Source organism: Macaca mulatta, chromosome 3 (assembly GCF_049350105.2).
Source record: "Macaca mulatta isolate MMU2019108-1 chromosome 3, T2T-MMU8v2.0, whole genome shotgun sequence".
Taxonomy (NCBI): domain Eukaryota; kingdom Metazoa; phylum Chordata; class Mammalia; order Primates; family Cercopithecidae; genus Macaca; species Macaca mulatta.
Window position 1 is genome coordinate 60,544,906 of NC_133408.1, and position 144,179 is coordinate 60,689,084.

The following is a 144,179-nucleotide window of genomic DNA, read 5'->3' on the forward strand; positions in this document are numbered from 1 at the left end:
TCTGAAAGCTTTCTTCTAGTTTTTCTATGTGGATATTTCCTTTTTCACCATATGCCTCAATGCACTCCCAAATATCGTATTGCAGATTCCATGAAAACAGTGTTATCAAACTGCACAACGAAAAAAAAAGGTGTAACTCTGTGAGATGAATTCACATCACAAAGCGGTTTCTCAGAAAGTTTCTTTCTGGGTTTTGTCTGAGGATATTTACTTTTTCACTATAGACCTCAATGCGCTCCCATATATCCCTCTGCAGATTCCACAAAAACTGTTAGCAAACCTCACCATGAAAATAAAGGTGTAACTCAGTGGGAAAAATTCAAACACCATGAAGAACTATCTCAGGATGTTTCTTTCTAGTTTTTATCTGAGGATATATCCTTAGTCACCATAGTCTTCAATGCGATCCAAAGTATCTCTTCTCAGATTCCCCAAAAACATTGCTACAAATCCGATCCATGAAAACAATCATGTAACTATGTGAGAATAATTAACACATCACTAAGCAGTTTCTCAGAAAGCTTCTTTCTAGTTTTTATATGAGGATATTTCCTTTGTCACCAAAAGCTTCAATGCGCTCTGAAATATCCCATTGCAGATTCCAAGAAAATACAGCAAACGACTCAATGAAAAGAACTGTGTAACTCTCTGACATGAAATCACAAAGCAGTCTGAGAAAGTTTCTATCTAGTTTTTGTCTGAGGATATTTCCTTTTTCACAATAATCTTCAATGCACTCTGAAATATGTCACTGTAGATTCCAAGAAAACAGTGTTAGCAAACTGCTCAATGAAAAGAATAGTGTAACACTGAGACATGAATTCACACATCACAAAGCAGTTTCTCAGAAAGCTTCTTTCTAGTTTTTAGCTGATAATATTTCCTTAGTCACCATAGCCTTCAATGCGATCCAAAATATCCCTTCTAATATTCACCAAAAGCAGTGCTACCAAACGGATCCATGAAATGAATCATGTAATCCTGTGAGATGAATTAACACATCCAAGAACAGTTTCTCAGAAAGCGTATTTCCAGTTTTTATATGAGGATATTTCCTTTGTCACAATAAGTTTCAATGTGCTCCAAAATATGCCATTGCAGATTCCAAGAAAACAGTGTTAGCAAGCTGCTCAATGAAAAGAACCGTGTAACTCTGTGAGCTAAATTCACACATCACAAAGCAGTTTCTCACAAAGCTTCTTTTTGGTTTTTCTACGAGGATATTTCCTTTGTCACCTAAGGCTTCAATGCACTCGCAGATATCCTATTGCAGATTACATGAAAACAGTGTTATCAAACTTCACAATGAAAACAATAATGTAACTCTGTTGGATGAATTCACACATCACAAAGCAGTTTCTCAGAAAGCTTCTTTATAGTTTTTATCAGATTATATTACCTTTTTCACTATAAGCCTCAATGCACTCATAAATATCCCTTTGCAGATTCCACAGAAACTCTGTTAGCAAACTTCCCCACGAAAAGAAAGGTGTGAATATTTGAGATGAATGAAAATATCACAAAGAACTTTCTCAGAAAACTTTTTTCTTGTTTTTGTCTGAGGATATTTCCTTTGACACCATAAGTTTCAATGCGCTCTGAAATATAGCATTTCAGATTCCAAGAAAACAGAGTTAGCAAGCAGCTCAAGGAAAAGAACAGTGTAACTCTCTGAAATGAATTTACACATCACAAAGGAGATTCTCAGAAAGCTTCTTTCTAGTTTTTGTCTGAGGATATTTCCTTTTCCAGAATAAGCTTCATTGTGCTCTGAAATATGCCATTGTAGATTCCAAGAAAACAGTGTTACTCAACTGCTCATTGAAAAGAACAGTGTAACTCACTGAGGTGAATTTACACATCCTTAAGCAGTTTCTCAGAAAGTGTCTTTGTCATTTTTCTATGAAGATATGTCCTTTCTCACTATAGGCCTCAACGTGCTGGCAAATATCCCTTTGCAGATTCCCTGAAACAGTGTTAGCAAACTCCTCCATGAAAAGAAAGGTGTTTCTTGATGAGATTAATTCACGCATTACAAAGCATGTTCTCAAAAAGCCTCTCTCTGGTTTTTATCTGAGGATATGTAGTTTTTATATAGAGAGTTTTTAGGCCTCAATGCGCTCCCATATATGCCTTTGCAGATTCCACAAAAACAGTGTTATCAAACAGCTCAATGAAAAGAACTGTGTAACTCTTTGAGATGAATTCACACATCACAAAGCAGTTTCACGGAATGTTTCTTCCTAGTTTTTATCTGAAGACATTTTCTTTGTCACCATAGGTTTCAATGAGATCCAAAATATCCCTTCTCACATTCCCCCAAAAAAGCACTACAAAACTGATCCATGAAAAGAATCGTGTAACACTGTGAGATGAATTAACACATCACAAAGCAGTTTCTCAGAAAGATTCTTTCTAGTTTTTATCTGAAGATATTTCCTTTGTCACCCTAGGCTTCAATGCTATTCAAAATATCCCTTCCAGATACCCCAAATACAGTGCTATCAAACTGACCCATTAAGAGAATTGTGTAACTCTGTGAGAAGAATTGACAAATCACAAAGCAGTTTCTCAGAAAGCTTCTTTCCTCTTTTTGTCTGAGGATATTTCTTTTGTCACCATAAGCTCCAATGCGCTCTAAAATACCCCATTGCAGATTGCATGAAAACAGCTTTAGCAAACAGTTCAATGAAAAGAACAGTACAATTCTGTGAGATGAACTCACACATCACAAAGCAGTTTCTTAAAAAGCTTCTCTATAGTTTCTATCTGAGGATATATCCTTTTTCACCATAGGTCTCAATGTACTCCCATATGTCCCTTTGACATTCCACTAAAACAGTGTTATCAAACAGCTCAATGAAAAGAATTGTGTAACTCTGTGAGATGAATTCACACATCACAAAGAAGTTTCTCAGAAAGCTTCTTTCTCATTTCTATCGGAGGATATTTCCTTTGGCCCTATAGTCTTCCAAGGGATCCAAAATATCAGTTCTCAGATTCCACAGAATTAAGGCTAGCAAACAGCTCCACGAAATACAGCTGTAACTCAGTGAGTGGAAGTCACACATCACAAAGCAGTTTCTCAGAAAGCTTATTTTTGGTTTTTAGCTAAGGATATTTCCTTTGCCACTATAGGCTTCAATGTGCTTCCAAATATCCTATTGCAGATTCCTCAAAAACAGTGTTATCAAACTGCTCAATGAAAAGAACAGCATAGTACTGTAAGATGAATTCACACATCACAAAGCTGTTTCTCAGAAAGCTTCTGTCTAATTTTTATCTGAGGATATTTCCTTTTTCACTATAGGCCTCAAGATGCTCTGGAATATCCCTTTGCAGATTTCATGAAAACAGTGATAGCAAACTGCTCCATGAAAAGAAAGGTGTAAATCTGTGAGATGAATTTACACATCACAAAGAACTTTCTCTGAAGGCGTCTTTCTTGTTTTTATCTGAGGATATTTCCTTTGTCACTACAGGCTTCAATGCGATACAGAATATCACTTCTCAGATTCCCCAAAAACAGGACTACCAAACTAATCCATGAAAACAATTGTGTAACTCTATGAGATGAATTACAAATCACAAAGCAGTTTCTAAGAAAGATTGTTACCACCTTTTACCTGAGGATATTTCCTTTGTCACCATAAGCTTCAATGTGCTCCAAAATATACCATTGCAGATTCCAACACAGCAGTGTTAGCAAACTGCTCAATGAAAAGAACAGTGTAACTCTGTGAGATGAATTCACACATCAAGAAGGAGTTTCTCAGAGAGCTTCTTTTCGGTGTTTATTTGAGGATATTTTCTTTTACATTACCGTCCTGAATGCGCTCCCAAATATCCCTTTGCAGATTCCGTGGAAAGAGTGTTAGCAAACTACAGCATGAAAAGAATGATGTAACTCTGTTAGTTGAATTAAAACATCACAAAGAACTTTCTCAGAAAGCTTCTGTCTAATTTTTATCTGAGGTTATTGCCTTTGTCACCCTAGGTTTCAATGCTATCCAAAATATCCCTTCTCAAATTAAACAAAAACAGTGTTACCAAGGTGATCCATGAAAAGAGCCCTGTAACTCTGTGAGACAAATTAACACAGTATGAAGCAGTTTCTGAGAGAGCTTCCTTCTAGTTTTTATATGAGGTTATTTCCTTTGTTACTATAACATTCAATGTGCTCTGAAATTTCCCATTGCAGATTACAAGAAAACAGTGCTAGAAAACTGCTCAATGAAAAGAACAGTGTAACTCTGTGAGATGAATTCTCACATCACAAAGCACTTTCTCATAAAGCTTCTCTCTGGTTTTAATCAGAGGATATTTCTTTTCTCACAATAGGCCTCAATGCACTCCAAAATGTCCCTTTGCAGACTCTATGAAAACGGTGTTAGGAAACTGCTCCATGAATAGAAAGGTGTAACTCTGTGAGATGAATTCACAAACCACCAAGCAGTTTCTCAGGAATTTTTCTTCTAGTTTTTGTCAGATGATATTTCCTTTGTCACCATCAGCCTCAATGCACTCCAAAATATTCCATTCCAGATTCCAAGAAAACAGTGTTAGCAAACTAGTCAATGAAAACAACAGTGTAACTCTGTGAGATGAATTCACAGAGCAAAAGAACTTTCTCAGAAAGCTTCTTTCTAGTTTTTATCTGAGGATCTTTCCTTTGTCACCATAGGCATCAATGTGATCCAAAATATCCCTTCTCAGATACCCTAGAAACAGTTGCTATCAAACTGATTCACAAATAGAATCATGTAACTCTGTGAGACAAATTCAAAAATCACAAAGCAATTTCTCAGAATGTTTCTTTCTCGTATTTGTCTGAGGATATTTACTTTTTCACAATAAGTTTCAATGCATTCCAAAATATCCCATTGCAGATTCCAAGTAATCAGTGTTAGCAAACAACACAATGAAAAGAACAGTGTAACTCTGTGTGATGAATTGACACATCAGAAAGCAGTTTCTCAGAAAGCTTCCTTTTGGTTTTTATCTGAGGATATTTCCTTTGTCACCATAGGCTTCAAAGCGCTCCCAAACATCCTATTGCAGATTCCACGACAACAGTGTTATCAAATAGCTCAATTGAAAGAATGGTGTAACTCTCTGAGATGAAATCACATTACAAAGCAGTTTCTCAGAAAGTTCCTTTCTAACTTTTATCTTTGGGTATTTCCTTTTTCACACTAGGCCTCAATACATCCCAAGTATTCTTTTGAGACTCCACAAAAACAGTGTTAGCAAACTGCTCCATGAATAGAATGGTGTAACTCTGTGAGATGAATTCACACATCACAAAGAACTCTCTCAAAAAGCTTATTTATAGTTTTTATCTGAGGATATTTCCTTAGCCACCATAGTCTTCAATTCAATCCAAAATATCCCTTCTCATATTCCCAAAAACAATGCTACCAAACTTATCCATGAAAAGAATCATGTAACTCCGTGAGATGAATTAACACATCATAAAGCAGTATCTCAGAAAACTTCTTTTAGGTTTTTATCTGATGATATTTACTTTGCCACCCTAGGCTCAAAGTGCTCCCAAATATCCTATTGCAGAATCCACAAAACCAGAGCTATCAAACTGCTCCCTTAATAGAATGGTGTAACTGTGTGAGATGAATTCACACATCACAAATAACTTTCTCAAAAACTTTCATTCCAGATTTTATCTGAGGATATATCCTTTGTCACAATAGGTTTCAATGTGATCCAAAATATCCTTTCTCAGATTCCTCAGAAACAGTGGTACCAAACTGATCCATGAAAAGAATCGTGTAACTCTGTGAAATGAACTGACACCCTATGAAGTGGTCTCCCAGAAAGCTTCTTTCTAGATTTTATCTGAGGATATTTCCTTTATCACCATAGGCTTCAAGGCAATTCACAATATCCCTTCTCAGATTCCCCAAAAACAGTGCCACCTAACTGCTCCATGAAAAAAATCCTGTAAATCTGTGAGATGAATTCACAAATCACAAAGCAATTTCTCAGAAAGCTTCTTTCTAGTTTTTGTCTGAAGATATTTCTTTTTTCACTATTGGCCTCAATGAGATCCCAAATATCCCTGTGCAGACTCCTTGAAAATAGTGTTACCAGACTGATCCATGAAAAGAAAGGTGTAACTCTGTGAGATGAATTCAGTCATCAAAAGAACTTCTCAGAAAACTTCATTATAGTTTTTGTCTGAGGATATTTCATTTGTCACCAAAGGCTTCAATGTGATCCAAAATATCCCTTCTCAGATTCCCTAAAAACAGTGCTACCAATTTGCTCCATGAAAAAAATCGTGTAACTCTGTGAGATGAATTCACATATCACAAAGAATTTTCTTAGAAAGCTTCTTTCTAGTTTTTATCTGAGGACTTTTCTTTTGTCACCATAGGCTTCAAGATGATCTGAAATATCCCTTTTCAGATTCCCCAAAAACAGTGATACCAAACTGCTCCTTGAAAAGAAAAGTGTAACTCTGTGAGAGGAATTCATGAATCAGAAATCAGTATCTCAGAAAGCTTCTTTCTATTTTTTGTCTGAGGACATTTTCTTTGTCAATATAAGCTTCAATGAGCTCTGAAACATCCCCTTGTGGATTCCAAGAAAACAGGGCTAGCAAACTACTGAATGAAAAGGACATTGTAACTCTGTCAGATGAATTCACACATCAGAAAGCAGTTTCTCAGAAGGCTTCCTTTTGGTTTTTACCAGAGGATATATCCTTTGTCACCAAAGACTTCAATGCGCTCCCAAATATCCTATTGTGGATTCCATGAAGACAGTGTTATCAAACTGCTCCTTGAAAAGAATGGTGTAACTGTGTGTGATGAATTTACACATCTCAAAGCAGTTTCTCAGAAAGCTTCTTTCTAGTTTCTATCTGGGGATATTTCCTTTTTTGCTATACGCCTCAATGTGCTTCCAAATATCCTTTTGCAGATTTCACGAAAACAGTGTTGACAAACTGTTCAATGAAAAGAACAGTGTAACTCTGTGCGGTAAATTCATATATCACAAAGCAATTTCTCAGAAAGCTTCTTTCTAGTTTTTATCTGAGGATATTTCCTTTTTCACCATAGGCCTCAAGTCATTCTCAAAATGATCCAAAACATCCCTTCTCAGATTCTCAAATAACAGTGCTACCAAATGGCTCCATGAGAAGAATGGTGCAACTTTGTGAGATGAATTCACAAATCACAAAGTAGTTTCTCAGAAAGTTTCTTTCTAGTTTTTGTCTGAGGATATTTCCTTTCTCCCCATAGGCCTTAATGTGCTCACAAATATCCCTTTGAAGATTCCACGAAAATAATGTTAGCAATCTGCACCAGGAAAAGAAAGGTATAAATTTGTGAGATGAATTCACCCATCAGAAAGCAGTTTCTCAGAAAGCTTCTTTTTGGTTTTTGTCTGAGGATATTACCTTTGTCACCTTGGCTTCAATGAGCTCCCAAATATCCTATTGTACCATACTGTTCCATGAAAAGAGTGACGTAAATCTGAAATGAATTCACATGTCACAAAGCTGTTTCTCAGTAAGCTTCTTACTAGTTTTTATATGAGGATATTTCCTTTTTCACTATATTCCTCAACGTGCTCATAAATATACCATTGGAGATGCCATGAAAAAAGTGTTACCAAACTGCTCCATGAAAGGAAAGGTGTACCTCTGTGAGATGAATTCACACATCACAAAGCATTTTCTCAGAAAGCTTCTTTCTGGTTTTTATCTGAGGATATTTCCTTTGTCACCTTGGCTTCATTGCTATCCACAATATCTCTTCTCACATTTCCCAAAAACAGTGCTACCTAACTATTCCATTAAAAGTGGCTTATAACTCTGTGAGATAAATTCACAAATCACAAAGCAGTTTCTCTGAAAGCTTCTTTCTAGTTCTTATCGGGGGATATTTCCTTTTTCACCATAGGCCTCAATGCACTCACTAATATCCCTTCGTAGATGCCACAAAAATAGTGTTACCAAAGTGCTCCATGAAAAGAAAGGTGTAATTAGTGATTTGAATTCATACATCACAAAGCAGTTTCTCAGAAAGCTTCTTTTTGGTTTTTGTCTGAGGACATTTCCATTGTCACCATAGGCTTCAATGTGCTTCCAAATATCCTATTGCAGATTCACCAACAACAGTGCTACCATACTGCTACATGAAAAAAAATGGTGTAACTCTGTGAAATGAATTCAGACATCACAAAGCTGTTTCTCAGTAAGCTTCTTACTAGTTTTTATGTGAGGATATTTTCTTTTTCACCATATTCTTCTACGTGCTCCTGAATATCCCAATGCAGATTTCACAAAAAAAGTGTTAGCAAACTTCTCATTGAAAAGAATGGTGTAGGCCAAGTGCAGTGACTCATGTCTGTCATCCTAGCACTTTGGGAGGCCGAGGCGGGTAGATCATGATGTGAGGAGATCGAGACCATCCTGGCTATCATGGTGAAACCTAGTCTCTACTAAAAATAGAAAAAATTCATATGGTATGGTGGTGGGTGCCTGTAGTCCCTACTACTTGGGAGGCTGAGGCAGGAGAATGACGTGAACCCAGGAGACAGAGTTTGCAGTGAGCCGAGATCGTGCCACTGCACTCCAGCCTGGGAAACAGATCAGATTCCGTCTCCAAAAAAAAAAAAAAAAAAAAGGTTATTTTTGGTTTTTATCTGAGGATATTTACTTTGTCACCACAGGCTTAAATGCACTCCAAAAGATCCTATTGCAGATTTCACGAAAACAGTGTTATCAAACTGTTCAATGAAAAGAACGGTGTGACCCTGTAAGATGAATTCACACATCACAAAGCAGTTTCTCAGAAAGAGGCTTTCTAGTTTTTATCAGAGGATATTTCCTATTTCACCATAGACCTCAATGCACTCCCTAATATCCCCTTGCAGATTCCACAAAAACAGTGTTACCAAACTGATAAATGAAAAGAGAGGGGTAACTCTGTGAGACGAATTCACACATCACAAAGAACTTTCTCAGAAAGCTTCTTTTCTAGTTTTTATCTGAGAATATTTCCTTTGTCACCATAGGCTTCAATGTGCACCCAAATATCCTATTGCAGTTTCCACACAAACTGTGTTTAAAAACTGGTGCAAGAAAAGACTCGTGTAACCTTGTGAGATGAATTCACACAACACAAAGCGGTTTCTCAAAAATCTTCTTTCTGATTTTTATCTGAGGATATTCTCCCCAGTTTTTATCTGAAGTTATTTCCTTTTTCACCATAGGCCTTGAGGAGCTCCTGAATATCCCTTTGAAGATTTCATAAAAACAGTGCTAGCAAACTGCTCCAGGTAAAGAATCGTGTAGCTCTGTGAAATGAATTCACAAATCACAAAGCAGTTTTTCAGAACGCTTCTTTCTAGTTTTTGTCTGAGGATATTTTCCTTGTCACCCAAAAGTTGAATGTACTCCAAAATATCCTATTGTGGATTCCAAGAAAACTGTGCTAGAAAATGGCTAAATAAAAGGAAAGGTGTAAATCTGTGAGATGAATTCATCCATCAGAAAGTAGTTTCTCAGAAAGCTTCTTTCTAGTTCAAATCTGAGCATATTTCCTTTTTCACCATAGGCTTCAATGTGCTCCCAAATATCTCCTCTCAGATACCACTAAAACAGTGATAGCAAACTGTTCAATCAAAGAAAAAGTTAAACTCTTTGAGGTGAATATACACATCACAAAACTGTTTCTGGAAAAGTTTCTCTCCAGTTTTTATCTGAAGTTATTTCCTTTTTCACCATAGGCTGCCAGGAGCTCCCAAATATCCCCTTGCAGACTCCATAAAAACAGAGCTAGCAAACAGCTCCACGAAAAGAAACCTGTAACTCTGTGAGATGAGTTAACACATCACAAACCAGTTTCTCAGAAAGCTTCTTTCTAGTTTTTATCTGAGGATATTTCCTTTGTCATTTTAAGCTTCAAGGCACTCTGAAATATCAGACTGCAGATTCCAAGAAAACCGTACTAGCAAACTACTCAATGTAATGAACAGTTTAACTCTGTGAGATGAATTCACACATCACAAAGCAGTTTCTCAGAAAGCTTCTTTCTAGTTTTTACCTGAGGATTTTTCTCTTTTCACTATAGGCCTCAATGCACTACCAAATATACCTTTGCAGATTTCATGAAAACATTGTTAGCAAACTGCTCCATGAAAAGAAAGGCGTAACTCTGTGAAATGAAAAAACACATCACAAAGAACTTTCTCAGAAAGCTTCTTTCTAGTTTTTATCTTAGGATATTTCTTTTGTCACCATATGCCTAAATGTGATCTGAAATATCCCTTCTCAAATTCCCCAAAAACAGTGGTACAAAACTGATCCATGAAAATAATCATGTATCTCTGTGAGATGAATTTACAAATCACAAAGCGGTTTCTCAGAAACCTTCTTTCTCGTTTTTATGTGAAGATATTTCCATTGTCACCATAAGCTAAAATGGGCTCGGAAATATCCCGTTGAAGGTTCCAAGAAAACAGTGATAGCAAACTGAGCAATGAAAAGAACAGTGAAACTCTGTGAGATTAATTTACACATCATGAAGAAGTTTCTTAGAAAGCTTCTTTCTAGGTTTTTTCTGAGGATATTTCCTTTTTCACCATAGGCCTCAAAGCACGTCCAAAGATCCCTTTGCAGACTACAGGAAAACAGTGTTAGCAAACTGTTTCATGAAAAGAATCCTGCAACTCTGTAAGATGAATTCACACATCACAAAGCAGTTTCTCAGAAAGCTTCCTTCTAGTTTTTATCTGAGGATATTTCCTTTTTCATTGTAAGCCTCATTGCCCTCCCAAATGTCTCTTTACAGATTTCATGAAAACAGTGTTAGCAAACTGCTCAATGAGAAGAAAGGTGCAACTCTGTGAGATGAATTCACACATCACAAAGAACTTTCTCAGAAAGCTTCTTTCTAGTTTTTATCTAAGGATGTTTCCTTTGTCACCATTGACTTCAATGCAATCCAAAATATCCTTCTTCAGATTACCCAAAAACAGTGATACGAAAGTGATCCATGAAAGGAATCATGTAACTCTGTGAGATGAATTCACAAATCACAAAACAGTTTCTCAGAAAGCATCTTTTTGGTTTTTATCAGAGGATATTTCCTTTGTCACCATAGGCTTCAATGCACTGTGAAATATCCTATTGCAGATTCCATGGAAACAGTGTTATCAAACTGCTCAATGTAAAAAACGGTGTACTCTGTGAGATGAATTCACACATCACAAACAGTTTCTCAGAAAGCTTCTTTCTCGTTTTTATCTGATATTTCCTTTTCCACTATAGGCCTCAAAGTGCTCCCAAATATCCCGTTGCAGATTCCATGAAAACAATGTTAGGAAACAGATTCATGAAAATGAATGTGTAACTCTCTGAGATGAATTCACACATCACAAAGAACTTTCTCAGAAAACTTATTCCTAGTTTTTATCTGAGGACATTTCCTTTGTCACCATAGACTTCCATGTGATCCAAAATATCCTTTCTCAGATTCCCCAAAAACAGTGCTACCAAATGATCCATGAAAAGAATCATGTAGCTGTGTGAGATGAACTAACACATACAACGTGGTTTCCAAGAATGCTTCTTTCTCGTTTTATTCTGAACATATTTCATTTTTCACTATTGGCCTCAAGGTGCTCCCGAATATCCATTTGCAGATTCCACGAAAACAGTGTTAGCAAATGCTCCATGAAAAGAAAGGTGTAACTCTGTGAGATAAATTCAAACATCACAAGGAAGTTTCTCAGAAAGCTTCTTTCTAGTTTTTATCTGAGGATAATTTCTTTGTCACCTTAGGCTTCAATGTCATCCAAAATATCTCTTCTCAGATTCCCAAAAACTGTGCTACCAATCAGATCCATGAAAAGAATCATGTCACTCTGTGAGATGAATTAACACATCCCAAATCGGTTTCTCAGAAAGTTTCTATCTAATTTTTATATGAGGATATTTCCTTTGTCAACCCAGGCTCCAATGTTATCCAAAATATCCCTTCTCAGATTCCCCAAAAACAATGCTGCCAAACTGCTCCATGAAAAGTATCGTGTAACTATGTGAGATGAAGTCACAAATCACATAGCAGTTTCTCAGAAAGCATCTTTCTAGTTTTTGTGTGAGGATATTTCCTTGCCATCATAAGCTTCAATGTGCTCTGAAATATCCCATTGCAGATTGCAAGAAAACAATGTTAGCAAACTGCTCTATGAAAAGAACAGTGTAAGTCTGTGAGATGAATTCACATATCACAAAGCAGTTTTCAGAAAGCTTATTTTTTCTTTTTCTCTGAAGATATTACCTACATCACCATAGGCTTTAATGTGCTCCCAAATATCCTATTGCAGATTCCACAAAAACAACATTATCTAACTGCTCAGTGAAAAGAACCATGTAACTGTGTTAGATGCATTCACACATCACAAACTACTTTCTCAGAAAACTTCTGTCTAGTTTTTTTTTTTTTTGAGGATATTTCCTTTGTCAAAACAGGCTTCAATGTGACTCTAAATATGCCTTCTCAGATTCCTCAAAAACGATGTTACCAAATGATCCATGAAAAGAATTGTGCAACACTGTGAGATGAATTACCACATCACAAAGCAATTTCTCAGAAATCCTCTTTCTAGTTTTTATCTGAGGATATTTGCTTTTTCACTCTAGGCCTCAATGTGCTCACAAATATCCTTTTGTAGGTTCCATGTAAACAGGGTTAGAAAACTGCCCCATGCAAAGAAAGGTGTACCTCTGTGAGATGAATTCACACATCACAAATAACTTTCTCAGAAAGCTTCCTTTTAGTTTTTGTCTGAGGATATTTCCTTTGTCACCTTAGTCTTCAATGCAATTCAAAATATCCCTTCACAGATTCCCCAAAAACAGTGCTACCAAACTGCTCAATGAAAACAGTGGTGTAACTCTGTGAGATTAATTCACACATCACAAAGCTGTTTCTCACAAAGCTTGTTTCTAGTTTTTTCCTGAGGATATTTCCTTTCTCACTATATTCCTGAATTTGAGCCTGAGTATCCCATTGCAGATTAAACGACAAAAATGTTAGCAAACTTCTCAATGAAAAGAATGGTGTATCTCTGTGACATGAATTCACACATCACAAAGCAGTTTCTCAGAAAGCTTATTTTTGGTTTTTATCTGAGGATATTTCCTTTGTTACCATAATCTTCAAGTGCTCCAATGTATCCCACTGCAGATTCCAAGTAAACAGTGTTAGTAAACTGCTGAGTGAAAAGTACAGTGTAACTCCACGAGATGAATTCACACATCACAAAGCAGGTTCCTAGAATGCTTCTTTCTACTTTTTATCTGAGGATAATTCCATTTCCAACATAGGCCTCAATTCGCTCCGAACTATACCATTGCAGATTCCAAGAAAACATTGTTAGCAAACCGCTCAATGAAAAGAAAAGTGTAACACTGTGAGATGAATTCACACATCACAAAGCAGTTTCTCAGAACGCATCTTTTTTGTTTTTATCTGAGGACATTTAGTTTTTCACAATTGGCCTCAATGCGCTCCTAAATATCCCCTTGAAGATTACATGAAAACAGTTTAGCAAACTGCTCCATGGAAAGAAAGTTGTAACTCTGTGAGATAAAGTCACACATCACAAGGAACGTTCTCAGAAAGCTTTTTTCTAGATTTATCTGAGGATATTTCCTTTTCAACACAGGTTTCAATACGATCCAAAACATCCTTTCTCAGATTCCCCAAAAAGAGTACTACCAAACTGCGCCATGAAAAGAATCGTGTAACTCTGTGAGATGAATTAACACACCACAAAGCAGTTTCTCAGAAAACTTCTTTCCAGTTTTTGTCTGAGGATATTTCCTTTGTCTCAGTAAGCTTCAATGTGCACTGAAATATCCCATTGCAGATTCAAAGGAAACAGTGTTAGCATACAGCTCAATTAAAGGAACAGTGTAACTCTGTGAGATGAATTCACACATCACAAAGCAGTTTCTCAGAAAGCATCTTTTAGTTTTTATCAGAGGATAATTCATTTGTCTCCATAGGCTTCAAAACACTCCCAAATATCCTATTGCAGATTCCACGAAAACCGTGTTATCATACTGCTCAATGTAAAGAATGGTATAACTCTGTGAGATGAATTCACACATCACAAAGCAGTTTCTCAGAAAGCTCCTTTCTCCATTTTTTCTGATGAGATTTCCTTTTTCACTATAGGCCTCAAAGTGCTTCAAAATATCCCTTTGCAGATCAAATGAAAACAATGTTAGGAAACTGATTCATGAAAAGGAGTGTGTAACTTTCTGAGATGAATGCACACATCACAAAGAAGTTTCTCACAAATCTTATTTCTAGTTTTTATCTGAGGATATTTCCTTTGTCACTATGTTCCTGAATGTGTGCCCTTATATTAGACTGCAGATTAAACGAGAAAAGTGTTAGCAAACTACTCAATGAAAAGAATGGTATAACTCTGTGAGATGAATTCACACATCACAAAGTATTTTCTAAGAAAGCTTATTTTTGGTTTTTATCTGAGGATATTCCCTTTGTCACCATAATCTTCAATGTGCTCTGATATATCCCACTGCAGATTCCAAGAAAACAGTGTTGGCAAACTCCTGAGTGAAAAGTACAGTGTAACTCTGTGAGGTGATTTCACACATTACAAAGCAGTTTCCCAGAAATCTTCCTTCTAGTTTTTATCTGAGGATAATTCCTTTTTCAACATAGGCCTCAATTTGCTCCAAAATATCCATTTTCAGATTCCACAAAAAGAGTGTTAGGAGACTGCTCAATGAGAAGAACAGTGTAACTCTGTGAGATGAATTCACACATCACAAAGCAGTTTCTCAGAAAGCTTCTTTTGAGTTTTTATCTGAGGATTTTTCCTATGTCACCATAGGCTTTAATGCACTCCCAAATATCCTGTTGCAGATTCCACAAAAACAGTGTTTTCAAATTGATCAGTGAAAAGAACCATGTACCTCTATGAGATGAGTTCACAAATCACAAACTGCTTTCTCAGAAAACTTCTTTCTAGTTTAATTCTTAGGATATTTCCCTTCTCAACACAGGTTTCAATGCATTCCAAAATATGCCTTCTCTGATCCCCCCAAAACAGCTTTACCAAATGATCCATGAAAAGAATCATGCAACTCTGTGAGATGAACTAAAACAACCCAAAGCCGTTTCTCAGAATGCTTCTTTCTCATTTTTATCTGAGGATATTTCCTTTTTCACTATAGGTCTCAGTGCACTCACAAATATCCCTTTGCAGATTCCACGTAAACAGTGTTACAAAACTCCTCCATGAAAAGAAAGGTGTAACTCTGTGATATGAATTCACACATCACAAAGCAGTTTCTCAGAGAGCATATTTTTTTGGTTTTTTTATCTGAGGATATTTCCTTTTTCACCGTAGTCTTCAATGCACTCCAAAGTATCCCACTGCAGTTTCCAAGAAAACAGTGTTAGCAAACTGCTGCATGAAAAGTACAGTGTAACTCCGTGAGATGAATTCACACATCACAAAACAGTTTCTCAGAATGATTCTTACTAGTTTTTATCTGAGGATAATTCCTTTTTCAAGATAGGCCTTGAGTCTCTAAAAATATCCCCTTGCAGATTCCTGGAAAAGAGTGTTAGTAAACCGCTCAATGAAAAGAGCAGTGTAACTCTGTGAGATGAATTCACACAAACAAAGAAGTTACTCAGAAGGCTTCCTTCTAGTTTTTGTCTGAGAATATTTTATTTGTCACCCTTGGCTTCAATGCGATCCAAAATATCCCTTCTCGGATTCCAAAAAAACAGTGCTACCAAACTGCTACATGAAAAGAATCGTGTAACTCTGTGAGATTAATTCACAAATCACAAAGCAGTTTCTAAGAAAGTTTCTTCAGAGTTTTTGTCTGAGGATATTTCTTTTGTCACCATAAGCTTCAATGTTCTCCGATATGTCCCATTACAGATTCCAGAATACAGTGTGAGAAAACTGCTCAATGAAAAGAACAATGTAACTCTGTGACATGAATTCACACATCACAAGGCAGCTTATCAGAAAGCTTCTTTTTGGTTTTTATCCTAGGATATTTCCTTTGTCACCATCGGCTTCAAAGTGCTCCCATATATCCCTTTGCAGATTCCACGAAGACAGTGTTACCAAACTGCTGCAAGAAAAGAATCATGTAATTCTGTGAGATGAATTCACACAACACAAAGCATTTTCTCAGAAAGCTTCTTTCTATTACTCATCTGAGGATATTTCCTTTGTCACCATAGGCTTGAATGCAATTCAAATTATCCCTTCTCAAATTCCCCAGAAACAGTACGACCAAACTTCTCCATGAAAAGAAAGGTGTAACACTGTGAGATGAATTCACACATCACAAAGAAGTTCCTCAGAAAGTTTCTTTATAGATTTTATCTGAGGATATTTCCTTTGTCACCATAGGCTTCACTGCGCTCCCAAATATCCTATTTCAGATTCCATGAAAACAGTGTTATCAAACTGCTCAATGAAAAGCAAGGTGTAACTCTGTGAGATGAATTCACACATCACACAGCAGCTTCTCAGAAAGCTTCTTTCTAGTTTTTATCTCAGGATATTTCTCTTTCTACTATAGGCCTCAATGACTCCCAAATGTACCTTTGCAGATTCCATGAAAACAGTGTTAGAAAACTGCTCCATGAATAGAAAGGTGTAACTCTGTGACATGAAAAAACACATCACAAAGAACTTTCTCAGAAAGCTTCTTTCTAGTTTTCATATGAATACATTTCCTTTGTCACCATAGGCTTCCAGGCAATCTAAAACATCACTTCTCAAACTCCCCAAAAACAGTGGTACCAAACTGATCCATGAAAAGAATCGTGTATGTCTGTGAGATGAATTTACAAATCACAAAGCGGTTTCTCAAGAAAATTCTTTCTAGTTTTTATATGAGGATATTTCCATTTTCACCACGTTTCAATGTGCTCCGAAATATCCCATTGAAGATTCCAAAAAAAGAGAGATAGCACACTTATCTATTAAAAGAACAACGTAACTCTGTGAGACAAATTCACAAATCATAAAGCACTTTCTTAGAAAGCTTCTTTCTAATTTTTTTCTGAGGATATTATTTTTTCACCATATGCCTCAATGCGCACCCAAAGATCCCTTTGCAGATTCCAGGAAAACAGTGTTAGCAAACTTCTCCATGAAAAGAAAGGTTTAACTTTGTGAGATGAATTCACGCATCACAAAGAGGTTTCTCAGAAAGTTTCTTTCTAGTTTTTATCTGAGGATGTTTGCTTCTTTACTATAGACCTCACTGCACTCCCAAATGTCCCTTTGCAGATTCCATGAAAACAGTGTTAGCAAACTGCTCCATGAAAGGAAAGGTGCAGCTCTGTTAGGTGAATTCACACATCACAATGAACTTTCTCATAAAGCTTCTTTCTCATTTTTATCTAAGGATGTTTCCTCTGTCACCCTTGGATTCAATGCGATCCAAAATATCCTTCCTCAGATTCCCCAAAAACAGTGCTGCCAAACTGATCCACAAAAGAAATCATGTAACTCTGTGAGATGTATTCACAAATCACAAAACAGTTGCTCAGAAAGCTTCTTTCTAGTTTTTATATGAGGATATTTCCTTTGACTCCATAAGCTTCAATGCGCTCCAAAATATCAGATTGCAGATTCCAAGAAAACAGTGTAACGAAACTATGCAATTTAAAGAACTGTGTAACTCTGTGAGATGAATTCATACATCATAAAGAAGTTTCCCAGAAAGCTTCTTTCTAGCTTTTATCTGAGATTATTTCCTTTTGCACCATAGGTTTCAGTGCGATCCAAAATATCCCTTCTCAGATTCCCCAAAAACGGTGCTTCCAAACTGCTCCATGAAAAGAATTGTGTAACTCTGTGAGGTGAATTCACAAATCACAAAGCAGTTTCTCAGAAAGCTTCTTTCTAGTTTCCGTCTGAGGATATTTCATTTTTCACCTTTTGCCTCAATGCGCTCGCGAACATCCCTTTGCAGATTCCAGGAAAATAGTGTTAGCAAACTGCTCCATGAAAAGGAAGGTGTAAATCTGTAAGATGAATTCACACATCACAAAGCAGTTTCTCACAAAGCGTCTTTTTGTTTTTTGTGTGAGGATATTTCCTTTGTCACCAGAGGCTTCAATGCACTCCCAAATATCCTATTGCAGATGCCAGGAAAACAGTGTTATCAAACTTCTCAATGAAGAGAACGGTGTAATTCTGTAAGATTAATTGAAATATCACAAAACTGTTTCTCAGAAAGCTTCTTTCTAGTTTTTATCTAAGGATATTTCCTTTTTCACTATAGGCCTCAATGAGCTCTGGAATATCCCATTGCAGATTCCAAGAAAACAGTGTTTGCAAACTGCTCCATGAAAAGAATGGTGGAACTCTGTGAGATGAATTCACATATCACAAGACAGCTTCTTGGAAAGATTTTTCCTACCTTTGTACGAGAATATTTCCTTTTTCTCTATAGGCTTCAGTGCACTCCTAAATATCCCTCTGCAGATTCCACGAAAAGAGTGTTAGCAAACTGCTCCATGAAAAGAAAGGTGTAACTCTGTGAGATGCATTTACATACTACAATGCTGTTTCTCAGAAACCTTCTTTCTAGTTTTATCTGAGGATATTACCATTTTCACCATATTCCTCAAGGTGCTCTCAAATATCCCATTGCAGAATAATCAAAAAAATTGTTAGCAAACTTCTCAGTGAAAAGAACGGTGTAACTGTACGAGATGAATTCAAAAATCACAAAGCCATTTCACAGAAAGCTTCTTTTTGACTTTTATCTGAGGATAGTTCGTTTGTCACCATTGGCTTCAATGCACTCCCAAATATCTTACTGCATATTCCATGAAAACACTGTTATCGAACTCCTCATTGAAAAGAAAGGTGTACTTCTGTGAGATGATTTCACACATCACAAAGCACTTTCTCAGAAAGCTTCTTTCTAGTTGTTTTCTGAGTATGTTTCCTCTATCACCATAGACCTCAATGCGCTCATGAATATCCCTTTGCAGATTCCAGAAAAAAGGTGTTAGAAAACTCCTCCATGAAAAGAAAGGTATAAATCTGTGAGATAAATTCACACATCACAAAGCAGTTTATCAGAAAGCTTCTATTCGGTTTTTATCAGAGGATATGTACTTTGTCACCATAGGCTTCAATGTGCTCCCAAATATCCTATTTCAGATTCCATGCAAACAGTGTTATCAAACTGTTCAATGAAAACAACAGTGTATCTCTGTGAGATGAATTCACCCATCTGGAGTTAGTTTCTCAGATAGCTTCTTTCCAGTTTTTATCTGAGGATATTTCCTTTTACATCATAGGCCTCATTATGCTCCCATACATCACTTTGCAGATTCCGTGAAAACAGTGTTTGCAAACTCTTCCATGAAAAGAAAGGTGGAACTCTGTGAGATGAATTCACACATCACAAGGAAATTTCTCAGAGGCTTCTTTCTTGTTTTTTGTTTTTTGTTTTTGTTTTTTGGAAGATATTACCTTTGTCACCACGGGCTTCAACACGATCCAAAATATCTGTTCTCAAATGCCCCAAAAGCAGTGATACCAATCTGCTCCATGAAAAGAATGGTGTAACTCTCTGAGGTGAATTCACACAACAGAAAGCAGTTTCTCTGAAAGCTTCTTTCTAGTTTTTATCTGAGGATATTTCCTTTTTCACCATCGGCCTCAATGTGCTCCATAACATCCCATTGCAGATTCCATGAAAAAAGTGTTAGCAAACTTCTCAATGAAAAGAGCGGTGTAACTCTGTGAGATGAATTCACAAAGTACAAGAAAGTTTCTCAGAAAGTTTCTTTTTAGACTTTATGTGAGGATATTTCCTTTGTCACCATAGTCTTCTATGCGATCCAAATTATCCCTTCTCAGATTCTCCAAAAACAGTGCTAAAAAATTGCTCCATGAAAAGAATCGTGTAACTCTGTGCAATGCATTCACAAATCACAAAGCAGTTTGTCAGCAAGCTTCTTATCTAAGGGTATTTCCTAGGCCTCAGTGCACTCCCAAATATCCCTTTGCAGATTTCATGAAAACAGTATAAGCAAACTCTTCCATGAAAAGAAAGGTGTGACTCTGTGATATGAATTCACACATAACAAAACTGTTCCTCAGACTGCTTCTTTCTACACTTTATCTGTGGATATTTCCTTTATCTCCATATTCCTCAGTGCTCTCCACAATATCCCATTGCAGATTACACGAAAAAAGTGTTAGAAAACTTCTCAATGAAAAGAACGGTGTAACTCTGTGAGATGAATTCACACACAACAAAGAACTTTCTCAGAAACCTTCTTTCTAGTTTTTATCCAAGGATATCTCCTTTGTAACCACAGGCTTCGATGTGATTCAAAATATCCCTTCACAGATTCCCAAACAACAGTGCTCCCAAACTTCTCCACGAAAAGAGTGGTGTAACCTGTGAGATGAATTCACACATCACAAAACAGTTTCTCAGAAAGATTCTTTCTAGTTTTTTTCTGAGAATATTTCCTTTTTCACCATAGGCCTCAACTGGCTCCCAAATATCCCTTTGTAGGTTACATGAAAACAGTGTTAGCAAACTGTTCCATGGAAAGAATGGTGTTATTCTGTGAGATGAATACACACATCACAACGAAGTTTCTCAGAAAATTTCTGTCTAGTTTTAATCTAAGAATATTTCCTTTGTCACCTTAGGCTTCAATGCAATCCAAAATATCCCTTCTCAGTCTACCCAGAAACAGTGCTACAAAACTGCTCCATGAAAAGAATGGTGTAACTCTGTGAGATGAATTGACACATAACAAAGCACTTTCTCAGAAAGCTTCTTTTCAGCTTTTATCTGAGGAAATTTCCTTTTTCACCATATTCGTCAATGAGCTCTGGAATATCCCATTGCAGATTCCAGGAAAGAACTGTTAGCAAATTTGTCAATGAAAGGAATTGTGTGACTTTGTGAGGTGAATTGACACATCACAAAACAGTTTCACAGAAAGCTTCTTTTTGGTATTGATCTGAGGATATTTCCTTTGTCACAATAGACTTCAATGCGCTCCCAAATATTCTATTGTATATTCCAAGAAAACAGTGTTATCAAACTGTTCAATGAAAATAACAGTATATCTCTGTGAGATGAATTCACACATCTCAAAGCAGTTTCTCAGAAATCTTCTTTCTAGTTTTTAATTGAGGATGTTTCCTTTGTCACCATAGGCTTCAATGTGACCCAAAATATCCCTTCTCAGATTCCCCAAAAACAGTGCTACCAAACTGTTACATGAGAAAAATGGTGTAACTCTGTGAGATGAATTCACATATTGCAAAGATGTTTCTCAGAAAACTTCTTTCTAGTTTTTATCTGAGTATATTTCCTTTTTCACCATATTAATCAATGCACTCCCCAATATTCCATAGCAGATTAATTGAAAAAAGTGTTAGCAAACTTCTCAATGAAAAGAATGATGTAACTCTGTGAGGTGAGTTCACACATCACAAAGCAGTTTCACAGAAAGCTTCTTTTTGGACTTATCTGTGGATATTTCCTGACCCCATAGGCTTCAACGCACTCTCATATATCCTATTGCAGATTGCAGGAAAACTGTGTTATCACACTCCTCAATGAAAAGAATGGTGAAACTCTGTTAGATGAATTCACACATCACAAAACTGTTTTTCAGAAGGCTTCTTTCTAGTTTTTATCTGAGGAAAGTTCATTTTTCCCTGTAGGCATTAAAGGGCTCCAGAATATCCCATTGCAGATTCCATGAAAACAGTGTTAGCAAACTGCTCCAGGAAAAGAAAGATGTAACTCTGTGAGATGAATTCACACATCAAGAAGAGCATTCCCAGAAAGCGTCTTTCTAGTTTTTATCTGAGGATATTTAATTTGTCAACATAGGCTTCAATGAGATCCAAAATATCCCTTCACAGATTTCCCAAAAAGAATGCTACCAAACTGCTCCAAGAAAAGAATCGTGTAACTCAGTGAGATGAATTCACACATCAGAAAGCTGTTTCACAGAAAGCTTCTTTCTAGTTTTTATCAGAGAATATTTCCTTTTTCACCATAGGCCTCAAAGCGATCTCAAATATCCCATTGCAGATTCCAAGAAAAACGTGTTAACAAACTGCTCAATGAAAAGATTGGTGTAACTGTGTGAGATGAAGTCACACATCACAAAGCAGTTTCTCAGAAAACTTCCTTATAATTTTTATTCAGAGGATAGTTCTTTTTTCATTATATGCCTCAATGTGCTCTCAAATATCCCTTTGCAGATTCCATGAAAGCAGTGTTAGCAAACGACTCCATGGAGAGAATGGTGTAACTCTGTGAGATGAATTCAAGCATCACAAAGCAGTTTCTAGGAAAGCTTCTGTCTAGTTTTCATCTGAGGTGTTTCTTTTGTCACCATAGGCTTCAATGCCATCGTAATTATCCCTTCTTAGATTTCCCAAAATCAGTACTAAAAATCTGCTCCATGACAAGAAAGGTGTTACTCTGTGAGATGAATTCACAAATCAGAAAGTAGTTTCTCAGAAAGGTTCTTTCTAGTTTTTGTCTGAGGATATTTCCTTTTCTCCATAGGCTTCAATGTGCTCTTGAATACCCTATTTCACATTCCACAAAAACAGTGTTAGCAAACTGCTCAATAAAAAGAACGTGTAACTTTGTGAGATGAATTCACACATCACAAAACAGTTTCTCAGAAAGTTTCTTTCTACCTTTTTTCTGAAGATATTTCCTTTTTCTTCATAGTCCTCAATATGCTCCCAAATATCCCTTTGTAGATTCCATGAAAACTGTGGTAGTAAACTGCTCCATGAAAAGTAAGGCGTAACACTGTGAGATGAATTCATACTTCACAAAGAACTTTGTCAGAAAACTTTTTTCTAGTTTTTATCTTAGAATATTTACACTTTCACCAAAGGCTTCAATGTGCTCTCAAACATCCTATTGCACATTCCTCGAGAACAGTGTTAACAAACAGTTCAAGGAAAATAATGGTGCAACTCTGTGAGCTGAATTCAACCATCACAAAGCAGTTTCTCAGAGAGTTTCTTTCCAGTTTTACTCTGGGAATACTTCCTTTTTCACCACAGGCCTCTATGTGCTCCCAAATATCCCCTTGCAGATTATATGAAAACTGTGCTAGCAAACTGCTCCATGAAAAGAAAGCTGAAACTCTGTGAGAGGAATTCACACATCACCAAGTAGTTTCTCAGAGAGATTCTTTCTAGTTTTTATCTGAGGAGATTTCCTTCGTCACCATAGGCTTCAATGTGATCCAAAACACTTCTTATCAGATTCCCCAAAAACAGTGCTACCAAACTGATCCATGAATAGAATCTTGTAACTCTGTGAGATGAATTAAGACATCACAAAGTATTTTCTCAGAAAGCTTCTTTCTAGTTTTTGTCTGAGGATATTTCGTTTGTCACCATAAGCTTCAAAGTGCTCCTAAATATTCCATTGCAGCTACCATGAAAACATGCTTTAGAAACTGCTCAATGAAAAGAACAGTGTAACTCTGTGAGATGAATTCAAACATCACATGCGGTTTCTCAGAAGCCTTCTTTCTAATTTTTATATGAGTGTATTTCGTTTGTCACCATAAGCTTCATTGCACTCCAAATCATTCCACTGCAGATTCCAAGAAAACAGAGTTAGCAAACTGCTCCATGAAAAGAAAGGTGTAACTCTGTGAAATAAATTCACACATCACCAAGAAGTTTCTTGCAAAGCTTCTTTCCGTATTTTATCTGAGGATATTCCCGCTGTCACCATAGGCTTCAATGTGATACAAATTATCCCTTCTCAGATTCCCCAAAAACAGTGCTACCAAACTCATCCACGAAAAGAGTGGTGTAACTCTCTGAGAACAATTCACAAATCACAAAGTAGTTTCTCAGAAAGCTTCTTTCTGGTTTTTATCTTAGGATATTTAGTTTTTCACCATAGGCCTCAATGCGCTCCCACGTATCCCTTTGTAGATTCCAAGAAAACTGTTAGCAAACGGCTGCATGAAAAGAAAGGTGTAACTCTGTGCTATGAATTCACACATCATGAAACAGTTTTTCAGAAAGCTTCTTTCTAGTTTTTATCTGAGGATAATTCCTTTGTCACCATAGGCTTCAATGCCATGTAAAATATCCCTTCTCAGATTCCCCAAAAACAGTGATATCAAACTTCTCCATGAAAAGAATGGTGTAACTCTTTGAGATGAATTCACAAATCACAAAGAAGTTTCTCAGGAATCTTCTTTCTAGTTTTTGCCTGAGGAAATTTCCGTTGTCACTGTAAGCTTTCGTGCACTCCGAAATATCCCATTGCAGATTACAAGAAAACAGTGTTAGTAAACTTCTCAATGAAAAGAATCATGTAACTCTGTGAGATGAAGTCACACATCACAAAGCAGTCTCTCAGAAAGCTTCTTTTTGATTTTTATCTGAGGATATTTCCTTTTTCACCATAGGCTTCAATGCGCTCCCAAATATCCTGTTGCAGTTTCCATAAAGACAGTAATATCAAAGTACTCAATGAAAAGAACAGTGTAACACTGTGAGAAGAATTCACACATCGCTAAGCAGTTTCCCAAAAATCTTCTTTCTATGTTTATCTGATGATATTTAGTTTCTCACCATAGGGCTCAATGCACTCCCAAATATCCCCTTGCAGATTACACGAAAACAGTGTTAGCAAACTGCTCCATCAAAAGAAAGGTGGAACTCTATGAGATGAATTCAAACATCACAATGAAATTTCTCAGAAAGCTTCTTTCTAGTTTTTATCTGAGGATATCTCCTTTTCACCATAGGCCTCAATGCGCTCCAAAATATCCCTTTGCAGGTTCTATGAAACCAGTGTTAGCAAACTGCTCTGTGAAAAGAAGATGTAACTCTGTTAGATAAATTCACAAATCACAGAACAGTTTCTCAGAGACCTTCTTTCTAATTTTTGTCTCAGGATATTTCCTTTGTCACCATAAGATTCAATGCACTCCAGAATATCCCATTGCACATTCCAAAAAAACAGCATTAGCAAATTGAACAATGGAAAGAATGGTGTAATTCTGCGAGTTGAATTCACACATCACAAAGCAGTATTACAGAAAGCTTCTTTCTAGTTTTTATATGAGGATACCCCCTTTTTCACTATAGGCCACAATGTGGTAACAAATATTTCTTTGCAGATTCCACGAAAACAGTGTCAGAAAGCTGCTCCATGAAAGAAAGGTGTAACTCTCTGAGATGAATTCACATGTCACAAAAAACTTTCTCAGGAAGCTTCTTTCCAGTTTTTATCTGAGGATATTTCCTTTTTCACCATAGGCTTCAAAGCAATCCAAAAATGTCCCTTCTCAGATTATACAAAAACAATGTTACCAAACTGCTCCATGAAGAGAATCCTGTAACTCTGTGACAAGAATTAGCACATCAGAAAGCATTTCCTCAGAAAGCGTCTTTCTAGTTTTTATATGAAGATATTTCCTTTGTCACCTTAACCTTCAATGCGCTCCAAAATACCCATATGTAGATTCCACCAAAACAGTGTTATCAAATGGCACAATGAAAATAATGGTGTAACTCTGTGAGATGAGTTCACATAATGCAAATAACTTTCTCAGAAAGCTTCTTTCTAGTTTTTATCTGAGGATATTTTCTTTACACCATAGACTTCAATGCTATCCCATATATCCCTTATCAGATTCCCCAAAAACTGTTCTAACAAACTGATCCATTAGAAGAATTGTGTAACTCACTGAGATTAATTCAGAAATCACAAAGCAGTTTCTCAGAAAGCTGCTTTCTAGTTTTTGTCTGAGGATATTTCCTTGGTCACCATAAGCTTAAATGCACTCCGAAATATAACATTGCAGATTCCACAAAACAGTCCTAGCAAATTGCTCAATGAAAAGAACAGTGTAACGCTGTGAGATGAATTAACACATCACAAAGAGGTTCTCAAAAAGCTTCCTTCTAGTTCCTATGTGAGGATATTTCCTTTTTCACTATATGCCTCAATGTGTTCCCAAATATCACTTTACAGATTCCATGAAAACAGAGTTAGCAAACTACTCAGTTAAAAGAACAATGTAACACGGTGAGATGAATTCACACATCACAAAGCAATTTCTCAGAAACTTTCTTTCTAGTGTTTATCTGAGGATATTTAGTTTTTCACCATAGGCCTCAATTCACTCCCAAATTTCCCCTTGGAGATTACACAAAAACCATATTAGCAAACTGCTCCATCAAAAGAAAGGTGTAGCTCCACTAGATGAATTCACACATCACAAAGATTTATCAGAGGATATTTCCTTTTCACCCTAGGCTTCAATGCTATCCCAAATATCCCTTCTCAGGTTCCCCAAAAACTGTTTTACCAAATTGATCCATTAAAAGAATCGTGTAACTCTGAGATTAATTCACAAATCACAAAGCACTTTCTCAGAAAGCTGCTTTGTAATTTCTGTCTGAGAATAGTTCCTTTGTCACCATAAACTTAAATGTGCTAAGAAATATAACATTGCAAATTCCACGAAAACAGTATTAGCAAACTGCTCAATGTAAAGAACAGTGTCACACTGTGACATGAATTCACACATCACAAAGCAGTTTCTCAGAAAGCTTCTTTCTAGTTTTTATGTGAGGATATTTCCTTTTTCACTATATGCCTCAATAAGCTCCCAAATATCACTTTGCAGATTCCATGAAAACAGTGTTAGCAAACTGTTCAGAGAAAAGAACAGTATAACACAGTGAGAAGAATTCACACATCACTAAGCAGTTTCTTAAAAATATTCTTTCTATGTTTATCTGAGGATATTTAGTTTCTCACCATAGGCTTCAATGCACTCCCAAATATCCCCTTGCAGATTACACAAAAACAGTGTTAGCAAACTGTTCCATCAAAAGAAAGGTGGAACTCTATGAGATGAATTCAAACATCACAATGAAATTTCTCGGAAAGTTTCTTTCTAGTTTTTATCTGAGGATATCTCCTTTTCACCATAGACTTCAATGTGCGCCAAAATATCCCTTTGCAGATTCCACGAAAACAGTGTTAGCAAACTGCTCAATGGAAAGGAAGGTGTAACTCTGTGGATGAATTCACACATCACAATGAAGTTTCCCTGAAAGCTTCTTTCTAGTGTTTCTCTGAGGATATGTCCTTTCTCACCATTGGCTTCAATGTGATCCAAAATATCCCTTCTCAGATTCCCCAAAAACACTGCTACCAAACTGATCCATGAAAAGAATCGTGAAACTTTGTGAACAGAACTAACACATCACAAAGCAATTTCTCAGAAGGCTTCTCTCTAGTTTTTGTCTGAGGATATTTCCTTTGTCACCATGAACTTCAATGAGCTCCAAAATATCCCATTACAGATTCCAAGAAAACAGTGTTAACAAACTTCTCAATGAAAATACCAGTGTAACTCTGTGAGATAAATTGAAACATCACAAAGCAGTTTCACAGAAAGCTTCTTTTTGGTTTTAATCTGAGGATATTTAATTTGTCTCCATAGGCTTCAATGTGCTACCAAACACCCTAGTGCAGATTCCACGAAAACAGTGTTATAAAACTGCTCTATGAAAAGAACGGTGTAACTCTGTGAGATGAATTCTCACATCACAAATCAATTTCTCAGAAAGCTTCTTTCTAGCTTTTATATGAGGATATTTCCTTTGTCATCAGAGGCTTCAATGCAATTCAATATATCCCTTCTCAAATTCCCCCAAAACAGGGCTACCAAACGGCTTCATGAAAGTGTGGTTTAACTCTGTGAGATGAATTCTCACATCACAAAACTGTTTCTCAGAATGCTTCTTTCTAGTTTTTATCTGAGGATATTTCCTTTTTCACTATATTCCTCAATGCGCTCCCAAATATCCCTTTGCAGATTACACAAAAACAGTTTTAGCAACTTGCTCCAAGAAAAGAATTGTGCTACTCTGCAAGATGAATACACACATCACAAAGAAGTTTCTCAGAAAACTTCTATCTATTTTTTATCTGACAATATTCCCTTTCTCATCATAGGCTTCAATACAATCCAAAATAGCCCTTCTCGGATTCTCCAAAAACAGTGCTACCAAAATGCTCCATGGAAAGCATCGTGTAAATCTGTGAGATGAATTCACAAATCAGAAAGCTTTTTCAAAGAAACCTTCTTTCTAGTTTTTGTCTGAGGATATTTCCTTTTTTCACCACAGGCCTCATTGTGCTCATGAATATCCCTTCGCAGATTCCACGAAAATAGTGTTAGAAAACTGCTCCATGAAAAGAAATGTATAAATCTGTGAGATGAATTCACACATCACAAAGCAGTTTCTCAGAAAGCTTCTTTATGGTTTTTTTGTCTGAGGATATTTCCTTGGTCACCATAGGCTTCCTTGCACTCCCAAATAATCTATTGCAGATTCCACAAAAACGGTTTTACCAAACTGCTCCAAAAAAAGAATCATGCTACTCTGTGAGATGAATTCACACATCACAAAGCAGTTTCTCAGAAAGCTTCTTTCCAGCTTTTTTCTGAGGATATATCTTGTTTCACTATAGGCTTCCATGCGATGCAAACTATCACTTCTCAATTCCACAAAAACAGAGCTACTGAACTGCTCCATGAAAAGAATGGTGTAACTCTGTGAGATGAATTCACAAATAAGAAAGCAGTTTGTCATAAAGTTTATTTCTAGTTTTTGTCTGAGGATATTTCCTTTGTCACCAAAACTTCAATGCGCTCTGAAATATCCCATTGCAGATTCCAGGAAAATAGTTTTAGCAAACTGCTCAATGAAAAGAACAGTGTAACTCTGTGAGATGAATTCACCCATCACAATCAGATTCTCTGAAAACTTCTTTTCCATTTTTATCTGAGGATATTACCTTTGACACCATAGGCTTCAATACATTCCCAAATATCTTATTACAGATTCCACGAAAACAGTGTTAGCAGACTGCTCAAAGAAAAGAACAGTGTAACTCTGTGAGGTGAATTCACACATCCCAAAAACGTTTCTCAGAATGCTTCTTTCTAGTTTTTATCCGAGGATATTTCATTTGTCACCATGGGCTTCAATGCAATCCAAAATATCCCTTCTCATATTCCCAAAAACAGTACTAACAAACTGCACCATGGGAAAAAATGGATAATTTTGTGAGATGAATTAACATACCACAAAGTACTTTCTCAGAAAGCTTCCTTCTGTTTTTTATGTTAGGATATTTCCTTTTTCACCATAAGCCTCAATGCACTCCAAAATATCCCATTGTAGATTCCAAGAAAACAGTGCTAACAAACTGCTCCATGAAAAGAATTGTGTAACACTGTGAGATTAATTCACAAATCATAAAGGAGTTTCTCAGAAAGCTTCTTTCTAGTTCTTGTCTGAGGATATTTCCTCTTTCAAAAAAGGCCTCAATGTGCTCATGAATATCCCTTTGCAGATTCCACGAAAATAGTGTTTGCAAACTGCTCCATGAAAAGAAAGGTGTAAATCTCTGAGATGAATTCACACATCACAAAGCAGTTGTTCAGAAAATTTCTTTTTGGTTTTTGTCTTAGGATATTTCCTTTGTCACCATGGGCTCCAATGTGCTCCCAGATATCCCATTGCAGATTCCCCAAGAGCAGTGCTACCAAACTTATCCATGAAAAGAATCATGTAACTCTGTGAGATGAATTAACACATCACAAAGCGATTTCTCAGAAAACTTCTTTCTAGTTTTAATCTGAGGATATTTCCTTTGTCACCATAGGCTTCATTGAAATTCAAAATATCCCTTCTCAATTTCCCCAAAAACAGTGCTACCAAACTGCTTCATGAAAAGTGTGGTGTAACTCTGTGAGATGAATTCTCACATCACAAAACTGTTTCTCAGAAAGCTTCTTTCTAGTTTCTACCTGAGTCTATTTCCTTTTTCTCCATATTCCTCAATGTGCTCCTGAGTATTCCTTTGCAGATTTCACGAAAACAGTTTCAGCAACCTGCTCCAAGAAAATAATTGTACTACTCTATGAGATGAATACATATGTCACAAAGTAGTTTCTCAGAAAGTTTCTGTCTGGTCTTAATCTGAGAAAATCCCTTTGTCACCATAGGCTTCAATGTGATCCAAAATAGCCCTTCTCAGAGTCTCCAAAAACAGTGCTACCAAAATGCTCCATGGAAAGAATCTTGTAAATCTGTGAGATGTATTCACACATCAGAAAGTATTTTCAAAGAAACCTTCTTTCTAGTTTTTATCTGAGGATATTTCCTTTTTTCACCACAGGCCTCATTGTGCTCATGAATATTCCTTTGCAGATTCCACGAAAATAGTGTTATCAAACTGCTACACAAAAAGAAATGTGTAAATCTGTGAGATGAATTCACACATCACAAAGCAGCTTCTCAGAAAGCTGCTTTTTGGTTTTTTGTCTGAAAATATTTCCTTGGTCACCTTAGGCTTCAATGCACTCCCAAATATCCTATTACAGATTCCACAAAAACAGTTTAACCAAACGGCTCCAAGAAAAGAATTGTGCTACTCTGTGAAATGAATACACCCATCACAAAGTAGTTTCTCAGAAAGCTTTTTTCTGTTTTTTTATCTGAGGATATTTTCTTTAGCCCCACAGGCTTCAATGTGATCCAAAATAGCCCTTCTCAGATTCCCCAAAAACAGTGCTAACAAACTGCTCCATGAAAGGAAATTGTAACTCTGTGAGATGAATTCACAAATTGGAAAGCAGTTTGTCAGAAACTTCTTTCTAGTTTTTGTCTGAGGATATTTCCTATGTCAACAAAAGCTTCAATGCACTCCGAAATATCCCATTGCAGATTCCAGGAAAACAGTGTTAGCAAGTTACTCAATGAAAATAACATTGTAACTCTGTGGGACAAATTGACACATCACAAAGCAGTTTCTCAGAAAGCTTCTTTTCCGTTTTTATCTGAGGACATTTCCTTTGTCACCATAGGCTTCAATGCGCTCCCAAATATCCTATTGTATATTCCATGAAAACAGTGTTACCAGACAGCTCAATGAAAAGAACAGTGTAACTCTGTGAGATGAATTCACACATCACATAGAAGTTTCTCATTATGCTTCTTTCCAGTTTTTATATTATATACTTCCTTTGTCACCATGGGCTTCAATATGTTTCAAAATATCCCTGCTCATATTACCCAAAAAAAGTACTAACAAATTGCTCCATGGAAAAAAATGGGTAACTCCATGAGATGATTTAATACATCAGAAAGAAATTTCTCAGAAAGTTTCTTTCTAGTTTTTATATTAGGATATATATATATATATATATATATATATATATATATATATATATGCCTTGTTCAGTACTATATCCCCTGCACCTAGTCCATTGCTAGAAGTAGTATTTTGTTTATTATTATTTTTTTCATTATACTTTAAGTTCTATGATACATGTGCACAACGTGCAGGTTTGTTACATATGTATACATGTGCCATGTTAGAGTCCTGCGCCCATCAACTCGTCAGCACACTTCAACTCGTCATTTACATCAGGTATAGCTCCCAATGTCATCGCTCCCCACTCCCCACAATAGGCCCAGGTATGTGATGTTCCCCTTCCCGTGTCCAAGTGATCTCAATGTTCAATTCCCACCTATGAGTGAGAATTTCTCAGAAAGCTTTTATCTAGTTTTTATATGAAAATGTTTCCTTTGTAACCATAAGCTTCAATGCGCTCTGAAATATCCAAATGCAGAGTCCAAGAAAACGGTGTTAGCAAACTGGTCAATGAAAACAACATTGTAACTCTCTGAGATGAATCAAACATCACAAAGCAGTTTCTCAGACAGATTCTTTCTAGTTATTATCTGAGGATATTTCCTTTTTCACCATATTCCTCACTGCGCTCCTGAATATCCCATTGCAGATTCCATGAAAAAAGTGTTAGCAAACTTCTCAATGAAAAGAAAGGAGTAGTTCTCCTTGAAGAGGTCCTTTACATCCCTTGTAAGTTGGATTCCTAGGTATTTTATTCTCTTTGAAGCCATTGTGAATGGAAGTTCATTCATGATTTGGTTCTCTGTTTGTCTGTTACTGGTGTATAAGAATGCTTGTGATTTTTGCACATTAATTTTGTATCCTGATACTTTGCTGAAGTTGCTTATCAGCTTAAGGAGATTTTGGGCTGAGACAATGCTCAGTGAAATAAAAGAGGACACAAACAAATGGAAGAACATACCATGCTCATGGATAGGAAGAATCAATATCGTGAAAATGGCCATACTGCCCAAGGTTATTTATAGATTCAATGCCATCCCCATCAAGCTACCAACGAGTTTCTTCACAGAATTGGAGAAAACTGCTTTAAAGTTCATATGGAACCAAAAAAAGAGTCCGCATCTCCAAGACAATCCTAAGTCAAAAGAACAAAGCTGGAGGCATCACGCTACCTGACTTCAAACTATACTACAAGGCTACAGTAACCAAAACAGCATGGTACTGGTACCAAAACAGAGATATAGACCAATGGAACAGAACAGAGTCCTCAGAAATAATCCTACAAATCTACAACCATCTGATCTTTGACAAACCTGAGAGAAACAAGAAATGGGGAAAGGATTCCCTATTTAATAAATGGTGCTGGGAAAATTGGCTTGCCATAAGTAGAAAGCTGAAACTGGATCCTTTCCTTACTCCTTATATGAAAATTAATTCAAGATGGATTAGAGACTTAAATGTTAGACCTAATACCATAAAAACCCTAGAGGAATACCTAGGTAGTACCATTCAGGACATAGGCATGGGCAAAGACTTCATATCTAAAACACCAAAAGCAATGGCAGCAAAAGCCAAAATTGACAAATGGGATCTAATTAAACTAAAGAGCTTCTGCACTGCAAAAGAAACTACCATCAGAGTGAACAGGCAACCTACAGAATGGGAGAAAATTTTTGCAATCTACTCATCTGACAAAGGGCTAATATCCAGAACCTACAAAGAACTCAAACAAATTTACAAGAAAAAAACAAACAACCCCATCAAAAAGTGGGCAAAGGATATGAACAGACATTTCTCAAAAGAAGACTTTCAGTCTGCCAACAGACACATGAAAAAATGCTCATCATCACTGGCCATCAGAGAAATGCAAATCAAAACCACAATGAGATACCATCTCACACCAGTTAGAATGGCGATCATTAAAAAGTCAGGAAACAACAGGTGCTGGAGAGGATGTGGAGAAATAGGAACACTTTTACACTGTTGGTGGGATTGTAAACTAGTTCAACCATTATGGAAAACAGTATGGCGATTCCTCAAGGATCTAGAACTAAATGTACCATATGACCCAGCCATCCCATTACTGGGTATATACCCAAAGGATGATAAATCATGCTGCTATAAAGACACATGCACACGTATGTTTATTGCAGCACTATTCACAATAGCAAAGACTTGGAATCAACCCAAATGTCCATCAGTGACAAACTGGATTAAGAAAATGTGGCACATATACACCATGGAATACTATGCAGCCATAAAAAAGGATGAGTTTGTGTCCTTTGTAGGGACATGGATGCAGCTGGAAACCATCATTCTTAGCAAACTATCACAAGAACAGAAAACCAAACACCGCATGTTCTCACTCATAGGTGGGAACTGAACAATGAGATAACTTGGACTCTGGAAGGGGAACATCACACACCGGGGCCTATCATGGGGAGGGGGGAGGGGGTAGGGATTGCATTGGGAGTTATACCTGATGTAAATGACGAGTTGATGGGTGCAGCACACCAACATGGCACAAGTATACATATGTAACAAACCTGCACGTTATGCACATGTACCCTACAACTTAAAGTATAATAATAATAAATAAATTAAAAAAAAAAAAGAAAATGTGGCACATATACACCATGGAATACTATGCAGCCATAAAAAAGGATGAGTTTGTGTCCTTTGTAGGGACATGGATGCAGCTGGAAACCATCATTCTTTGCAAACTATCACAAGAACAGAAAACCAAACACCGCATGTTCTCACTCATAGGTGGGAACTGAACAATGAGATCACTTGGGCTCGGGAAGGGGAACATCACACACCAGGGCCTATCATGGGGAGGTGGGAGGGGGGAGGGATTGCATTGGGAGTTATACCTGATGTAAATGACGAGTTGATGGGTGCTGACGAGTTGATGGGTGCAGCACAGCAACATGGCACAAGTATACATATGTAACAAACCTGCACGTTATGCACATGTACCCTAGAACTTAAAGTATAATAATAAAAAATAATTAAAAAAAAAAGAAAAGAAAGGAGTAAATCTGTGAGATGAATTCATGCATCAAAATGCAGTTTCACAGAAGGCTTCTTTTTGGTTATTATCTAGGGATATTTCCTTTGTCTCCATAAGCTTCAAAGTACTACCAAATATCCTATTGCAGATTCCAAGAAAATAGTGTATCAATCTGCTCAATGCAAACAATGGTGTAACTTTGTGAGATGAACTTAAACATCACAAAGCAGTTTTTCAGAAAGCTATTTTCTAGTTTTTATCTCAGGATATTTCCTTTTTAACTATAGTCCTCCATGTGCTCCCAAATATCCCTTTGCAGATTCCACAAAAACAGTGTTAGCAAACGGCTCCATGAAATACAATGGGTAACTCTGTGAGATGAGTTCATAAACCACAAAGCAGTTTTTCAGAAAGCTGCTTTTTTATTTTTTTCTGAGGACATTACCTTTGTCACCATAGGCTACAAAGTGCTCCCAAATATCCTATTGCAGATTACACAAAAACAGTGTTATCAAACTCTTCAATAAAAATAACGGTGTAACTCTGTGAGATGAGTTCACACATCACATAAATCTATGTCAGAAAGCTTCCTTCTATCTTTCATCTGAGGATATTTCCTTTTTCACCATAGGCTTCAATTCGATCCCAAATATCCCTTCTCAGAATCTCCAAAAATAGTGCTACCAAACTGATCCATGGAAAGAATCATGTAACTCTGTGAGATGAATTAATACATCACAAAGTGGTTTTTCAGAAAGCTTCTTTCTACTTAATCCATGAAGATTTTTTCTGTGTCACCAAAAGATTCAATGCACTCTGAAATATCCCATCGCAGAATCCAAGAAAAGACTGTTAGTAAACTGCTCAATATAAAGAACAGTTTAACACTCTGAGATGAATTCACACATCACAAAACAGCTTCTCAGAAAGCTTCTTTCTAGTTTTTAACTGAGGATATGTCCTTTTTCTCTATAGGCCTCAATGCTCTCCCATATGTCCCTTTGCAGATTCCACGAAAACAGTGTTAGCAAACTGCTCAATGAAAAGAACGGTGTGACACTGTGAGATGAATTCACATATCACAAAGCAGTTTCTCAGGAAGGTACTTTCCAGTTTTTATGTGAGAATATTTTGTTTTTCACCATAGAACTCAATGTGCTCCCAAATATCCAATTGCAGATTCCACGAAAACAGTGTTAGCAAACTGCTCCTTGGAAAGAAAGCTGTAACTCTGTGTGATGAATTCAAACATCACCAAGAAGTTTCTCAGAAAGCTTCTTTCTAGTTTTATCTGAGGATATTTTCTTTGTCACCATAGGGTTCAATGCAATCCAAATTATCCCTTCTCTGATTCCCCAAAAAGAGTGCTACCAAACTGCTGCATGAAAAGAAAGGTGTAATTCTGTGAGATGAATTAAGACAAAAAGCAATTTCACAGAAAGCTTCTTTCGAGTTTTTGTCAGAGGAAATTTCGTTTGTCACCGTTAGCTTCAATGCGCTCCAAAATATTCCATTAAAGATTCCAAGAAAACAGTGTTACCAAACTGCTCAATGAAAAGAACAGTGTAATTCTGTGAGATGAATTCACACGTCACAAAGCAGTTTCTCAGAAAGCTGCTTTTTGGTTTTTATCTGAGGATATATACTCTTTCACAGTATTCCTCAAGGCACACGTGAATATCCCTTTGCAGATTCCGCAAAAATAGTGTTAGTAAACTCCATCATGAAAAGAAGGTTGTAAATCTGTGAGATGAATTCACACATCACAGAGCAGTTTCTCAGAAAGCTTCTTTTTTGTTTTTGTCTCAGGATACTTCCATTGTCAACATAGGCTTCAATGTGCTCCCAAATATCCTATTGTTTTCCATGAAAACAGTGTTAGCTTCTGCTACATGAAAAAAAAAATTGTAACACTGTGAGATGAATTCACATGCCACAAAGAACTTTCTCAGAAAGCTTCTTTCTAGTTTTTATATGAGGATATTTCCTTTGTAAAAATAAGTTTCAGTGCACTCCAAAATATCCCTTTGCAGACTCCAATAAAAGAGTGTTAGCAAACTGCTCAATGAAAAAAAACAGTGTAAATTTGTGCGATGAATTCACACAACATAAAGCAGATTCTCACAAAGATTCTATCTACCTTTAATATGAGGATATTTCCTTTTCCACCATAGGCCTCAACTCCTCCCAAATATCCCTCTCTAGATTCCATGAAAACAGTGTTTGCAAACAGCTCCATGAAATGAAAGGTGTTACTCTGGGAGTTGAATAGACACATCACAAAGAAGTTTGCCAGAAAACTTCCTTCTAGTTTTTTTCTGAGGATATTTCCTTTGTCACCATATGTTTCAATGAAATCCAAAATATCCTTTTTCAGATTTCCCAAAAACAGTGCTACCAAACTGCTCCATGAAAAGAAAGATGTAACTCTGTGAGATGAATTCACACATCAAAAAGTAGTTTCATAGAAAGCTTCTTTTTTGTTTTTCTCTGAGGATAAGTCGTTAGTCACCATAGGCTTTAATGCGCTCCCAAATATCCTATTGCAGATTCCAGGAAAACAGTGTTAGCAAGCAGCTATATGAAAAGAAAGGTGTAACTCTGTGAGATAATTTCAACCATCACACACCAGTTTCACAGAAAGTTTCTTATTGGTTTTATTGAAGGATATTTCCTTTTTCACCATAGACCTCAAGGCACTCCCAAATATCCCTTTGCAGCTTCCCTGAAAACACGGTTAGCAACTTTTCCATGAAAAGAAAGGTGTAACTCTGGGAGGCAAATTCACAATCACAAACAAATTTCTCAGAAAATTTATTTATAGTTTTTATCTGAGGATATTTCCTTTGTTACCATAGGCTTCAATGTGATCCATAATATCCCTTCTCAGTTTGCCCAAAACCAGTTTTACTAATCTGATCCAAGAAAAGAATTTTGTAACTCTCTCAGATGAATTCACACATCACAAAGAAATTTTCAGAAAGCTTATTTCTAGTTTTTATCTGAGGATATTCCCTTTGTCACCATAGGCTTCAATGCGATTCAAAGTATCCCTTCTCATATTTGCCAAAATCAGTGCTACAAAACTGCTCCATTAAAAGAGTGGTGTAAATGAGTGATATGAATTCCCACATCACAAAGCAGTTTCTCAGACAGCTTCTTTCAAGTGTTATTCAGAGGATATTTCCTTTTTCATCACAGGCCTCAACACACTCCAAATATCCCTTTGTAGATTCCAAGAAAATACTGTTAGCAAACTGATCCATGAAAAGAAAGGTGTTATTCTGTGAGATGAATACATACATCACAAAGCAGTTTCTGAGAAAGCCACTTTCCAGTTTTTGTCTGAGGATATTTCGTTTGTAACTATAAGCTTCAATGCGTTCCAAAATATCCCATTGCAGATTCCAAGAAAACTGTGTTAGAAAACTGCTCAATGAAAACAGCAATGTAAATCTGTGAGATGAATTCAAACATCACAAAGTAGTTTCTCAGAGAGCTTCTTTCCAGTTTTTATGTGAGGATATTTACTTTTTCACTGTAGGCCTCAATGCTCTCCAAAATATCCCTTGTAGATTCCATGAAAACAGTGTTATCAAGTAGCTCAATGAAAATTACAGTGTAACTCTGTGAGATGAATTCAAACATCACAAAGCAGTTTCTCAGAGAGCTTCTTTCTAGTTTTTATGTGAGGATATTTACTTTTTCACTGTAGGCCTCAATGCTCTCCAAAATATCCCTTGTAGATTCCATGAAAACAGTGTTATCAAGTAGCTCAATGAAAATTACAGTGTAACTCTGTGAGATGAATTCAAACATCACAAAGCACTTCCTCAGAATGCTTATTTCTAGTTTTCATCTGAGGATATTTCCTTTGTCACCGTAGGCTTTGATGTGATCCCAAATATACCTTCTCAGATTCCCCAAAGCAGTGCTACAAAACTGCTTCATGAAAAGAATGGTGTAACTCTGTGAGATGAAGTTACAAATTACAAAGAAGTTTCTCAGGAAGCTATTTTGTAGATTTTGTCTGAGGATATTTCATTTGTCACCATAATTTTCGATGCATTACAAAACATCCCATTGCAGATTCCAATAAAACAGGGTTAGCAAACTGCTAAATAAAAAGAACACTGAAACTCTGTGAGATGAATTCACACATCAAAAAGTAGTTTCTCAGAAAGCTCCTTTCTAGTTTCTATCTGAGGATATTTCCTTTTTCACCATAGGTCTCAATGTGCTCCCAAATATTCCCTTGCAGATTCCACTAAAATAGTGTTTTCAAACAGCTCAAAGAAGAGAACGGTGTAACTCTGTGAGATAAATTCACAAATCACAAAGCCGTTTCTCAGAAAACTTCTTTCTAGTTTTTATCTGAGGCTATTTTCTTTGCCACCATAAGTTTCAATTCACTCCAAAATATACCATTGGAGATTCCATGAAAACAGTGTTAGCAAACTGCTCAATGAAAAGAACAGTGTAATTCTGTGAGATGAATTCACACATCACAAAACAGTTTCTCAGAAAGCTTCTTTCTACTTTTTATGTGAGGATATTCCCTTGGTCAGTATATTCCTCAGTGCACTCCCAAATATCCCTTTGCAGATTATATGAAAACAGTGTTAGCACACGGCTCCATGAAAAAAACGGTGTAACTCTGTGAGGTGAATTCACACATCATGAAGAATTTTCTAGGAACACTTCTTTCTAGCTTTTATCTGAGGGTATTTCCTCTGTCACCGTAGGCTTGTATGTGATCCAAAATATCCCTTCTCAGATTCCCCAAAAACAGTGCTACCAAACTGATCCATGAAAGGAACAGTGTTACTCTGTGAGATGAATTCACACATCAAAAAGCAGTTTCTCAGAAAGCTGACGATATTTAGTTTTTCACAACAGTCCTTAATGTGCTCCCAAATATACCTTTGCAGATTCTATGAAAACAGTGTTAGCAAATGGCTCCATGAAAAGAAAGATGTAATTCTGTGAGATGAATTCACACATCACAAAGAACTTTCTCAGAACACTTCTTTCTAGTTTTTATCTGAGGGTATTTCCCTTGTCCTCATAGACTTAAGTGCGATCTGAAATATCCCTTCTCAGATCCCCAAAAACAGTGCTACAAAATTGCTCCATGAAATGAATCGTGTAACTCTGTGAGGTGAATTCACAAATCACAAAGAAATTTCTCAGAAAACTTCTTTCTAGTTTTTTGTCTGAGGATATTTCCTTTGTCACCGTAATCTTCAATGAACTGCAAAATATCCCATTGCAGATTCCAAGAAAACAGTGTTAGCAAACTACTCAATGAAAAGAACCGTGTAACTCTGTGAGGCTAATTCACACATCGCAAATAACTTTCTCAGAAAGCTTATTTCTAGTTTCCACCTGAGGATATTTCCTTTGTCACCATAGGCTTCAAGGCGATACAAAATGTCCCCTCTAAGATTCCCCAAAAACAGTGCTACCAAACTGATCCATGAAAAGAATCATTTAGCATGGTGAGATGAATTAACACATCACAAATCAGTTTCTCAGAAAGCTTATTTCTCCTTTTCCTATGAGGATATTTACTATGTCACCATAAGCTTCAATATGCTCCAAAATATCCCTTTCCAGATTCGAATAAAACAATGTTAGAAAACTGCTCAATGAAATGAACAGTGTAACACAGTGAGATGAATTCAGAAATCTAAAAGCAATTGCTCAGAAAGTTTCTTTCTTGTTTTTATCTGAGGATATTTCCTTTTTCACCATATGCCACAATGTGCTCCTATATATCCCTCAGTGGAATCCACAAAAACAGAGGTAGTAAACTGCCCCATGAAAAGAAAGCTGTACCTCTGTGAGATGAATTCACACATCATGAGGAACTTTCTCAGAAAACTTCTTTCTAGTTTTTATCTGAGGATATTTCGCTTGTCATCATAGGCTTCAATACGATGAAAGTATCCCTTCTCTGATTCCACAAATACAGAGCTACCAAAGTGATCCATGAAAACAATTATGCACCTCTGTGACATGTTTTCACAATCACAAAACAGTTTCTCAGAAAGCTTCTTTCTATGTATTATCTGAGCTTATTTTCTTTTTCATTTTAGGCCTCAATGCGCATTCAAATATCTCTTTGCAGATTCCATGAAAACAGTGTTAGCAAACTTGTCAGTTTAAAAAACAATGTAACACTGTGAGAGGAATTCAAAAATCACAAAGCAGATTCTCTGAAAGCTTTCTAGTTTCTATCTGAAGATCTTTAGGTTTTCACCATAAACCTCAATACGCTCCGAAATATCCCTTTTCAGATTCAACAAAAATAGTGTTAGAAAATGGCTCCATGAAAAGAAAGGCGTAACTCTGTGAGATGAATTCACACATCACAAAGAACTTTCTCAGAGAGCTTCTTTCCAGTTTTTATCTGAGGATATTTCGTTTGTCACCATAGGCTTCAATATGATCCAAAATTTCCCTACTCAGATTCGCCAAAAACAGGGTTAATAAACTGTTCCACGAAGAGTCATGTAGCTCTGTGGAATGAATTCACAAATCACAAAGCCGTTGCTCAGACAGCTTCTTTCTAGTTTTTGCCTGAGGATATTTCATTTTTCACCATAAGCTTCAATGTGCTCCGAAATATCCTATTGCTGATTCGAAGAAAACAATGTTAGCAAACTGCTCAATGAAAGGTACAGTGTAACTCTGTGAGATGAAGTCACACGTCAAAAAGCAGTGTTTCAGAAAGGTGTATCTTTGTGAGATGAATTCACACATCACAAGGAAGTTCCTCAGAAGTCTCCTTTCTATTTTTTTCCTGAGGATAATTCCTTTGTCATCATAAGTTTCATTGTGCTCTGAAATATCTGACTGCAGATTCCAAGAAAACAATATTAGTAAACTGCACAATGTAAAGAACAGTGTAACTCTGTGAGTTCAATTCAAATATCACAAGGCATTCTCTCAGAAAGCTTCTTGTTGATTTTCATCTGAGGATATTTCCTTTGTCATCATAGGCTTCAGTGCACTCCCAAATATTCTGTTGCAGATTCCATGAAAACAGTGCTATCAAACTGCTCAATGAAAAGAATGGTGTAACTCTGTGAGATGAATTCACACATCACAAAGAAGTTTCTCAGAAAGATTCTTTGTAGTTTTTATCTGAGGATATTTCCTTTGTCGACATAGGCTTCAATATGATCCAAAATTTCCCTACTCAGATTTGCCAAAAACAGGGCTATTAAACTGCTCCATGACAAGAGTCATGTAGCTCTGTGGAATGAATTCACAAATCACAAAGCCGTTGCTCAGACAGCTTCTTTCTAGTTTTTGCCTGAGGATATTTCATTTTTCACCATAAGCTTCAATGTGCTCCGAAATATCCTATTGCTGATTACAAGAAAACAGTGTTAGCAAACTGCTCAATGAAAGGTACAGTGTAACTCTGTGAGATGAATTCACACATCAAAAAGGAGTTTTTCAGAGAGCTTCTTTCTAGTTTTTACCTGGGGATATTTCATTTTTCAGCATAGGCCTCAATGCACTCCCAAATATCCCTTTGCAGATTACACGAAAAGAGTGTTTTCAAACAGCTCAATGAAAAAAATGGTGTAACTCTGTGAGATGAATTCACACATCACAAAGTAGTTTCTCAGAAAGCTTCTTTCTAGTTTTTGTCTGAGGATATTCCCTTTTTCAATATAGGCCTTAATGTGCTCCCCAATATTCCTTTGCAGATTTCATGAAAACAGTGTTAGAAAACTGTTACATATTAAAAAAGGTGTAACTTTGTGAGATGAATTCACATATCACAAAGAAGTTCCTCAGAAAGCTCCTTTCTTTTTTTTTTTTCTGAGGATAATTCCTTTGTCACCATAAGTTTCAATGTGCTCTGAAATATCTGACTGCAGATTCCAAGAAAACAGTATTAGTAAACTGCACAATGTAAAGAACAGTGTAACTCTGTGAGTTCAATTCAAATATCACAAAGCATTCTCTCAGAAAGCTTCTTGTTGATTTTCATCTGAGGATATTTCCTTTGTCATCATAGGCTTCAATGCACTCCCAAATATTCTGTTGCAGATTCCACGAAAACAGTGCTATCAAACTGCTCAATGAAAAGAATGGTGTAACTCTGTGAGATGAATTCACACATCACAAAGAAGTTTCTCAAAAAGATTCTTTGTAGTTTTTATCTGAGGATATTTCCTTTGTCACCATAGGCTTCAGTATGATCCCAAATATCCCTTCTCAGATTCCTCAAAAACAGTGATACAAAAATGATCAATGAAAACAATTGTGTAGCTCTGTGAGATGTACTCACAAATCACAATGCAGTTTCTCAGAAAGATTCCTTCTAGTTTTTGTCTGAGGATATTTCCTTTGTCTCCATGAACTTCAAACTGCTAACAAACTGCTCCATGAAAAGAAAGGTGTGACTCTGAGAGATGAATTCAGAAATCAGAAAACATTTTCTCAGAAAGCTTCTTTCTACTTTTGGACTGAAGAGGTTTCCTTTGTCACCATAAGCTTCAATGCGCTCCGAAATATCCCATTACAGATTCCAAGAAAACAGGGTTAGCAAATTGCTCAAAGAAAAAAACAGTGTAACTCTCTGAGACTAATTCACATATCACAAAGCAGTTTCTCAGAAAGCTTCTTTCTAGTTTTAGTCTGAGGATAATTCCTTTGTCACCACAGTCTTCAATGCAATTCAAAATATCACTTCTTAAATTCTCCAAAAAGAGTGCTACCAAAGAGCTGCAGGAAAAGAGTGCTACAACACTGTGAGATGGATTCACACATCACAAAGCAGTTTCTCAGAAAGATTCTTTCTAGTTTTTATAAGAGGATATTTCATTTTTCACCATAGGCCTCAACTCGTTTCCAAATATCCCTTTGTAGTTTCCATGAAAAGAGTGATAGCAAATATCTCAATGAAAAGAATGGTGTATCTCTGTGAGACGAATTCACAAATCACAAAGCAGTTTCTCAGAAGCTTCTTTTTGGTTTATATCTGAGGATATATCCTTTGTCACCATAGGCTTCAAGATGCTAACAAATATCCTATTGCAGATTCCACAAAAACGGTGTTATTAATCTGTTCAATGAAAAAAACGGTGTAAATCTGCAAGATGAATTCACACATCACAAAGCAGTTTCTCAGAAAGCTTCTTTCTAGTTTTTATCTGAGGATATTACCTTTTTCACCATAGGCCTCAATGTGCTACAAAATATCCATTCGCAGATTCCACGAAAACAGTGTTATCAAACTGCTCTATGAAAAGAAAGGTGTAACTCTGTGAGATGAATCATATATAACGAAGAAGTTTCCCAGAAACCTTCTTTCTAGTTTTTATGTAAGGATATTTCCTTTGTCAATATAGGCTTTAATGTAATCCAAAATATCCCTTCTCAGATTCCCCAAAAACAGTGCTACCAAACTACTACAAGAAAAGGAATGTGTAACTCTGTGAGATGAGTTCACAAAACACAAAGGAGTTTCTCAGGAAGCTTCTTTCTAGTTTTTGTCTGAGGATATTTTCTTTGTCTCCATAAACTTCAATGTGCTCTGAAATATCCCATTGCAGATTCCAAGGAAACAGTGTTATCATACTGCTCAATTAAAGGAAGAGTTTGACTCTGTGAAATGAATTCACACATCACAAAGCGGTTTCTCAGAAAGCGTCTTTTTGGTTTTCATCAGAGGATATTTCCTTTGTCACCATAGGCTTCAATGCACTCCCAAATATCCCTTTGCAGATTCCACGAAAAGAATGTTAGGAAACTGATTCATGAAAATTAATATGTAGCTTTGTGAGATGTATTCACACAACACAAAACAGTTTCTCGGAAAGCTTCTTTCTAGTTATTATCTGAGAATGTTTCCTTTGTCACCAGAGGTGTCAATGCGATCCAAAATATCCTTTCCCAGATTCCCCAAAAACAGTGTTACCAAATGATCCATGAAAAGAATCATGGTTTCTCAGAATGCTATTTTCTCATTTTAATCTGAGGATGTTTCATTTTTCACTATTGACCTCAAGGCACTCCCAAATATCTCTTTGCAGATTCCATGAAAACAGTGTTAGCAAACGCTGCTCCATGAAAAGAAAGGTGTGACTCTGTGAGATGAATTCACAAATCACAAAGCAGTTTCTCAGAAAGGTTCTTTCTAGCTTTTGTCTGAGGATATTTCCCTTTTCACTATTTGCCTCAAGGTGCTAGTGAACATCCCTTTACATATTCCATGAAGAGTGTTAGCAAACGGCTCCATGATAAGAAAGGTGTATATCTGTGAGATGAATTCACAGATCACAAAGCGGTTTCTCAGAAAGGTTCTTTTCAGTTCCTGTGTGAGGATATTTCTTTGTCACTATAAGCTTCAATGCGCTCTGAAATATCAAATTACAGGTTCCACAAAAACAGTGTAAGCAAACAGCTCCATGAAAAGTAAGGTGTAACTCTGTGACATGAATTCAGACATCACAAAGGACTTTCTCATAAAGCTTGTTTCGAGATTTTATCTGAGGATATTCCCTTTGTCAGTGTAGCCTTCAATCTGATCCAAAATATCCCATCTCAGATTCCTCAAAAACGGTGCTAACAAACTGCTCCATGAGAAGATTCATGTAACTCTGTGAGATGAATTCACAAATCACAAAGCAGTTTCTCAGAAAGTTTCTTTCTAGTTTTGGTCTGAAGATATTTCCGTTGTCACCATAAGATTCAATGTGCTCTGAAGTATCCTGTTGCAGATTCCAAGAAAACAGTGTTAGCAAACTGCTCAATGAAAAGAACAGTGTAATTCTGTGAAATGAATTCACACATCACAAGGCAGTTTCTCAGAAGCTTCTTTTTGGTTTTTGTCTGAGGTTTTTTCCTTTGTCACCTTAGGCTTCAATGTGCTCCAAAATATACTATTGAATATTTCACAAAAACAATGTTAGCAAACTGCTGAATGTAAATAACAGTGCAACTCTGTGAGATGAATTCACACATCACAAAGCAGTTTCTCAGAAAGCTTCTTTCTACTTTTAATCTGAGGATAGTTTCTTTTTCACCATAGGTCTGAAAGTGATCCAAAATATCCCTTTGCAGATTCCACTAATACAGTATTAGCAAACTGCTCCATGAAAGGAAAGGTGAAACTCTGTGAGATAAATTCACACATCACAAGGCAGTTTCTCAGAATGTTTCTTTCTGGTTTCTTTCTGAGGATATTTCCTTTGTCAGAATAGGCTTCAATGCAGTCCAAAATATCCCTTCTCAGATTCCCCAAAAACAGTGCTACCAAACTACTCCATGAAAAGAATCGTATAACTCTGTGAGATGAATTCACAAATCACAAAGCCGTTTCTCAGAAATATTCTTTCTAGTTTTTGTTTGAGAATATTTCCTTTTTCACCATAGGCCTTAATGGACAGGGGAATATCCCTTTGCATATTCCATGAAAACAGGGTTAGCAAAGTGCCCCATGAAAAGAAAGGTGTAAATTTGTGAGATGAATTCACACATCATAAAGCAGTTTCTCAGAAAGCTTCCTTTTGTTTTTTGTCTGAGGATATTTCCTTTGTAACCATTGGCTTCAATGTGTTCCCAAATATCCTATTGCAGATTCCACGAAAACAGTGCTATCAAACTGCTCAGTGAAACACCTGTGTATCTCTTTGAGATGAATTCACCCATCCAAAAGTAGTTTCTCAGAAAGCATTTTTCTAATTTTTATCTGAGGATATTTCCTTTTCCACCATAGGCTTCAATGCACTCCCAAATATCCCTTTTCGGACACCACAAAAACAGTGATGTCAAAGTGCTCCCTCAACAGAAACGTTTAGCCCTATGAGATGAATGAAAACATCACAAAGGAGTTTCTCCAAAAGCTTCTCTCCAGTTTTTACCTGAAGAATTTTCTTTTTTCATATTAGGCCTCTATGCTCTCCCAAATATAGCTTTTCAGTTTCCCCAAAAACAGTGCTACCAAACTGTGCAATGAAGAGAAAGGTGTAACTCTGTGAGATGAATTCACCCATCACAAAGAAGTTTCTCAGAAAGCTTCTTTCTAGTTTCAATCTGAGGATATTTCCTTTTTCACCATTGGCTTCAATGTGCCCCCAAATAATTCTTCTTAGATACCACAAAAACAGTGTTGCCGAACTGATCAATCAACAAGAAAGTTAAACTCTATGAGATGAATACACACATCACAAAACCATTTCTCGATAAGCTTCTCTCCAGTTTTTATCTGATGTTATTTCTTTTTTCACCATAGGCCTCTAGGAGCTCCCGAATATGCCTTTGCAGATTCCGTAAGAACAGTGTTGCCAAACTGCTCAAAGAAAACATAGGTGAAACTCTGTCTGATGAACTCACCCATCACAAAGAAATTTCTCAGAATGCTTCTTTCTAGTTTGTATCTCAGGATATTTCCTTTTCTACCATAGGCTTCCATGGGCTCCAAAATATCCCTTCTCAGACACAACAGAAAGAGTGATGACAAGCTGCTCTCCCAACAGAAAGCTTTACCTCTATGAGATTAATGCATGCATCACAAAGGAGTTATCAGAAACTTTCTCTCCAGTTTCAACCTGAAGATATTTCCTTTTTCAACATTGGCATCTATCCACTCTCGAAAATCTCTTTCCATATTCCAAAAAAACAGTGTTATCAACCTGCTCAATGAAAAGAAAGATTTAACTCTGTGAGATGAATTCACCGATCACAAAACAGTCTCTCAGAAAGCTTCTTTCTATTTTTTATCAGAGGGTATTTCTTTTTTCACCATAGGCTTCTCTGTGCTATGAATATCACTTTGTAGATTCCACAAACCAGGGTTACCAAACTGCTCAATGAAAAGAAAGGCTTACCTCTGGGAGATGAATTCAACCATTACAATGAAATTTCTCAGAAAGCTCCTTTCCAGTTTCTACCAAACGGCTCAAAGAAAAGAAAGGTGTAACTGTGTTTGATGAATTCACCCATCACAAAGAAATATCTCTGAAAGCTCCTTTCTAGTTTTTATCTGTGCGTATTTTCTTTTCCACCATCAGCCTCAATGCACTCCCAAATATCCCTTCTCAGACACCACGAATACAATGATGTCAAACTGCTCAATCAACAAAATGGTTTATCTATATGAGGTAAATACACACATCACAAAACAGTTATTCAAAAACCTTGTCTCCAGTTTTGATCTGAAGATTATTCCTTTTTCATCATAGACCTTTATGAGCTCCTGAAAATCCCTTTGCATATTACCCAAAAACAGTGCTACCAAACTGCTCAATGAATAGAATGATGTAACTGTGTGAGATGAATTTACACATCACGATGTAGTTTCTCAGAAAGCTTCTTTCTAGTTTTTATATGAGGATATTTCCTTTGTCACCATAAGCTTCAATGCACTCTGAAATATCACATTGCAGATTCCAAGAAAACAATGTAGGCAAAATGCTAACTGAAAAGAAAGGTGCAACTCTGTAAGATAAATTCACACATCACAAAAATCTTTCTCAGAAAGTTTCTTTCTAGTTTTTATCTGAGGATATTTCCTTTGTCACCATAAGGTTCTATGCGCTCAGAAATATCCCACTGCAGAATCCAAGAAAAGAGTGTTAGCATACTGTTAAATGAAAAGAACAGTGTAACTCCATGAGATGAATAGACACATCACAAATCAGTTACTCTGAAAGCTTCTTTTTGGTTTTTATCTGAGGATATTTCCTTTTTCAATATAGGATTCAATGCACTGCCAAATATCCTTTAGCAGATTCCAAGAAAACAGTACTAGAAAACTGTTCAATGAAAAGAAAGGTGTGACTCTGTGAGATGAATTCACACATCATGAAGAATACACAATATTCCTCAATGTTTCCCAAATATGCCATTGCAGATTAAATGAAAAACTGTTAGCAAACTGATCAATGAAAAGAACAGTGTAACTCTGTGAGATGAATTCACACATCACAAGGAACTTTCTCAGAAAGCTTCTTTTTCGTTTTTATCTGAAGATATTTCCTTTGTCATCATAGACTTCAAAGCGCTTCCAAATATAACATGTAAAATTCCACAAAAACAGTGTTATCAAACTGCTCAATGAAAAGAACAGTGTAACTTTGTAATATGAATTCACACATCACAAAGCAGTTTCTCAGAAAACTTCCTTCTCATTTTTATATGAGGATGTTTCCCTTTTCACTATACACCTCAATGGGCTCCCAAATATCCCTTTGCAGATTCCATGAAAACAGTGTTAGAAAACTGCTCCATGAAAAGAAAGGTGTAATTCTGTGAGATGAATTCACACATCACAAAGAACATTCTCAGACAGCTTATTTCTAGTTTTTATCTAAGGATATTTCCTTTGTCACCATAGGCTTCAAGGCGATCCAAAATATCTGTTGTCAGATTCCCGAAAGGCAGTGCTACCAAGTGATCCATGAAAAGAATCATGTAATTCTGTGAGATGTGTTAACACATCACAAAGCAGTTTCTCAGGAAACCTCTCTCTAGTTTTTAAATGAAGATACTTCCCTCGTCACCATAAGATTCAACGCGTTCTGAAATATCCCATTCCAGATTCCATGAGAACAGTGCTAGCAAACTGCTCCAAAAATATAACAGTGTAACTCTGTGAGATGAATTCACACATCACAAAGCAGTTTCTCAGAAAGATTCTATCTAGTTTTTATCTGAGGATATGTCCTTTTTCACCATAGGACTCAATGCACACCCAAATATCCCTTTGCAGATTCCACGAAAAGAGTGTTAGGAAACTGCTCCATGAAAGGAAACGTGTAACTCTGTGAGACGAATTCACAAATCACAAAGCAGTTTCTCAGAAAGTTTCTTTCTAGTTTTTGTTTCAGGAAATTTCCTTTCTCTCCATAAGCTTCAATGCGCAGTGAAATGACCCATTACATATTCCAAAAAAACAGTGTTAGAAAACTGCTAATGAAATGAACAGTGTAACTCTGTGAGATAAATCTGCACATCACAAAGCAGTTTCTCAGAAAGCATCTTTTTGGTTTTATCTGAGAATATTTCCTTTGTCACCATAGGCTTTAATATGATCCCAAATATCCTATTGCATATTCCATCAAAACAGTGTTATCAAACTGCTCTATGAAAACAGTAGTGTACATATGCGAGATGAATTCACACATCACAGATAAGATTCTTAGAAAGCTTCTTTCTGGTTTTTATCTGAAGATATTTCTTTTGTCACCATAGGCTTCAAAGCAATCCAAAATATCCCTTCTCAGATTCCCCAAAAACAGTGCCGTCAAACTGATCCATGAAAGCAATGGAGTAATTCTGTTAGGTGAATTGACACATCACAAAGTGGTTTCTCTGAAAGCTTCTTTCTAGTGTTTATAGGAGGATATTTCCTATGTCACCATAAGCTTCAATAAACTCTGAGATATCCCATTGTAGATCTCAAGAAAACAGTTTTATCAAACAGCTCAATGAAAAGAAAAGTGTAACTCCATGAGATGAATTAACACATTATAAACCAGTTTCTCAGAAAGCTTCTTTCTCGTTTTTTTATCTGAGGGTATTTCCTATCTCACCATAGACCTCAATACACTCCCAAATATCCCTTTGCAGATTCTACGAAAACAGGGTTACCACACTGCTCGATGAATAGAAAGGCGTAACCTTGTGAGGTAAATTCACAAATCACAAAGACGTTTCTCATAAAGCTTCTTTCTAGTTTTTATCTGAGGATAATTCCTGTGTTACCATAGGTTTCAATGTAATCCAAAATATCCCTTCTACCAAACTGCTCCACAAAAAGAGTGGTGTAGCTTTGTGAGATGAATTCACACAACACAAAGTAGTGTCTTTGAAAGCTTCTTTCTAGTATTTATCTTAGGATATTTCCTTTTCCACCATATTCCTCAATGTGCTACTGAGTATCCCATTGCAGATTCCCCCAAAAAAGTGTAGCAAACTTCCCAATGAAAAGAACAGTGTAACTCTGTAAGATGAATTCACACATGACAAAGCAGTTTCTCAGAAAGCTTCTGTCTATTTTTTATCTGGGGATATTTCCTTTTGCACCATAGGCATCAAGGCACTCCCAAATATCCCTTTGCAGATTCCACAAAAAGAGTGATACCAAACTACTCCATGAAAAGTAACATGTAACTCTGTGAGACGAACTCACACACACATCACAAAGAAGTCTCTCAGAGACCTTTCTAGTCTTTGTTTGAGAATATTTCCTTTGTCACGATAGGCTTCAATGCAATTCAAAACAACCTTTCTCAGATTCCCCAAAAACAGTGCTACCAAACTTCTCCATGAAAAGAATTGTGTAACTCTGTCAAATGAAATAAAAAATCACAATGTACTTTATCAGGCGACTCCTTTCTGGTTTTTGTCTGTGGAGTTTTCTTTTATACTATAGGCTTCAATGCACTCCCAAATGTCCCTTCACAGATTCCATAAAAACAAAGCATTCCATGAAAAGAAAGGTGTAACACTTTGAGATGAATTCACACATCACAAATAATTTCTCAGAAAAAAATCTTTGTAGTTTTTATCTGAGGATATTTCCTTTGTCACCATAAGCTTCAATGCACACTCAAATATCCCTTCTCTGATTTCCCAAATACAGTGCTACCATACTGCTCCATGAAAAGAATGGGGTACCTCTGTGAAATGAATTCACACATCACAAAGCTGTTTCTCAGTAAGATTCTTACTAGTTATTATCTGAGGATATTTCCTTTTTCACCATATTCCTCTATACGCTCCCGAATATCTGATTGCAGATTCCATGAAAAAGGTGTTGGCAAACTTGTCAGTGAAAAAAAGGTGTAAATTTGAGAGATGAATTCACACAACACAAAGCAGTTTCACAGAAAGCTTCTTTTCAGTTTGTCACCAGAGAATTCAATGCGCTCCAACATATCCTATTGCAGGTTTCACAAAATCAGTTTTATCAAACTGCTCGATGACAAGAACAGTGTAACACTGTAAGATGAATTCACTTATCACAATGCAGTTTCTCAGAAAACTGCTTTCTAGTTTTTATCTGAGGATGTTTCCTATTTCACCATAGGCCTCAAGGCGCTCCCAAATATCCCTTTGCAGATTCCATGAAAACAGTGTTATCAATCTGCTCCATGAAAAGAAAGGTGTACCTCTGTGAGAACAATTCACACATCACAAAGCAGTTTCTCAGAAAGCTTCTATCTAGTTTTTATATGAGAATATTTCCTTTGTCACTATAAGCTTCAATGTGCTCTGAAATATCCCATTGCAGATTCCAAGAAATCAGTGTTAGCAAACTGCTCAATGAAAAGAACACTGTCACTCTGTGAGGTGAATTCATCAATCAAAAAGCAGTTTCTCAGAAAGCTTCTTTTCCGTTTTTGCCTGAGGATATTTCCTTTGTCCCCATAGGCTTCAAAGCCTTACCAAATATCCTGTTGCAGATTCCATGAAAACAATGTTAGCAAACTGCTCCCTGAAAAGAAAAGGGTTACTTGGTGAGATTAATGTACACATCACAAAGAAGTTTCTCACAATTCTTTCTAGTTTTTATCTGAGAATATTTCCTTTGTCACCAAGGGCTTCAATGTGATACAAAATATCCCTTTTCAGATTCCCCAAAAACAGTGCTACCAAACTGTTCCATGAAAAAGAAAAATGTAACTCTGTGAGATTAATTCACACATCACAAAGTAGTTTCACAGAAAGCTTCTTTTTGTTTTCTTTCTGAGGATATATCCTTTGTCACCGTAGGCTTCACTGTGCTTCAAAATATCCTCCTGCAGATTCCACGAAAACAGTGTTAGCAAAATGGTCCTTGAAAAGTGTGGTGTAAGTGTGTGAGATGAAATCACGCATCACAAAGCAGTTTCTCAGAAAGCTCTTTCTACTTTTTATTTGAGAATATTTACTTTTTCACTGTAGGTCTCAACTCACTCCCCAATATTACATTGTAGATTCCAAGAAACCAGAGTTTACAAACTACTCCATGAAAAGAAAGGTGTTACTCTGTGAAGTGAATACACACTTCACGTATAAGTTTCTCAGAAAGCTTCTTTCTAGTTTTTATCTGTTCTATTTCCTTTGTCACCATAGGCTTCAATGCGATCCAAAATATCCCTTCTCAGATTCCCCCAAAACATGCTACCAAACTGCTCCCTGAAAAGTATCAGGAAATGCTGTGAGATGAGTTCACAAGTCACAAAGCAGTTTCTCAGAAAGATTCTTTCCATTTTTTTGTATTAGGATATTTCCTTTTTCACTGTAGGCCTCAATGCATTAGCAAATATCCCTTTGCAGATTACATAAAACCAGTGTTAGCAAACTGCTCCACGAAAAGAAACGTGTAAATCTGTGAGATGAGTTCACACATCACCAAGCAGTTTCTCAGAAAGCTGTCTTTTGTTTTTTATCTGAGGATGTTTCCTTTGTCACTATAGGCTTCAATGCGACCCAAAGTATCCCTTCTCAGATTCCCCAAAAACAGAGCCACCAAACTGATGCATGAAATGAATTATGTAACTCTTTGAGATGAATTAAAACATCACAAAGTGGTTTCTCAGACTGTTTCTTTCTAGTTTTTATCTGAGGATATTTACATTTTCACCATAGGCCTCAATGTGTTCTCGAATATCCCATTGCAGATTCCACAAGAAAAGTGTTAGTAAACTTCTCAATTAAAAGAACTGTGTAACTCTGTGAGATGAAATCATCACTAATAAATTTCTCAGAAACTCTCTTTCTAGTTTTTATCTGAGGATATTTCCTTTGTAACTATAGGCTTCAATGTGATGAAAATCATCCCTTCTTAGATTCCCCAAAAACAGTGCTACCAAACTGCTTCATGAAAATAATGGTGTAACTCAGTGAGATGAATTCACATACCACAAAGCTGTTTCTCAGAAATCTTCTTTCTAGTTTTTCTTTAAGGATATTTCCTTTTTCAAAACAGGCCTCAATGCACTCCTGAATACACCACTGCAGATTTCAGGGAAAAAGTGTTAGAAAAATTCTCAATGAAAGGAATGGTGTAACACTGTGAGATGAATTCAAGCATCACAAAGAAGTTTCACAGAAATCTTATTTTTGGTTTTCATCTGAGGACATGTCCTTTGTCACCATAGGCCGCAATGTGCTCCTAAATATCTTATTGCAGATCTCATGAAAACAGTGTTATCTGACCACTCAATAAAAAGAACAGTATAATTCTGTAAGATGAATTCACACATCACAAAGCAGTTTCTCAGAATATTTCTTTCTAGTTTTTATATAAGGATATTTCCTCTTTCAGTACAGACCTCAGTGCACTCCCAAATATCCCTTTGCAGATTCCACAAAAACCGTGTTAGCAAACTGCTCCATGAAAAGAAAGGTGTACCTCTGTGAGATTAATTAACACATCACAAAGAATATCTCAGAAAGCTTCTTTCTAGTTTTTCTCTAAGGATATTTCCTTTTTCAAAATAGGCCTCAATGCACTTCCGAATACACCATTGCAGATTTCAGGAAAAAAGTGTCAGCAGACTTCTCAATGAAAGGAATGGTGTAACACTGTGAGATGAATTCACACATCACAAGGAAGTTTCACAGAAATCTTCTTTTGGGTTTTATCTGAGGATATTTCCTTTGTCACCGTAGGCTTCACTGCAATCGAAAATAACCCTTCCCTGATTCCCCAAAAACAGTGCTACAGAACTGATCCATGAAAAGAATCACGTAATTCTCTGAGATGAATTAATAAATCACAGGGCAGTTTCTCAGAAAGCTCCTTTCTAGTTTTTATCTGAGGATATTTCCTTCGTCACTAGAAGCATCAATGCAATCCAAAATATCCCTTCTCAGATTCCTCAAAAGAGTGCTAACAAACTGCGTCATGAAAATAAAGGTGTAACTCTGTGAGATGAATTCATACATCACTAAGCAGTTTCATAGAAAGCTTATTTTTTGTTTTGTCTGAGAATATTTCCCTTGCCACCAAAGGCTTCAATGCACTCCAAAATATCCTTTTGCAGATAGCACGAAAACAGAGTTAGCAAACTGCTCCATGAAAAGAGTGCTGTAACTCTGTGAGATGAATTCACACATCACAAAGCAGTTTCTCAGAAAGCTTCCCTCTAGTTTTTACCTGGGACCATTTTTTTTTTCATCATAGGTCTCATCTCGCTCCCAAATATCACTTTGTAGATGCCACAAAACAGTGTTAGCAAGCAGCTCAATGAAAAGAAAGATGTTCCTCTGTGAGATGAATATACACATTACAAATAAGTTTCTCAGAGCGTTTCTTTCTAGTTTTTATCTGATTATATTTCCATTGTCACTCTAGGCTTCAATGCAATCCAAACTATCCCATCTCAGATTCCCCAAAAATAGTGCTACCAAACTGTTCCATGAAAAGGATGCTGTAACGGTGAGATGAATTCACACATCACAAAGCTGTTTCTCAGACCACTTCTTTCTAGATTTTATCTGCAGATATTTCCTTTTTTTCCATATTCCACAATGCTCTCCAGAATATCCCATTGCAGATTCCATGAAAAAAGGGTTAGAAAACTTCTCAATTAAAAGAACAGGGCAACTCTCTGAGATGAATTCACACATCATGAAGCAGTTTCACAGAAAGCTTCTGTTTGATTTTAATCTGAAGATATTTCCTCTTTCACCATAGGTCTAAATTCACTCCCAAATATCCATTGGCAGATTCCGTGAAAACAGTGTGAGCAAACGGCTCCATGAATAGAAAGGTGTAACTCTGTGAGGTGAAATCACACATCACAAAGAACTTTCTCAGAAACCTTCTTTCTAGTTTTTATCTGAGGATATTTCATTTGTAAACCATGGGCTTCGATGCGATTCCAAATATCCCTTCTGAGATTCCCCAAAAACAGTACTACCAAACTGCTCCATGAAAAGAGTGGTGTAACTCTGTGAGATGAATTCACACATCACAAAGCATTTTCCTAGAAAGCTTCTTTCTAGTTTTTTTCTGAGGATATTTCCTTTCTCACCATAGGCCCCAACTCGCTCCCAAATATCCCTTTGTAGGTTACACGAAAACAGTGTTAGCAAACTGCTCCATGAAAAGAATGGTGTTTCTCTGTGAGATGAATACACACATCACAAAGAAGTTTCTCCAAAAGCTTCTTTCTACTTTTAAACTGAGGATATTTCCTTAGTCACCTTAGGTTTCAATGCAATTCAAAATATCCCTTCTCAGACTCCCCAAAAACAGTGCTACAAAACTGCTCCATGAAAAGAATGGTGTAACTCTGTGAGATGAATTGACACATAACAAAGTAGTTTCTCAGAAAGCTTCTTTACAGTTTTTATCTGAGGATATTTCCTTTTCCACCATATTCCTCAATGAACTCCGGAATATACCATTGTAGATTAAAGGAAAATGTTTTAGCAAACTTCTCAATAAAAGGAACGTTTTGATGGTGTGAGGTGAATTGACACATCACAAAGCAGTTTCACAGAAAGCTTCTTTTTGGTTTTGATCGGAGTATATTTCCTTTGTCACAATAGACTTCAATGCACTCCCAAATATCCTATTGCAGATTCCAAGAAAACAGTGTTATCAAACTGCTCAATGAAAATAACAGTTTAACCCTGTGAGATGAATTCACACATCACAAAGTAGTTTCTCAAAAAGTTTCTTTCTAGTTTTTATCTGAGGATATTTCCTTTTCCACTATAGCCCTGAAAGTGCTCACAAATATCCCTTTGCAGATTCCACGAAAACAGTGTTAGCAAACTGTTGCATGAAAAGAAACGCGTTACTCTGTCAGATTAATACATATATCACAAAGAGGCTCCTCAGAAAGCTTCTTTCTAGTTTTTATCTGAGGATATTTCCTTTGTCACCATAGGCTTCAATGCAATCAAAACCATCCCTTCTCAGATTCCCCTAAACAGTGCTTCCAAACTGCTCCATGAAAACAATCAGGTAACTCTGTGAGATGAATTCACAAATCACAAAACAGTTTCTCAGAAAGTTTCTTGCTAGTTTTTGTCTCAGGATATTTCCTTTGTCACTCTAAGCTTCAATGTGCTCAAAAATATCCCATTGCAGATTCCAAGAACACAGTGTTAGCAAACTCCTTAATGAAAAGAACAGTGTAACTGTGTGAGATGAATTCACCCATCACAAAGCAGTTTCTCGGAAAACTTCGTTTTGGGTTTTATCTGAGTATATTTCCTTTTTCACCATAGGCTTCAAGGTGATCCAAATTATCCCTTCTCAGATTCCCCAATATCAGTGCTACCAAACTTCTCCATGAAAAGAATCATGTAACCTTGTGAGATGAATTAACACATCACCAAGCAATTTCTCAGGAAGCTTCTTTCTAATTTTTATCTGAGGATATTTCCTTTTCCAACATAGGCTTCAATGCGCTCTCAAATGCCCCTTCTCAGACAGCACTAAAACAATGATACTAAAGTGCTCCCTCAACAGAAACGTTTAGCTCAATGAGATGAATGCACACATCACAAAGGAGATTCTCAGAAAGCTTCTCCCTAGTTTTTAACCTGAAAATATTTCCTTTCTCACCACTGGACTCTGTGTACTCCCGAATATCTCTTTGCAGAGTCCACAAAAACAGTGTTACCAAACGGCTCAATGAAAGGAAAGGTGTAATTCTGTGAAATGAATTCACCCATCACAAAGCAGTTTCTCATAAAGCTTCTTTCTAGTTTAAATCTGAGGATATTTCCTTTTGAAGCACATAGGCTTCAATGTGCTCCCAAATATCTGCTCTCAAATACCACAAAACAGTGATGCCGAACTGATCAATCAACAAAAAGGTTAAACTCTATGTGATGAATACACCCATCATAAAACCCTTACTCGAAAATCTTCTCTCCAGTTTTTATGTGAAGTTATTTCCTTTTTCATTGTAGGCCTCTACGAGCTCCTGAATATCCCTTTAAAACAGTGCTAGCAAACTGCACAAAGAAAACAACAGTGTAACTTGGTATGATGAATTCACCCATCACAAAGAAATTTCTCAGAAAGCTTCTTTTTAATTTTCATCTCAGGATATTTCCTTTTCCACCGTCGACTTCTATGCACTCCCAAATACCCCTACTCAGACACCACAAAAACAGTGCTACCAAACTGATCAATGAAAAGAATCATGTAACACTGGAAGATGAATTAACACATCACAAAGCAGTTTCTCAGAGAGTTTCTTTCTAGTTTTTATATGAGTATATTTCCTTTGTCAACATCAGCATCAATGCACTTCAAAATATCCCATTGCAGATTTCAAGAAAACAATGTTAGCAAACTGCTCAAAGAAGAGAATGGTGTAACTCTGTGAGATGAGTTCACATATCACAAAGCAGTTTCTCAGAAGGCTTCTTTTTGGTTTTCATCTGAGGATATTTCTTTGCCACCAGAGGCTTCAAAGTGATCCCAAATATCCCTTCTTGGACACCACAAAAAGAGTGATGCCAAAGTGCTCCCTCAACAGAAACGTATAGCTCTATGAGACAAATGCACACATCACAAAGACACTTCTCCGAAAGCTTCTCTCCAGTTGTTACCAGAAGAATTTTCTTTTTTCACCTCAGGCCTCTATGTGCTCCTAAATATCCCTCTGTAGATTCCACAAAAAGAGTGCTAAAGAACTGCTCCATGAAAATAATGATGTAACTGTGAGATAAACTGACCCATTACAAAGTAGTTTCTCAGGAAGCTTCTGTCTAGCTTTTACCTGAGGATATTTCTGTTTCCACTACAGGCTTCAATACCCTCCCAGATATCCCTTCTCTGACACCACAAAATCAGTGATGCCAAAGTGCTCCTTCAACAGAAACGTTTAGCTCTATGAGACGAATGCACACATCACAAAGGAGTTTCTTTGAAAGCTTCTTTCCAGTTTTTACCTGAAGAATTTTCTTTTTTCACCTTAGGCCTCTATGCGCTCCCAAAATATACCACTGCAGATTGCACAAAAACAGCTACCAAACTACGCAATGAAAAGAATAGTTTAACTCTGTGAGATGAATTCACCCTCCACAAAGCAGTTTCTCAGAAAGCTTCTTTCTAGTTTAAATCTGAGGATATTTCCTTTTTCACCATAGGCTTCAATGTGCTCCCAAATGTCTCTTCTCAGATACTACAAAAACAGTGATGAAGAATTGGTCAATAAAAAAAAGGACAAACTCTATGAGATAAACAGACCCATCAAAAAACCATTTCTCACAAAGATTCTCTCCAGTTTTTATCTGAACTTATTTCATTTTTCACCATAGGCCTCTAGGAGCTCCCGAATATCCCTTTGCTGATTCCATAAAAACAAAAAAACACTGCAAAATATCCCTTTGCGATTCCATAAAAACAAAACTGCTCAAAGAAAACAAAGGTGTAACTCTGTGTGATGAATTCACCCATCACAAAGAAATTTCTCTGAAAGCTTCTTTCTAGCTTTTATCTGAGATTTCCTATTCCACCATCCACTTCTTTCTAGTTTAATTCTGAGGATATTTCCTTTTTCCACATTGCAGATTTCAGAAAAACAGTGATCAAACTGCTCCATGAAAAGAATCGTGTAACTCTGGAACTCAAAAATCGTAAAGCAATTCCTCAGAAAGCTTCTTTTCAGCTCTTGTCTTAGGATATTTCCTTTGTCATCCAAAGCTTCAATGCACTCAAAAATATCCCATTGCAGATTCCAGGAAAACAGTTTAAACAAACTTTTCAATGAAAGGAACAGTGCAACTCTGTGAGATGAATTCATCCAACACAAAGCAGTTTCTCAGAAAGTATCTTTTTTGTTTTTATGTGAGGATATTTCCTTTTTCGCCATAGGCTTCAATGCGTTCCCAAATATCCTATTGCATATTCCAAGAAAACATTCTTAGCAAACAGCTCAATGAAAAGAATGGTGTAACTCTGTGAGATGAATTCAAACATCACAAAGGAGTTTCTCAGAGCCTCTTTCTAGTTTTTATCTGAGGACATGTCCTTTTTCACTATAGGCCTCAATGTGCTCCCAAATATCCTTTTGCAGATCCCACAAGAATCGTATTAGCAAACTGCTCCATGAAAAGAAAGGTGTAACATTGTGAGATGAATTTACACATCACAAAGAACTTTCTTAGAAATCTTCTTTCTGGTTTTTAATCTGAGGATATTTCCTTTGTCACCATAGGCTTCCATGTGATCTGAAATATTCCTTCTCAGATTCACCATAAACAGTGTTACCAAACTTCTCCATGAAAAGAATCATGTACTCTGTGAGACAAATTAACACATCACAGCAGTTTCTCAGAAAACTTCTCTCTGGTTTTTGTATGAGGTTATTTCCTTTTCCATAATAGGCTTCAATGCGCTCCCAAATATTCCTTCTCAGACACCACAAAAAGAGTGATGCCAAAGTGCTCCCTCAACAGGAATGCTTATCTCTATGAGATGAATGCACACATCACAAAGGTGTTTCTCAGAAAGCTTCTCTCCACGTTTTACCTGAAGAATTTTCTTTTTTCACCTTATATTTCTATGCGCTCCCTAATATCCCCCTGCAGATTCCACAAAAACAGTGCTACCACACTGCACAATGAATAGAAAGGTTTAACTCTGTGAGATAAATTCTCACATCACAAGACAGTTTCTCAGGAAGCTTCTTTCTAGCTTTTATCTGAAGATATTTCCTTTTCCACCATAGGCTTCAATGCACTCCAAAATATCCCTTCTCAGACACCAAAAAAACAGAGATGCCAAAGTGCTCCCTCAAAAGAAACGTTTATCTCTATGAGATGAATGCACACATCAGAAAGGGATTTCTCAGAAAGCTTCTCTCCAGTTTTTACCTGAAGATATTTCCTTTTTCGCCATTGGACCCTATGGGCTCCAGAATATCTCCTTGCAGATTCCACAAAAACAGTTTTAACAAACTGTTCAATGAAAAGAGAGGGGTAACTCTGAGAGATAAATTCATTCCATCGCAAAGCAGTTTCTCAGAAAGCTTCTTTCTAATTTAAATCTGAGAATAATTCCTTTTTCACCATAGGCTTCAATGTGCTTCCAAATGTCTCCTCTCAGATTCCACAAAAACAGTGATGCCAAACTGCTCAATCAATAAAAATTTCAAACTCTATGAGATGAATACACACATTACAAAACCACTTATCAAAAGGCATCCCCCCAGTTTTTATCTGAAGTTGTTTCCTTTTTCACTGTAGGCCTCTAGGAGTTCCCAAATATCCCTTTGCAGATTCCACAAAAACAGTGCTACCAAACTCAGTGTGATGAATTCAAAGAAAACAAAGGTGTAACTTGGTGTGATGAATTCAACCATCACAAAGGAATTTCTCAGAAGGCTTCTTTCTAGTTCTTTTCTCAGGATATTTATTTTTCCACCATCGGCGTCCATGCACTCCCAAATATCCCTTCTCAGACACCACAAAGACAGCGCTACCAAACTTCTCCATAAAAAGAATCTTGTACCTCTCTGAGATGAATTAACATATCACAAAGTGGTTTCTCAGAGCGCTTCTTTCTAGTTTTTATATGAGGATATTTCCTTTTTCAAAATAGGCCTCAATGCATTCTGGAATATAACAATGCAGATCCCATGAAAACAGTGTCAGCAAACTGATCCATGAAAAGAGAGGTGTAACTCTGGGAGATGAATTCACACATCACGAAGCAGTTTCTCAGAAAGTTTCTTTCTAGTTCTAATCTGAGGATATTTCCTATGTCACCATAAGCGTTAATTCGATCTGAAATATCCCATTGAAGATTTCAAGAAAACAGTGTTAGCAATCTGCTCAATGAAAACAACAGTGTAATTCTGTGAGGTGAATTCACACATCACAAAATAGTTTCTCAAAAAGCTTCTTTTTGGTTTTTATCTGAGGATATTTTCTTTGTCACCATAGGCTTCAATGTGCTCCCAAATATCCTATTGCAGATTCCACAAAAACAGTGCTACCTAACAGTTCAATGAATAGAACGGTGTAACTCTGTGAAATGAAATCACATATCAGAAAGCAGTTTCTCAGAAAGCTTCTTTCTAGTTTTCATTTGAGGATATTTCCTTATTCACTATAGACCTCAAAGCAATCCCAAATATCACGTTGCAAATTCCACGAAAACAGTGTTAGCAAACTACTAAATCAAAAGAACAGTGTAACTCTGTGAGATGAAATCACACATCACAAAGCATTTTCTCAGAAAGCTTCTTTCTAGTTTTTATCTGAGTACATTCCCTTTTTCTCTATAAGCATCAATGTGCTACCAAATATTCCTTTACAGATTCCAAGAAAACAGTGCAAGAAAACTGCTCCATGAGAAGAAAGGTGTAACTCTGTGAGATGAATTCACACATTCCAAAGAACTTTCTCAGAAAGCTTTTTTCTTGTTTTTATCTGAGGATATTTCCTTTGTCACCATGGGCTGCAATGCATTCCAAAATATCCCTTCTAAGATTCCCCAAAAACTGCTTACAAACGGCTACATTAAAAGGGTCAGGTAACTCTGTGAAATGAATTCACACATCAGAAAGTGTTTTCACAGAAAGCTTCTTTCTAGTTTTTATAAGAGGGTATTTCTTTTGCCACCTTCAACTTCAAAGTGCTCTGAAATAATCCTTTGCAGATTCCACAAAAACAGTGTTAGCAAACTATTCAATAAAAGGAACATTGTCACTTTGTGAGATGAATTCACACACCACAAAGCAGTTTCTCAGAAATGTTCTTTTTGGTTTTTATCTGAGGATAATTCCTTTGTCACGGTAGGCTTCAATGAATTCCCAAATATCCTATTGCAGATATCAAGAAAACAGTGCTATCTAACAACTAATTAAAAGAATGGTGTAACTCTGTGAGATGAATTCACACATCACAAAGCAGTTTCTCAGAAAGCTTCTTTCTAGTATTTACCTAAGGATATTTCCTTTTTCACTATAGGTCTCAATGCACTCCCAAATATCCCTTTTCAGATTCCATGATAACAGTGTTAGCAAACGGCTCCATGAAAATAAAGGTGTAACTCTGTGAGATGAATTCATACATCACAAAGAACTTTCAAAGAAAGCTTCTTTCTAGTTTTCATCTAGGGATATTTCATTTGTCACCATAGGCTTCAATACGATCCAAAATATCTCTTCTTAGATTCCCCAAAAACAGTGCTACCAAACTGTTTCATGAAAAGAACCGTGTAACTCTGTGAGATGAATTTATACATCAAGAAGCGGTTTCTCCGAAATCTTCTTTCTACTTTTTCTATGAGGATATTTACAATGGCACCATAAGCTTCAATTCGCTCTGAAATATCAAACTGCAGATACAAAGAAAACAGTGATAGCAAACTGCTCAATGAAAATTACAGTGTAACACTCTGAGATGAAGTCACACATCACAAAACAGTTTTTGAAAGCTTCTTTCTAGTTTTTGTCTGAGGATATTTCCTTTTTCACCAAAGGTCTCAATGCACTCCAAATTATTTCTTTGTGGATTCCACACACAGTGTTAGCAAACTACTCAATGAAAAGTATGGTGTAACTCTGTGAGATAAATTGACATACCACAAAGCAGTTTCTCAGTGAGCTTCTTTCTAGTTTTTATCAGAGGATACTTCCTTTTTCACCATAGGCCTAAATGCATTCCCAAATATCCCTTTGCGGATTCCACAAATACCGTGTTAGCTAACTGCTGCATGAAAATAAAGCTGTATCTCTGTGAGATGAATTTACACATCACAAAAAACTTTCTCTGAAGGGTTCTTTCTTGTTTTTATCTGAGGATATTTCCTTTCTCACTACAGGCTTCAATGCGATACAGAATATCACTTCTCAGATTCCCCAAAAACAGGACTACCAAATAATCCATGAAAACAATTGTGTAACTATATGAGATGAATTCACAAATCACAAAGCAGTTTCTAAGAAAGATTGTTACCAGCTTTTACCTGAGGATATTTCAGTTGTCAAAATAGGCTTCAATGTGCTCCCAAATTTCCTATTGCATATTCCATGAAAACAGTGTTATCAAACTGCTGAATAAAAAGTATTGTGTAACTCGGTGAGATGAATTCACACATCAAAAAGCAGTTTCTCAGAAGGCATCTTTCTACTTTTTATCTGAGATTATTTCCTTTTTCACCACAGTCCTCAAAGCACTCCCAATTATCCCTTTGCAGATTCCATGACAACGGTGTTAGCAAACTGCTCCAGGAAAAGAACAGTGTTACTCTGTGAGATGAATTCACACATCACAAAGGACTTTCTCAGAAACTTCTTTCTAGTTTTTATCAGAGGATATTCCCTTTCTCACCATAAGCTTCAATGCACTCCGAAATACCTGATTACAGATTCCAACGAAACAGTGTTAGCAAACTGCTCAATGAAAACAACACTGTAACTCGGTGAGATGAATTCACACATCACGAGCAGTTTCTCAGAAAGCTTCTTTCTAGTTTTCATGTGAAGATATTTCCTGTTTCACCATAGGACCCAATGTGCTGCAAAACATCGCTTTACAGATTCCATGAAAGCAGTGTTAGCAAACTGCTCCATGATAAGAAACGTGTAACTCTGTGAGATGTATTCACACACCATGAAGAAGTTTCTCAGAATGCTTATTTCTAGTTTTCATCTGAAGATATTTCCTTTGTCATCATAGGCTTCAAAGCAATTGAAAATATCCCTTCAAAGTTCCCCTAAAACACTGCTACCAAACTGATCCAAGAAAAGAATCCTTTACCCCTGTGAGATGAATTAACTCATCACGAAGCGGTTTCTCAGAAAGAATTCTTCTAGTTTTTATGTGAGGATATTTCCTTCGTCACCATAATCTCCAATATACTCCAAAATATCCCATTGCAGATTCCACTAAAACAGTGTTAGCAACTTTCTCAACAAAAATAACAGTGTAACTCTGTGAGATGAATTCACACATCACAAAGCAGTTTCTCAGAAAGCTTCTTTCTAATTTTAATCTCAGGATATTTTTATTTTATAAATTTATTTATTTACTATTATTATTATTATTATTATACTTTAAGTTCTAGGGTACATGTGCATAACGTGCAGGTTTGTTACATATGTATACTTGTGCCATGTTGCTGGGCTGCACCCATCAACTCGTCAGCACCCATCAACTCATCGTTTACATCAGGTATAACTCCCAATGCAATCCCTCCCCCGGCCCCTCTCCATGATAGGGCCCGGTGTGTGATGTTCCCCTTCCCGACTCCAAGTGATCTCATTGTTCAGTTCCCACCTATGAGTGAGAACATGCGGTGTTTGGTTTTCTGTTCTTGTGATAGTTTGCTAAGAATGATGGTCTCCAGCTGCATCCATGTCCCTACAAAGGACACAAACTCATCCTTTTTGATGGCTGCATAGTATTCCATGGTGTATATGTGCCACATTTTCTTAATCCAGTTTGTCACTGATGGACATTTGGGTTGATTCCAAGTCTTTGCTACTGTGAATAGTGCCACAATAAACATACGTGTGCATGTGTCTTTATAGCAGCATGATTTATCATCCTTTGGGTATATACCTAGTAATGGGATGGCTGGGTCATATGGTACTTCTAGTTCTAGATCCTTGAGGAATCGCCATACTGTTTTCCATAATGGTTGAACTAGTTTACAATCTCACCAACAGTGTAAAAGTGTTCCTATTTCTCCACATCCTCTCCAGCACCTGTTGTTTCCTGACTTTTTAATGATCGCCATTCTAACTGGTGTGAGATGGTATCTCATTGTGGTTTTGATTTGCATTTCTCTGATGGCCAGTGATGATGAGCATTTTTTCATGTGTCTGTTGGCAGACTGAAAGTCTTCTTTTGAGAAATGTCTGTTCATATCCTTTGCCCACTTTTTGATGGGGTTGTTTGTTTTTTTTCTTGTAAATTTGTTTGAGTTCTTTGTAGGTTCTGGATATTAGCCCTTTGTCAGATGAGTAGATTGCAAAACTTTTCTCCCATTCTGTAGGTTGCCTGTTCACTCTGATGGTAGTTTCTTTTGCTGTGCAGAAGCTCTCTAGTTTAATTAGATCCCATTTGTCAATTTTGGCTTTTGCTGCCGTTGCTTTTGGTGTTTTAGACATGAAGTCTTTGCCCATGCCTATGTCCTGAATGGTACTACCTAGGTTTTCCTCTGGGGTTTTTATGGTAATAGGTCTAACATTTAAGTCTCAATCCATCTTGAATTAATTTTCGTATAAGGCGTAAGGAAAGGATCCAGTTTCAGCTTTCTACTTATGGCAAGCCAATTTTCCCAGCACCATTTATTAAATAGGGAATCCTTTCCCCATTTCTTTTTTCCCTCAGGTTTGTCAAAAATCAGATGGCTGTAGATGTGTGGTATTATTTCTGAGGACTCTGTTCTGTTCCATTGGTCTATATCTCTGTTTTGGTACCAGTACCATGCTGTTTTGGTTACTGTAGCCTTGTAGTATATTTGAAGTCAGGTAGTGTGATGCCTCCAGCTTTGTTCTTTTCACTTGACTTAGGATTGTCTTGGCAATGCGGGCTCTTTTTGGTTCCATATGAACGTTAAAGCAGTTGTTTCCAATTCTGTGAAGAAACTCATTGGTAGCTTGATGGGGATGGCATTGAATCTAAAAATAACCTTGGGCAGTATGGCTATTTTCACGATATTGATTATTCCTATCCATGAGCATGGTAAGTTCTTCCATTTGTTTGTGTCCTCTTTTATTTCACTGAGCAGTGGTTTGTAGTTCTCCTTGAAGAGGTCCTTTACATCCCTTGTAAGTTGGATTCCTAGGTATTTTATTCTCCTTGAAGCAATTGTGAATGGAAGTTAATTCATGATTTGGCTCTCTGTTTGTCTGTTACTGGTGCATAAGGATGCTTGTAATTTTTGCACATTAATTGTGTATCCTGAGACTTTGCTGAAGTTGCTTATCAGATTAAGGAGATTTTGGGCTGAGACAATGGGGTTTTCTAAATATACAATCATGTCATCTGCAAACAGGGACAATTTGACTTCTTCTTTTCCTAACTGAATACCCTTGATTTCTTTCACTTGCCTAATTGCCCAAGCCAGAACTTCCAAAACTATGTTGAATAGGAGTGGTGAGAGAGGACATCCCTGTCTTGTGCCAGTTTTCAAAGGGAATTTTTCCAGTTTTTGCCCATTCAGTATGATATTGGCTGTGGGTTTGTCATAGATAGCTCTTATTGTTTTGATGTACATTCCATCAATACCGAATTTATTGAGCGTTTTTAGCATGAAGGGTTGTTGAATTTTGTCAAAAGCCTTTTCTCCATCTATTGAGATAATCATGTGGTTTTTGTGTTTTGTTCTGTTTATATACTGGATTACGTTGATTGATTGGCGTCTGTTGAACCAGCCTTGCATCCCAGGGATGAAGCCCACTTGATCGTGGTGGATAAGCTTTTTGATGTGCTGCTGAATCCGGTTTGCCAGTATTTTATTGAGGATTTTTGCATCGATGTTCATCAGGGATATGGGTCAAAAATTCTCTTTTTTTGTTGTGTCTCTGCCAGGCTTTGGTGTCAGGAGGATGTTGGCCTCATAAAATGAGTTAGGGAGGATTCCCTCTTTTTCTATTGATTGGAATAGTTTCAGAAGGAATGGTACCAGCTCCTCCTTGTACCTCTGGTAGAATTCAGCTGTGATTCCATCTGATCCTGGACTTTTTTTGTTTGGTAGTCTATAATTATTGCCTCAATTTCAGAGCCTGCTCTTGGTCTATTCAGGGATTCAACTTCTTCCTGGTTTAGTGTTGGCAGAGTGTAAGTGTCCAGGAAATTATCCATTTCTTCTAGATTTTCTATTTTATTTGCGTAGAGGTGTTTATAGTATTCTCTGATGGTAGTTTGTATTTCTGTGGGATCGGTGGTGATATCCCCTTTATCATTTTTTATTGTATCTATTTGATTCTTCTCTCTTTTCTTCTTTGTTAGTGTTGCTAGCAGTCTATCAATTTTGTTGATCTTTTCAAAAAACCAACTCCTAGATTCATTGATTTTTTGGAGGGTTTTTTGTATCTCTATCTCCTTCAGTTCTGCTCTGATCTTAGTTATTTCTTGCCTTCTGCTAGCTTTTGAATGTGTTTGCTCTTGCTTCTCTAGTTCTTTTAATTGTGATGTTAGAGTGTCAATTTTAGATCTTTCCAGCTTTCTCTTGTGTGCATTTAGTGCTATAAATTTCCCTCTACACACTGCTTTAAATGTGTCCCAGAGATTCTGGTATGTTCTATCTTTGTTCTCATTGGTTTCAAAGAACATCTTTATTTCTGCCTTCATTTTGTTATGTACCCAGTAGTCGTTCAGGAGCAGGTTTTTCAGTTTCCATGTAGTTGAGCGGTTTTGATTGAGTTTCTTAGTCCTGAGTTCTAGTTTGATTGCACTGTAGTCTGAGAGACAGTTTGTTATAATTTCTGTTCTTGTACATTTGCTGAGGAGTGCTTTACTTTCAATTATGTGGTCAATTTTGGAATAAATGAGATGTGGTGCTGAGAAGAATGTATATTCTGTTGATTTGGGGTGGAGATTTCTGTAGATGTCTATTAGGTATGCTTGCTGCAGAGATGAGTTCAATTCCTGGATGTCCTTGCTAACTTTCTGTCTTGTTGATGCATCTAATGTTGACAGCAGAGTGTTGAAGTCTCCCATTATTATTGTATGGGAGTCTAAGTCTCTTTGTAAGTCTCTAAGGACTTGCTTTATGAATCTGGGTGCTCCTGTATTGGGTGCATATATATTTAGGATAGTTAGCTCTTCCTGTTGAATTGATCCCTTTACCATTATGTAATGGCCTTCTTTGTCTCTTTTGATATTTGATGGTTTAAAGTCTGTTTTATCAGAGACTAGTATTGCAACCCCTGCTTTTTTTTGTTCTTCATTTGCTTGGTAGATCTTCCTCCATCCCTTTATTCTGAGCCTATGTATGTCTCTGCATGTGAGATGGGTCTCCTGAATACAGCAGACTGATGGGTCTTGACTCTTTATCCAGTTTGCCAGTCTGTGTCTTTAATTGGACCATTTAGTCCATTTACATTTAAGGTTTATATTGTTATGTGTGAACTTGATCCTGCCATTACGATATTAACTGGTTATTTTGCTCATTAGTTCATGCAGTTTCTTCCTAGCCTCGATGGTCTTTACGTTTTGGCATGTTTTTGCAATGGCTGGAACCAGTTGTTCCTTTCCATGTTTAGTGCTTCCTTTAGGGTCTCTTGTAAGGCAGGCCTGGTGGTGACAAAATCTCTATGCATTTGCTTGTCTGTAAAGGATTTTATTTCTCCTTCACTTATGAAACTTAGTTTGGCTGGATATGAAATTCTGGGTTTAAAATTCTTTTCTTTAAGAATGTTGAATATTGGCCCCCACTCTCTTCTGGCTTGTAGAGTTTCTGCCGAGAGATCTGCTGTTAGTCTGATGGGCTTCCCTTTGTGGGTAATCCGACCTTTCTCTCTGGCTGCCCTTAAGATTTTTTCCTTCATTTCAACTTTGGTGAATCTGGCAGTTATGTGTTTTGAAGTTGCTCTTCTCGAGGAGTATCTTTGTGGTGTTCTCTGTATTTCTTGGATTTGAATGTTGGCCTGCCCTACTAGGTTGGGGAAGTTCTCCTGGATGATATCCTGAAGAGTGTTTTCCAACTTGGTTCCATTTTCCCCCTCACTTTCAGGCACCCCAATCAGACGTAGATTTGGTCTTTTTACATAATCCCATACTTCTTGCAGGCTTTGTCCATTTCTTTTTCTTCTTTTTTCTTTTGGTTTCTCTTCTCGCTTCATTTCATTCATTTGATACTCAATCGCTGATACTCTTTCTTCCAGTTGATCGAGTCAGTTACTGAAGCTTGTGCATTTGTCACGTATTTCTCGTGTAATGGTTTTCATCTCTGTCATTTCATTTATGACCTTCTCTGCATTAATTACTCTAGCTATCAATTCTTCCACTCTTTTTTCAAGATTTTTAGTTTCTTTGTGCTGGGTACATAATTCCTCCTTTAGCTCTGAGAAGTTTGATGGACTGAAGCCTTCTTCTCTCATCTCGTCAAAGTGATTCTCCGTTCAGCTTTCATCCGTTGCTGGCGATGAGCTGTGCTCCTTTGCAGGGGGAGAGGCGCTCTTATTTTTTGAATTTCCAGCTTTTCTGCCCTGCTTTTTCCCCATCTTTGTGGTTTTATCTGCTTCTGGTCTTTGATGATGGTGACGTACTGATGGGGTTTTGGTGTAGGTGTCCTTCCTCTTTGATAGTTTTCCTTCTAACAGTCAGAACCCTCAGCTGTAGGTCTGTTGGAGATTGCTTGAGGTCCACTCCAGACCCTGTTTGCCTGGGTATCAGCAGTAGAGGCTGCAGAAGATAGAATATTGCTGAACAGCGAGTGTACCTGTCTGATTCTTACTTTGGAAGCTTCCTCTCAGGGGTGTACTCCACCCTGTGAGGTGTGGGGTGTCAGACTGCCCCTAGTGGGGGATGTCTCCCAGTTAGGCTACTCAGGGGTCAGGGACCCACTTGAGCAGGCCATCTGTCCATTCTCAGATCTCAACCTCCGTGTTGGGAGATCCACTGCTCTCTTCAAAGCTGTCAGACAGAGTTGCTTGTGTCTGCAGAGGTTTCTGCTGCTTTTTATTTTTGTTGTTGTTGTTGTTGTTTAGCTGTGCCCTGTCCCCAGAGGTAGAGTCTACAGAGAGAGGCAGGTTTCCTTGAGCTGCTGTGAGCTCCACCCTGTTCGAGCTTCCCAGCGGCTTTGTTTACCTACTTAAGCCTCAGCAATGGTGGGCGCCCCTCCCCCAGCCTCGCTGCTGCCTTGCGGTTAGATCGCATACTGCTGTGCTAGCAATGAGGGAGGCTCTGTGGGTGTGGGACCCTCCCGGCCAGGTGTGGGATATAATCTCCTGGTGTGCCCGTTTGCTTAAAGCGCAATACTGGGGTGGGAGTTACCTGATTTTCAAAGTGTTGTGTGTCTCAGTTCCCATGGCTAGGAAAAGGGATTCCCTTCCCCCTTGCGCTTCCCAGGTGAGGTGATGCCTCGCCCTGCTTCAGCTCTCGCTGGTCGGGCTGCAGCAGCTGACCAGCACTGATTGTCCGGCACTCCCTAGTGAGATGAACCCAGTACCTCAGTTCAAATGCAGAAATCACAGGTCTTCTGTGTTGCTCGTGCTGGGAGTTGGAGACTGGAGTTGTTCCTATTCGGACATCTTCGATATTTCCTTTTCACCACAAACATCACTGCACTCACGAATATCCCTTTGAAGAATCCACGAAAATAGTTTTAGGAAACTTCTCCATGAAAAGACAGGTGTAAATCTGTCAGATGATATCACACATCACAAAGAAGTTCCCCAGAAATTTCTTTTTGGTTTTTGTCTGAGGTTATTTCCTTTGTCACCCCATTCTTCAATGAGCTCCAAAATATACTACTGCAGATTCCATGAAAACAGTTTCAGCAAACTGGTCCAGGAAAAGTATCGTGCTACTCTTTGAGATGAATACAGACATCACAAAGCAGTTTCTCATAAAGCTTTTTTCTACTTTTTATCTGAGGATATTTCCCTTTCTCCAAAGTTTTCTATGCAATCCAAAATATCCCTTCTCAGATTCACCAAAAACAGTGTTACTAAACTACTCCATGAAAAGAACAGTGTAACTCTGTGAGAAGAATTCACAAATCCCAAAGCACTTTCTCAGAAAACTTCTTTCTTGTTTTTATCTGATTATATTTTCTTTGTCACCATAGCCTTCGGTGCAATCCAAAGTATCACTTCTCAGATTCCCCAAAAAGAGTGCTACCAAACTGATCCATGAAAGGAATCATGTGACTCTGTGAGTTGAATTCATACATCACAAAGCAGTTTCTCAAAAAGCTTCTTTCCAGTTTTTATCTGAGGATATTTCCTTTTCCACCATAGGCCTCAAATATCCCTTTGCAGATTAGATGAAAACAGTGTCAGCAAACGTCTCAATGAAAAGAAATTTGTAACTCTCTGAGATGAAATCACGCATCTCAAACCAGTTTCACAGAAGGCTTCTTCTTGGTTTTTATCTGTGAGATTAATTCACAAATCACAAAACAGTTTCTGAGAAAAACTCTTTCCAGTTTTTGTCTAATGATATTTCCCTGGTCTCCATAAATTTCAATGCTCTCTGAAATATCCCATTGCAGATTACAAGAAAACAATGTTAGCACACTGCTCAATGAAACGAACAGTGTAACACTCTGAGATGAATTCTCACATCACAAACATTTTCTCAGAAATATTCTTTTTGGTTTTTATCTGAGGATATTACCTTTGTCACCAGAGGCTTCAATGCTCTCCCAAATATTCTATTGCAGATTCCACAAAAACAGTGTTAACCAAGTGCTCAATGAAAAGAATGGTGAAAATCTGTGAGATTAATTCACACATCACAAAACAGTTTCTCAGAATGCTTCTTTATCGTTTTTATCTGAAGATATTCCCTTTTTCACAATAGGCCTCATTTTGCTCCCAAATATTCCTTTGCAGATTCCACAAAAACAGTTTTAACAAATTTCTCCATTCAAAGGAGGCTGTAATGCTGTGAGATAAATTCACACTTCATAAATAAATTTCTCAGAAAGTTTATTTCTAGTTTTTATCTTATGATATTTCCTTTGTCACCGTAGACTTCAATGCGATCCAAAATATCCCTTGTAAGATTCGCCAAAACCAGTGCTACCAAACTGTTCCATGAAAAGAGTCGTGTTACTCTGTGAGATGAATTCACCGATCACAAATCAATCTCAGAAATCTTCTTTCTAGTTTTTTCCTGATGATACTTCCTTTGTCACCCTATGCTTCAGTGCACTCTGGAATATCTCATTGCAGATTCCAAGAAAACACTGTTAGTAAACTGCTCAATGAAAAGGACAGTGTAACTCTGTGAGTTCAATTGACACATCACAAAGCAGTCTCTCAGAAAGCTTCTTTTTGGTTTTTATCTGAGGATATTTCCTTTGTCACCATAGGCTTCAATATGCTCCCAAATATCCGTTTTCAGATTCTAGGAAAACAGTGTTAGCAATCTGCTCCAAGAAAAGAAAGCTGTAACTCTGTGAGATGAATTCACATATCACAAAGCAATTTCTCAGAAAGCTTCTTTATACTTTTTATCTAAGGATGTATCGTTTGTCACCAAAGGCTTTAATATGATCCAAAATATCCCTTCGCAGATTCCAAAAAAAAACAGTGATACCAAAAAGAACCATGCAAAGAATCATGTAACACTGTGAGATGAATTCACACATCACAAAGCATTTTCTCAGAAACCTTCTTTCTAGTTTTTACATGAGGGTATTTCCTTTGTCACCTTAAGCTTCAATGGGCTCCCCAATATTCCTTTGCAGATTCCATGAAAACAGTGTTAGCAATCTGCTCATTGAAAAGAACTATGTAAATCTGTGAGATGAATTCACACATCAGGAAGCAGTTTCTCAGAAAGCTTCTTCCTAGTTTTTATCTGAGGATATTTCCTGTTTCACCATAGGCCTCAATACACTCCCATATATCCCTTTGCAGATTCCGTGAAAACAGTGTTAGCAAACTACTCAATGAAAAGAACGGTGTATCTCTCTGAGATGAATTCACACATCACAAAGCATTTTCTCAGAAACCTTCTTCCTAGTTTTTATCTGTGGATACTTCATTTTTAAATGTAGACTCAATACACTCCAAAATCTCCCTTTGCAGGTTCCGTGAAAGCAGTGTTAGCAAACTGCTCCATGAAAAGTTAGCTGCAACTCTGTGAGATGAATTCACACATCACAAGGAACTTTCTCAGAAAACTTCTTTATAGTTTTTATGTGAGGATATTTCCTTTGTCACCATATTCTTCAATACGATCCAAAATATCCCTTCTCCGATTCCCCAAAAACAGTGCTACCAAACCGTTCCATAAAAAGAATCATGTAATTGTGTAAGAAGAATTCACAAACCACAAAGCAATTCTCAGAAGACTTCTTTCTAGTTTTCGTCTAAGTATATTTCCTTTGTCACCATAAACTTCAATATGCTCCAAAATATACCATTGCAGATACCATAAAAACCGTGTCAGCAAACTGCTCAATAAAATGAACAGTGTAATGCTGTGAGATGAATTCAAACATCACAAAGCAGTTTCTCAGAAAGCGTGTTTCTAGTTTTTATCTCAGGATATTTCCTTTTGCACCATAGGCCACAATGCACTCCCAAATAACCCTTTGCAGATTCCATGAAAATAGTGTTAACAAACTGCTCCATGAAAAGAAAAGTGTAACTCTGTGACATGAATTCACACATAATGAAAAAGTTACCCAGAAAGTTTCTTTCTAGTTTTATCTGAGGCTATTTCCTTTGTCAATATAGGCTTCAATGTTATGCAAAGTATCCCTTTTCCGATTCCCTAAAAACAGTGCTACCAAGCTAATCCAAGAAAAGGAACGTGTAACTCTGTGAGATGAATTCACAAATCACAAAGCAGTTTCTCACGAAGCTTCTTTCTAGTTTTCGTCTGAGGATATTTCCTTTGTCACCATAAACTTCAATATGCTCCGAAACACCTCATTACAGATTCCAAGAAAACAGTTTTAACAATCTTCTCAATGAAAAGAACACTGTAATTCTGTGAGTTCAATTCACACATCACAAAGCAGTCTCTCAGAAAGTTTCTTTTTGTTTTTTATCTGAGGATATTTCCTTTGTCACCAAAGGCTTCAATACACTCCCAAATATCCTGTTGCAGATTCCACTAAAGCAGTGTTAGCAAACTAATCAATGAAGTGAATGGTTGAACTCTGTGAGATGAATTCACACATCACAAATCAGTTTCTCAGAAAGCTTCTTTCTACTTTTTATCTGTGGATACTTCCTTTTTCAACATAGTCCTCAATGTACTCCCAAGTATCCCTTTGCAGATTCCACAAATACAGTGTAAGCAAATTGCTCCATGAAAAGAAAGCTGTTATTCTGTGAGATGAATTCACACATCACAATGAACTTTGTCAGAAAGCTTCATTTTAGGTTTTATCTGAGGATATTTCCTTTGTCACACTAGGTTTCAATGCGATCCAAAATATCCCTTCTCAGACTTCCCAAAAGCAGTGCAACCAAACTGCTCCATGAAAATAATTGTGTAACTCTGTGACATGAATTCAAAAATCACAGAGCAGATCATCAGAAACCTTCTATCTAGTTTTCACCTGAGGATATTTCCTTTGTCACCCTAAGCCTTAATGCGCTATGAAATATCTCATTGCACAATCCAGAAAACAGTGTTGGTAAACTGCACAATGAAAAGGACAGTGTAATTCTATGAGGTCAATTCACACATCACAAAGCAGTCTCTCAGAAAGCTTGTTTTTGGCTTTTATCTGAGGATATTTCCTTTGTCACCATAGGCTTCAATGTACTCCCAAATATCCCTTTGCAGATTCCACAAAAACAGTGTTAGGAAACTACTAAATGAAAAGAAAGAGTTAACTCAGTGAGATGAATTCATACAACACAAAGAACTTTCTCAGCAAGCTTCTTTCTAGTTTTATCTGAAGATATTTCCTTTGTCACCATAAGCTTTAATGTGATCCAAAATATCCCTTCTCAGATTCCCCCAAAACAGTGCTACCAATCTCTTCCATAAAAAGAATTGTGTAACTCTGTGATATGAATTCAAACATCAGAAAGCAGTTTCTTAGAGAGCTTCTATCTAGTTTATGTCTGAGGATATTTCCTTTGTCACCATAAACTTCAATGAGCTCCGAACTATTCCACTGCAGATTTCATGAAAACAGGGTTAGCAAACTGCTCAATGAAATGAACAGTGTAACATTGTGAGGTGAATTCACACATCACAAAGCAGTTTCTCAGAAAGCATCTTTCTATTTCTTATCTCAGGGTATTTCCTTTTTCACCATAGGCCTCAATGCACTCCCAAATATCCCTTTGCAGATTCCACAAAAACAGTGTTAGCAAACGGCTCCATGTAAAGAAAGGTGTAACACTGTGAGATGAATTCACCCATCATGAAGAAGTTTCTCAGAAAGCTTCCTTCTAGTTTTTATCTGAATATACTTCCTTTGTGCATATACGCTTCAATGTCATCCCAAATATCCCTTCTCAGATTCCCCAAAACAGTGCTACCATGAAAAGAAAGGTGTAACTCCATGAGATGAATTCACAAATCACAACGCAGTTCCTCAGGAAGCTTCTTTCTAGTTTTTGTCTGAGGATATTTCCTTTGTCAGCATAATCTTCAATACGCTTCAAAATACCTCATTGCCGATTCTGAGAAAACAGTGTAAGCAAACTGCTGAATGAAAAGGACAGTGCAACTCTGTGAGTTCAAATCACACATCACAAAGCAATCTCTCAGAAAATTCTTTTTGTTTTTTATCTGAGGATATTTCCTTTGTCACCGCAGGCTTCAATGTGCTCCCAAATATTCTGTTGCAGATTCCACGTAATGAGTGTTAGCAAACTGCTCAATGAAAAGAATAGTTGAACTCTGTGAGATTTCACACATCACAAAGAACTTTCTCAAAAAGATCCTTTCTAGTTTTTATCTGAGGATATTTCCTTTGTCACCATAGGCTTCAATGCAATCTCTCAGATTCCCCAAAAACAGTGCTACCAAAATGAACAATGAAAAGAATCGTGTAACTCTGCGAGGTGAATTTACAAGTCACAAAGCACTTTGTCAGAAAGATTCTTTCTAGCTTTTGTCTGAAGATATTTCCTTTGCAAATAATCTTCAAAGTGCTCCCAAATATCCTAATGCAGATTCCACAAAAACTGTGTTATCAAATTGCTCAATGAAAAGAACAGTTTAACTCTGTGAGATCGATTCTTACATCACAAAGCAGTTTCTCTGTAAGCTTCTTTCTGGTTTTTATCTGCAGGTATTTCCTTTTTCACTTTAGGCCTCAATGTGCTAACAAATATCCATTTGCAGATTCCACAAAAACAGTGTTAGTAAATGGCTACATGCAAAGAAGAGTGTAACTCTGTGAGATAAATTCACACATCACAAAGAACTTTCTCAGAACACTTCTCTCTAGTTTTTATCTGAGGGTATTTCCTTTGTCAACATAGGCTTCAATGCAATCCAAAGTATCCCTTCTCAGATTCCCCCAAAACAGTGCTACCAAACTGCTACATGAAATGAAACATGTTACACTGTTAGATGAATTCACAAATCACAAAGCAGTTTCTCAGAAAGCTTCTTTCTATTTTTTGTCTGAGGATATTTCCTTTGTAACCATAAGCTTGAATGCGTTCCAAAACATACCATTGCAGATTCCAAGAAAACAGTGTAGCAAACTGTTCAATGAAAAGAACAGTTTAACTCTGTGAGATGAATTCACACATCATGAAGCAGTTTCTCCAAAAGCTGCTTTTTGTTTTTTATCAGAGGATATTTCCTTTGTCACCATAGGCTTCATTGCGCTCCCAAATATCCTATTGCAGATTAAACAAAAACAGTATTATCAAACTGCTCATTGAAGGGAACGTTGTAACTCTGTGAGATGATTTCACATATCACAAAGAACTTCCTCACAAAAGTTCTTTCTCATTTTTATCTGAGGATATTTCCTTTTCACCAAAGGCTTCAATGCAATCCCAAATATCCCTTCTCACATTCAACAAAAACAGGGCTAGAAAATTGATCCATGAAAAGATTTGTGTAACTCTGTGAGATGAATTGACATATCAAAAAGCAGTTTCCCAGAAACCCTCTTTCTATTTTTTATGTGAGCATACTTCCTTTCTCACCATAAGCTTCAATGCACACCAAAATATCCCATTGGAGATTCCAAGAAAACAGTGCTAGCAAACTGTTCATAAAAAGAGCAGAGTAACTCTGTGACATGAATTCACATATCATAAGGCAGTTCCTCATAAAGCTTGTTTCTATTTTTATCTGAGGGTATTTCCTTTGTCACCATAGGCTTCAATGCCTTCCCAAATATTCCTTTGCAGATTCCCCAAAAACATTGCTACCAAACTGATCAAGGAAAAGAATCGTGTAACTCTGTGAGATGAATTATCACATCACAAAGTGAGTTCTCAGAACACTTCTTTCTACTTTTAGTCTGAGGATATTTGCTTTTTCACCATAGGCCTCAAAGAGTTCGTGAACATCCCTTTGCAGATTCCCCGAAAACAGTATTAGCAAACTGCTCCATGAAAAGAAAGGTGTAAATCTGTGAGATGAATTCACACATCACAAAGCAGTTTCTCAGAAAGCTTCCTTTTTGTCTTTGTCTGAGGATATTTCCTTTTTTACCATCAGCCTCAACTCGCTCCCAAATATCCCTTTGTAGATTCCACAAAAACAGGGTTAGCAAACTCCTCCATGAAAAGTAAGGTGTTATTCTGTGAGATGAATACACACATCACAAAAAAGTTTCTCAGAAAGCTTCTTTCTAGTTTTTATTTGAGGATGTTTCGTATGACACCATAGGCTTCAATGCCCTCCAATGTATCCCATTTCGGATTCCAAGAAATCAGTGTTAGCAAACTGCTCAATGAAAAGCACAGTGTAACTCTGTAACATGAATTCACACGTTGCAAAGCAGTTTCTCAGAATGCTTCTTTCTAGTTTTTATCTCACGATATTTCCGTTGCCACCATAGGCTTCATTGAAATAAAAAATACCCATTCTCAGATTTCCCAATAACAGGCTACTATTCAGATCCATAAAAAGAATCGTGTAACTCTGTGAGATGAATTAACACATCACAAAGTGGTTTCTCATTAAGGTTCTTTCCATCTTTTATCTGAAGTTATTTCCTTTGTAATCATATGCTTCAATACAAACCAAAATATCCTTTCTCAGATTCTCCAAAAACAGTGCTACCAAACTGCTCCATGAAAGGAATCCTGTAACTCTGTGAGCTGAAATCACAGGTAACTAAGTAGTTACTCAGAAAGCTTCTTTCTTGTTTTTGTCTGAGCATGTTTCCTTTTTCACCATATGTCTCAAAGTGCTCGTGAATTCCCCAAAAATAGTGTTACCAAACTGCTCCAAGAAAAAATGGTGTAACTCTGTGAGATAAAATCATACATCACAAATCTGTTTCTCAAAAAGCTTCTTTCTAGTTTTTATCTGAGGATATTTATTTTTTCACCATAGGCCTCAATGCACTCCCCAATATCCCTTCACAGATTCCACGAAAAGAGTGTTAGCAAAGTGGTCCATTAAAATAAAGTTGTTACTCTGTTAAATGTATACAAGCATTACAAAGAACTTTCTCAGAAAACTTCTTGTAGTTTTTATCTAAGAATATTTCCTTTGTCACCATAAGCTTCAAAGTGCTCCGAAATATCCCTTCTCTGATTCCACAAAAACGGTGCTACCATACTACTCCATGAAAAGAAAGGTGTAACTCTGTGAAGCGAATTCACACATCACAAAGCTGTTCCTCAGTAAGATCCTTACTAGCTTTTATCTGAGAATATTTCCTTTTTCAACATATTCCTCTATGTGCTCCAGAATATCATACTGCAGATTCCATGAAAAAAGTGTTAATAAACTTCTCAATGAAAAGAATGGTGTGGCTTTGTGAGATGAAATCACACATCACAAAGCAGTTCCACAGAAAGCTTCTTTTTGGTTTTTATCTGAAGATATTTACTTTGTCTCTATAGGCTTCAATGTGATCCAAAATATCCCTTCTCAGGTACCCCCAAAAAGAGTGCTACCAAACTGCTCCATGAGAGGAATGATGTAACTCTGTGAGATGAATTCACACAACACATAGCAGTTTCTTTGAAAGCTTCTCTCCAGTATTTATCTGAGGATATTTCCTTTTTCACCATATTCCTCATTGTGCTACCAATTATCCCATTGCAGGTTCCACGAAAAAAGTGTTAGCAAACTTCTCAATGAAAAGAACAGTGTAACTCTGTAAGATGAATTCACAGATGACAAAGCAGTTTCTCAGAAAGGTTATTTTTATTTTTTATCTGATGGTATTTACTTTTTCACCATATGGCTCAATGTGTTCCTAAATATCCCTTTGCAGAACCCACAAAAACATTGATTCCAAACTGCTCCATGAAAAGAAATGCGTAACTCTTTGAGATGAATTCACACATCACAAGGAACTTTCTCAGAAAATTTATTTGTAGTTTTTATCTGAGGATACTTCCTTTGTCACCATAATCTTCAATGCATTCACAAATATCCCTTCTCTGATTCCCCGAAAACAGTGCTACCATACTGTTCCATGAAAAAAATGGTATAACTATGAAATGAACTGACATATCACAAAACTGTTTCTCAGTAAACTTCTTCCTAGTTTTTATCTGAGGATATGTCCTTTTCCACCATAGACCTCCATGCACTCCTGAATATCCCATTGCAGATTCCATGAAAAAAGTGTTAGCAAACTTCTTAATGAAAATAATGGTGTAACCTTGAGAGATGAATTCAAACATCCCAAAGCAGTTTCAGAGAAAGCATCTTTTTGGTTTTTATGTGAGGATATTTCCTTTGTCACCAGAGGCTTCAATGTGCTCCAAAATATCACTTGTCAGATTCCTCAAAAATAGTGCTACCAAAATGCTTCATGAAAAGAAAGGTGTAACTCTGTGAGATGAATTCACACATCACAAAACAGTTTCTCAGAAAGCTTCTTTCTAATTTTTGTCTGAGAATAATCCGTTTGTCACCATAAGCTTCAATGCGCTCCAAAATATCCCATTGCAGACTCCAGGAAAACAGTGTTAGCAAACTGCTCAATGAAAATAACAGTGTAACTCTGTGAGATGAATTCACTCATCACTAAGCAGATTCTCAGAAATCTTGTTTCTAATTAGTATCTAAGGATATTCCCTTTTTTACCATAAGGCTCAATTGGCTTCCAAATATTCCTTTGCAGATTCCATGAAAACAGATTTTGAAAACTGCATCATGAAAAGAAATGTGTAGCTCTGTGAGATGAATTCACACATCACAAAGAACTTTCTCAGAAAGCCTCTTTCTAATTTTTATGTGAGGATATTTGATTTTTCACCAAAGGCCTCATTGCCATCCAAAATATCCCTTCTCAGATTACCCAAAAACAGTGCTACCGAACTGCTCCATGAAAAGTAATGTGTAACTCCATAAAATTAATTCAGAAATCACAAAGCAGCTTCTCAGGAATCTTCTTTCTAGTTTTTGTTTGGTTAAATTTCCTTTGTCAACATAAGCTTCAATGCTCTCCGAAATATTCCATTGCAGATTCCAAGAAAACAGCGTTACCACACTACTCAATGAAAAGAACAGTGTAACTCTGTGAGATGAATTCACACATTTCAAAGAAGTTTCTCAGAAGGCTTGTTTGTAGTTTTCATCTGAATATATTTCCTTTGTCAGTATAGGCTTCAATGTAATCCAAAATAACCTTTCTCACATTCCACAAATACAGTGCTAACAAAATGCTCTATGAAAAGAAATTGTAACTCTGTGAGATGAATTCAAAAATTAGAAAGCAGCTTCTCAGAAAGCTTCTTTCTAGTTTTTGTCTGAAGATATTTCCTTTGACACCATATGCTTCAATGTGCTCTGAAGTATCCCATTGCCAATTACAAGAAAACAGTGTTAGCAAATTGTTCAATGAAAACAACAGTATAACTCTGTGAGATAAACAGACATATCACAAAGCAATTTCTCAGAAAGCATCTCGTCGATTGTTATCTGAGGATATTTCCTTGTCACCATAGGCTTCAAAGCGCTCCCAAATATCCTATTGCAGATTCCATGAAATCGTGATAGCAGACTGCTCAATGAAGTAACAATAGTGTTACTCTGTGACATGAATTCACATCACAAGCCAGTTTCTCAGAAAGCTTCTTTCCAGTTTTTATCTGAGGATATTTCCTTTTTCACCATAGGCCTCAATGAACTCCCAAATATCCCTTTGCAGATTCCACGGAAACAGTGTTAACAAACTGTTCCATGAAAAGAAAGGTGAAACTCTGTGAGATGAGTTCACACTTCACAAAGAAGTTTTTCAGAAAGTTTCTTTCTAGTTTTTTCCGAGGATATTTCCTTTGTCACCATAGGCTTCAAGGCGATCCAAAATATCCTTTCTCAGATTCCCCAAAAACAGTACTAAAAAACTGTTCCATGAAAGGAAGAGTGTTAACTCTGTCAGAAGAATTCAGAAATCAGAAATCAGTTTCTCTGAAAATTTCTTTCTAGGTTTTCTCTGAGGATATTTCCTTTGTCACCATCAGCTTCAATGTGTTCCAAAATATCAAATTGTGGATTCCAAGAAAACAGTTTTATCAAACTCATCTATGAAAAGAATGGTGTAACTGTCTGAGATGAATTCACACATCACAAACAGTTTCTCAGAAAGTTTCTTGCTAATTGTTATCTGAGGAAATTTCCTTTTTCAGTGTAGGCCTCAATATGCTCCCAAACATCCCTTTGCAGATTCCTTGAAAACAGTGTTAGGACACTGCTCAATGAAAAGAATGGTGAAACTCTGTGAGATGAATTCACACACCACAAGGAAGTTTCTCAGAAATCTTCTTTCTAGTTTTTATCTGAGGATATTTCCTTTTTCACCATAGGCCTCAATGTGCTCCCAAATATCCCCTTGCAGATTCCACGAGAACAGTGTTAGCATACTGCTCCATGAAGAGAAAGGTGTTACTCTGTGAGATGAACTCACACATCACAAAGAAGTTTCTCAGAAAGCTTCTTTCTACTTTTTGTCTAAGGATATATTCTTTGTCAGCATGGGCTTCAATGTGATCCGAAATATCCTTTCTCACATTCCACAAAAATAGTGCTAGTGAAATGCTTCATGAAAGGAAATTGTTACTCTGTGAGATGAATTCATAAATCAGAAAGCAATTTCTCAGAAAGCTTCTTTCTAGTTTTTGTCTGAGGGTATTTCCTTTGACACCGTAAGCCTCAATGTGCTCTGAAGTATCCGACTTCAGATTGCAAGAAAACAGTGTTAGAAAACTGCTCAATGAACAGAACAGTGTAACCCTGTGAGGTAAATGGACGCATCACAAAGTAATTTCTCAGAACACTTCTCTTCGGTTTTTATCTGAGGAAATTTCGTTGTCACCTTAGACTTCAATGCAATCCCTGATATCTTATTGAAGATTCCACGAAAACAGTGTTAGCAGACTGCTCTATGAAACAAACAGTATTATTCTGTGATGTAGATTCACATCACAAAGTAGTTTATCAGAAAGCTTCTTTCTAGTTTTTGTCTGATAATATTTCCTTTGTCACCAAAGGCTTCAATGTACTCCGAAATTTCCCATTGCAGATTCCCCCAAAAGAGGGCTACGAAACTGCCCAATGAAAAGAACAGTATAACTCTGTGAGATGAATTCACACGTCAGAAAACGTTTCATCAAAAATCTTCCTTCTAGTTTTTATATGATGGTATTTCCTTTGTCACCTTAGCCATGTGCTCCGAAGTATAACTTTGCAGATTACACAAAAACAGTGTTAGCAAACTGCCTAATGAAAAGAATGGTGTAACTCTGTGAGATGAATTCACACATCACAAGGGAGTTTCTCAGAAAGCTTCCTTCTAGTTTTTATCTGAGGATATTTCCTTTTTCACCACAGGCCTCAATGTGCTCCCAAATATCCCTTTGCAGATTTCACTAAAACAGTGTTAGCAACCTGTTGCATGAAGGGAAAGGTGTAACTCTGTGAGATGAATTCACACATCACAAAGAAGTTTCTCAGAAGGCTTCTTTGTAGTCTTTATCTGAGGATATTTCCTTTGTCAGCCTAGGCTTCAATGTGATCCAAAATATCCTTTCTAACATTCCACAAAAACAGTGCTAACAAAATGCTCCATGAAAGGAAATTGTAACTCTTTGAGATTAATTCATACATTAGGAAGCAGTTTCTCGGAAAGCTTCTTTCTAGTTTTTGTCTGAGGATATTTCCTTTGACACCAAAATCTTCAATGCGTTTCGAAGTATCCCATTGCAGATTACAAGAAAGTAGTGTTAGCAAACTGCTCAATGAAAAGAACACTGAAACTCTGTGAGATAAATAGACATATCACACAGAAATTTCTCAGAAAGCAACTTTTCGTTTTTATCTGAGGATATTTCCTTCTCACCATATGCTTCAATGCACTCCTAAATATCCTATTGCAGATTCCACGAAATCAGTGTTAGCAGACTGCTCAATGAGAAGAACGGTGTTACTCTGTGAGATGAATTCACATCACAAAGCAGTTTCTCAGAAAGCTTCTTTTTCATTTTTATCTGAGGATATATCCTCCATCACCTTAGGCTTCCATGTGCTCCCAAACATCCTATTGCAGATTCACCGAAAACAATGTTATCAAACTGCTCTATGAAAAGAAGGGTGTAACTCTGTGAGATGAATTCACACATCAGAGAGCAGTTTCTCAGAAACCTTTTTTCTAGTTTTTTTTCTGAGGATATTTCCTTTATCACTATAGGCCTCAATGTGCTCCCAAATATCCCTTTGCAGATTCCATGAAAACAGGGTTAGCAAACTGCTCCATGAAAAGAAAAGTGTAACTCTGTGAGACGAATTCACAAATCAGAAAAAACTTTCTCAGAATGCTTCCTTCTAGCTATTATCTGAGGATATTTTCTTTTTCACTCTTTGCCTGAATGCACTCCAAAATATCCCTTTGCAGATTCCACAAAAACAGTGTTAGCAAACTGTTCCATGAATAGAAATATGTAACTCCATGAAATGAATTCACACATCACAAAGAACTTTCTCAGGAAGCTTCTTTCTAGTTTTTACATGAGGATATTTCCTTTCTCAGCATAGGCTTCAAAGCAATCCAAAATATCCTTTCACACATTCCACAAAAACAGTGCAAACAACTGCTACATATAAGGAAATTGTAACTCTGTGAGATGAATTCACAAATTAGAAAGCAGTTTCTTAGAATGCTTCTTTCTAGTTTTTGTCTTAGGATATTTCTTTGACACCATAAGCTTCAATGTGCTCCGAAGTATCCCATTGCAGATTACAAGAAAACAGTGTTAGCAAACTGCTCAGTGAAAAGAACAGTGTAACTCTGTGAGGTAAATTGACACATCACAAAGCAGTTTCTCAGAAACCTTCTTTTCGAATTTTATCTGAGGATATTTCCTTTGTCACGATAGGCTTCAATGCACTCCCAAATATCCTATTGCAGATACCCCCAAAACAGCTTTAGGAGACTGCTCAATTAAAAGAAAGGTGTAACTCTGTGACATGAATTCACATCACAAAGCAGTTTCTCAGAAAGCTTCTTTCCAGTGTTTGTCTGAGGATATATCCTTTTTCACTATAGGCCCCAATGCATGCCCAAAATATCCCTTCACAGGGCACGGTGGCTCACGTCTGTAATCCCAGCACTTTGGGAGGCCGAGATGGGCGAATCACGAGGTTAGGAGATTGAGACCATCTTGGCTAACACGGTGAAACTCAGTCTCTACTAAAAATACAAAAAATTAGCCAGGCGTGGTGGCAGGTGCCTGTAGTCCCAGCTTCATGGGAGTCTGAGGCAAGAGAATGGCATGAATCTGGGGGCAGAGCTTGCAGTGAGTGGAGATCGCGCCACTGCACTCCAGCTGGGGTACAGAGCGAGACTCTGTCTCAAAAAAAAAAAAGAAAAAAAAGAAAGAAAAACCAAATATCCCTTTGCAGATTCCATGAAAACAGTGTTTGCAAACTTTTCCATGAAAAAAAGGTGTAACTCTGTGAGATGAATTCACACATCACAAAGAAGTTTCTCAGAAAGCTTCTTTCTAGATTTTATCTCAGTATATTGCCTTTGTCACCATAGGCTTCACTGCAAACCAATATATCCCTTCTCAGATTCCCCAAAAGCAGTACTAATAAACTGCTCCATGAAGAGAAAGGTGTAACTCTGTGAGATGAATTCACAAAATAGAACAGTTTCTCAGAAACATTCTTTCTATGTTTTCTCTGAGGATATTTCCATTGTCACCATTAGCTTCGTTGCGCTTCAAAACATCATCACATTGCGGATTCCAAGAAGACAGTGTTAGCAAACTGATCAATGCAAAGAAGAGTGTAACTCTGTGAGATGAATTCACACATCACAAAGCAGTTTCTCAGAAGGTTTCTTTTTGGTTTGTATCTGAGGATATATCCTTTGTCACCATAGGCTTCAAAGTGCTCACAGTCATACTATTGCAGATTCCACGAAAGCAGTGTTATCATAATGCTCTATGAGAAGGTCCATGTAACTCTGTGAAATGAATTCACACATCAGAAAACATTTCCTCAGAAAGCTTCTTGCTAGTTTTTATATGAGGGAATTTCCTTTGTCACCTTAAGCTTCCATACGCTCTGAATTATCACTTTGCAGATTATACAAAAAGAGTATTAGCAAATACCTTAGTGAAAAGAATGGTGTAACTCTGTGAGATGAATTCACACATCACAAAACAGTTTCTCAGAAAGCTTCTTTCTAGTTTTTATCTGAGGATATTTCTTTTTTCACCATAGGCATCAAAGCACTCCCAAGTATCCATTTCCAGATTCCACGAAAACAGTGTTAGCAAACAGTTCCATGAAAAAAAGGTGTAACTCTATGAGATGAATTCACACATCACAAAGCAGTTTCTCAGAAAGCTTCTATCTATTTTGTATCTCAGGACATTTCCTTTTCCACTATAGGCCTCAGTGGGCTCCCAAATATCCCTTGGCAGATTCCACGTAAACAGTGTTATCAAACAACTCAATGAAAAGAAAGGCGTAAAGCTGTGAGATGAATTCACACATAACAAAGGAGATTCTATGAAAGCTTCTTTCTAGTTTTTATCTGAGGATATTTCCTTTTTCACTATAGGCCTTAATGAGCTCGTGAATATCCCATTACAGATTCCATGGGAAGAGATTTCGCGAACTGCTCCATGGAAAAGAAAAGTGTAACACTGTGAGATGAATTCACACATCACAAAGAACTTTCTGAGACAGCTTCTTTCTAGTTTTTATCTGAAGATATTTCCTTTGTCACCATAGGCTTCAGTTTGTTCCAATATATCCCAACGCAGATTCCAAGAAAACAGTCTTAGCAAACTGCTCAAGGAAAAGAACAGTGTTACACTCTGAGATGAATTCACACATGAGTAAGCAGTTTCTCAGAAAGCTTCTTTTTGTTTTTTTTCTTTTCTCAGCATATTTCCTTTGTCACCAAAGGCTTCAATTTGCTCCCATAAATTCCTTTGCAGAATAAACGAAAGCATTTTTAGCAAACTGAACCAAGAAAAGAATCATGTATCTCTCTGAGATGAATTCACACATTGCAAACCATTTTCTCAGAAATCTTCTTTCTAGCTTTTATCTGAGGATATTTCATTTGTTACCATAAGCTTCAATGCAATTCAAACTATCCCTTCTCGTCTTCCCTAAAAAGCGTGCTACCAATCTGCTCCATGAAAACAGTGGTGTAACACTTTAAGATGAATTCAAACACAACAGAGGAATTTCACAGAAAGGTTCTTTTTGTTTTTTATCTAAGGATATTTCCTTTGTCACACCAGGCTTCAATGTGCTCCCAAATATCCTATTGCAGATTCCATGAAAACAGTATTATCAAACTGCTCAATGAAAAGAACAGTGTAAGTCTGTAAGATGAATTCACATATCTCAAAGCAGTTTCTCAGAGAGCTTCTTTCCAGTTTTTGAGGATATTTCCTTTTACACTACAGTCCTCAATGCTCTCCACAATATCCCATTGTAGATTCCATGAAAACAGTATTCGTGACTGCTCAATGAAAAGAAAGATGCAACTCTGTGAGATGAATTGACACATCACATAGAAATTTCTCAGAAAGCTTCTTTCTAGTTTTTATCTAAGGATATTTCCTTTGTCACCATAGGCTTCAATGTGATCCAAAATATCCCTTCTCAGATTCCCCCAAAACACTGCTACCAAACTGATCCATGAAAAGAATCATGGGACTCTGTGAGATGAATTAAAATATCAGAAAGTGGTTTCTCAGAAAGCTTCTTACTAGTTTTTATATGAGTATATTTCCTTTGTCAGCATAAGCTTCAAGGTACTATGAAATATCCCACTGCAGATTCCAGGAAAACAGTGTTAGCACACTGCTCAATGAAAAGAACAGTGTACATCTCTGGTGTGATTTCACACATCACAGAGCAGATTCTCAGAAAGCTTCTTTTTGGTTTTTATCTGAGGATATTTCCTTTGTCACCATAGGCTTCAATGAGCTCCCAAATATATTATTGCAGATTCCACATAAACAGTGTTATCACACTACTCCAATAAAATAACGTTGTAACTCTTGTGAGATGAATTCACACATCACAAACCAGTTTCTCAGGAAGCTTCTTTCTAGTTTTTGTCTGAGGATAGTTCCTTTGTTAGCATAGCCTTCAATGTGATCCAAAATACCCCTTTCAAATACCCCAAACATAGTGTTACCAAACTGATCCATGAAAAGAATCGTGTAACTCTGTTAGAAGATTTCACATATCACAAAGTAGTTTCACAGAGACCTTTCTAATTTTTGTCTGAGGATATTCACTTTTTCACCATAAGCTTCAATGTGCTCCAAAATATCCATTGCAGATACCAAGAAAACAGTTTTAGCAAACTGTTCAATGAATAGAACAGTGTAACTCTGTGAGATGAATTCACACATCAAAAAGCAGTTTCTCAGAATGATTCTTTCTAGTTTTTATCTGAGGATATTTCCTTTTTCAGTTTAGCCCTCAATGTGCTCCTAAATATCTCTTAGCAGATTACACGAAAACAGTGGTAGCAAACGTCTCCTAGGAAAGAAAGGTGTAATTCTGTGAGATGAATTCACACATCAAAAAGCAGTTTCTCAGAAAGATTCTTTCTAGTTTTTATCTGAGGTTATTTCCTTTTTCAGTTTAGCCCTATGTGCTCCCAAATATCTCTTAGCAGAATACACGAAAACAGTGGTAGCAAACGTCTCCTAGGAAAGAAAGGTGTAATTCTGTGAGATGAATTCACACATCAAAAAGCAGTTTCTCAGAAAGATTCTTTCTAGTTTTTATCTGAGGTTATTTCCTTTTTCAGTTTAGCCCTATGTGCTCCCAAATATCTCTTAGCAGAATACACGAAAACAGTGGTAGCAAACGTCTCCTTGGAAAGAAAGGTGTAATTCTGTGAGATGAATTCACATATCACAAAAAACTTTCTCAGAAAGATTCTTTTATATTTATCTGAGGATATTTCCTTTGTCAACATAGGCTTCAATGTGATCTGAAATATTCCATCTCAGATTCCCCTAAAACAGTGCTATCAAATTGCTCCATGGAAATAATCGTGTAACCCTGTGAGATGAATTCACAAATCACAGAGCAGTTCCTCAGAAACCATCCTTTTAGTTTTGGTGTGAGGATATTTCCTTTTTCAACCTAGGCCTCAATGCCCTCCCAAATATCCCTTTGCAGATTCCATGAAATCAGTGTTTTTAAACAACTCAATGAAAAGAATGGTGTAACACTGTCAAATGAATTCACACATCACAAAGCAGTTTCTCAGGTCGCTTCTTTCTAGTTTTTGTCTAAGGATATTTCCTTTGTTACCATAAGCCTCAATGCATTCCAAAATATTCCATTACAGATTCCAAGAAAGCAATGTAGCAAACTGTTCAATGAAAAGAACAGTGTAACTCTGTGACGTGAATTCACACATCACAAAGCAGTTTCTCATAAAGCTGCCTTTTGGTTTTAATCTGAGGATATTTCCATGGTCACCATAGACTTCAATGGGTTCCCAAATATCCTACTGCAGGTTCCAAAAAAAACGTGTTATAAAACTGCTCAATGAAAAGAATGGAGTAAATCTGTCAGATGAGTTTACATATCACATAAAACTTTCTCAGAAAGCTTCTTTTTAAATTTTATCTGAGGATAGTTCCTTTGTCACCACAAGGCTCAATGCACTCCAAAATATCCCACTGCAGATTCCAAGAAAACAGTATTAGCAAACCGCTGAATGAAAAGCAAAGTGTAACTCTGTGCAATGAATTGAGATATCACAAAGAAGTTTCCCAGAAATCTTCTTTCTAGTTTTTCTCTGAGGATAACTCCTTTTTCAACATAGGCCTCAATTCCCTTCCAAACATCCCTTTGCAGATTCAATAAAAAGAGTGTTAGGAAACTTCTCCATGAAAAGAAAGGTGTAAGTCTGTGGGGTGAATTCACACATCACAAAGAAGTTTCTCAGAAAGCTTCCTTCTAGTTTTTCTTTGAGGATATTTCCTTTGTCACCGTTAGCTTCAATGAACTCCAAAGTATCCCATTGCAGATTCCAAGAGAACAATGTTAGTAAACTGCTCAATGAAAAGAACAGTGTAACTCTGTGAGACGAATTCACAAATCACAAAGCAGTTTCTCAGAAAGTATTTTTTGGTTTCTACCTGAGGATATTTCCTTTGTCATCATAGGCTTCAATGCGCTCCCAAATATTCTATTGCAGATTCCAAGGAAACAGTGTTATCAAACTGCTGAACAAAAAGAACGGTGTAACTCTGTGATCTGAATTCACACATCACAAAGCAGTTTCTCAGAAAGCTTCTTTCTAGTTTTTATCTGAGGATATTTCGTTTTTCACTATAGGCCTCAAAGCGCTAAATAATATCCCTTTGCAGATTACATGAAAACAGTGTTAGTGAACTGCTCCATGAAAAGAAAGTTGTAACCCTGTGAGATAAATTCACACATCACGAAGAACTTTCTCAGAAAGCTTCTTTCTAGATTTATCTGAGGATATTTCCTTTACCAACATAGGCCTCAATGTGATCCAAAATAACCCTTCTCAGATTCCCTAAAAACAGTGCTACCAAACTTCTCCACGAAAAGAATCGTGTAACTCTGTGAGATGAATTAATACTCTACAAAGTGGTTTCTCACAAAGCTTTTTTCTAGTTTTTGTCTGAGCATATTTCCTTTGTCACAATAAGTTTCAATGCGCTCTGAAATATCCCATTGCAGATTCCAAGGAAACAGTGTTAGCATACTGATCATTGTAAAGAGCAGTGTAACTCTGTGAGATGAATTCACACATCACAAAGCAGTTTCTCAGAAAGCTTCTCTCTAGTTTTTATCTGAGGATATTTCCTTTTTCACATTAGGCCTCAATGCACTACCAAATATCTCTTAGCACATTACAAGAAAACAGCGGTAGCAAATATCTCCTTGAAAAGAAAGGTGTAATTCTGTGAGATGACTTCACACATCATAAAGAACTTTCTCAGAAAACTTCTTTCTAGTTTATATCTGAGGATATTTCCTTTGTCAACATAGGCTTCAATGTGATCCGAAATATTCCATCTCAGATTCCTCAAAAACAGTGCTATCAAACTGCTCCATGAAAATAATCGTGTAACTCTGTGAGATGAATTCACAAATCACAGAGCACTTCTTCAGAAACCATCTTTTTACTTTTGGTGTGAGGATATTTCCTTTTTCAACATAGGCCTCAATGTGCTCCCAAATATCCCTTTGCAGATTCCATAAAAACAGTGTTTTCAAACAGCTCAATGAAAACAACAGTGTAACTCTGTCACATGAATTCACACGTCACAAAGCAGTGTCTCAGAATGCTTCTTTCTAGATTCTGTCTAAGGATATTTCCTTTGTCACCATCAGCCTCAGTGCATTTCAAAATATTCCATTACAGATTCCAAGAAAACAGTGTAGCAAACTGTTCAATGAAAAGAACAGTGTAACTCTGTGACACGAATTCACACATCACAAAGCAGTTTCTCACAAAGCTGCCTTTTGGTTTTAATCTGAGGATATTTCCATTGTCACCATAGGCTTCAATGGACTCCCAAATATCCTATTGCAGATTCCACAAAAAGAGTGTTATCAAACTGTTCAATGAAAAGAATGATGTAACTCTGTGAGATGAATACACACATCGCAAAAAAGTTTCTCAGAAAGATTCTGTCTAGTTTTTATCTGAGGATATTTGCTTTGTCACCATAGGCTTCAATGCAATCCAAAATAACCCTTCTCAGCTTCCATAAAAACAGAGCTAGCAAACTGCCCCATGAAAAGAAAGGTGTAACTCAGAGAGATGAATTCAAAATCACGAAACAGTTTCTCAGGAAACTTCTTTCTAGTTTTTATATGAGGGTATTTCCCTTCTCCCCATCAGCTTCAATGCACTTCGAAATATCAAATTGCAGATCCAGGAAGACAGTTTTAGCTCACTGTTCAAAAGAACAATGTAGCTCTGAGAGATGAATTCATACATCACAAAACAGTTTCTCAGAAAGCTTCTTTCTTGTTTTTATCTGAGGATATATCCTTTGTTAACCATAATCTTCAATGAATTCCTAAATATCCCATTTCAGATTCCAAGAAAACAGTGTTATCAAGCAGCTCAATGAAAAGAATGGTGTAAAGCTGTGAGATGAATTCATAAATCAAAAAGCAGTTTCTCAGAAAGCTTCTTTCTAGTTTTTATATGAGGGTATTTCCTTTGTCACCTTAAGCTTCAATGTGCTCTGAAATATTGCTTTGCAGATTCCACGAAAACAGTGTTAGCAAACTGCTCAATGAAAAGAACAGTGTAACTCGGTGAGATGAATTCACACATCACAAAGACCTTTTTCAGAAAGCTTATTTCTAGTTTATATCTGAGGGCATTTCCTTTGTCAACCTAGGCTTCATGCGATCTCAAATATCCCTTCTCAGTTTCCCCAGAAACAGTGCTAGCAAACTGCTCCATGAAAAGTATCGTGTAACTGTGTGAGATGAATTCATAAATCAAAAAGCAGTTTCCAGAAAGCTTCTTTCTAGTTTTTGTGTGAGGATATTTCCTTTGTCACCCTAAGTTTCAATATGCTCCAAAATATCCCATTGCAGATTCCAAGAAAGCAGTGTCAGCAAATTGATAAATGAAAAGAACAGTGTAACTCTGTGTGAAGAATTCACACATGAAAAATCAGCTTCACAGAAAGCTTCTTTTTAGTTTTTATCTGAGGATATTTCCTTTTTCACCATAGGACTCAATGTGTTTCCAAATATCCCTTTGCAGATTCCACACAGGGTTAGCAAACCTCTCAATGAAGAAAACAGTGTAACTCTGTCAGATCAATTCACTTATCACAAAGCAGTTTCTCAGAAAGCTTCATTCTCGTTTTTATCTGAAGATATTTTGTTTTTCACCATCGGCCACAAGGTGTCCTGAAAAATACCATTGCAGATTCCAAGAAAACAGTGTTATCAAACAGCCCAATGAAAACAACAGTGTAACTCCACGAGATGAATTCACACATCACAAATCAGTTTCTCAGAAAGCTTCTTTTTGGTTACTATCTGAGGTTATTTAGTTTTTCACCAAAGGCCCTGATGTGCTCTGAAATATTCCCTTGCAGATTACACAGAAACAGTGTTAGCAAACTACTCCATGGAAACAAAGGTGTGACTCTGTGAGTTGAATTCACACATCACAAAGAAGGTTCTCAGAAAGCTTCTTTCTACTTTTTTTCTGAGGATATTTCCTTTATCACCATAGGCTTCAGTGTGATCCTAGATATCCCATCTCAGATTCCCCAAAAGGAGTGCTACCAGGCTGATCCATGAAAACAGTGGTGTACCTCTGTGAGAAGAATTCACACATCACAAAACTGCTTTTTGGTTTTTATGTGAGGATAAACTGCTTTTTTTTCTCAGAAAACTGCTTTTTGGTTTTTATGTGAGGATATTTACTTTGTCCCCATAGGCTTCAATGCACTCCCAAATATAAAACTGCAGATTCCATGAAAACAGTGTTATCAAACTGCTCAGTGAAAGGAAGAGTGTGACTCTGTGAGATGAGTTCACACATCACAGAGAACTTTCTCAGAAAGTATCTTTGTAGTTTTTCTCTGAGGATATTTGCTTGGTACCGTAGGATTCAATGCGATCTCAAATATCCTATTGCAGAGTCCACGAAAAGAGTGTTATCAAACAACTCAATGAAAAGAATGGTGTAACACTGTGAGATGAATTCACACATCACAAAGCAGTTTATCAGAGAGCTACTTTCTAGTTTTTATCAGAGGACATTTGCTTTTTCACTAGAGGTCTCAATCTGCTCCAAAATATCCCTTTGCAGAATCCATGAAAACAGTGTTAGAAAACTGCCCTATGAAAAGAAAGGTGTAACTCTGTGAGATGAACACACACACCACAAATAACTTTCTCAGAAAGCTTCTTTCAGATCAGATTTTTATCTGAGGATATTTCCTTTGTCACCATAGGCTTCAATGTGATCCAAAATATCCCTTCTCAGATTCCCCAAAATCAGTGCTACCAAACTGCTCTATGAAAAGGATCGTGTAACCTTGTGAGATGAATTCACAAATCACAAAGCAGTTTCTCAGAAATCGTATTCCTAGTTTTTTTCTGAGGAAATTTCCATTGTTACTATAAGCTTCAATGCGTTCTGAAATATCCCAATGCAGATTCCAAGAAAAGGGTGTTAGCAAACTCTTCAATGAGAAGAACAGTGTCACTCTGTGAGATTAATTCACACATCCCAAAGCAGTTTCTCAGAAAGCATCTTTTTGATTTTTATCTGATCATATTTCCTTTGTCACCATAGGCTTCAATACGCTCCCAAATATGCTATTGCAGATTTCAAGAAAACAGTGTTATCAAACTGCTCAATGAACAGAATGGTGTAACTAACTCTGTGAGATCAATTCATACATTCCAAAGCAGTTTCTTAGAAACCTTCTTTCTAGTTTTTATTGGAGTATATTTCCTTTGTCACCATAGGCTTCAATGTGCTCCCAAATAACCTATTGCAGATTCCATGAAAACATTGTTTTCAAACTGCTCATTGAAAAGAACAGTGTAACACTGTGAGATGGATTCACACATCACAAAGCAGTTTCTCAGAAAGCTTCTTTCTAGTTTTTATCTGAGGATATTTCTTTCTCACCATTGGCTTTAATGCGCTCCAAAATATCCCATTGTAGATTCTACAAAATCAGTGTTAGAAAACCGCTCAGTGAAACGAAAGGTGTAACTCTGATATGAATTCACACATCAAAAAGCAGTTTCTTAGAGAGCTTCTGTCTATTTTTTATGGGAGGATATTTCCTTTGTCACCATCAGATTCATGGCGCTAAGAAATATCCCATTGAAGATTTCAAGAAAACAGTGTTGGCAAACTGATCAATGAAAACAATAGTGTAAGTCTGTTAGTTGCACTCACACATCACAATGCAGTTTCTCAGAACGCTTCTTTGCAGTTTTAATCTGAGGATATTTCCTTTGTCACCACAGGCCTCAATGCGCTCCCAAATATCACGTTGCAGTTTCCACGAAAACAGTGTTAGCAAACTGCTCCATGAAAACTAAGGTGTAACTCTCTGAGATGAATTCACACATCACAAAGAACTTTCTCAGAAAGCTTCTTTCCAGTTTCCATCTGAGGATATTTTCTTCATCTGAGGAGTCTTCATAGCGATTCAAAATATCACTTCTCAGATGCCACAAAAAGAGTGTTAGCAAACAGCTCCATGAAATACATGTGTAACTCTGGGAGATGAATTCACTCATCACACAGTGGTTTGTCAGAAAGCTTCTTTCTCGTTTTTATTGGAGGATATTTCCTTTGTCACTGTCAGCTTCATGGCGCTAAGAAATACCCCATTGCAGATTTCAAGAAAACAGTGTTGGCAAACTGATCAATGAAAAGAATAGTGTAAATCTGTGAGTTGCATTCACACATCACAATGCAGTTTCTCAGAACACTTCTTTCCAGTTTTCATCTGAGGATATTTCCTTTGTCACCACAGGCCTCAATGTGCTCCCAAATATCACTTTGCAGATTCCACGAAAACAGTATTAGGAAACTGCTTCATGGAGAGGAACGTGTAAATATGTGAGATGAATTCACACATCATAAAGCAGTTTCTCAGAAAGCTTCTTTCTCGTTTTAATAGGAGGATATTTCCTTTGTCATGGTAAGCTTCATGACGCTAAGAAATATCCCATTGCAGATTTCAAGAAAAGAGTGTTAGCAAATTGATCAATGAAAAGAACACTGCAACTCTGTCAGTTGCATTCACACATCACAATGCGGTTTCTCAGAATGCTTCTTTAAAGTTTTCATCTGAGGATATATCCTTTTTCACCATAGCCCTCAATGTGCTCCCAAATATCACTTTTCAGATTCCACGAAAACAGTGTTAGCAAACTGCTCCATGAAGAGAAAGGTGTAACTCTGTGAGATGAAACCACACATCACAAAGAAGTTTCTCAGAAAGCTTCTTTCTAGTTTTTATGTGTGGACATTTCCTTCGTCCGAGGAGTCTTCAAAGCGATCCAAATTATCACTTCTCAGATGCCACAAAAAGACTGCTAGGAAACGGCTCCAGAAAATACATGTGTAACTCTGTGAGATGAATTCACACATCACAGAGCAGTTTCTCAGATCGCTGCTTTCCAGTTTTCATTTGAGGATATTTCCTTCTTCACCACAGACCTCAATGCGCTCCCAAATATCACTTTACAGATTCCATGAAAACTGCGTTAGGAAACTGCTTTATGGAGAGAAAGGGATAACTCTGTGAGATGAACTCACTCATCACAAAACAGTTTCTCAGAAAGCTTCTGTCTAGTTTTTATCAGAGGACATTTCTTTTGTCACCGTAAGCTTCATGGCACTAAGAAATATCCCATTGCAGATTTCAAGAAATCAGTTTTAGCAAATTGATCAATGAAAAGAACACTGTAACTCTGTGAGTTGCATTCACATATCACAATTCAGTTTCTCAGAACTCTTCTTTAAACTTTTCATCTGAGGATATATCCTTTTTCACCATAGCCCTCAATGCGCTCCCAAATATTACTTTTCAGATTCCACGAAAACAGTGTTAGCAAACTGCTTCATGAAGAGAAAGGGATAACTCCGTGAGGTGAATTCACACATCACAAAGAAGTTTCTCAGAAAGCTTCTTTCCAGTTTTCATCTGAGGACATTTCCTTCATCTGAGGAGTCTTCATAAGGATTCAAAATATCACTTCTCAGATGCCACAAAAAGAGTGTTAGCAAACAGCTCCATGAAATACATGTGTAACTCTGCGAGATGAATTCACACATCACACAGCGGTTTCTCAGAAAGCTTCTTTCTCGTTTTTATTGGAGGATATTTCCTTTGTCACCGTCAGCTTCATGGTGCTAAGAAATATCCCATTGCAGATTTCAAGAAAACAGTGTTGGCAAACTGATCAATGAAAAGAACAGTGTAAGTCTGTGAGTTGCATTCACACATCGCAATGCAGTTTCTCAGAACGCTTCTTTCCAATTTTCATCTGAGGATATTTCCTTTGTCACCACAGGCCTCAAGGTGCTCCCAAATATCACGCTGCAGTGTCCACGAAAACAGTGTTAGCAAACTGCTCCATGAAGACTAAGGTGGAACTCTCTGAGATGAATTAACACATCACAAAGAAGTTTCTCAGATAGCTACTTTCACGTTTTTAATTGAAGATATTTCCTTTCTCAGTGTAGGCCTCCATGTGATCCAATATAGCCCTTCTCACATTCCCCAAAGACAGTGATAATATACTTTTCCATGATGCGAAAGTATAACTCTCTAAAATGAAGTCACACATCATTAAGTGGTTTCTCAGAAAGCTTCCTTCTAGGTTTCATCTAAGGATATTGCCTGTTTCACCATAGGCCTCAATGCGCTCCCAAATATCACTCTGCAGATCCCACAAAAAAAAACTGTTAGCAAACTGCTTCATGAAGAGAAAGGTGTAACTCTGTGAGATGAATTCAAGCATCACAAAGCAGTTTCTCAGAAAGCTTTTTTCTGGTTTTTATCTGAGAATATTTCCTCTGTCTGAGGAGTCTTCAGAGCGATCCAAAATATCACTTCTGAGATTCCACTAAAACAGGGCTAGCAAACGGCTCCATGAAATATATGTGTAACTCTGTGAGATGAATTCACACATTACAAGGCAGTTTCTCGGAAAGCTTCATTCTGGTTTTTATCCGAGGATATTTCCTTTGGCCGTAGAGTCTTCAAAGCAATTCAAAATATCCGTTCTCAGATTCCACAAAATCAGGGCTAGCAAACGGTTCCATGAAATACAGGTGTAATTCAGTGAGTTGAATTCACACATCACAAACAGTTTCTCAGAAGGCTTCTTTCTTTTTTCAGCTGAGGCTATTTGTGGTCTCCAAGTGTCCCCGTGCGTCTCATTGCACATTCTGCAAAAACACTGTTAGCAAGCTTCTCACTGAAAACAATGATGTCACTCTGTGGGCTGAATTCACCCACAACAAAGCAGTTCCTGAGAAGGCCTCTCTGCAGTTTTTATCTGAGGATATTTCATTTTTCGCCATGGGATTCAACGATGTTCAAGATATCACTTCTGAGATTCCACAAAAGCATCGCTAGCAAACTCCTCCATCAAAGAGTGGTTTAACTCTGTGAAATGAATTCACACATCACAGAACAGTTTTGCAGAAAGCTTCTTTCACGTTTTCAATTGAGGATATTTGTTTTGTCCATATAGTCTTCCTAGCGAACTGAAATATTCCTTCCCAGACTCATCAAAAAGAGTGGTAACAGAATGCTCCATGAAAGGACAGTGTATCTCTGTGAGATGAATTCACACATCACAAAGCAGTTTCTCAGAAAGTTTCTGTCTAGTTTTTTTCTGAAGATATTTCCTTTTTCACCTTAGGCCTCAATGCGATCCTGAATACCCCATTTGCGGATTCCATGAAAACTGTTAGCAAACTGCTCCATGCAAAGAAAGGTGTAACTCTGTCAGATGAATATACACATAACAAAGCAGTTTCTCAGAAAGCTTCTTTCTACTTTTTGTCTGAGGATATTTCCTTTTACACCTCAATCCTCAAGGCCCTCGCAAATATCAGACTGCAGATTCCAGGAAAACAGTGTTGTCAAACTGCTCAAAGAAAAGAAATGTGTAACTCTGTGAGATGGTTTCACACAACACAAAGCAGTTTCTCTGAAAATTTCTTTCTAGTTTTTATCTGAAGATAATCCCTTTGTCACCATAGGCTTCAATGCAATCCAAAATATCCTTTCTCAGATTCCCCAAAATCAGTGCTACTAAACTTCTCCATGAAAAGGATCATGTAGCTCTGTGAGATGAATTCACGCATCACAAAGAAATTTCTCAGAAATATTCTTTATAGCATTTATCTGAGGATATTTCTTCTTTCAACACAGGCCTGAAAGTGCTTCCGAATATCCCATTGCACATTACACAAAAAAAGTGTTAGCAAAATTCTCAATGAAAATAACGGTGTAAATCTGTGAGATTAATTCATACATCACAAAGAAGTTTCTCAGAAAGCTTCCTTTTGGATTTTTTTTCTGAGGATATTTCCTTTTCACCATAGACCTCAATGTGCTCCCGAATATCCCGTTTGCTTTCCATGAAAACAGAGTTAGCAAACTGCTCCATGTAAAGAAAGCTGTAACTCTGTCAGATGAATTCACACATATCAAAGCAGTTTCTCAGAAAGCTTCTTTCTAGTTTTTGTCTGAGGATATTTCCTTTTTCACCATAGGCCTCAATGCACTCGTGAATATCCCATTGCAGATTCCACGAAAACAGTGTTAACAAATTGCTCAATGAGAACAGTGGTGTAACTTTGTGAGACAAATTCACACATCACAAAGCAGTTTTTCAGAAACCTTCTTCTTATTTTTTATCTGAGGATATGTCCTTTGTCACCATAGGCTTCAAAGGGCTCCCAAATACCCTACTGCAGATTCCACGAAAATATTGTTGCCAAACTTCTCAATGAAAACAATGGTGTAGCACTGCAAGATGAATTCATGCATTACAAAGCAGTTTCTCAGAAATTACCCTTCTGGTTTTTTTCTGAGGATATTTCCTTTTCCACCACAGGCCTCATTGTGCTCCCAAATATCCCTTGCAGATTCCACAAAAACAGTGTTAGCAAACTTCTTCATGAATAGAAATGTGTAACTCTGTGAGATGAATTCACACATCACAAAGCAGTTTCTCTGAAAGCTTCTTTCTAATTTTTTTCTGAGGTTATTTCCTTTGTCAGTGTAGCCTTCTATGTGATTCAAAATATCCCTTCGGAAATTCCCCAAAAACAGTGCTACCAAACTGTTCCATGAGAAGGGTCTTGTAACTCTGTGAGGTGAATTCACACATCACAAAGCAGTTTCTCAGAAAGCTTCTTTCTAGTTTTTATCTGAGGATATTTCCTTTTTCACCATAGGCCTCAATGTGCTCCCAAATATCCCTTTTCAGATTCCAGCAAACAGTGTCAGGAAACTGCTCAATGATTAGAATCGTGTATCTCCGTGAGATGAATTCACACATCACAAAGCAGTTTCTCAGAAACCTTTTTATGTGGTATTTATCAGAGTATATTTCCTTTTTCACCATAGACCTCAATGCACTCCCAAATATCCATCTGCAGATTCCATGAAAACAATGTTACCAAACTGCTTCATGAAAACAACGGTGTAGCTCTGTGAGATGAAATAGTACATCACAAAGAAGTTTCCCTAAAAAGCCTCTTTCTGGTTTTTACTGAGGGTATTTCCTTTTTCACCATAGGCCTCAAAACTCTCCCAAATATGTCATTGCAGATTCCACGAAAACAGTGTTAGCAAACTGCTCCATGAAAATAAAAGTGTAACTCTGTGAAATGAATTCACACAGCACTAAGGAATTTCTCAGGAATCTTCTTTCCAGTTTTTATCTGAGGATATTTCCTTTGTCACCACAGGCTTCAAAGCAATCCAAAATATCCCTTCTCGATTTCCACAAAAACAGTGTTACCAAACTGCTCCATGAAAAGAATCATGTTGCTCTGTGAGTTGAATGCAAACATCACAAAGCAGTTTCTCACAAAGGTTCTGTCTAGTTTTTATCTGAGAATAACTTCTTTTTCACCAAAGGCCTCAATGCATTCTCGCATGTCCCATTGCAGATTCCATGAAAAAAGTGTAACTTTAGGTGTAACTCTATGAGATGAATTCACACAAAACAAAGCAGTTTCTCAGAAAGCTTCTTATAGCTTTTGTCTGAGGATAGTTCCTTTTTCAAAGTAGGCATCAAGGCCCTCGTGAATATCCCATTTCAGATTTTTCAAAAACAGTGTTAGCAATCTGCTCAATGAAAAGAAAGTTATAATTCTGTTTGATGAAGTCACACATCACAAGACAGTTTCTCAGAGACCTTCTTTCCAGTATTTGTCTGAGGGTATTTTCTTTGTCACAACTGACTTCAAAGGGCTCCCAAATATCCCATTGCAGATTCCAAGAAAACAGTGTTAGCAAACTGCTCCATGAAAAGAAATGTGTGATTCGGTCAAGTGAATTCAAGGATAACAAGGATGTCTCTCAGAAAGCTTTTTTCTAGTTTTTCTCTCTAGATATATTCTTTGTCAGCAAAGGCTTTGAAACGATCCAAAATATCCCTTCTCAGTTTTCCCAAAAATAGTGCTACCAAACAGCTCCATGAAAAAATCGTGTAACACTGTGACATGAATTCACAAATAACAGAGCAGTTTCTCAGAAATCATCTTTTCGGTTTTTATCTGAGGATATTTCCTTTGTCAGCATAGGCTTCAATATGTTCCCAAATATCCTATTGCAGATTCCACGAAAAGAGTGCTAGCAAAATGCTCAAATGAAACAACGGTGTAACTCTGTGAGATGAATTCACACATCACAAAGCAGTTTCTCAGTAAGCTTGTTTCTAATTTTAATCTGAGGATATTCCCTTTGTCAGCATGGGCTTCAGTGTGATCCACAATATCACTTCTCAGATTCCCCAAAAACAGTGCTACCTAACTGCTCCATCGTGTAGTTCTGTGAGTTGAATTCACATATCACAAAACGGTTTCTCAAAAAGCTTCCTTCTAGTTTTTATCTGGGGATATTTCCTTTTTCACCATAGGCTGCAATGCGCTCCAAAATATCCCTTTGCAGAGTCCAAGAAAACAGTTTTAGCAAACTGCTCCTTGAAAAGAAATATGTAATTCCGTGAGATGAATTCAAAGACAAGGAAGTTTCTCAGAATGTTTCTTTCTAGTTTTTTTCTCTGGATATATCCTTTGTTAACACAGGCTTCAACTCGATAGAAAATATCCTTTCTCAGATTCCCTAAAAATAGTGCTTCATGAAAAGAATAATGTAACTCTGTGACATGAATTCACACATCACACACCAGTTGCTCAGAAAGCTTCTTTCTCGTTTTTACCTGAGGATATTTCCTTTGTCATCATTGACTTCAATGCACTCCGAAATATCCCATTGCAGATTCCAATAAAAAACTGTTAGTAAACTGTTCCATGAAAAGAAAGGTGTAACTCTGTGATATGAATTCAAACATCACAAAGCAGTTTCTCAGAAAGCTTCTTTCTAGCTTTTATCTGAGGATATCTCATTCAATGTGCTCTAAAATTTTACATTGCTGATTCCACAGAAACAGTGTTAGCAAACTGTTTCAGGAAAAGAAATGTATAACTCAGTGAGATGAATTCACACATCACAAGGAAGTTTCTCAGAAAGCCTCTTTCTCGTTTTTAACTGAGGATATTTCCATTGTCATAATACGCTTCAATGCGATCTAAAATATCCCTTCCCTGATTCCCCAAAAAAAGTGCTACCAAAGTGCTCCATGAAAAGGATAATGTAACTCTGTGAGACAAACCAACACATCACAAAGCAGTTCCTCAGAAAGCTTCTTTCTAGTTTTTATCTGAGGTTGCTTCCTCTTTCACCATAGGCCTCAATGCACTCCTGAATATCCCATTGCAGATTCCAGAAAAAAATAGTTAGGAGACTTCTCAGTGAAAAGAAAGGTGTAACTCTGTGAGATGAATTCAGACATCACAAAGCAGTTTCTCAGAGAGCTTTTTTCTAGTTTTTGTCTAAGGATATGTCCTTTTTCAACATAGACCTCAAAGCACTCTCTAATATCACATTGCAGATTACACGAAAAAAGTGTTAGCAAAATTCTCAATGAAAAGAGAGGTGTAGCACTGTGAGATGAACTCATACATCACAAAGAAGTTTCTCAGGAGGCTTCTTTTTGTTATTTTTCTGAGGATATTTCCTTTGTCACCATAGGCTTCAGTATTATCCCAAGTATCCTATTGCAGATTAAATGACAAGAGTGTTAGGAAACTGCTTCATGAAAAGAAAGGTGTAACACTGTGACATGATTTCACACATCACAAAGAGATTTCTCAGAAAGCTTCTTTGTACTTTTTATCTGAGAATATTTCCTTTTTAACAATAGGCCTCAATGCACTCCCAAATATCCTTTTGAAGATTGCCGAAAACAGTGTTAGCAAACTGCTACATGAAAATAAAGGTGTAACTCTGTGAGATGAATTCACACCTCACAAAAAGTTTGTCAGAAAGCCACTTTCTAGTTTTTTTCTGAGGATATTTCCTTTTTCACCATAGGCTTCAATGCCCTCCCAATTAAACCTTTCTAGATTCCACAAAAACAGTGTTTGCAAACTGCTCATTGAAAAAAAAATGTGTAACTCTGTGAGACGAAGTCACACATCAGAAGGAATTCTCTCAGAAAGCTTCTTTCTAGTTTTTATCTGAGGATATTTACTTTGTCACCATAGGCTTCAACACGCTCAAGATTGTCCCATGCAAATCCCAAGAAAACAGTGTTAGTAAAGTGCTCAATGAAACAACACTGTAACTCTGCGAAATGAATTCACTCACACCAAAGCAGTATCTGAGAAGGCTTCTTTCTGGTTTTTATCTGAGGATATTTCATTTTTCAGCCTAGGCCTCAATGCGCTCCCAAATATCCCTTTGCAGATTCCAAGAAAACAAACTGCTTTTCATGGAGCAAACTGCTCCATGAAAAGAAAAGTGTAATTCAGTGAGATTAATTCAAAGATCACAAGGAAGTTTCCAGAATGTTTCTTTGTAGTTTTTATCAGGATATTTCCATTTTCAGCATCTTCCTCAGTGCGCTCACGAATATCCCATGGCAAATTCAATGAAAACAGTGTTAGCAATCTGCTCAATTAAAAGAGAGGTGTAACTCTGTGAGATGAATTCACACACCACAGAGCAGTTTCTCAGAAAGCTTCGTTTTGTTTTTCATCTGAGGATATTTTCTTTGTCACCCTAGACATACATGCACTCCCAAATATCCTATTGCAGATTCCATGAAAACAGTTTTAGCAAAATGCTCAATGAATACTACTGTGTTAGCCCATGAGATGAATTCACACATCACAAAGCGGTTTCTCAGAAAGCTTCTTTCTGGTTTTTATGTGATTATATTTCCTTTTTCATCATAGGCCTCAATGCATTCCCAAATATTCCTTTGCAGATTCCGTGAAAACACTGTTAGCAAACTGCTCAATGAAAAGAAAGATATAACTCTGTGAGATGATTTCATACATTACAGAAAATTTCTCAGAAAGATGCTTTGTAGTTTTCATCTGATGATATTTCCTTTGTCACCATAGGCTTCAATGTGATCCAAAATATCCCTTCTCAGATTTCCCAAATATAGTGCCAGAGAACTGCTCTATGAAAAGCATTTGTAAATCTGTGACTTGAATTCACACATCACAAAGTGGTTTCTGAGAAATCTTCTTTCTAGTTTTTATTTGAGGTTATTTCCTTTTTCATCATAGGCCTTAATGTGCTATAGAACATCCCATTGCAGATTCCACAAAAACAGTGTTAGCAAACTGCCCAATGAAGAGAAAGGTGTAACTCTGTGGGATGAATTCAAACATGACAAAGCAGTTTCTCAGAAAACTGCTTTTTAGTTTTTGTCTGAGAGTATTTCCTTTGTCACCATAGACTTCAAACCGCTCCAAAATATCATATTGCAGTTTCCACGAAAACAGTGTTAGCAAAATGCTCAATGAAAATAAAGGGGTAACTCTGTGAGATGAATTCACACATCACAAATTGGTTTCTCCAAAATCTTCTTTGTAGTCTTTGTCAGAGGATATTTCATTTTTCAGAATAAGCTTCAATGCCCTCCTAAATATCCATTTGCAGATTCCATGAAAACAGTGTTAGCAAACTTCTGCATGAAGAGAAAGGTGTAACTCTTTGAGATCAAATCACAAGTGACAAAGAAGTTTCTCAGAAAGCCTGTTTCTAGTTTCTATCTGAGAATAATTCCTTTTTCACCATAGTCCTCAGCACTCTACCATATATCCCTTGGTAGATTCCACGATAATAGTGTTAGCGAAGTTCTCCATGAAAGGAAATGTGTAACTGAGTGAGACGAATTCAGAGATCACAAAGAAGTTTCTCAGAAAACTTCTTTCTAGTTTGTATCTGTGGATATTTCATTTGTCACCATAGGCTTCAATGCGATTCAAAATATCCCTTCTCAGATTCCCCAAAAATAATGCTACTAAACAGCTCCATGATAAGAGTCGTGTAATTCTGTAAGATGAATACACACATTACAAAGCAGTTTCTCAGGAAGCTTCTTTCTACTTTTTACCTGAGGATATTTCCTTTTTCACCATAGGCCTCAATGCACTCTCAAATATCACATTGCAGATTACACAAAAAAATGTTAGCAAAATTCTCAATGAAAATTGTGGTGTAACTCTGTGAGATGAATTCACGCATCACAAAACAGCTTCTCAGAAAGCTTCTTTGTAGCTTTTGTCAGAGGATATTTCCTTTTACACCATAGACTTCCTTTCTCAGTGTCAAGGTTTCTGAGGAACTGCTTTGTGATATGTGAATACATCTCACATTGTTACACACAACTCACAACTCATTCATGGAGCCATTTGCTAGCACTTTTTTTGTATAATCTGAGAACTAATATTTTAGATCGTTTGAAGCCTATGGTGACAAAGGAAATATCCTCAGATAAAAACTAGAAAGAAGCTTTCTGAGAAACTGCTTTGTGATTTGTGTATTCATCTCACAGAGTTACACCATTATTTTCATTGAGCAGTTTGTGAACACTGTTTTCGTGATATCTGCAAGGGATACTTCAGAATGCATTGAAGCTTTTGGTGACAAAGGAAACATCCTCGGAAAAAAACTGGAAAGAAGCTTTCTGAGGAACTGTTTTGTGATATGTGAATTCATCTCACAGAGTTACATGATTCTTTTCATGGAACAGTTTGGTAGCACTGTTTTTGGGGAATCTGAGAAGGGATATTTTGGATCACATTGAAGCCTACGGTGACTAAGGAAATATCCTAAGATAAAAACTATAAATAAGGTTTCTGAGAAACTACGTTGTGATGTGTGAATTCATCTCACAGAGTTACACTTTTCTTTTCATGGAGCAGTTTACTAACACTGTTTTCGTGGAATCTGCAGTAGGATATTGCGATCGTATTGACGGCTATGGTGAAAAATGAATATCCTCAGAAAAATACTGAAGACAAGCCTTCGGGAAACTGCTTTGTGATGTGTGAATTCATCTCACACAGTTATACCAATCTTTCCTGGAGCTGTTTGCTAACTCTGGTTTCATGGAATCTGCAAATTGATATTCTGAGGGTATTAAGTCCTATGATGATAAAGTAAATATTCTCAGGAAATAACTGGAGAAGCTTCTGAGAAGCTGCTTTGTGATGTGTGAATTCATGTCACAGAGTTACACTTTTATTTTCATAAAGCAGTTTGCTAGTACTGTTTTTGCATCATCTGAGAAGGGATATTTTGAATCACTTTGAAACCTATGGTGATAAAGGAAATATCCTCAGGTAAAAATTAGAAAGAGGTTTTCTGAGAATCTGCTTTGTGATGTGTGAATTCATCACACAGAATTACACTACTCTTTCATGGAGCAGTTTGCTAGCACTGTTTTTGTGGAATCTGAGAAGGGATATATTGGATCACTATGAAGCCTGTGGTAACAAAGGAAATATCCTCAGATGAACACTGTAAAGATGCTGTATGAGAAACTGCTTTGTGGTGAGTGAATTCAACTCAAAGAGATACACCTTTCCTTACATTGAGCAGTTTACTAACACTGTTTTCATAGAATCTGCCAGGTGATATTCTGAGGTCCTTGAGTCCTACGTTGAAAAATGAAATATCCTCAGACAAAGAGTGCAGGGAAGCCTTCTGAGAAACTGTTTGGTGATGTGTGAATTCATCTCACAGTCTTACACAATTATTTCATGGAGCCGTTTGCCAGTGCTGTTTTTGTGGAATTTTGGAAGTGATATTTTTGATCACTTTGAAGCCTATGGTGACAAAGGAAATATCGTCAGATAAAAACTAGAAAGAAGCTTTCTGAGAAACTGCGTTGTGATGTGTGAATTCATCTCACAGAGTTACACCACTCTTTCATGGAGCCGTTTGCTGGCTCTTTTTGTGGAATCTGAGAAGGTGTATTTTTGATCACCTTGAAGAATATGGTAACAAAGGAAATATCCTTACATAAAAACTGGAAAGAAGCTTTCAGAGAAACTGACTTGTGATATGTGAATTCATCTCACAGAGTTATAGCATTCTTCTCATTGAATAGTTTGCTAACACTATTTTCCCAGAATCTGCAATGTGATATTCAGCAGTGCATTGAGGCCTAAAGTGAAAAAGGAAATATCCTCAGATAAAAACTAGAAAGAATGTTTCTGGCAAACTTCTTTGTGATGTTTGAATTCATCTCACACAGTTACACCTTTGTATTCATAGAGCAGTTTGGTAACAGTGTTTTTGTGAAATCTGCAATGGGATATTGAGAGCGCATTGACTGCTATGGTGAAAAAGGAAATGTCCTTAGAAAAATACTGGAGACAAGCCTTCGGATAAACTGCTTTGTGATGTGTGAATTCATCTCAAGCAGTTACAGCAATCTTTCCGGGAACAGTTTGTTAACTCTGGTTGCGTGGAATCTGCAATATGATATTCTGAGAGTATTGAGTCCTATGGTGAAAAAGGAAATATCCTCAGGAAAAACCTGGAGAGAATTCTTCTGTGAAACTGCTTTGTGATGTGTGAATTCATGTCACAGAGATACACTTTTCTTTTCATGGAGCAGTTTGCTGGCACTGTTTTTGGGTCCTCTGAGAAGGGATATTTTGGATCACTTTGAAGCCGATGGTGACAAAGGAAATATCCTCAGATAAAAACTGGAAAGAAGGTTTCTGAGAATCGGCTTTGTTATGTGTGAATTCATCACACAGAGTTACACTACTCTTTCATGGAGCAGTTTGCTAGCACTGTTTTGTGGAATCTGAGAAGGGATATATTGGATTGCTTTGCAGCCTATGGTGACAAAGGAAATACCCTCAGATAAAAAATAGAAAGAAGTTTTCTGAGAATCTGATTTGTGTTTTGTGAATTCAACTCACAGAATTACATCACTGCTTCATGGAGCCGTTGGATAACACTGTTTTTGGGGAATCTGAGAAGTGATATTTTGGATCGCTTTGAAGCCTATGGTGACAAGGAAATATCTTCAGAAAAAACTTGAAAGAAGCTTTCTGAGAAACTGCTTTGTGATGTGTGAATTCTTCTCACAGAGTTACACCAGTCTTTCATGGAGCCGTTTGCTGGCACTTCTTGTGGAATCTGAGAAAGTGTACTTTTTATCTCCTTGAAGAATATGGTGACAAAGGAAATATCCTTAAATAAAAACTAGAAAGACGCTTTCAGAGAAACTGATTTGTGAATGTGTGAATTCATCTACAGAGTTACAGCATTCTTCTTATTGAATAGTTTGCTAACACTGTTTTCCCAGAATCTGCAATGTGATATTCAGCAGTGCATTGATGCCTAGAGTGAAAAAGGAAATATCCTCAGATAAAAATTAGAAATAATGTTTCTGAGAAACTTCCTTGTGATGTTCGAATTCATCTCACAGAGTTACACCTTTATTTTCATAGAGCAGTTTGTTAACACTGTTTTCATGGAATTGGCAATGGGACATTATAAGCGTGTTGACTGCTATGGTGAAAAAGGAAACATCCTCAGAAAAATACTGGAGACAAGCCTTCAGAGAAACTGCTTTGTGATGTGTGAATTCATCTCAAACAGTTACACCAATCTTTCCTGGAACAGTTTGCTAACTCTGGTTTCATGGAATTTGCAATAAGATATTCTGAAAGTATTGAGTCCTATGGTGAAAAAGGAAATATCCTCAGGAAAAAACTGGAGAGAAGTCTTCTGAGAAACTGCTTTGTGGTGTGTGAATTCATGTCACAGAGTTACACCTTTCTTTTCATGGAGCAGTTTGCTAGCACTGTTTCTTCATCATCTGAGAAGGGATATTTTGGATTGCTTTGAAGCATAGGGTGAAACAGGAAATATCCTCAGATTAAAAAATAGAAAGAAGCTTTCTGAGAATCTGCTTTGTGATGTGTGAATACATCACACAGAGTTACACTGCACCTTCATGGAGTAGTTTGCTACAACTGTTTTTGTGGAATCTGAGAAGGGATATATTGGATTTCTTTGAAGCCTATGGACACCAAGGAAATATCCTCAGATAAAAACTAATAGAAGCTGTATGAGAAACTGCTTTGTGATGAGTGAATTCATATCACAGAGATACGCCTTTCTTTACATTAAGCAGTTTGCTAACACTGTTTTTGTGGAATCGGCCATGGGATATTCCGAGGTCCTTGAGTCCTATGTTGAAAAATGAAATATCCTCAAGCGAAGAGTGGAGAGATGTCTTCTGAGAAACTGCTTTGTGATGTATGAATTCATCTCACAGAGTTACACTACTGTTTCATGTAGCAGTTTGCTAGCACTGCTTTTGTGGAATCTTAGAAGGGGCATTTTTGATCGTTTTGGAGCCTATAGTGACAAAGGAAATATCCTCAGATAAAAATCAGAAAGAAGTTTTCTGAGAAAGCGCTTTGTGATGTGTGAATTCTTCTCACAGAGATACACCACTCTTTCAAGTAGCCACTTGCTAGCATTTCTTGTGGAATCTGGGAAGGTCTATTTTAGATTGTTTTGAACCCTATGGTGACAAAGGAAATATCCTCAAATAAAAACTAGAAAGAATCTTTCAGAGAAACCGATTTGTGATGTGTGAATTCATCTCACTGAGTTACAACATTTTTCTCATTGAGCAGTTTACTAACACTGATTTCCCAAATCTGAAATGTGATCTTTGGCAGTGCATTGAGGCTGGTGCTGAAAAAGGAAATATATTCAGATAAAAAGTAGAAAGAAGGTTTCTGAGAAACTGCTTTGTGATTTTTGAATTTGTCTCACAGAGTTATACAAACCTTTCATGGAGCTGTTGGATAGCACTGTTTTTGTGGAGTGTGAGAACTGATATTTTGAATCACTTTGAAGTCTATGGTGACAAAGGAAATATCCTCAGATAAAAACTAGAAAGAAGCTTTCTGAAAAACTGCTTTGTGATGCATGAATTCATCTCACAGAGTTACACCACTCTGTCAAAATGCTGTTGGATAGCAGTGTTTTTGTGGAATCTGAGAAGGGATATATTGGATCACTTTGAAGCCTATGGTGACAAAGGAAATATCCTCAGATAAAAACTAGAAAGAAGCTGTATGAGAAACTGCTTTGTGATGAATGAGTTCATCTCATAGAGATACCCTTTTCTTTACATTGAGCAGTTTGCTAACACTATTTTCATGGACTCTCCCATGGGATATTCTGAAGGCCTTGAGTCCTACGTTGAAAAATGAAATATCCTCAGACAAAGAGTGGAGAGAAGACTCCTGAGAAACTGCTTTGTGATGTGTGAATTCATCTCACAGAGTTACGCTACACTTTCATGGAGCAGTTTACTAGCACTGTTTTTGTGGAATCTGAGAAGGGGTATTTTTGATTGCTTTGAAGCCTATGGTGACAAAGGAAGTATCCTCAGATAAAAACCAGAAAGGAGCTTTCGGAGAAACTGCTTTGTGATGTGTGAATTCATCTCACTGTGTTACACAACTCTTTCATGGAGCCTTTTGCTAGCACTGTTTTTGTGGAATCTGAGAAGGGATATTTTGGAATGTTTTGAATCATGTGGTGACAAAGGAAATATCCTCAGATAAAAATTAGAAATAAGCTTTCTGAGAAACTGCTTTGTGATGTGTACATTCATCTCACAGAGTTCCACCACTCTTTCATGGAGGAGTTTGCTAACACTGTTTTCCTAAAACCTCAGACGTGATATTTTGGATAGCATTGAATCCCATTTTGAAAAGTGAAATATCCTCAGATAAAAACTCGAGAGAAGGCTTCTGATAAACTGTTTTATGATGTGTGAATTCATCTCACAGAGATACACCACTGTTTTCAATGAGAAGTTTCCTAACAATATTTTCGTGGAATCTGCAATGAGATATACAGGAGCGCATTGAGGCCTGTGTTTAAAAAAGTAATATCCTCAGATAGAAACAAGAAAGAAGCTTTCCAAGAAACTTCTTTGTGATATGTGAATTCTTCTCACAGAGTTACACCACTCTTTCATGGAGGCGTTTGCTAAGAGTTCTTGTGTAATCTGTTAAGGTGTATTTTTGATCACTTTGAAGCATATGGTGACAAAGGAAATATCCTCAAATAAAAACTAGAAAGAAGCTTTCAGAGAAACTGATTTGTTATGTGTGAATTCATCTCACAGAGTTACACCATTCTTCTCATTGAGCAGTTTGCTAACACTGTTATTGCAGAATCTGCAATTTGATCTTCAGCAGCACATTGAGGCCTGTGGTGGAAAAGGAAATATCCTCAGATAAAAGCTAGAAAGAAGATTTCTGAGAAATTTTTTGTGATGTGTGAATTCATCACACAGAGTTACACTTCACTTTCATGGAACTGTTTGTTAGCACTGTTTTTGTGGAATCTGAGAAGGGATATATTGGATTGCTTTGAAGACTATGAAAAAAAGGAAATATCCTCGTATAAAAACTAGATAGAAGCTGTATGGGAAACTTCTTTTCGATGAGTGATTTCATCTCACAGAGATACACTTTTCTTTACTTTGTGCAGTTTGCTGACACTGTTTTCATGGAATCTGCTATTTGATATTCTGAGGGCCTTGAGTCCTATATTGAAAAATGAAATATTCTCAGACAAAGAGTGGAGAGAAGCCTCCTGAGAAACTGCTTTGTGATCTGTGAATTCATCTCACAGAGTTACACTACTCTTTCATAGAGCAGTTTGCTAGCACTGTTTTTGTGGAACCTGAGAAGGGGTATTTTTGATAGCTTTGAATCCTATGGTGACAAAGGAAATATCCTCAGATAAAATCCAGAAACAGGCTTTCTGAGAAATGGTTTGTGATGAGTGAATTCATCTCCCAGAGCTACACCATTGTTTTCATTGAAAAGTTTCCAAACAATATTTTCACGGAATCTGCAATGAGATATATGGGAGCACATTGAGGCCTGCGTTTAAAAAGAAAATATCCTCAGATAAAAACAAGAAAGAAACTTTCTGAGAAACTGCTTTGTGATGTGTGAATTCTTCACAGAGTTACACCACTCTTTCATGGAGCCATTTGCTAGCACTTCTTGTGGAATCTGAGAAGTTTTATTTTATATCGCTTTGAAGCCTATGTGACAAAGGAAAGATCCTCAGATAAAAACTAGAAATAAGCTTTCAGAGAAACTGATTTGTTATGTGTGAATTCATCTCACAGTGTTACACTCTTCTTCTCATTGAGCAGTTTGCTAATGCTGTTTTCACAGAATCTGCAATGTGATATTCAGCAGCGCATTGAGGCCAGTGGTGAAAAAGGAAATATTCTCTGATAAAAACTAGAAAGAAGGTTTCTGAGAAACTGCTTTGTGATGTGTGAATTCATCTCACAGAGTTACAACTTTCTTTTCATGAAGCAGTTTACTAACACTGTTTTCCTGGGATCTACAATGGGATATTGCGAGCACATTGACTACTGTGGTGAAAAAGGAAATATCCTCCAAATAATACTTGACACAAGCCTTCAGGGTAACTGCTTTGTGATGTTTGAATTTATCCCACACAGTTACACCAATCTTTCCTGGAGTGGTTTGCTACCTCTGGTTTCGTGGAATCTGAAATACGATATTCCGAGGGTATTGAATCATATGGTGAAAAAAGAAATATCCTCAGAAAAAAAAAACGGAGAAAAGTCTACAGAGAAACTGCTTTGTGATATGTGAATTCATGTCACAGAGTTACACCTTTCTTTACATGGATCAGTTTAATAGTACTGTTTCTGCGTCATCTGAGAAGGCATATTTTGGATTGCTTTGAAGCCTATTGTGACAAAGGAAGTATCCTCAGATAAAAACTAGAAAGAAGCTTTCTGAGAATCTGCTATGTGATGTGTGAATTCATCACACAGAATTACAATACTCTTTCATGGAGCAGTTTGCTAGCACTGTTTTTGTGGAATCTGAGAAGGGATATATTAGATCACTTTGAAGCCTATGGTAACAAAGGAAATATTCTCAGATAAAAAACTGGAAAGAAGCTGTATTAGAAACTGCTTTGTGGTGAGTGAATTCAACTCACACAGATACACCATTCTTTACATTGAGCAGTTTGCTAACACTGTATTCGTTGAATCTTCCATGAGATATTCTGAGGTCCTTGAGTCCTACGTTGAAAAATGAAATATCCTCAGATAAAGAGTAGAGAGAAGCCTCCTGAGAAACTGCTTTGTGATGTGTGAATTCATCTCACAGATTTACACTACTCTTTCATGTAGCAGTTTGCTAGCACTGTTTAGTGGAATCTGAGAAGGGGTATTTTTGATAGCTTTGAAACTTATGTTGACAAAGGAAATAACCTCAGAGAAAAACCAGAAAGAAGCTTTCTGAGAAATTCCCTTGTGACACTGTTTTTGTAGATTCTGAGAAGAGATATATTGAATCGCTTTGAAGCCTATGACAACAAAGGAAATATCCTCAGATAAAAAGTAGTAAGAAGCTGTATTAGAAACTGCTTTGTGATGAGTGAATTCATCTCACTCAGATACACCTTTCTTTACAATGAACAGTTTGTTAACACTGTTTTTGTGGACTATGCCACCGCATATTCTGAGGGTCTTGAGTCCTACATGGAAAATGAAATATCCTCAGAAAAAGAATGGAGAGAAGCTACCTGAGAAACTACTTTGTGATGTGTGAATTCATCTCACAGAATTACACTATTCTTTCATAGAGCAGTTTGCAAGCACTGTTTTTGTGGAATCTGAGAATGAGTATTTTTGATAGCTTTGAAACCTATGTTGACAAAGGAAATATCCTCAGAAAAAAACTAGAAAGAAATTTTCTGAGAAACTGCTTTGCGATGTGTGAATTCATCTCACAGAGTTACACCACCCTTTCATGGAGGAGTTTGCTAGCACTGTTTTTGTGGAAGCTCAGAAGTGATATATTGCATAGCATTGAATCCCATGGTGAAAAATGAAATATCGTCAGATAAAAACTGGAGAGAAGCCTTCTGAGAAAGTGCTTTGAGATATTTGACTTCATCTCACAGGGCTACACCACTGCTTTCATTGAGAAGTTTCCTAACAATATTTTCGTGGAATCTACAATGAAATACAGAGGAGCACATTGAGGTCTGTGTTTAAAACGGAAATAATCTCAGATAAAAACAAGAAAGAAGCTTTCTGAGAAACTACTTTGTTATGTGTGAGTTCCTCCCACAGAGTTAAACCACTCTTTCATGGATCTGTTTGCTAGTACTTCTTGTGTAATCTGAGAAGGAGTATTTTTGTTCGCTTTGAAGCCTATGGTGACAAAGTAAATAACCTCAAATAGAAAATAGAAAGAAGCTTACAGAGAAACTGATTTGTGATGTGTGAATTCATCTCACAGAATTACACCATTCTTCTCGTTGAGCAGTTTGTTAACACCATTTTTGCAGAATCTGCAATGTGATATTCAGCAGTACATTGAGGCCTGGGGTGAAAAAGGAAATATCCTCAGATAAATACTAGGAAGAATGTTTCTCAGAAACTGCTTTGTGATGTGTGAATTCTTCTCACAGAGTTACACCTTTCTATTCATGGGGCAGTTTACTAACACTGTTTTCATGGAATCTGCAATGGGATATTGTGAGCACATTGACTGCTATGGTGAAAAAGGAAATAGCCTCAGAAAATTACTGGAGACAAGCCTTCAGAGAAACTGCTTTGTGATGTGTGAATTCATCTCACATAGTTTCATCAATATTTCCTGGAGCAGTTTGCTAACTCTAATTTCGTGGAATCTGCAATATGATATTCTGAGGGTATTGAGTCCTATGGTGAAAAGAAATATCCTCAGGAAAAAAATGGAGAGAAGTCTTATGAGAAACTGTTTTGTGATGTGTGAATTCATGTCACAGAGTTATACCTTTCTTTTCATGGAGAAGTTTGTTATCACTGTTTCTGCATCAACTCAGAAGGGATATTTGGATCGCTTTGAAGCGTATGGTGACAAAGGAAACATCCTCAGATACTGCTAACACTGTTTTCTTGGAATCTGCAATGGGATATTTTGGAGCTCGTTGAGTCCTAAGGTGAAAAACTAAATATCCTCATATGAAAACTAGAAAGAAGCTTTATGAGAAACTGCTTTGTGACGTGTGAATTCATCTCACAGTGTAACAACACTCTTTCATGTAGTTGTTTGCTAGGACTCTTTTTGTGGAATCTGAGAAGGGATACTTTGGATCACTTTGAAGCCTATGGTGACAAAGGAAATATCCTCAGATAAAAACTAGATAGAAGTTTTCTGAGAAACTGCTTTGTTATGTGTGAATTCATCTCACAGAGTTACAACACTTTTACAGGGAGGAGTTTGCAAGTACTGCTTTTGTGGAGTCTTAGAAGTGATATTTGGACAGCATTGAATCCCAGGATGAAAAATAAAATATCCTCAGATAAAAACTGGAGAGAAGCGTTCTGAGAAACTGCTTTGCAATGTATGAATTCTTCTCACAGGGCTGCAATGCAGTTTTCATTGAAAAGTTTACTAACAATATTATTGTGGAATCTGCAATGAGACATAAAGGAGCACATTGAGGCCTGTGTTATAAAGGAAATACACTCAGCTAAAAACAAGAAAGAAGCTTTCTGAGAAACTGCTTTGTGAAGTGTGAATTCTTCTTACAGAGTTACACCACTCTTTCATGGAGTCGTTGGCTAGCACTTCTAGTGGCATCTGAGAAGGTGTACTGTTTTATCACTTTGAAGCCTATGTGACAAAGGAAATATCCTCAAATAAAAAGTAGAAAGAAAGTTTCAGAGAAATTGATTTCTGATGTTTGAATTCATCTCACAGAATTACACCATTCTTCTCATTGAGCAGTTTGCTAACACTGTTTTCATAGAACCTGCAATGTGATATTCGGTGGCACATTGAGGCCTGTGGTGAAAAAGGAAATATTCTCAGATAAAAACTAGTAAGAAGTTTTATGAGAAAGTTCTTTCTGATGTGTGAATTCATCTCACGGAGTTACAGCTTTCTTTTCTTGGTTCGGTTTGCTTACATTGTTTATGTGGAATCTGCAAAGGGATATATGAGAGCACATTGAGGCCTGTGGTGATAAAGGAAATATCCTCAGATAAAAACTAGAAAGAAGATTTCTGAGCAACTGCTTTGTGATGTGTGAATTCATCTTACAGTATTACACTGTTCTTTTCATTGAGCAGTTTGCTAACACTATTTTCTTGGAATCTGCAATGGGATATTTTGGAGTGCATTGAAACTTAAGGTGACATAATAAATATCATCATAGAAAAAGTATAAAGAAGCTTTCAGAGAAACCACTTTGTTATGTGTTAATTCATCTCCAGAGTTACATGATTATATTCATTGAGCATTTTAATAACACTGTTTTCTTGTTATCTGCAGTAGGATAAATGGGAGTGCATTGAAGTCTATGGTGACGAAGGAAATATTCTTAGATATTAACCAAAAAGAAGCTTTCTGAGAAATTGTTTTGAGATGTGTGAATTCATCTCACAGAGTAACACTGTTCTTTTCAATGAGCAGTTTGCTAACACTGTTTTCTTGGAATCTACAGTGGGATAATTCGGAGAGCAATGAAGCTTATGGACGCAAAGGAAATATAATCAGACAAAAACCAAAAAGAAGCTTTCTGAGAAACTGCTTTATGATGTGTGAATTCATCTCACAGAGATACACGGTTCTTTTCATTGCACAGTTTGCTAACACTGTTTTTGTGGAATCTGAACGGGGATATTTTGGAGTGCATTGATGTTTAAGGTGAGAAAGGAAATACCTTCATATAACAACTAGAAAGAAGCTTTCTGAGAAACTGAGTTGTGATTGGTGAATTCATCTCACAGAGTTATGCAACTGTTTTTATGGAGCAGTTTGGTAGCACTGTGGGTGAATCCGAGAGGGGATACTTTCGATCACATTGATGCCTACGGTGACAACGGAAATATCTTCTGATAAAAACTAGAAAGAAGGGTTCTACTTTTATTTGTTTTTCACAAACAAAAAAAAATTTGTTTGTGATGTGTGAATTCATCTCACAGAGTTACAGCTTTCTTTTCTTGGAGCAGTTTGCTAACCCTGTTTTCATGGAATCTGCAAAGGGATAATTGGGAGCGCACTGAGGCCTATGGTAAAAAAGGTATTATCCTGAGATAAAAACAAGAAAGACGCTTTCTGAGAAATTGCTTTCTGATGTGTGAATTCATCCCACAGTGTTCCACTGCTCTTTTCATAGAACAGTTTGCTAACACCATTTTCATGGAATCTGCAATGGTATATTTCGGAGCATATTGAAGCTTATGGTAACAAAGAAAATATCCTCAGACAAAAACTAGAAAGAAGCTTTCAGAGAAACTTCTTTGTGATTTGTGAATTCATCTCACAGAGTTAAGTGATTCTTTTTATGGAGCAGTTTGGTAGCATTGTTTTTGGGAAAATCGGAGATGGGATATTTTAGATCACTTTGAAGCCTATGGTGACAAAGGAAATATCCTCAGATAAAAAACTAGAAAGAAACTTGCTGAGAAAGTTCTCTGTGCTGTGTAAATTCATCCCACAGAGTTACAGCTACCTTTTCATGCAGCAGTTTGCTAACACTGTTTTAGTGGAATCTGCAAAGGGATATTTAGGAGCGCATTGAGGCCTATCTTGAAAAATGAAGTATCCCCAGAATAAAACTAAAAAGAAGCTTTCTGAGAAACTGCTTTGTGATGTGTGAATTCATGTCACAGAGTTACAGCATTCTTTTCATTGAGTAGTTTGCAAACACTGTTTTCGTGGAATCTGTCAAGGAATATATGGAAGTGCATTGTGGCCAATGGTGAAAAAGGAAATTGCCTCAGATAAAAACTAGAAAGAAGCTTTCTGAGAAACTGCTTTCTGATGTGTAAATTCATCTCACAGAGTTACACGGTTCTTTTCAATGAGCAGTTTGCTAACACTGTTTTCATGGAATCTGCAAAGGGATATTTCAGAGTGCATTGAAGCTTAAGGTGACAAAGGAAATAGCCTCATGTAAAAACTAGAAAGAAGGTTTCTGAGAAAAAGCTTTGTGATGTGTGAGCTCATCTCACAGAGTTACACGATTTTCTTCATGGAGCAGTTTGCACTGTTTTTGGGTAATCTGAGAAGGGATATTATGGATCTCATTGAAGACTGTGGTGACAATGGAAATATCCTCAGATAAAAACTAGGAAGAAGCTTTCTGAGAAAGTTCTTTGTGATGTGTCAATTTGTCTCACAGGGATACACTGTGCTTTTCATTCAGCAGTTTTTTTAACACTGTTTTCATGGAATCTGCAATAGAATATTTGGGGGTGCATTGAAGCATACGGTGACAAAGGAAATATCTGCAGATAAAAACCAAAAACAAGGTTTCTGAGGAAGTTCCTTGTGATGTGTGAATTCGTCACAAAGAGTTACAGCTTTCGTTTCATGAATTAGTTTGCTAACACTGTTTTTGTGGAATCTGCAAAGGGATTTATGGGAGTGAATAGAGGCCTATGATGAAAAAGGATATATCCTCAGATAAAACCTAGAAAGAAGATTTCTGAACAATACTCTATGATGTGTGAATTCATCTCACAGGATTACATTGTTCTTTTCATTGAGTAGTTTGCTAAAACTGTTTTCTTGGAATCTGAAGTGGGATATTAGGGAGTGCATTGAAGCTTATGGTGACATAGTATATATCCTCATAGAAAAAATAGAAAGAAGCTTTCTGAGAAACTGCTTTGTGATGGGTTTATTATCTAGAGAGTTATGAAATTTTTTTTCATTTATCAGTTTTATAGCACTGTTTTTGGGGAACCTTAGTTGGATTAATTTGGATCACATTGAAGACTATGGTGACAAAGGAATTATCCTCAGATACAAACTAGAAAGAAGCTTTCTGAGAAAGTTCTTTGTGATTTGTCAAATCATCTCACAGAGATAAACAGTTCTGTTCATTGAGTAATTTGATAACACTGTTTTCGTGGAATCTGCAATAGGATATTTGGGAGGGCATTGAAGCTGATGGTGACAAAGGAAATATCCTCAGAAAAAAAACAGTAGGAAGCTTTCTGATCAACTGCTTTGTGATGTGTGAATTCACCTCACAGAGTTACAGTGTTCTTTTCATTGAGCAGTTTTCTAACATGTTTTCTTGGAATCTGCAATGGGATATTTCAGAGCAAATTGAAGCTTATGGTGACAAAGTAAATATCCTCAGTCAAAATCTAGAAAAAGCATTCTGAGAAACGGCTTTGTGATTTGTGAATTCTTTTCACAGAGTTACAGGATTCTGTCCATGGATCAGTTTGGTAGCACTGTTTTTGGGGTATCTGAGAAGGGATATTTTGTATCACATTGAAGCTTATAGTGACAAAGGAATTATCCTCAGATAAAAACTAGAAAGAAGCTTTCTGAGAAACTTCTTTATGATGTGTGATTTCATCTCCCAGTCTTACACCTTTCTTTTGATGGAGAAGTTTACTAACACTGATTTTGAGAAATCTGCAAAGGGATATTTGGTAGTGCATTGAGACCTATAGTGATAAAGGAAATATTCTTAGATATAAACTAGAAAGAAGCTTTAAGAGAAACTACTTGGTGATTTTTTAATTCATCTCACAGAGTTACACTGTTCTATTGAGCAGTTTGCTAACACTGTTTTCTTGGAATCTGCAATGGGATTCTTCAAAACGCATGGAAGATTATGGTGAGAAAGGAAATATCCTCATATAAAAACTAGAAAGAAGCTTTCTGGGAAACCGTTTTTTGTTGTGTTAATTAATCACCCAGTGTTACACAATTCTTTTCATAGATTTATTTTGTAGCACTGTTTTTGGGTAATCTGAGAAGGGATATTTGGGATTGCATTGCAACCTTAGGTGAAAAGGAAATATCCTCTGATAAAAACTACAAAGAAGCTTTCTGAGAAAGTTCTTTGTGATCTGCAAATTCATCTCACAGAGTTACACCTTTTGATTCATGGAGCAGTTTGCTAACACTGCTTTTGTGGAATCTGCAAAGGGATATTTGGGAGCACATATAGGCCTATAGTGAAAAAGGAAATATCTTCATATAAAAACCAAAAAGATGCTTTCTGAGAAACCACTCTGTGATGTATGAATACATCTCACAGAGTTACACTGTTATTTTCATTGATCAGTTTGTCTACACTGTTTTCTTGGACTCTGCAATGGGATATTTCAGAACACATTGAGGCTTATGGTGACAAAGGAAATATCTTCAGAGAAAAAATAGAAAGAAGCTTTTGGAGAAACCACTTTGAGTTGTGTTACTTCATCTCACAGAGATACACAATTCTTTTCATGGATCAGATTTGTAGCATTGTTTTTAGTGAATCTGACAAGGGATATTTTGCTTTGTATTGAAGCCAATAGTGACAAAGGAAATATCTACAGATAAAAACTACAAAGAAGCTTTCTGAGAAAGTTTTTGTGATGTGTGATTTCATCTCAGAGTTTACACCTTTCTTTTCATGGAGCAGTCTGTTAACAGTGTTTTTGTGGAATCTGCAAAGGGATATTTGGGAGCGCATTGAGGCCTACAATGGAAAAGGAAATATCCTCAGATAAAAGCTAGAAGAAAACTTTCTGAGCAACTGCTTTGTGATCTGTGAATTCATCTCGCAGAGTTACACCATTGTTTTCATTGAGCAGTTTGATAGCACAGTTTTTGTGGAATCTGCAATAGGATATTTCAGAGTGCATTGAAGTTTATGGTGACAAAGAAAATATTCTCAGATAAAAATTAGAAAGCAGCTTTCTGAGTTACTGCTTTGTGATACGTTAATTCATCTCACAGAGTTACACTGTTCCTTTCATAGAGCAGTTTGCTAACCCTGTTTTCTTGGAATCTGCAATGGGATATTTTGGAGTGCATTGAAGCTTATGTGACAAAGGAAATATACTCTGGCAAAAACTAGAAAAAACCTTTCAGAGAAACTGCTTCATGATTTGTGAATTTATCTCACCGAGATACACGATTCATTTCATGGAGCAGTTTGACAGCACTGTTTTTGGGGAATCTGAGAAGGGATATTTTGGATCACATTGAAGCCTATGGTGACAAAGGAAATATCCTCAGAGAAAAACTAGAAAGAAGCTTTCTGAGAAACTTCGTTGTGATGCGTGAATTCATCTCACAGAGTTACACGTTTCTTTTCATGGAGCACTTTGCTAACACTCTTCTCGTGGAATCTGCAAAGTGATATTTGGGATCACATTGAGTCCTATGGAGAAAAAGGAAATATCCTCAGATAAAAACTAGAAGGAAGCTTTCTGAGAAACTGCTTTGAGATGTGTGAATTCATCTCACAAGGTCACACTGTTCTTTTCATTCAGCAGTTTTGTAACACTGTTTTCGTGGAATCTGCAATATGCAATTTTGTAGTGCATTGAAGCCTATGGTGACAAAGGAAATATCCTCAGATAAAAACCAAAAAGATGCTTTCTGAGAAACTCCTTTGTGAAGTGTAAATTAATCTCACAGGCAGCTTACTACCACTGTTTCCTTGGAATCTTCAATGGGATATTTTGGAACACATTGAAGCTTATGGTGACAAAGAAAATATCCCCAGACAAAAACTAGAAAGAAGTTTTCTGAGAAAATACTTTATGGTTAATGAATTCATCTCACACTGTTACCGGACTCTGTTCATGCAGCAGTTTGGTAGCACTGTTTTTGGTGAATCTGAGTAGAGATATTTTAGATCACTTTGAAGCCAATGGTAACAAAGGAAATATCTTCAGATAAAAACTAGAAAGTAGCTTTCTGAGAAACTTCTTTGTGAAGTGTTAATTAATCTCACAGAGTTACACCTTTCTTTCCATGCAGCAGTTTGCTAACACTGTTTTCGTGGCATCTGCAAAGTGATATTTGGGAGCAGGTTGAGGCCTATAGTGAAAAAGGAAATATCCTCAGATAAAAATGAGAAAGAAGCTTTCTGAGAAAGTGCTTTGAGATGTGATAATTTATCTCTCAGTGTTACACGATTCTTCTCATGGATCAGGTTGGTTCACTGTTTTTGGGGAATCTGAGAAAGGATATTTTGGATTGCATTGAAGCCTATGCTGACACAGGAAATATCCTCAGATGAAAACTAGAGAGAAGTTTTCTGAGAAAGTTCTTTCTGATGTGTGAATTCATCTCACAGAGTTACACCTTCCTTTTCATGGAGCAGTTTGCTAAGACTGTTTTCATGGAATCTGTCAAAGGATATTTGGGAGGGCATTGAGGCATATAGTGAAAAGGGAAATATGCTCATATAAAAACTATAAAGAAGGTTTCTGAGAACCTGCTTTATGATGAGTGAATTCATCTCACAGAGTAACACCATTGTTTTCATTGAGAAATTTGATGACACTGTTTTTGTGGAATCTGCAATATTATATTTGGGAGCACATTGAAGCCTATGGTGACAAAGGAAATATCCACATATAAAAACCAAAAAGATGCTTTCTGAGAAACTGCATTGTGATGTGTGAATACATCTGATAGAGTTAAACTTTTCTTTCAATTGAGCAGTTTACTAACACTGTTTTCTTGGAATCTTCAATGGGATAATTTGGAGCACATTGAAGCTTATGGTGACAAAGGTAATATCCTCAGACAAAAACTAGAAAGAAGCTTTATGAGAAAATGCTTCATGGCTTATTAATTCATCTCACAGTATTACATGATTCTTTTCATTGATCCTTTGGTAGCACTGTGTTGGGGAATTTGAGAAGGGATATTTTAGATTGCATTGAAGCCTGTGTTGACAAATGAAATATCCTCAGATAAAAACGAGAAAGAAGCTTTCTGAAAAAGTCGTTTGTGATGTGTGAATTCACCTCACAGTGTTACACTGTTCTTTCATTGATCAGTTTGTTAACACTGTTTTCATGGTATCTGCAATAGGATATTTGCTAGCACATTGAAGCCTATGGTGACATAGGAAATACCCTCAGATGAAAAGCAAAAAGAAGCTTTCTGAGAAACTACTTTGTGATGTGTGAATTCATCTCACAGAGTTACATTGTTCTTTTCATTGAGCAGTTTGCTATTACTGTTTTCTTGGAATCTGCAATGGGATATTTTGGAGCACATTGAAGCTTATGGAGACAAAAGAAAGATCCTTAGACAAAACTAGAAAGAATCTTTCTGAGAAACTGCTTTGTGACTTGTGAATTCATCTCACAGAGTTACATGATTCTTTTCATGGATCATTTTGGTAGCACTGTTTTCAGGAAATCTGAGAAGGGATATTTGGGATTGCACTGAGGCCTATGGTGACAAAAGAAATATCCTCAGTGAAATCCAGAAAGAATCTTTCAGAGAACATTCTTTGTGATGCGTGAATTCATCTCACCAAGTTACACCATTCTTCACATGGAGCAGATAGCTAACACTGTTATCGTGTAATATTCAATGGGATATTTCGGAGCACATTGAAGCTTATGGTGACCAAGGTAATATCCTCAGACAAAAACTAGAAAGACGCTTCCTAAGAAACTGCTTTGTGATTTGTGAATTCATCTCACTGAGTTACACAATTTTTTTCATGGAGCAGTTTCATAGCACTGTTTTTGGGGAATCTGAGAAGGGATATTTTGGATAGCATTGAAGCCTACGGTGACAAAGGAAATATCCTCAGATAAAAACTAGAAAGAAGCTTCCTGAGAAACTGTTTCATGATGTGTGAATTCATCACACAGAGTTACACCATTCTTTTCATTGAGCAGTTTGATAACACTTTTTTCTGTAGTCTGCAATAGGATATTTTGGAGCACAGTGAAGCCTATGGTGACAAAGGAAATATCTTCAGATAAAACCCAAAAAGCAGCTTTCTGACAAATGGCGTTGTGATGTGTGAATTCACCTTACACAGTTACAAAGTTTTTTCATTGAGCAGTTTGCTAACACTGTGTTCATAGAATCTGCAAAGGGATATTTTGGAGTGCATTGAAGCTTAAGGTGACAAAGGAAATACCCTCATATAAAAACTAGAAAGAAGCTTTCTGAGGAAATGTATTCTGATGTTTAAATTCTTCTCAAAGAGTTACACGAGTCTTTTCATGGAGCAGTTTGGTAACACTGTTTATTTTGAATCTGAGAGGGGACAATTTGGATCACATTGAAACCTATGGTGACAAAGGAAATATCCTCAGATAAAAACTAGAAAGAAACTTTCTAAGAAACTTCCTTGTGATGCATGAAATCATCTCACAGAGATACACCTTTCTTTCCATGGAGTTGCTTCCTAACAGTGTTTTCGTGGAATCAGCAGTGGGATTTTTTTGAATGCAATGAGGCCTATGGTGAAAAAGGAAATATCCTCAGATAAAAACTAGAAAGAAGCTTTCTGAGAGAATGGTTCATGATGTGTGAATTCATCTTGTAGAATTACATCTTTCTTTTGATGGAGCAGTTTGCTAACACTGTTTTCGGGTAATCTGCTAAGGGATATTAGGGAACGCCTTGAGGCCTATGGCTGAAAACTAACTATCCTCATATAAAAACTAGAAAGAAGCTTTTGAGAAACTGCTTTGTGATGTATGAATTCATCTCACAGAGTTCCACTGTCCTTTTCATTGAGCTGTTTGAAAACACTGTTTTCATGGAATCTGCAAATGGAGATTTTGGAGCACATTGAAGCTTATAGTGACCAATGAAATAGCCTCAGACAAAAGCTAGACAGAAGCTTTCTGAGAAACTGCATGGTGATGTGTGAATTCATCTCACAGTGTTACCGTGTTCATTTCATTGAGCAGCTTGCTAACACTGTTTTCCTGGAATCTGCAAAGAGATATTTGGGAGCACTTTGAGGCCTAAAGTGAAAAAGGAAATACCCTCAAATAAAAACTAGAAAGATAAAAACTAGAAAGAAACTTTCTGAGAAACAGCTTTGTGGTGTGTAAATTCATCTCACAAAGTTACATTGTACTTTTCATTGAGCAGTTTGATAATACTGTTTTCGTGTAATCTGTAATAGGATATTGGGGAACACTTTGAAGCTGATGGTGACAAAACATGTATCTTCAGATAAAAACTAGAAAGATTCTTTCTGAGAAACTGCTTTGTGATGTTGTAATTCATCTCACAGAGTTACATGATACTTTTCATGGATCACTTTGGTAGCACTGTTTTTGGGGATTCTGAGAAGGTATATTTTGTATTGCATTGAAGCCTATGGTGACAAGGGAAATATCCTAAGGAAAAAACTAGAAAGAATCTTTCTGAGAAACTTCTTTGTGATGTGTGAAATCATTTCACAGAGTTACACGTTTCAATTCATGGAGCAGTTTGCTAACATTGTTTTCGTGGAATCTGCAAAGGGATATTTGAGAGTGCATGAGGCCTATGGTGACAAAGGCAATATCCTCAGATAAAAACTAGAAAGAAGCTTTCAGAGAAACTGCTTTGTGCTGTGTGAGTTCATCTTACAGAGTTACACCATTCTTTTCATTGAGCAGTTTGCTAACAAAATTTTCTTGTAACTGCAAAGTTATATTTTGGAGCACATGGAAGCTTGAGGTGACAAGGGAATTACCCTCATTTAAAAACTAGAAAGACGTTTTCTGATGAAACGTTTTCTGATGTGTGAATTCATCTCACAGAGTTGCACTGTTCTTTTCATTGAGCAGTTTTGTAGCACTCTTTTTGGGGAATCTGAGAAGAGATATTTTGTATCGTATTGAAGGCTATGGTGACAAAGGAAATATCCCTAGATGAAAACTAGAAAGAAGCCTTCTGAGAAACTGCTTTGCGATGTGTGAATTCATCTCAGAGTTACACCGTCCTTGTCACAGTGTGAAAACACTGTTTACGTGGAATCTGCAGTAGGATAGTTGGGAGCTCATTGAAGCCTATGGTGACAAAGGAAAGATTCTCAGATGAAAACCAAAAAGAAGCTTTCTGAAAAACTACTTTCTGATGTGTGAATTCATCTCACAGAGTTACACTGTTCTTTTCATCGAGCAGTTTGCTAGAACTGTTTTCTTGGAATCTGCAATGAGATATTTCAGAGCCCATTGAAGCTAATGGTGACAAAGAAATATCCTCAGAGAGAAACTAGAAAGAAGCTCTCTGAGAAACTGCTTTGTGATTTGTGAATTCATGTCAGAGATGTACACAATTCTTTTCATGGCGCAGTTTGGTAGCACTGTTTTTGGGGAATCTGAGAAGGGATATTTTGGATCGCATTGAAGAATGTGTTGACAAAGGAAATATCCTCATATAATAACTAGAAAGAAGCTTTCTGAGAAACTGCTTTGTGATGTCTTAATTCATCTCACAGAGTTACACGATTCTTTTCATGATTCAGATTGGTAGCACTGTTTTTGGGGATTCTGAGAAGAGATACTTAGGATATTATTGAAGCCTATGGCGAAAAAGGATATATCCTCAGATGAAAACTAGAAAGAAGCATTCTGAGAAAGTCCTTTGTGACATGTGTATTCATCTCACAGAGTTACACCTTTATTTTCATGGAGCAGTTTGCTAACACTGTTTTCGTGGAATCTGCAAAGGGATATCTGGGAGCACATTGAGGCCTATAGTGAAAAAGAAAATATTCTCAGATAAAAACGAGAAAGAAAAATTCTGGGAAATCATTTTGTCCTGTGTTAATTCATCTCACCGAGAAACACTATTCTTTTCATGGATCATTTGGTAACACAGTTTTTGGGGAATCTGAAAAAGATAATTTGGATCGCATTTAAACCTATGGTGACAAAGGAAATATCCTCAGATAATAACTAGAAAGAAGCTTTCTGAGAAAGTTCTTTGTGATGTGTGAATTCATCTCACAGAGTTACACTGTACTATTCATTGAGCAGTTTGTCAACACTGTTTTCCTGGAATCTGAAAAAGGATATTTGGGACCACATTGAGCTATGGCGAAAAAGGAAATATCCTCTGATTAAACTGGAAAGAAACTTTCTGAGAAACTGCTTTTTGATGTGTTAATTCATCTGACAGAGTTACACTGCTCTTTTTATTGAGGAGATCTGACACTGTTTTCTTGGAATCTGCAGTGGGATATTTTGGAGTGCATTGAAGCTAATGTTGACAAAGGAAATATCCTAACACAAAAATTAGTAAGAAGCTTTCTTTTCGATTTACAAAATCATCTCACAAAGTTACAAGCTTCTTTTCCTGGAGCAGTTTGGTAGCACTGTTTTTGGGGAATCTGAGAAGGAATATTTCGGATCACATTGATCCCTATTTTGACAAAGGAAATACCTTCAGGTAGAACTAGAAAGAAGCTTTCTGAAAAAGATCTTTGTGATCTGTGAATTCATCTCACAGAGTTACACCATTCTTTTCATTGAGCAGTTTGCTGATGCTGTTTTCATGGAATCTGCAAAGTGATATTTCAGAGCGCATTGAACCTCAAGGTGATGAAGAAAATACCCTCATATAAAAACTAGAAAGAAGCTTTCTGAGGAAACGCTTTCTGATGTGTTAATTCTTCTCACAGAGTTACACGATTCTTTTCATAGAACAATTTGTTAACATTGTTTTTGTGGAATCTAAGAAGGGACATTTTGGATCATCTTGAAGCCTATGGTGGCAAAGGAAATATCCTCAGATAAAAACTAGAAGGAATCTTACTGAGAAAGTTCTTTGTGACGTGAGAATTCAACTTACAGAGTTACACCTTTATTTTCTTTTTTTTTCTTTTCTCTCTCTTTTTTTATTATTATTATACTTTAAGTTCTAGGGTACATGTGCATAACGTGCAGGTTTGTTACACATGTATACATGAGCTGTGTTGGTGTGCTGCACCCATCAACTCGTCAGCACCCATCAACTCATCATTTACATCAGGTATAACTCCCAGTGCAATCCCTCTCCCCTCCCCCTTCCCCATAATAGGCCCCGGTATGTGATGTTCCCTTTCCTGAATCCAAGTGATCTCATTGTTCAATTCCCACCTATGAGTGAGAATATGCGGTGTTTGGTTTTCTGTTCTTGCGATAGTTTGCTGAGAATGATGGTTTCCAGCTACCTCCATGTCCCTACAAAGCACACAAACTCATCCTTTTTTATGGCTACATAGTATTCCATGGTGTATATGTGCCACATTTTCTTAATCCAGTCTGTCACTGATGGACATTTGGGTTCATTCCAAGTCTTTGCTATTGTGAATAGTGCCGCAATAAACATACATGTACATGTGTCTTTATAGCAGCATGATTTATAATCCTTTGGGTATATACCCTGTAATGGGATGGCTGGGTCATATGGTATTTCTAGTTCTAGATCCTTGAGGAATTGCCATACTGTTTTCCACAATGGTTGAACCAGTTTACAGTCCCACCAACAGTGTAAAAGTGTTCCTATTTCTCCACATCCTCTCCACCACCTGTTGTTTCCTGACTTTTTAATGATTGTCATTCTAACTGGTGTGAGATGGTATCTCATTGTGGTTTTGATTTGCATTTCTCTGATGGCCAGTGATGACAAATGTTTTTCATGTGTCTGTTGGCTGTATGCATGTCTTCTTTTGAGCTATGTCTGTTCATATCATTTGCTTACTTTTTGATGGAGTTGTTTGTTTTTTTCTTGTAAATTTGTTTGAGTTCTTTGTAGGTTCTGGATATTAGCCCTTTGTCAGATGAGTAGATTGCAAAAATTTTCTCCCATTCTGTAGGTTGCCTGTTCACTTGGATGGTAGATTCTTTCGCTGTGCAGAAGCTCTTTAGTTTAACTAAATCCCATTTGTCAATTTTGGCTTTGGTTGCCTTTGCTTTTGGTGTTTAGACATGATGTCCTTGCCCATGCCTATGTCCTGAATGGTATTACCTAGGTTTTCTTCTAGGGTTTTTATGGTATTAGATCTAACGTTTAAGTCTCTAATCCATCTTAAATTAATTTTTGTATAAGGAGTAAGGAAAGGATACAGTTTCAGCTTTCTACTTATGGCAAGCCAATTTTCCCAGCACCATTTATTAAATAGGGAATCCTTTCCCCATTTCTTGTTTTTCTCAGGTTTGTCAAAGATCGGATGCCTGTAGATGTGTGGTATTATTTCTAAGGACTATGTTCTGTTCCATTGGTCTATATCTCTGTTTTGGAACCAGTACCATGCTGTTTTGGTTACTGTAGCCTTGTAATATAGTTTGAAGTCAGGTAGCGTGAAGCCTCCAGCTTTGTTCTTTTGACTTAGGATTGTCTTGAAGATGCGGGCTCTTTTTTGGTTCCATATGAACTTTAAAGCAGTTGTTTCCAATTCTGTGAAGAAACTCATTGGTAGCTTGATGGGGATGGCATTGAACCTATAAATTACCTTGGGCAGTATGGCCATTTTCACGATATTGATTCTTCCTATCCATGAGCATGGTATGTTCTTCCATTTGTTTGTGTCCTCTTTTATTTCACTGAGCAGTGGTTTGTAGTTCTCCTTGAAGAGGTTCTTTACATCCCTTGTAAGTAGGATTCCTAGGTATTTTATCTTCTTTGAAGCAATTGTGAATGGAAGTTCATTCATGATTTGGCTCTGTGTTTGTCTGTTACTGGTGTATAAGAATGCTTGTGATTTTTGCACATTAATTGTGTATCCTGAGACTTTGCTGAAGTTGCTTATCAGCTTAAGGAGATTTTGGGCTGAGACAATGGGGTTTTCTAACTATACAATCATGTCATCTGCAAAGAGGGACAATTTGACTTCTTCTTTTCCTAACTGAATACCCTTGATTTCTTTCTCTTGACTGATTGCCCTAGCCAGAACTTCCAACACTATGTTGAATAGGAGTGGTGAGAGAGGGCATCCCTGTCTTGTGCCAGTTTTCAAAGGGAATTTTTCCAGTTTTTGCCCATTCAGAATGATATTGGCTGTGGGTTCGTCATAAATAGCTCTTATGATTTTGAGATACCTTCCATCAATACCGAATTTATTGACTGTTTTTAGCATGAAGGGCTGTTGAATTTTGTCAAAGGCCTTTTCTGCATCTATTGAGATAATCATGTGGTTTTTGTCTTTGGTTCTGTTTTTATGCTGGATTACATTTATTGATTTGCATATGTTGAATCAGCCTTGCATCCCAGGGATGAAGCCCACTTGACCATGGCGGATAAGCTTTTTGATGTGCTACTGGATTCGGTTTGCCAGTATTTTATTGAGGATTTTTGCATCGATGTTCATCAGGGATATTGGTCTAAAATTCTCTTTTTTTGTTGTGTCTCTGCCAGGCTTTGGTATCAGGATGATGTTGGCCTCATAAAATAAGTTAGGGAGGATTCCCTCTTTTTCTATTGATTGGAATAGTTTCAGAAGGAATGGTACCAGCTCCTCCTTGTACCTCTGGTAGAATTCAACTGTGAATCCATCTGGTCCTGGACTTTTTTTGGTTGGTAGGCTATTAATTATTGCCTCAATTTCAGAGCCTGCTCTTGGTCTATTCAGGGATTCAACTTCTTCCTGGTTAATGTTGGCAGAGTGTAAGTGTCCAGGAAATTATCCATTTCTTCTAGATTTTCTATTTTATTTGTGTAGAGGTGTTTATAGTATTCTCTGATGGTAGTTTGTAATACTGTGGGGTCAGTGGTGATATCCCCTTTATCATTTTTTATTGTATCTATTTGATTCTTCTCTCTTTTCTTCTTTATTAGTCTTGCTAGCGGTCTATCAATTTTGTTGATCTTTTCAAAAAACCAACTCCTGGATTCATTGATTTTTTGGAGGGTTTTTTGTATCTCTATCTCCTTCAGTTCTGCTCTGATCTTAGTTACTTCTTGCCTTCTGATAGCTTTTGAATGTGTTTGCTCTTGCTTCTCTAGTTCTTTTAATTGTGATGTTAGAGTGTCAATTTTAGATCTTTCCAGCTTTCTCTTGTGGGCATTTAGTGCTATAAATTTCCGACTACACACTGCTTTAAATGTGTCCCAGAGATTCATGTATGTTGTATCTTTGTTCTCATTCGTTTCAAAGAACATCTTTATTTCTGCCTTCATTTTGTTATATACCCAGTAGTCATTCAGGAGCAGGTTGTTCAGTTTTTATGTAGTTGAGCTGTTTTGATTGAGTTTCTTAGTCCTGAGTTCTAGTTTGATTGCCTTGTGGTCTGAGAAACAGTTTGTTATAATTTCGGTTCTTCAATGAGATCACTTGGACTCGGGAAGCGGGACATCACACACCAGGGCCTATCATGGGTAGGGGGGAGGTGGGAGGGATTGCATTTGGAGTTATACCTGATGTAAATGACGAGTTGATGGGTGCTGACGAGTTGATGGATGCAGCACACCAACATGGCACAAGTATACATATGTAACAAACCTGCATGTTATGCACATGTACCCTAGAACTTAAAGTATAATAATAATAAAAAAATTCAAAAAAAAATTCTCTTCTTGTACATTTGTTGAAGAGTGCTTTACTTCCAATTAGGTGGTCAATTATGGAATAAGTGTGATGTGGCGCTGAGAAGAATGTATATTCTGTTGATATGGGGTGGAGAGTTCTGTAGATGTCCATTAGGTCTGCTTGCTGCAGAGATGAGTTCAATTCCTGGATATCCTTGTTAACTTTCTGTCCCGTTGACCTGTCTAATGTTGACAGTGGGGTGTTGAAGTCTCTCATTATTATTGTATGGGAGTCTAAGTCTCTTTGTAAGTCTCTAAGGACTTGCTTTATGAATCTGGGTGCTCCTGTATTGGGTGCATATATATTTAGGATAGTTAGCTCCTCCTGTTGAATTGATCCTTTTACCATTATGTAATGGCCTTCTTTGTCTCATTTGATCTTTGATGGTTTAAAGTCTGTTTTATCAGAGACTAGTATTGCAACCCCTGCTTTTTTTTTTGTTCTCCATTTGCTTGGTAGAACTTCCTCCATCCCTTTATTTTGAGCCTTTGTATGTCTCTGCATGTGAGATGGGTCTCCTGAATACAGCAAACTGATGGGTCTTGACTCTTTATCCAGTTTGCCAGTCTGTGTCTTTTAATTGGACCATTTAGTCCATATACATTTAAGGTTTATATTGTTGTGTGAACTTGATCCTGCCATTACGATATTAACTGGTTATTTTGCTCGTTAGTTCATGCAGTTTCTTCCTAGCCTCGACAGTCTTTACGTTTTGGCATGTTTTTTTGGAATGGCTGGTACCAGTTGTTCCTTTCCATGTTTAGTGCTTCCTTCAGGGTCTCTTGTAAGGCAAGCCTAGTGGTGACAAAATCTCTATGCATTTGCTAGTCTGTAAAGGATTTTATTTCTCCTTCACTTATGAAACTTAGTTTGGCTGGATATGAAATTCTGGGATTGAAAATTCTTTTCTTTAAGAATGTTGAATATTGGCCCCCACTTTCTTCTGGCTTGTAGAGTTTCTGCTGAGAGATCTGCTGTTAGTCTGATGGGCTTCCCTTTATGGGTAGCCACCTTTATTTTCATGGAGCAGTTTTCTAACAGTGTTTTCGTGGAATCTGCGAAGGAATATTTGGGAGCACATTGAGGCCTAAAGTAAAAAAGGGAATATTGTTAGATTAAAAACTAGAAAGAAGCTTTCTGAGAAACTGTCTTGTGATGTGTGAATTTATCTCACAGATTTACACCATTCTTTCCATTGAGCAGTTTGCCAACACTCTTTTTGTGGAATCAGCAAAGGAATATTTGGAGGCTCATTGAGGCCTATAGTGAAAAAGGAAATATCCTCAGATCAAATCTAGAAGAAGCTTTGGAATAAACTGCTTTTTGATGTGTGAATTCATCTCATAGTGTTCCACTGTTCTTTTCATTGAGCAGTTTGCTAACACTGATTTCTTGGAATCTGCAATGGGATATCTTGGATCACATTGAAGGCTATATTGAGAAATGTAATTTTAGAGCTCATTGAAGCTTATGATTATGAAGGAAATCACCTCAGATAAAAAACAAAAAGAACCCTTCTGAGAAACAGCTTTGTGATGTGTGAATTCTTATCACAGAGTTACACTGTTCTTTTCATTTAACAGTTTGCTACACTGTTTTCTTGGAATCTGCAATGGGATATTTTGGAACGCATTGAAGACTATTTTGACAATAAAATATCCTCAGATAAAAACAAGAAAGTTGCTTTCTGAGAAAGTTCTTTGTGATATGTGAATTCATCTCACAGAGTTAAACCATTCTTTACATTGAGCAGTTTGCTAACACTCTTTTCATGGAATCTGCAAAGGGATATATTGGAGCTCATTGAGGCCTATGTTGAAAAAGCAAATATCCTCAGATAAAAAGTAGAAAGAAGATTCCTGAGAACCTGCTTTGTGATGTGTGTATTCATCTCACAGAGTTACACTGTTCTTTTCATTGTGCAGTTCACTAACACTGTGTTCATGGAATCTGCAAAGTAATATTGTGGAGCACATTGAAGCTTTAGGTTAGAAAGGAAATACCATCATACAAAAACTGGAAAGAAGCTTTCTGAGAAAATGCATTCTGATGTGTTAATTCATCTCACAGAGTTACATATTCTTTTCATTTAGCGGTTTGGTAGCACTGCTTTTGGGGAATCTGAAAACGATATTTTGGATCACATTGAAGCCTATCGTGAAAAGTAAATGCCCTCAGATAAAAGTTAGAAACTAGCTTTCTGAGATAGTTCTTTGTGATGTGCGAACTTGTCTCAGAGTTGCGCCATTCCATTCTCTGAGGAATTTGAAAACACTACTTTTGTGGAATCTGCAATAGGATATTTGGAGTGCATTGAAGCCTATGTGGACAAAGGAAATATCCTTAGATAAAAAACAAAAAGCAGCTTTCTGAAAAACTACTTTGTGATGTGTGAATTCACATCACAGAGTTACACTGTTCTTTTCATTGAACAGTTTGCTAACACTGTTTTTTTGAATCTATAATAGGGTATTTTGGAGTGCATTGAAGCTTATGGTGACATAGGAAATATTGTCATAGAAAAAGTAGGAAGACGTTTTCTGAGAAACCGCTTTGTGATGTGTTAATTCATCTCACAAAGTTACACCATTCTTTTCATGGATCAGTTTGGTAGTACTGTTTTTGGGAATCTGAGAAGGGATATTTTGGATTGCATTGAAGCCTATGGTGACAAAGGAAATATCCTCAGATAATAACTACAAAGAAGCTTTCTGAGAAAATTAGTTGTAATGTGTGAATTCATCTCACAAAAGTACACATGTCTTTTCATGGATCAGTTTGCTAACACTGTTTTCATGGAATCTGCAAAGGGATATTTGGGAGTGCTGAGGCTTATGGTGATAAAGGAAATATCATCAGAAAAAACTAGAAAGAAGCTTTCTGAGAAACCGCTTTGTGATGTGTGAATTCATCTCACTGAGTTACACCGTTCTTTACATTGAGCAGTTTGATAACACTGTTTTCATGGAATCTGCAATAGGATATTTGGGAGTGCATTGAAGTTACAGTGAAAAAGGAAATACCTCAGACAAAAACTAGAAAGAAGCTTTCTGAGAAACTGCTTTGTGATGTGTTAATTCATCGCACTGAGTTACACTGTTCTTTATATTGAACAGTTAGATAACTGTTTTCGTGGAATCTGCAATAGGATATTTGGGAGTGCATTGAAGTTACAGTGAAAAAGGAAATACCTCAGGCAAAAACTAGAAAGAAGCTTTCTGAGAAACTGCTATGTGGTGTGTTAATTCATCTCAGAGAGTTACATGATTCTTTTCATGGATCAGTTTTGTAGCAGTGTATTTGGGGAATCTGAAAAGGGATATTTTGGATTACATTGAGGCTTGCATTAACAAAGGAAATATCCTCAGATAAAAACTAGAAAGAAGCTTCTTGAGAAAGTTCTTTGTGAAGTGAGAATTCATCTCACAGAGTTACAACTTTTTTTTCATGGAGCAGTTCGCTTACACTGTTTTCATGGAATCTGCAATGGGATATTCTGGAGCTCATTGAGGCCTAGGGTGAATAAGGAAATATCCACATATAAAAACTAGAAGGAAGCTTTCTGAGAAACTGCTTTTTGATGTGTGAATTCACCTTTAGGTGTTACACTGTTCTATTCATTGAGAAGTTTGATAACACTGTTTTCATGGAATCTGCAATAGGATATTTGGGAGCCTATTGTAACAAAGAAAATATCCTCACATAAAAGCCAAAAAGAACCTTTCTGTGAAACTGATTTGTGATGTATGAATTCATCTCACAGAGGTACAACATTGTTTTCATTGAGAAATTTGCCAACACTTTTTTCACTTAATGTGCCATGGTATATTCGGGGGCACATTGAGGCCTATATTGAACAATAAATATCCTCAGATAAAAACTAAAAAGAAGCTTTCTGAGAAACTGTCTTGTGATGTGTGAAATCACCTCAGAGAATTACACCATTCTATTCATTGAGCTGATTGATAACACAGTTTTCGTGGAATCTGGAATAGGATATTTGGGAGTGCATTGAAGCCTATGGTGAAAAAGGAAATATCCTCAGATAAAAACTAGAGAGAAGATTTCTGCCAAACTTCTTTGTGATGTGTGAATTCATCTCACTGAGTTACCTTTCTTTTCTTGCAGCATTAGGCTCACACTGTTTTCGTGGAGTCTGCAATACGACATCAGGGAGCGCATTGCAGCCTAGGGTGACAAAGGTAATATTCTCAGACAAAAATCAAAAAGAAGCTTTTCATTGTGAATTTTGCTTACACAGTTTTCATTGAATCTACAAAGGGATATTTCTAAAAGCACTGAAGCTCAAGGTGACAAAGGAAACACCCTCATATAAAAACTAGAAAGAAGCTTTCTGAGGAAGTGCTTTCTTATATATTAATTCATCTCAAAGAGTTACACTATTCTTTACATGGAGAAGTTTGGTAGCCCTCTTTTGGGGAAATCTGAGAAGGGACATTTTGGACCACATTGAAGCAAATGGTGACAAAGGAAGTATCTTCAGATAAAAACCAAAAAGAAAGTTTTTGAGAAACTTCTTTGTGATGTTTGAATTTATCACACAGTTACCCATTCTTTTCAATGAGATGTTTACTAACACTTTTTTTGTTTATTCTGCAATGGGATATTCAGGAGTGCATTGAGGAATATGGTGAAAAAGGAAATATTTCAGATAAAAACTAGAAAGGAGGTTTCTGAGAAACAGCTTTGGGATGTGTGGATTCACACATTTACACCACTGGTTTCATAGAGCAGTTTGGTAGCAGTGTTTTGGGGGAATCAGAGAATGGATATTTTGAATCGCATTGAAGCCTATGACTACAAAGGAAATGTCCTCAGTTAAAAACTAGAAAGAATCTTAATGAGAAAGTTCTTTCTGATGTGTGAATTCATCTCACAGATTTAAGCCTTTCTTTTCATGGAGCAGTTCCCTAACACTGTTTTCATGGAATTGGCAATGTTATATTCCGGAGCACATTAAGGCCTATAGTGAAAAAGGAAATATCCTTAGATACAAATTAGAAAGAAGACTTCTGAGAAACTGCTTTGTGATGTGTGAATTCATCTCACAGAGTTACTGGTTTCTTTCCATGGAGCAGTTTCCTAACACTGTTTTGGTGGCATCTGCAAAGTGATATTTGGGAGCACATGGAGGCATATAGTGAAAAAGGAAATATCCTCAGATAAAAATGAGAAAGAAGTTTTCTGAGAAACTGCTTTGTGACGTGATAATTCATCTCTCAGTGTTACACAATTCTTCTCATGGATCAGTTTGGTAGTAGTGTTTGTGGGGAATCTGAGAAAGGATATTTTGGATCACATTGAAGCCTATGGTGACAGAAGAAATATCCTCAGATAAAAATTAGAAAAAATTTTCTGAGAAAGTTCTTTGTGATGTGGGAATTCACCTCACAGAGTTACACCTTCCTTTTCATGGAGCAGTTTGCTCAAACTATTTTCATGGAATCTGCCGAGGGATATTTGGGGGAGCATTGAGGCATACAGTGAAAAGGGAAATATGCTCATATAAAAACTATAAAGAAGGTTTCTGAGAACTTGCTTTGTGAGGTGTGAGTTCATCTCACTGAGTAACACCGTTCTTTTCATTAAGTAGCTTGACAGCACTGTTTTCATGGAGTCTGCAATATTATATTTGGAAGCACATTGAAGCCTACAGAGACAAAGGGACTATCCTCATATAAAAACCAAAGTGATTCTTTCTGAGAAACTGCTTTGTGATGTGTGAGTACATCTCACAGAGTTAAACTGTTCTTTTCATTGAGCAATTTGCTAACACTGTTTTCTTGGAATCTGCAATGGGATATTTCAGAAAGCATTGAAACTTATGGTGACAAAGGAAATATCCTCAGAGAAAAACCTGAACGAAGCTTTCTGAGAAACCTCTTTGAGGTGCATTAATTCATCTCACTGAGTTGCACTATTCTTTTTATGGATCAGATTGGTAGCATTGTTTTTGGTGAATCTGAGAAGGGATATTCTGGATTGTATTGAAGCTTATGGTAACAAAGGAAATATCCACAGATAACAACTAGAAATAAGCCTTCTGAGAAAGCCCTTTGTGATGTGTGAATTCATATCAGAGAGCTACACCTTTCTTTTCATGGAGCAGTTTGCTAACACTGTTTTTGTGGAATCTGCAAAGGGATATTTGGGAGGGCATTGAGGCCTACAATGAAAAAAGAAATATCTTCAGATAAAAACTAGAAAGAAACTTTCTGAGAAACAGCTTTGTGACGTATGAATTTATCTCACAGAGTTACACCATTATTTCATGGAGCATTTTGGTAAGAATGTTTTTGGTAATTTGAGAATGGATATTTTGATGGCATTGTAGAATATGGTGACAGAGTAAATATGCTCAGATAAAAATTGGAAAGAAGCTTTCTGAGAAACTGCTTTGTGATATGATTTCATCTCACAGAGCTGCACGATTCTTTTGTTTCAGCAGTTTCCTAATACTGTTTTCGTGGAATCTGCAATAGGATATTTTGGAGCACATTGAAGCCTATGGTGACAAAGGAAATATCCTCATGAAAAAGCCAAAAAAGATTTCTGAGACACTGCTTTGTGATGTGTGAATTCATCTCAAAGCTTTACACCTTTTTATTCATGGAGCAATTTACTAACACTATTTTTGTGCCATCTGCAAAGTGATATTCACGAGTGCATTGAGGCCTATGGTGAAAAAGGAAATACGCTGAGACAAAAACTAGAAAGAAGCTTTCTGAGAAACTGCTTAGTGACTTGTGAATTTATCTCACAGAGTTACACAATTCTTTTCATGGAGCAGATTGGTAGCACTGTTTGTTTTTCATCTCAAAGAGTTACACCGTTCTTTTCATGGAACTGTTTGCTAACACTCTTCATGGAATCTGCAAAGGGATATTTGCGAGCATATTGAGGCCTAAAGTTAAAAAGGAAATATCCACAGACAAAAAGTAGAAAGAAGCTTTCTGACAAACTTTTTTGGGATTTTTGAATTCATATCCCAGAGTTACATGATTCTTCCCATGTAGCAGCTTGGTAGCACTGTTTTGGGGGAATTTGAGTAGGGTTATTTTGGATCACACTGAAGCGTATCGTGACAAAGGAAATATTCTCAGATAAAAACTAGAAAGAATTCCTCTGAGAAACTTCTTTGTGATGCGTGAATTCATCTCACAGAATTACACTTTTCTTATCGTGGAGCAGTTTGGTATCACTGTTTTCATGGAATCCACAAAGGGATATTTGGGAGTGCATTAAGGCCTATGGAGAAAAAGGAAATATCATCAGATGAGAAATAGGAAGAGGCTTTCTGAGAAACTGCTTTGTCATGTGTGAATTCACCTCACAGAGTTACACTGCTTTTGTCATTGAGAAGTTTGCTAACACTTTTTTCATAGATCTGCAATGGGATATTTGGTAGCGATTGAGGAATATGGTGAAAAAGGAAATATCCTCAGATAAAAACTAGAAAGAAGCTTTCTGAGAAAATGCTTTGTGATGGGTGAATTCATCTCACAGAGTTACACTGTTCTTTTCATTGAGCAGATTGCTAACACAGTTATCTTGGAATCGGCAATAGGATACTTTGGAGCACTTTGAAGCTTTGGGTGACAAAGGAAATATCCTCAGATGAAAACTAGAAAGGAGCATTCTGAGAAAATTCTTTGTCGTGTTTGAAATCATCTTACAGATTTACACCTTTCTTTTCATGGAGCAGTTTTTTAACACTGCTTTCATGGAATCTGCAAAGAGATATTTGGGAGCTCATCTAGACCTATAGTGAAAAGGTAATATCCTCAGATAAAAACTAGAAAGAGTTTTCTGAGAAACTGTTTCGTGATTTGTTAATTCATCTTACAGATTAAACCATACTTTCCATTGAGTAGTTTGATAACATTGTTTTTTTGTAATCTGCAATAGGATATTTGGGAGCACATTGAAGGCTATGGTGACAAAAGAAATATCATTAGATAGATAACACAAAGAAACTTTCTGAGAAAGCTCTTTGTGATGTGTGAATTCATCTCACTGAGGTACACCGTTTTTTTCATTGAGAGGTTTGCTAACACTTTACTCGTGGAATTTGCAATGGGATATTCTGGAACATATTGAGGAATATGTTGAAAAAGGAAATATCCTCAGATAAGAACTTTAAAGAAGTTTTCTGAGAAGCTGCTTTCTGATGTGTGAATTCATCTCACAGAATTACCCGACTCTTTTCTTGGAGCAGTTTGCTAACACCGTTTTAGTGGAATCTGCCTTAGGCTATTTGGGAATGGATTGAAACCTACAGTGACAAAGGAAATATCCTCAGATAAAAACTAGAAAGAAGCTTTCTAAGAAACAGCTTTTTGATGTGTGAATTCATCTTATAGAATTACACTGTTCTTTTCATTGAGCAGTTTGCTAATGCTGCTTTCTTGTAGTCTCCAGTGGGATATTGTGGACCGCATTGAAGCTTATGGTGACAAAGGAGTTATCCTCAGATAAAAACTATAAAGAAGTTTTCTGAGAAATCACTTTGTGATGTGTTAATTCATTTCACAGAGTTACACGATTCTTTTCATGGTTCAGTTTGGTAGCCATGTTCAGTTTTGTTTTCGGGGAATCTGAGAAGCAATATTTTGGATCACATCAAAGTATGGTGACAAAGGAAATAACATCAGATGAAAACTAGAAAGATGTTTTCTGAGAAAGTTCTTTGAGATGTTTGAATTGATCTCACAGATTTATTCCTTTCTTTTCATGGAGCAGTTTGCTAACACCGTTTTCACGGAATCTGCAAAGGGATATTTGGGAGTTCATTGAGGCCTATAGTAAAAAAGGAAATATCCTCAGATAAAAAATAGAAAAAAATATTTCTGAGAAACTGCTTTGTGATGTGTGAATTCATCTTACAGAGGTATACCATTCTTTTCATTGAGCAGTTTGATAACACTGTTTTCCTGGAATCTGCAATAGGATATTTGGGAGCACATTGAAGTCTACGGTTACAAAGGAAATATCCTCAGATAAAAACCAAAAGGAAGCTTTCTGTGAAACTGCTTTGGGATGTGTGAATTCATCTCACAGAATTACACCATTCTTTTCATTGAGAAGTTTGCCAACACTTTTTTTTTGGAATCTGCAATGGGATATTTCGTAGCACATTGAGTAATATTGGAAAAAGGACATGTCATCAGATAAAAACTAGAAAGAAGCTTTCTGAGGAACAGCTTTGTGATGTGTGAATTTATCTCTCAGAGTTACACCACTTTTTTTATGGAGTTGTTTGGTAGCACTGTTTTTGGGGAATCTGAAAAGGCATACTTTGAAATGCATTAAAGTCTATGGTGAAAAAGGAAATATCCTCAGATTAAAATTAGAAAAAAGCCTTCTGTGAAACTGATTTGTGATGTGTGAATTCACCTGACAGAGTTAAATGGTTATTTTCAATGAGCAAGTTGCTAACACTGTTTTCTTGGAATCTGCAGTGGGATATTTTGGAGCGCAATGAAGCCTGTGCTGACAAACGAAATATACTCATATAAAAACTAGAAAGAAGCTTTCTGCTAAATCACTTTGTGATGTGTTAATTCACCTCACAGCATTACACAATGCTTTCATAGATCAGTTGGGTAGCACTATTTTTGTGCAATCTGAGAGAGGAAATTTTGGATCACATTGAAGACTAAAGTGAAGAAGAAAATATCCACAGACAAAAGGTAGAAAGATTTCTGAGAAACTTCTTTGTGATGTGTGAAATTATCTCACAGAGATACACCTTTCTTTTCATGTAGCCATTTTTTAAACTTCTTTTCATGGAATCGGTAATAGGATATTTGGGAATGCATGGAAGCCTATGGTGACAAAGGAAATATCTTCATAGAAAAAAGCAAAAAGAAGTTTTCTGAGAAACTGCTTTGTGATGTGTGAAGTAATCTCACATAGTTACACTGTTCTTTTTATTCAGCAGTTTGCTAACAATGTTTTCTTGGAATCCGCAATGGGATATTTTGGAGAATATTGAAGTTTATTGTGACAGGAAATAAACTAAGACAAAAACCAGAAAGAAGCTTTCTGAGAAATTGCTTTGTGATTTGTGAATTCATCTCACAGACTTACATGATTCTTTTCATGGAGCAGTTTGGTAGCAGTGTTTCTGCGGAATCTGTGAAGGGATATTTAGGATCACATTGAAGCATATGGTGATTAGGGAAATATCTTCAGATAAAACTTAGAAAGAAGCTTTCTGAGAAAGTTCTTTGTGATGTGTGAATTCAACTCATAGAGTCACACCTTTTTTTTCATGGAGCAGTTTGCTAACACAGTTTTCATGGAATCTACAAAGGGATACTTTGGAGAGCATTGAGGCCTATGGTGAGAAAAGAAATATCCTCAGATAAAAATTAGAAAGATGATTTCTGAGAAACTGCTCTGTGATGTGTGAATTCATCACACTGAGCAACACTATCCTTTTCATTGAGCAGTTTGCTAACACTGTTTTCTTGGAATCTGCAAGGGGATATTTCAGAGAGCATAGAAGCTTATGCTGACAAAGGAAATATCCTCAGAAAAAAACTAGAAAGAAGCTTTCTGAGAAACTGCCTTGTGATGTGTGAATTCCTCTCAAAGAGTTGCACCATTCTTTTCTTGCAGTAGTTTGATAGCACTGTTTTTGGGGAATCTGAGGAGGGACATATTGCATTGCCTTGAAAGCCTATGGTGTCAAAGGAATTATCCTCAGATAAAAACTAGAAAACAGCTTTCTGGGAAACTTCTTTGTGATTTGTGAATTTACCTTACAAGGTTACACATTTCTTTTCATGGAGCACTGTGCTAACACTGTGTTTGTGGAATCTGCAAAGGGATATTTGGGAGAGTATTGAGTTGTATGGTGAGAAAGGAAATATCCTCAGATAAAAAAGAGAAAGATGTTTTCTGAGAAACTGGTTTATGATATGTTAATTCATCTCACGGAGTTACATGATTCCTTTCATGGGTCAGTTTGGTAGCACTGTTTTCCGGGAATCTGAGAAGAGATATTTTGGATCACATTGAAGACTATGGTGACAAAGGAAATATCCTCAGATAAAAACTTGAAAGGAGTTTTCTGAGAAAGTTCTTTGTGATGTGTGAATTCATCTCATAGAGTTACACCTTTCTTTTCATGGACCAGCTTACTAACACTGTTTTCATGTAATCTGCAAAGGTATATTTGGGAGTGCATTGAGGCATACAGTGAAAAGGGAAATATTCTCTAATAAAAACTAGAAAGAAACTTTCTGAGAAACTGCTTTGTGATGTGAGAATTCATCTCACAGAATTACACTGTTCTATTCATTGAGCAGTTTGCTAACACTGTTTTCTTGGAATCTGCAAAGGGATATTTCAGAGCGCATTGAAGCTAATGGTGACAAAGGCAATATCCTCATATAAAAAGTAGGAAGAATAATTCTGAAAAACCACTTTGTGATGTGTTAATTCATCTCACAGAGTTCATGATTCTTTTCTTGGAGCAGGTTGTTAACACTGCTTATGGGGAATCCAAGAAGTGATATTTGGATCGCATTGAAGTCTATGGTGACAAAGGGAATATCCTCAGATGAAAGCTAGAAAGAAACTTTCTGAGAAAGTACTTTGTGATGTGTGATTTCATCTCACAGAGTTACACCTTTTTTTTCATGGAGCAGTTTTCTAGCACTGCTTTTTGGGAATCTGTGAAGGGATATTTTGAATTTCATTGAAGCATATGGTGACATAGGAAATATCCTCTAATAAATACAAGAAATAAGTTTTCTGAGAAACTGCTTTGTGATGTGAGAACTCATCTCACAGGGTTACACCGTTGTTTTCATTCAACAGTTTAATAACACTGTTTTTGTGGAATCTACAATAGGATATTTTGGAGGACATTGAAGCCTATGGTGACAAAGGAAATATAATCTGATAAAAACCAAAAAGAAGCTTTCTGAGACACTGCTTTGTGATATATCAATTCATCTCACAGAGTTACACTGTTCTTTTCATTGAATAGTTTGCTAACAGTTTTTCTTGGAATCTGCAATGGGATATTTCAGAGCACATTCAAGCTTCTAGTGACAAAGGACATATCCTTAGAAAAAAACTAGAAAGAAGCTTTCTGAGAAACTGCTTTGTGATGTGTGAGTTTATCTCACAGGGTTACACCATTCTTTTCATGGAGCAGTTTGTTAGCACTGCTTCTGTGCAATCTGAGAAGGGATATTTTGGATTGTATTGAAGCCCATGGTGAAAAAGGAAAAATCCTCAGACAAAAACTGTAAAGAAGCTTTCTGAGAAACTGCTTTGTGATGTATGAATTAGCCTCCCAGAGTTACACCTTTCTTTACATGGAGCAGTTTGCTAACTCTGTTTTCATGGAATCTGTAATGGGATATTACAAAGACATTGAGTCCTATGGTGTGAAAGGAAATATCCTCAGATAAAAACTGGAGAGAAGCCTTCAGAGAAACTGCTTGTGATGAGTGAATACATGTCAGAGTGTTACACCATTCTTTCATTGAGATGTTTGCTAACACTTTTTTTGCAGTATCTACAATTTGATATTCCAGAGGGCATTGAGGTCTATAGTGGAAAAGGAAATATCCTAAGAATAAAAACTAGAAAGAAGTTTTCTGAGAAACTGCTTTGTGATGTGTGAATTCATCTCACAAACTTATGCAATTCTTTTCATGGAGCAGTTTGGTAGCACTGATTTTGTGTAAACTGAGAAGGGATATTTTGTATCGAATTGAAGCCCATGGTGAAAAAGGAAATATCCTCTAATAAAAACTAGAAAGAAGCTTTCTGAGAAATTGCTTTATGGCATGTGAATTCATCTCAGTGACGTACACCACTCTTCCATAGTGTCATTTGCTAGCACTGTTTTTGTGGAATCTGAGAGGGATATTTTTGATTGCTTTGAGTCTTTTGGGGAAAAAGGAAATATCCTAAGATAAAAACTAGAAAGAAGCTTTCTGAGAAACTGCTTTGTGATGTGTGAATTCATCTCACAGAGTTACACGTTTCTTTTCATTGAGCAGTTTTCTAACTGTTTTCATGGAATCTGCAATGGGATATTGGGGAGCGATGTGTAAATTCACAAAGAAGTTTCTCAGGTTTCTCTCCAGTTTTTATCTGACATTATTTCCTT